The sequence below is a fragment of the Zalophus californianus genome, chromosome 5, assembly GCF_009762305.2.
Source record: "Zalophus californianus isolate mZalCal1 chromosome 5, mZalCal1.pri.v2, whole genome shotgun sequence".
Taxonomy (NCBI): Eukaryota; Metazoa; Chordata; class Mammalia; order Carnivora; family Otariidae; genus Zalophus; species Zalophus californianus.
This window is the reverse complement of record NC_045599.1, coordinates 110,024,634-110,168,812: the sequence shown is the minus strand read 5'-3', so window position 1 is coordinate 110,168,812 and position 144,179 is coordinate 110,024,634.

Sequence of the window (144,179 nt, the reverse complement as noted above, 5' to 3'; positions counted from 1 at the left end):
AGAATTTAGACAGGCGGTCTGGCCCAGAAAAAAAGCTATTACCAGATAATCTTAAGACCTATCTGTAGGGCAGGGCAAACATCTATTTACCAAACATCTACTTTTCTTTGTCCTGTAAATTACCCTCCTCCCTTTGGAATTTACAGGGCCCTATCCCCATTCCTTAGCTCAGGATGGCTTTTAAGCCTCAACATCCTGGCTTGCCATAGGGTCTCATATTTTTATGGGGCTCCCTTACACATTAAATTAAAATTTTGTTTTTCTTGTTTATCTGTTTTATGTCAATTATTAGACCAGCCGAAGACCATAGAAGGGTAAAAGGAAAAATTTTTCTGCCCCTACAATATGAAAAAATTATTATTTTTTTGCATGGCTTCCTGTACTGAATTTTCTAGGAATATAACTACATGATAAATCAAGGGAAAACTATATTTTGTTTTGTTCAGGACTTTACCCTGGATCATTCATCATTTCAGTAAGCCATGCTGTTTTTATTGTTTTGCTTGGTAATATGACATACTTATATCAGTCTGCATTTGTATCTGTAACAGTCACTGTGATTCCAAACGTGTGTGTTAGTCCCAATTTCAAAACAGCAATTATAAGAAAAAGTGTTGATTATACTGAGTTAGATATTGTCTTGCTTGTCTCAAAACCAAACACATTCAGTAAAAGTAGATACGTGTTCTCGTATAATTGTATCCAGGTACTAAATAATACCAGTTTACTATAAATTGATATTTTTACTTTCCTAGGCAAATATGGATAAATATATGGCAACGTTTTGATATTTGTTTACTTTTTTCTCTGTCAGTCTTCCTAGATTATCAATGCCACGGGCCAGAGATCTGTTATATTTACCACTGTGGCCTTGATGCCTAGGACAGGGCATCTCATCTTTGGTGGGATCTCTCCCTCCACCAACATTTGCTGAGTGCTGATTTGGGTCAGGCACGGCAGGGAATAGGACTATAAATGAGACAAGTGACCGACGAGCTAACAGATAAAGATACCCACAGAAGGCAGTAAAGTGCCAGGAGGAAAATACAAGTGCAAGAAGAGTAACCCAAGGGAGAGGTAATTGAGATAGTCAGCGGCAGGCCTCTCTGAGAAGGTACCTTTTATGCTAAGGCTGAACCATGAGAAAGAGCAAACCAGTGAAAGCCAGCAAGAACATCCTAGGTGGAAGGAACAGCAAATACAAAGACCTAAGGCAAACTAGGGCTTAGTCTGATCTCTGGACACAACATGTGATGTGTGGCTGTGGAGGGTTGTGAAGGGGAGAATTTGTCACCCCAAAATATGCCTCCTTGGCATAAGGAGTATTTTAAGCTGATTATTTTTAAGAAACAACAGGCATAGGAGAAGTTCTGAAAACCAAGCAGAAGTTACCCTTTTGTAAGAGACCTTTACATTTATAAGGGAAATCTCTGTTTCTAAGAGGGTCTCCTTTGATGTACCAGGAAAAGGGAGATGATTAAACCCTAGAAGCTCATCAATGGAGAGAGCAGAGATGACATAAAACCTTACCCTTGTTCACTAATCACCTCCCAGGTCTGGCCCCCTACCTCCCACACTTTGCCTTTAGCTAGAGATGGTATTTAAGGTGGTAACTGAGGGCATTTTGGGGGAGTTACTTAGTTTTCCTGGGTATCTCCCATGTATACAGGAGGTAGACTATTCCACTCATTTGTTTTTCTTCTGTTCATATATCTTTCATTACAAGGGTTTCAGCCAAGAACCTAGAAGGGGAGAGAGGAAATTATCTTTTTCCCCCCACAGTGGTGATAGTGATGCTGGGGGAGCTGAGTGATGGGAGACAGTTGACAGAGGCGTCAAGAGTCCAGCCTATTTGGCCTCATAGGTCTTGATAAAGCATTGGTATTTTATTTCAAGGGCAATGTGAGGATATTGAAGTGTTTTAAGAAGAAGAGAAATATATCTAGCTCCCATTTTTAAAAGATGACTCTGGCTACAGTAAAGACAATGGACTATTGCCATTCAATAGACAATTTTGTTTAATAAATAAATGCCCCCAAACATCCACACATCTATGCATAAATGAATACATCTATGATTCAAGGATACAGGAAAAGCCAAGGGCTGACACTATGCCCCCTTTCTCTTGCATTGTGCTAGGTAACTCCCATTAGTCCCTTCCTGAGCCCCAGGTTCCTCACAGGAAAACAATAAGCATTGAAGATCCCCTCCAGCTCTGAAATAATTCAGTAATTCCTGCCAGCCCCGCCCTACTGCCAAGGCTCTCAGGCTGCAGGCAAGCAGCTGAAAAGAAAAGCTGCTAAATGCCTCTGCTCTGTTTATCATCCTCCGTTTGGCATTTTGTCTGCAGCTGGGGCCCTGTCTATAAGACCACTCAGCATCTATAAGCTCACTAATTTCCATGCTGATTGCAAAGCTGGAAATGTATATACTTGTCATTCTTATTCTTGGCCAAATGCCGACAGTAGCTCTGACGATGGGGTGCTGACACCACTTGCTAGTTATTGTCTGATGTGCAATTGACATGAGTGGGTTTAGAAGGATGCACAATTTGATAATCAGACCCCATCTGCAAAGCAATCACGAGTCACATTATGGAGAAAATACAAGTAAAAGCTGGGGATGTGACTGTCTTATTTTCAACTTCCCTTACCCCAGCAAAGATTGTGTAGAGATGTTGATGTGTGAAACAACTTTATATTTTTTAATATAATGAGCATCTCTTAGTGCTTTGAATTTATATAAGTATAGCAAGTGACAGGCTATAAAACTAAATGCTTTCATGTATATAATCTAGTTTGGGAAATGCATTGTATTAGAATTATAAAGTAGTATGTGTCTGATGAAGATATACAAATCACAGAGAAGCATATAAAATTGAAAGAATATGTTCCTGAAGAACATGCCCAGCTCACACCCATATGATGTGGCAGCTGAGGGCAGACTCTGTCTATATAGTCAGACTACATGGATCCACATCCTGTTTCCACCTCTTATATGATTTTCTGTTATAACCTTAGCCACGTTATTTCACTTCCCTGTACCTCAGTTTTCTCATCTGTAAAGTAGAAATAATAGTAGTGCCTTTGTAAGAGTTGTGATAGAGATTATTTATGAATGTAAATTCAGAATAGTGCCTGGCACATATTAAGAGCTCCAAAAATATCACCTATTCTTATTTTCCATTTTATTACTCCTCTCCAAAACCAACCACACCCATTGGGTGTCCTACAACTCTCAGTTTAACCACTCATTTACTCACAAACTGTCATCTCTATTTTTTTTTTAATTAAAACTGGAACTACAAGCTATACCACAGTTTTCAAATTTCTCTTTTTTTCCATTAAAAAATGTATCATGGAAATTCTTATCAATATATAGATCTGCATCATTAATAGTTGTGTAGTATTTAATTTTATGGATGAGGTAGCAACTGATGAATACTTAGGGTGCCTCTGACTTTTTGCTGCTACAGTGTTGCAGGCAACTTCATTGTCAACCTATTTTGCACATTCCCAAGAATTTCCCTACAGTTAAGATTTTGAGAAGTACAAGGTCCTCTTAGCTGTATCTCTGTAAAAACTCTTAAGAGGAAACAGGGTGAGTGAGTGCTATTATTACAAAGGAGGTCAATTCCAGGAGTTGAGCAATTTCCCTAATTCCTCACAGAGAGTGAGGAATGGGACAAAGTGCAGGTCTTCTAATTCCAAACCCAGTACTCTTCCTATTGGATGACATAAAGGTAAATCAAGATTGCCTTGGGGGACACCAATGGTGGGTGGCTTAATCAGGCTTAATCAGTTAAGTGTCTGCCTTTAGCTCTGGTTGTGATCTCAGCGTCTGGGATCAAGTACCGGACTGGGCTTCTTGCTCAGCGGGGAGCCTGCTTCTCCCTCTGCCTACCTCTCTCTCTCTGACAAATGAATAAAATCTTAAAGAAAAAGAAAAAAAAAGATTGGCTTGGTGTCTGCTTACCTCTGTAGACTCCAGTCTTTCATATTAAAATAAATTTATTAACTCTAGCTGCAGATGGTCCTGATAGTCCTATAGACTGACCACACAAAGCCAGTCAACCCTTTTTAATCCATGTCCCTAGAAAGATCCCCAATCTTTAAACATGGATAATATTTACTGAGGACTCAATATGGTAAAGGCACTGTATACAAGATGAAAAGAAAACAAAGTTGAATCAGACACTGTGGAGAGACCTTGCTCTGAGTCAGTTCATGGTCTAGCAGACAAATAAGAAATGTCCATAAGTAATTAAAGTACAATGTAGATTAACCACTCAAGGAACATGACAAATAATAGCCTTTGTGGGCATGAAAAAGGAAGATTGGATATTTAAAAACCACAGCCCACCTGCTTTTAGCTTTACTCTCCCCTTGAATTTCCACCACTGTGTCTGGAAAGTAAATTAGGCGTGGCATTAATTCTGTGACCTCAGGCATCATTTGAGCCCCTAAATCCAATCACAGAACAATCATTTACTCATGAATGGACGACAACCTGAAATTCAGCTACCAGTTCTTTTCTTTGATAGCCATTTGTGAATAAAGGTTATATATAAGGTATAAAAAACTATTGAGATTAAGTGGGTAGATGAGACAGTTAATTCCTCAGGTTGGGTTTTTTAAAATCAACTTTATATCACATTCTGGGAATACTCATCCATGTGAGTTACAGAAAAATTTTCTATTTAGTTATTGTTATATTTTTGAAAAAGACAAAAGTAATACTGATGCCTGTCTCACAGGTCACTGTCAAGCTATAACAGCATGTTTTCACAGCATTTATTAGTCATTATTCTGGGACTTTCACACTGTGGTTTCAATCTGCCATAATGGTACAAATGGAATTCTATTTCTTTCTGTTGTTTGTGGTTATTTAAAATCGACAATCAAGCAAAGGGACAGATGGAGTGCTCCTTAGCACTTTGATTCTAGGTATCAGATCTATTTTTTTTTTTTCTGTAGGCATCAAACTAAATGCTAAAAGCTTCAGCTATCTTTGCTATAAATCAGTGTTAGTTATTAAGGGGCTGAACTTGTTGGATACGCTACTCATAAAAGTTTCAGATATGAACTTGATTACTAGTGCTCTTTGAAATTTGGATTTTCCAAAAGACTGATGCTGTTGACATCCGTTCAATTTTCTAGGCGGAACTAATCCAGCTCAGAGGGCTGCTGCTTTATAATTCTACCTCCTGCTTGATCAGTAATTAAACTATAGAAAAGAAGGAGGTGGAGGAATTATCACTAGTATCTCAGTTAATAACAATAACTCTAGAACATCAGAATAAAATATTTCCTGAAATCTTGCAAACATCTATGAGTTTAGAAAGAAAAAAAAATTTGATTGGTTCAGTGTAAATGAATCAGAAACATATGTCTTGGGTTTCTCAATATGGGAACATGGCTGGCAAAATTCATTTAAGCTGTGCAGAACCCATAGCATTTGAAAAAGAGCTTGACAGCCTGAAAATATATCTGTGCTGTCCTATAAGCAATGCAAATAACTCTTAAATTAAGCACAGTATTTTTTTCCAATGGGCCAGGAAACCTAATGCATAATAACAGCTTGCATTTCCATAGCTGTTTTTCCCCCTCAACAATCCTGAAATGCTGTGAGCAATGTATCAATTTTTTCTGTCCTTACTAATAGCAGGATGGTTCTGTGGGGGCAGAACACACATAAACACACACACAATAGATGGATACATAGACAGATCTCTCTCTATATTTAATATATAGAGAGGATACATGTCCAGTCAACTTTAAATTTCAGATAACAAATAACATTTTAGTTTAAGTATACCCATGCCATAATATCTATACTAAAAATAGTATTTTAAATAAGTTTTTAGTATGTGCCATACAGTATTTGGGATATGCTTAAAGAGTATTTGTTGTTTATCTTTAATTCAAATCTAAATTTTGACCAGTTATAAAATAAATAATACTGTATTGCATGTTTGAACATTGCTAAGTGAGTAGATCTTAAAAGTTCTCATCACAAGAAAAAAAAGCTAACTATATATGGTAACAGATGTTACCTAGACTTATTGTCGGGATCATTTTGCAATGTAAACAAATACTGAATCATTATGTGTACACCTGAAAGTAATGTAATGTTAAATATCAATTATACCTCAATCTTTAAAAAAAAATATATAACTGGGTATTCTGTATCTTTTCCTATATCTGAGAACCCTAGTTCTATTCTTTTCCAAACTAGACAGAGGAGACAAGAAATATAGTTTGTGGATTAGAGAAGTTTGTCTTTCTTCAATGCAAATAAACATCTAGAATAAGAGAAGGCTGGAGGTAGCAGAAACCCCTTATCAATTGTTGGGCCCAGAAAGTGAAGACACACACCAGTGCAACTGTATGAAAGACACAGTCATGGTTTTATAAACAGGATTTTACTCATGCTTTCCTGGAAGCACTTCCTCCTTTAATTACTATTATGGTACAACTGAGTTTGCTTAAAAGGAATATAGTGCATATATTTTATTTTGGGGACTTACGGGGAAAGCAGAGAACAGGAGGTCACCACCCACCTAAGCAGGAGAGGGAAGGGCAAACATTGAGCAGAAGCAGGCCCTGATGTGTATATGGCTAGTATGGTTACTAAAAGGGGTGTGGTGTTCTAGACAGGGTTGCAGGCTAAGGATCAATAGTCCTTGTGAGTCCCTTACCTTATATTTTGTTACTCTCACAGTTCTTAGCACAGCGATTGACAGTGTGGGTAACCGATAAATATTTGTGGAACAAATGAATAAATGGACCTTTCCATCTGTAATATCAAAGAATGGAACCAAGTCACATAGAACTGTAAGGTTTCCAACCAGACCTAAATTTCTGAAGAACTATCTCTGGGGTTCCCTCAATAGAAGAAGAAGGTATCAGAGGCAGGCAGGCAGACATCCAGGCACACCTCTCCTATTTCAGCCAGAGCACTTACTTGTCTTCTTCGTTGAGATTCAAATGAGATTTCACTTAAAAATGGTTCGATGCAAAGATTAAATAAGTTATAAAAACACATTTAAGATTTAGAAGAAAACCTCAGTTCTAAGTTCTTTGATTCCATTCACAGCTTAGTCTCCACAACAAGATAATCCACACTTTGCTCAATCTGGAGGTGAGTGAGGAGGTGACTGAGACATAGTTTGAAGGACAGCAGAGTAAAGGAGAACCTGAAAAAGGACTTCTCACTCTGGTCTCCAATTTCCCCAAATGGTTCTTCTCAGGAACAGTATGTCTTGCCTGGAGTGATAATTATTTGTCGAATTACAATAGGAAAATGAAGAAAAAAAAATCATGTGCAATCTCTCCAGTAGTTTGTCATATTGAAAATACGGCATAATTGATTCTGCAAATGCACCAAGGGATTACAAAACCGCAATCAGTTTTTCTGCAGTGTTTATATCTATAGTGACAGAAGTGTAATTGCATAATTTATCATTATGAAATAAACTGTAGAGATCACAGGTATACATGGCAATCAGCAGGAGGGTATTGCTAGCTTTTGTGTAAATCACTGTGGGCATTTTTTGTTCAGTACACAAAGTAGTCCCAAACTCCATTTTGATGATGTACAACCATATTCCAGTTGTTAAGTGTTTCAATGACCCATGTAATCAATTAAGTGGGATATTTCTGTTCTTACCTGCCCCTCTAGGAAATCTCTACCTGTCCCTAGCTCATCTAGCTCAAGTGAGGATGTTAAGGAGTACTACCCTGAAAATGCCCTTGAGCCATGCTCTGGTCTGAGCAATTGGCACAGAAGAAATCCAAACAGCTCAAGATCCTTTTCTCCAGCTGCTTCTCCTTAGTCCTTACTATGCCCTACTTACAATACAGCTATATCAGATTACTTGCCAGTCACTGAAAACTGGATTATCTGTTTCTTCTCTGGTCTTGTTCATTTCTCTGAATCCTCAAGTTTTCTATACATATTGAAAAATGTCTATATAAACCATTTGACATCAGGTATGCTTCTAAGCACATGTCTATCATTAAAAGTAGGATAGTAGACTTCTGGTTTTGGGAGGACAGAACAGATATACTTCCCCCTATTTCTCCTGTGAAGTACAAATAAAAACCCTGGACATTATGTATAAAACAAACATAAGACAACTCTGAAGGATAAGGAGAAGGTGGCAGACTAACACTGAGTGGCACCTCATTGAACAATGTCCCGAACAATGAGTTCTCCTGGTTTCTTTATGCCTTACATATCCTGAGATGCCAGTAACTGAGAACTGCCAGTGGGCATAACAATAACAAAGACACAACAAAAGTCTGTTAAAGTAAAGGGGCAGCCTGATACAACAGAAAACTTTTAGCCAATAATTGTTTTACTGCAGCCAAATACCACAGAAAAATCTATGGCCTCACCTATACTCACACCAGCAAAGACTAAGTGAGAAGCCTACACTTCCACCCTTACCAGGCTTTGATAAGGAGCCCAACCTTACCCAACTCTGTCAGGATGGTATCTGAGAAGACCAAATGTGGATATGGGACTTTATCTATGCTGGGCAGTAACAAGCCCCCACTCTCTGACAATGTCAGAGCAAATCACACAGGGAGCCTGGACTACCATCCCAACACAGGAGTAAAGAGGCACACTTCCTTTGAGTGGTATAATAGGAGGCCTAATGGAAAGTCACGACTTCCATATTACCCATGGTAAAAAGGCCACTCCTCCACCATTGGGTCAGTGGGGACACTGAGGAGCAGTAAGGAGGATGCTTACTTCTCTCAGACAGGGAGATCATAGTGGAGGACTTGTGGGTACTAGAAGTCCCAGCAATGCCTAGCAGTAATGAGAATCTCCCACCCTGAGGTGTAAATGAAAGTGTATGTGAAGGCCAAGTGGGAAACCAGGACTTCTCCTAGTACCTGGCAGTAGTGAGATAGAATGATTCCTCATGTGCCCCACCAGACTGTTATCAGAAAAACCAGCTAAAACAGAAGGTGTAAATAAGATCCAAATATGTACAACATAATGCCCCAAATATCCAGGTTTCAATTAAAAATCACTCCTCACACCAAGATGCAGGAAGAACTCAAATTGAATAAAAGAGATAATTAATAGGTGCCAATGCTGAGATGACACAGAGGCTACACTTATCTGACAAAGGTTTTATTTTATTTCTTCATGAAAGATTTGAGCAGGACCTTTTGCAGTAGGTGTGTGCTTGCCCCTACTTTTGTTTTTGTGGTGACGTTTTATCTGAAAGAGGTTTTAGAGCAGCCATCATTAAAGTGCTTTACCAAGTAATTAAGAACACACTTGAAACAAATGAAAAAATAGTCAAAACAAAGACATTTTATAAAGAATATCCAAATGTAAGGAGTAGAACTTCACACACAGTAACTAAAAGAAAGACACTGAATGGGCTCAAAAGAAAATGTAGAGGAAAGAAGAAAGAATCAGTGAGCTGAAAGAAAGAACAGAAATTACCCAATCTGGAAAACAGAGAGAAAATAGACAAAATAAATAGAACCTTGGGGACTTTTATGTCTAGAACAAAAGATCTAACATTCATGTAATCAGACTCCTAAAAAGAATATCAATTACAGTGTTTTCTCTGACAACAATGGAATCATACTATAAATCAGTAACAAAATGGAACAGCAACATCTCCAAACATGTGGAAATTAAGCAACATACTTCTAATAAACCATAAGTAAAAAGGAAGTCACAAGAGAAAGAAAAAATTTATTGAAATGAATGAAAATAAAAAATACACAATATTTTATCTGAGAAGATATACAGATGGCAAATAAGCACATGAAAAATGCCCCACATCATATGTCATCAGGAAAATATAAATTAAAATAACATTGAGATATTATTCACATCTATTAGGATTGTCAATATCCAAAATGCTGAGTAAATCAGACGCTAGAAAGGATGAGGAGCAAGAGGAACTCTCATTCATTTCTGGTGGGAATGCAAAAAGGTACAGCCACTTTGGAAGACTGGTGGTTTCTTTTTTGTTTTTTTTATCTTCAAATTTTTTATTGTTATGTTAATCACCATTCATTACATCATTAGTTTTTGATGAAGTGTTCCATGATTCATTGTTTGTGCATAACACCCAGTGCTCCACGCAGAACGTGCCCTCTTTAAGACCCATCACCAGGCTAACAATTCCCCCCACCCCCTCCCCTCTAGAACCCTCAGTTTGTTTTTCAGAGTCCATTGCCTCTCATGGTTCATCTCCCTTCCGATTTACTCCCCTTCATTCTTCCCCTCCTGCTACCTTCTTCTTTTTTTTTTCTTAACATATAATACCACTGCATTATTTGTTTCAGAGGTACATATCTGTGATTCAACAGTCTTGCACAATTCACATCACTCACCATAGCACATACCCTCCCCAATGTCTATCACACAGCCACCCCATCCCTCCCACCCACCCACCACTACAGCAACCCTCAGTTTGTTTCCTGAGATTAAGAATTCCTCATATCAGTGAGGTCATATGATACATGTCTTTCTCTGATTGACTTATTTCACTCAGCATAACACCCTCCAGTTCCATCCACGTCGTTGCAAATGGCAAGATCTCATTCTTTTGATGGCTGCATGATATTCCATTCTGTATATATACCACTTCTTCTTTATCCATTCATCTGTCGATGGACATCTTGGCTCTTTCCACAGTTTGGCTATTGTGGACATTGCTGCTATAAACATTGGGGTGCACGTACCCCTTCGGATCCCTACATTTGTATCTTTGTGGTAAATAGTAGTGCAATTGCTGGATCATATGGTAGCTCTATTTTCAACGGTTTGAGGAACCTCCATACTGTTTTCCAGAGAGGTTGCACCAGCTTGCATTCCCACCAACACTGTAGGAGGGTTCCCCTTTCTTCACATCCCCGCCATCATCTGTCGTTTCCTGACTTCTTAATTTCAGCCATTCTGACTGGTGTGAGGTGGTATCTCATTGAGGTTTTGATTTGGATTTCCCTGATGCCGAGTGATGTTGAGCACTTTTTCATGTGTCTGTTGGCCATTTGGATGTCTTCTTTGGAAAAATGTCTGTTCATGTCTTCTGCCCATTTCTTGATTGCATTATTTGTTCTTTGGGTGTTGACTTTGATAAGTTCTTTATAGATTTTGGATACTAGCCCTTTATCTGAGATGTCATTTGCAAATGTTTTCTCCCATTCTGTCGGTTGTCTTTTGGTTTTGTGGACTGCTTCTTTTGCTGTTCAAAAGCTTTTTATCTTGATGAAATCCCAAGAGTTCATTTTTGCCCTTGCTTCCCTTGCCTTTGGCGATGTTTCTAGGAAAAAGTTGCTGTGGCTGAGGTCGAAGAGGTTGCTGCCTGTGTTCTCCTTTAGGATTTTGATAGACTCCTGTCTCATATTTAGGTCTTTCAACTATTTGGAGTTTATTTTTGTGTGTGGTGTAAGGAAATGGTCCAGTTTCATTCTTCTGCATGTGGCTGTCCAATTCTCCCAACACCATTTGTTGAAGAGACTGCCTTTTTTCCATTGGACATTCTTTCCTGCTTTGTCAAAGATGAGTTGACCATAGAGTTGAGGGTCCATTTCTGGGCTCTCTATTCTGTTCCATTGATCTATGTGTCTGTTTTTGTGCCAGTACCATACTGTCTTGATGATGACAGCTTTGTAATAGAGCTTGAAGTCTGGAATTGTGATGCCGCCAGCTTTGCTTTTCTTTTTCAACATTCCTCTGGCTACTCTGGGTCTCTTCTGGTTCCATACAAATTTTAGGATTATTTGTTCAATTTCTTTGAAAAAAGTGGATGGTATTTTGATGGGGATTGCATTGAATGTGTAGATTGCTCTAGCTAGCATTGACATCTTCACAATATTTGTTCTCCCAATCCATGAGCATGGAACGTTTTTCCATTTCTTTGTGTCTTCCTCAATTTCTTTCATGAGTATTTTATAGTTTTCTGAGTACAGATCCTTTGCCTCTTTGGTTAGATTTATTCCTAGGTATCTTATGGTTTTGGGTGCAATTGTAAATGGGATCGACTCCTTGATTTGTCTCTATTCTGTCTTGTTGTTGGTGTATAAGAATGCCACTGATTTCTGTGCATTGATTTTATATCCTGCCACTTTACTGAATTCCTGTATGAGTTCTGGCAGTTTTGGGGTGGAGTCTTTTGGGTTTTCCACATACAGTATCATATCATCTGCAAAGAGTGAGAGTTTGACTTCCTCTTTGCCGATTTGGATGCCTTTGATTTGTTTTTGTTGTCTGATTGCTGTGGCTAGGACTTCTAATACTATGTTGAATAGCAGTGGTGATAGTGGACATCCCTGCCATATTCCTGACCTTAGGGGGAAAGCCCTCAGCTTTTCCCCATTGAGAATGATATTCGCTGTAGGTTTTTCATAGATGGCTTTTATGATATTGAGGTATGTACCCTCTATCCCTATACTCTGAAGAGTTTTGATCAAGAAAGGATGCTGTACTTTGTCCAATGCTTTTTCTGCAACTATTGAGAGGATCATATGATTCTTGTTCTTTTGTTAATATATTGTATCACATTGATGGATTTGAGGATGTTGAACCAACCTGGCAGCACAGGGATAAATCCCACTTGGTCATGGTGAATAATCCTTTTAATGTACTGTTGGATCCTATTGGCTAGTACTTTGGTGAGAATTTTTGCATCCATGTTCATCAAGGATATTGGTCTGTAATTCTCCTTTTTGATGGGGTCTTTGTCTGGTTTTGGGATCAAGGTAATGGTGGCCTCCTAAAATGAGTTTGGAAGTTTTCCTTCCATTTCTATTTTTTGGAACAGTTTCAGGAGAATAGGTATTAATTCTTCTTGATATGTTTGATAGAATTCCCCTGGGAAGCCGTCTGGCCCCGGGCTTTTGTTTGTTGGGAGATTTTTGATGACTGCTTCAATTTCCTTAGTGGTTATAGGTCTGTTCAGGTTTTCTATTTCTTCCTGGTTCAATTTTGGTAGTTGATACATCTTTAGGAATGCATCCATTGCTTCCAGGTTATCTAATTTGCTGGCATATACTTGCTCATAATATGTTCTTATAATTGTTTGTATTTCTTTGGTGTTGGTTGTGATCTCTCCTCTTTCATTCATGATTTTGTTGATTGGGGTCCTTTCTCTTTTCTTTTTGATAAATCTGGCTAGGGGTTTATCAATCTTGTTAATTCTTACAAAGAACCAGCCCCTAGTTTCGTTGATCTGTTCTACTATTTTTTGGTTTCTATTTCATTGATTTCTGCTCTGATCTTTATTATTTCTCTTCTGCTGCTGGGTTTAGGCTTTATTTGCTGTTTTTTCTCCAGCTCCTTTAGGTGTAGGGTTAGGTTGTGTATTTGAGACCTTTCTTGTTTCTTGAGAAAGGCTTGTATTGCTATATTCTTTCCTCTTAAGACTGCCTTTGCTGTATCCCAAAGATTTTGAACAGTTGTGTTTTCATTCATTGGTTTCCATGAATTTTTTTTAATTCTTCTTTAATTTCCTGGTTGACCCATTCATTCTTCAGTAGGATGCTCTTTAGCCTCCATGTATTTGAGTTCTTTCTGACTTTCCTCTTGTGATTGAGTTCTAGTTTCAAAGCATTGTGGTCTGAATATATGCAGGGAATAAACCCAATCTTTTGGTACCGGTTGAAACCTGATTTGTGACCTAGGATGTGATCTATTCTGGAGAATGTTCCATGGGCACCAGAGAAGAATGTGTATTCCGTTGCTTTGGGATGGAATGTTCTGAATATGTCTGTGAAGTCCATTTGGTCCAGTGTGTCATTTAAAGTCTTTATTTCCTTGTTGATCTTTTGCTTAGATGATCTGTCCATTTCAGTGAGGGGGGTGGTAAAAGTCCCCCACTATTATTTTATTATTGTTGATGTGTTTCTTTTGTTTTGTTATTAATTGCCTTATATAATTGGCTGCTCCCAATTAGGGGCATAGATATTTACAATTGTTAGATCTTCTTATTGGCTGGACCCTTTAAGTAAGATATAGTGTCCTTCCTCATCTCTTATTACAGTCTGTGTTTTACAATCTAATTTGTCTGATATAAGGATTGCCACCCCAGCTTTCTTTTGGTGTCCATTAGCATGGTAAATGGTTTTCTACCCCCTCACTTTCAATCTGGGGGTGTTTGGGTCTAAAATGAGTCTGTTGCAGACAGCATATCAATGGGTCTTGTTTTTTAATCCAATCTGATAGCCTGTCTTTTGATTGGGGCATTTAGCCCATTTACATTCAGGGTAACTATTGAAAGGTATGAATTTAGTGCCATTGTATTGCCTGCAAGGTGACTGTTACTGTATATTGTCTGTGTTCCTTTCTGGGCTATGTTGCTTTAGGCTCTCTCTTTGCTTAGAGGACCCCTTTCAATATTTCTTGTAGGGCTGGTTTCATGTTTGCAAATTCCTTTAGTTTTTGTTTGTCTTGGAAGCTTTTTATCTCTCCTTTTATTTTCAATGACAGCCTAGTTGGATATACTTTCTCGGCTGCATATTTTTCTCGTTTAGTGCTCTGAAGATATCATGCTAGTCCTTTCTGGCCTGCCAGGTCTCTGTGGATAGGTCTGTTGCCAATCTAATATTTCTACCATTGTAGGTTACATATCTCTTCTCCCGAGCTGCTTTCAAGATTTTCTCTTTGTTTCTGAGACTTGTAAGTTTTATTATTAGATGTCGGGGTGTTGACCTATTTTATTGATTTTGAGAGGGTTTCTCTGTGCCTCCTGGATGTTGATGCCTGTTTCCTTCCCCACATTAGGGAAGTTCTCTGCTATAATTTGCTGCAATATACCTTCTGCCCCCCTCTCTCTTTCTTCTTCTTCTGGGATCCCAATTATTCTAATATTGTTTCATCTTATGATATCACTTATCTCTCAAATTCTGCCCTCGTGGTCCAGTAGTTGTTTATCTCTCTTTTTCTCAGCTTCTTTATTTTCCATCATTTGGTCTTCTATATCGCTAATTCTCTCTTCTGCCTCATTTATCCCTGCAGTTAGTGCCCCCAGTTTTGATTGCACCTCATTAATAGCCTTTTTGATTTCGACTTGGTAAGATTTTAGTTCTTTTATTTCTCCAGGAAGGGTTTCTCTAATAACTTCCATGCTATTTTCGAGCCCAGCTAGTATCTTTAAAATCATCGTTCTGAACTCTAGGTCCAACATCATACTACTGTTTGTACTGAGTAGGTCCCTGGCAGACGGTACTACCTCTTGTTCTTTTTGCTGAGGTGAATTTTTCGTCTTGTCATTTTGTCCAGAGGCAAATAGATGAATGAGAGAACAAAATGCTAACAAGTTAACAACGTCCCCAGAAAATATACTCTAAACAAATCAGAAAAGACATGAAAGCAGGGGAAAAGAAAGGGAAAGAGAGAGAGAAAAAAAAAACGAAGGGGCACCTGGGTGGCTCAGTTGGTTAAGCAACTGCCTTCGGCTCAGGTCATGATCCTGGAGTCCCGGGATCGAGTCCCACATCGGGCTCCCTGCTCAGCAGGTACTCTGCTTCTCCCTCTGACCCTCTTCCCTCTCGTGCTCTCTATCTCTCATTCTCTCTCTCTCTAATAAATAAATAAAATCTAAAAGAAAAAAAGAAAATGATAAAAACAAACAAAAACAGAACAAAACCAAAAAACCAGAATATGATCAAATATGTTCAGGCTAGTGCACAGATCAGTACCACACACTAGAATTTGGGTGTATTTTGGTCTGTTAGAAGAAAGTGCCTCCTAAAATTTTAAAGAAAGAAAGACTTATATATGTATAAATTAAGGGTTGATACAATGAAGGGATGGAATATGACTGTAAAGATGAAAATTATAAAAGATTTTATAAAAGGAATTGATAAGATAAGTTGTTTGAAAACAGAAAGATTTTTAAAAAAAGGGAGAGAATGTGATCAGGCGGAGACTAGAACAAAGCCATACACTAGTGATTTAGGGTATATTTTGATCTGTTAGGAGAAACTGTATCTCAAAATTTTAAAGAGAGAACATCTTATATATATATGCCAAAAATAAGGGTAACTACTATGAAGGAATAATATATGGCTCTAGAAATGAAAAAAAAATTAAAAAAAAAGGGATTGATAAGATGTTGGTTGTAAAAGGGAAAAAGAAAAACTCAAAAAAAAAAACAGTTAAAAAAATTAACGTTGAAAGACTAATGAATCATGGCAAAAAAGCTATGAATTCTATGTGCAGTATTCCCCTAGGGCTGGAGTTCTCCCGTTCTCATTGATCGGTGAATTTGGTCTTGGCTGGCTGTTTGTGCTGATCTTCTGGGGGAGGGGCCTGTTGCCGTGGTTCCCAAATGTCTCCTGGAGGCAGAATTGCCCCGCCTTTGCTGGTCTGGGCTAAGTAATCTGCTCGGGTTTGCTCTCAGGCGCTTTTGTTCCCTGCAAGGTTTCCGTACAGCTTTGGAGGATGAGAATGAAAATGGTGGCCTCCCAATCTCTGTCCAGAGGAGCCAAGAACTCACGGCCCCGCTCCTCAGTGCGCCCCCAGAGAAAAGCAGTCAGTCACTCCCGTCTCCCCGGTCTCCCGCCACACGCAGTGCTCACCCAGCCTGTGACCGAGCGTTTCTATCTCTTGCACCCAACACCGTGTGGAGTCTCCAAACCCAGCAGATCCCTGCAGTGCGCTCCCATCCTGCTCCTCCCGGGGGAGGAAGGGGAGTCTCCCCAGCTCTGCCACTTGTTGAGTCCCTGCTGGAGGAGCAGTGGCCTGACTGTGCTGCGGATCACAGTTTATGGCAACCCCAAGCTGAGAGCCCGTGCCTCGGCTCCATCTCTGCAGCTGGCGTCCCTGCTCTGATACCTGGGAGTTCTGCTGCACTCAGGCACCCCCAGTCTTTCTGTGACCCCAAGGGTCCTGAGACCACACTGTCCTGCAAAGGTTCCACCTCCCGCTTACCACTGGAGCGATGTCCCTCAGTGGAGCCGACTTCTAAAACTTCCGATTTTGTGCTCCACGGCTCTAGCACTTGCCAGAAGCGGCCGGCGGAGGCCCCCTCCCCGCCGTCTATCCTCCCGAATATCGCCTCGGATTCACTTCTCCGCACATCCTACCTTTCAGAAAGTGGTCACTTTTCTGTTCAGAGAGTTGTTGCTATTCTTTTCTTCGATCTCCTGTTGAGTTCGTAGGTGTTCAGAATGGTTTGATCCCTATTCAGCTGAATTCCTGAGACCAGACAAAATCCAGGTCTCCTACTCCTCCGCCATCTTGCTCCAGACTGGTGGTTTATATTCATAGTTGCTGGAACTTGGAAGCAACCAAGATGTCCTTCAATAAATGAATAAATGGTACATCCAGAAAATGAAATAGTATTCAGCACTAAAAAGAAATGAGATATCAAACCATGAAAAAAACATGGAGGATGTTTAAATGCATATTACTGAGTGAAAGAAGCCAATATGAAAAGGTTACGTATGTATGATTCCAACTATATATTATTATGGAAAAGGGAAAATCATGAAGACAGTAAATCAACCAGTGGTTTCCAGTGACGGGATAATGGGATGAATAGGCATAGCACAGAAGATTTTTAGGGCAGTGAAACTATTTTATATGATACAACAATGGTGGGTATCTATCAAAACCCATAGAATGTAAAATGGCACAGATGAACTCTAATGCAAATGGACTTTGGGTGATTGTAACATGTCAGTGCAGGGTCATCAATTTTAACAAATGTACCACTCTGGTAGAGAATGCTGACAATGAGGGAGACTATATAGGAAATCTCTGTACCTTACTCTCAATTTTTCTGTGAACCTAAAACAGGTGTAAAAAAGAAAAAAGTAAAGTCTTAAATAAATATACACACAACATATTAAAATCCACGTGACACACCTAAAGCAGTGCAGCAAGGAAAACTTATAGCAATAAATCCATACATTAGAAAAGAGGAAGATTTTCACATCAATAAAGTTCCCACCTCAAAAACCTAGAAAAGGAAGCATAAATTAAAGCCTAAATAAGCAGAAAGAAGGTAATAATATGAGGGCAGAAATCAATGAGAATGAAAATAAAAAAATAGAGAAAAATCAATGATATAAAGAGCCAGCTCTTTGAAAAGATCAGTAAAATTGACAAACCTCTAGCAAGATTCACAAATATAAAAACAGAGAACACAAAAATTCTAATATCAGTCATGACTCAGAGGTTATTATTACAGGCCATGCAGACAAAAAATAAGTGAATGCTCTAGACATATAATTTTGAAAACTTGGATGAAATAGATCAATTCCTTGAAGCTACCATAACACTGTCAATATGAAATAAAGAATTGGAATAGCCTTGTAACTATCAAGGAAATTGAATCCATAATTTAAAAACTCACAATGAAGTAATCTCCAGGCTCAGATCATCTTGGAGAATTCTGCCAAATTTAAAAAAAGAATATCAATTTTACACAACCTCTTCTAGAATAGAAGAGAAGGAAACACTTTCAATTCCTTTATGAAGCTAGTATCACCCTGTACAAAGGACAGTAGAAAGAAAGAAAATATAGACCAATATATTTCATTATTTTGGGCACAAAAATTCTTATAATTAGTAACAAATTCAACAATACATAAAAATAATTATACACCATGGTCAAATAGAGTGTATCTGAAGGATGCAATGCTGGTACAGTATTCAAAAATCTATCAATATGAGTTTAGAGGAAGTTGGTTGTAGAGTAGGAGGACCCTAGGCTCACCTTGTCCCACAAATACAACTAGAAGACTATAAAATAATCCTAAATACCCCAGAAATCAACCTGAAGATTGGTAGAACAAATTCCACAACTAAAGGTAGAGAAGAGGCCACACTGAAGAAGGGAGGAAGTGCAGAAATGTAGTTTAGGGGAAAAACATATCACAGGTGCTGCAGAGAGCAGAGAGCTATGGTTGTGGAGAAGGGAGAGAGAGAAGGAGAGAAAGGGGGAGGGGGAGAAGGGGGGAGAGAGGAGCATATAGGGGAATACACAAGGAAAATATTTCCCCACCGTAATTAGCTTGGAAAGTAAGAGGGGCTGAATTTCATGTGTTCTTGCAACCAGTGGGGCTTAAAGCCTGGAGTTTTAAAGGTCAACAGGTTTGGATGGAATACAGCCTGGAAGGCATTGCACTATTCCTGGAGAGAAGGCAGGGAAACCACCTGGGGGCAGACATCATGGAAATAGCAAACTGAAGAGCACCTGGGTCACACAATGGGGAGATTATTCTCTCTCCTCAGAGCATATCTCTGATAGGAAGCATTCACAGAGACACCTTTCCAGGAACCAAGAAGCTGGATGGGGCCATTTCCCTCCCCTGTCCCTCAGCATAAATACAGAATTACCTGCAGGGAGCAGCATAGTACCAACACTCGCTGCCTAACTTGCTTACACCAAGCCCCACACCCTTGTGCAATGGTGGACTGCCTTTCTCAGCCACATTTGTCTCATGCCAGTGTGGTGGGCCCTCCTCCAGAAGACCAGGACAAGCTCTTGCCTACACCATGTCTCCCAACCAGAGTTTTGCAGGGCTTTGGTTCTGGTGGAGGTAGTGACAGGTCTAATTTCACAAGCAGGCCAGAGCACACCTAGTTTAAACTTACCACATTCAGGCCAGGGAACAAACACTGCCCACAGCAGGCAAGGAGGATCTCTACAGACAAATGGTCTGAAGGATTAAGCAGCCAGAACACAAGAGCATAGTGCATGCAGCAGCACACACTGAAGACCCTCCCTGAAGCACCAGGTCCTGGGAACTACATGACCTCTTCACAAGGGCATTTCTTTCAGGAGCAGGAGACATAACTGGCCTTTCTAACACAGAGAAGGAGGCAGAGACTTAGACAAAATAAGAAGACAGAGGAATTTATCCCAAATGAAAGAACAAGATAAGATCACAACCAGAGATCTAAGTAAAACTGATATAAGTAACATGTCTTATGGAGAATTTAAAGCAATGATCATAAGGATACTCACTGGATTTGAGAAAAGAATGGAAGACATCAGTGAGATCCTTATCAGAGAGATAAGAGTTAAAAAAGAATCAATCAGAGATGAAGAGTGCAATAAATGAGATTAGAAACATGCTTGATGCAATCAACACCAGGTTGGTAGAACTAGAGGAATGAATTAATACATAGAAGACAAAGTAATGGAAAGCAATGAAGCTGACCAAGAGAGAGAAGAATTAGACAAAATGAGAATAAACTTAGGGAACTCAGAGACTTCATCAAACATAGTAACATTTATACTATAGGTATCCCAGAAGAAGAAGAGAGCGGAAAGGGGGCAGAAAATTCTCTTGAAGAAATAATAGCTGAAAAATCCCCTAATCTGGGGGAGAGGAAACAGACATCCAGATCCAGGAGACACAGAGAACTCCCATCAAAATCAACAAAAGCAGGTCAACACCAAGACATATTATAATTAAGTTTGTGAAATATAGTGATCAAGAAAAAAATCTTAAAAGCAGCAAGACAAAAGTAGTCCTTAACTTATAAGGGAAAACCTATAAGGCTAGCTGGAGATTTCTCAACAGAAAGCTGGCAAGCCAGAAAGGAATGGTATGATCTACACAATATGCTGGATGGAAAAAATTGGCAGCTAAGAATACTCTATCCAGCAAGCCTATCATTCAGAATTGAAGGAGAGATAGTTTCCCAGACAAACAAAAATAAAGGGCTTTGTGACTACTAAACTAGCTCTGTAAGAAATATTAAAGGGGACTCTTTGAGTGGAAGAGATCAAAAGTTACAATAATAGTAGGGGACTTTAATATCCCACATACATCAACGGACAGATCATTTAAAAAGAAAATAAACAAGGAAACAAGGGCACTGAATGACACAGTGGACCAGATGGACTTAACAGATATATTAAGATCATTTCATTCTAAAGCAACAGAATACACATTCCTTTCAAGTGCACATGGAATATTCTCCAGAACAGATCACATATTAGGGCACAAAACAGGCCTCAACAAATTCAAGAAGACGGAAGTCATACCATACACCTTTTCTGACCACAACACTATGAAACTGGAAGTAAATGATAAGTAAAAATCTGGAAAAACACAAATACATGGAGATTAAATAACATGCTACTAAACAATGAATGGGTCAACCAGGAAATAAAAGAAGAAATAAAACAATACATAAATAAATGAAAATGAAAACACAATGAATGGTCCAAAACTTTTGGGATGCAGCAAAATTAGTTCTATGAGGGAAGTATAGAGCAATACAGGCCTACTTCAAGAAGCAATAAAACCAGACAACCTAACCTTACACCTAAAGGAGCTAGAAAAAGAACAAACCAAACCCCAAACCAACAGAGGGAAGGAAATAATAAGGATTAGAGCAGAAACAAATGATACAGAAATTACAAAAATAGAACAGATCAATGAAACCAGGACTGGTTCTTTGAAAAAGTTAATAAAATTGATAAACCTCTAGCAAGACTTATCAAAAAGAAAAGAGACAGGACCCATATAAATAAAATCACAAACGAGAGAGGAGAAATAACAACCAACACCAAAGAAATACAAATAATTATAAGAGAATATTATGAAAAACTATATGCCAAAAAATTGGACAACCTAGAACAAATGGATAAATTCCTAGAAACATATGGTTTACAAAAACTAAAGCAGGAATAGAAAATCTGAACAGACTGAAGCCAGCAGAGAAATTGAATCAGTAATCAAAAAATTTCCAACAAACAAAAGTCCAGGACTAGATGGCTTCACAAGCAAATTCTTCCAAACATTTAAAGAAAATTGAATACCTATTCTTCTCAAACTATTCCAAAAAATAGAAGAGGAAGGAAAAATTTCAAATTCATTCTATGAGGCCACAATTACCCTGATACCAAAACCAGATAAAGATACCATTAAAAAGGAGACCTGTTTAGAGGGAATATACCTCAACGTAATAAAGGCCATATATGAAAGACCCATAGCTAATATCATCCTAAACGTGGAAAAACTAAGAGCTTTTCCTCTAAAGTCAGGAACAATACAGGGATGTCCGCTCTCACTACGTTTATTTAACATAGTTCTAGAAGTCCTAGCCACAGCAATCAGACAAGAAAAAGAAATAAAAGGCATCCAAATCAGCAAGGAAGTAGTAAAACTTTCACTATTTGCAGATGACATGATTCTATATATAGAAAACCCAAAAGACTCCACCAAAAAACTGCTAGAAGTGATAAACAAATTCAGTAAAATTGCCGGATACAAAATCACCATACAGAAATCTGTTGCATTTCTATACACCAATAATGAAGCAGCAGAAAGAGAAATTAAGGTATTAGTCCCATTTATAATTGCACCAAAAATAATAAAACACCTAGAAATAAACCTAACCAAAGAAGTGAAAGAACTGTACTCTGAAAACTACAAAACACTGAAGAAAGAAATTGAAGAGGACACAAAGACATAGAAAGACATTCCATGCTTATGAATTGGAAGAACAAATATTGTTAAAATGTCTATACCCTCCAAAGCAACCTACACATTCAGTTCAATCCCTATCAAAATACCAACAGCATTTTTCACAAGGCTAGAACAAACAATCCTAAAATTTGTATGGAAACAAAAAAGACCCTGACTAGCCAAAGCACCCTTGAAAAAGAAAAGCAAAGCTGGAGGCATCACACTTCCAGACTTCAAGTTATATTACAAAGCTGTAGTAATCAAAACGGTATGGTACTAGCACAAAAACAGACCCATAGATCAATAGAACAGGATAGAAAATCCAGAAGTGAACCCACAACTATATGGTCAACTAATCTTTGACAAAGCAAGAAAGAATATTCAATGGCAAAAAGACAGTGTCTTCAACAAATGGTGTTGGAAAAACTAGACAGCAACATGCAAAAGAATGAAAATGGATCATTTTACCATACACAAAAATAAGCCCAACGTGGTTTAAAGATCTAAATGTGAAATCTGAAATCATAAAAGTCCTTGAAGAAAGCACAAGCAGTAATTTCTCTGACATCAGCCCTAGCAACTCCTTTCTGGATGTATCTCCTGAGGCAAGGGGAAAAAATAAAAAATAAACCATTGGACTACATCACAATAAAAAGCTTCCACACAGCAAAGGAAACAATCAACAAGACTAAAAGGCAACCAAGACTATGGGAGAAGATATTTGCAAATGATAAAGGGTTAGTATCCAAAATATGTAGACATAAAATTCAACATGCCCCCCAAAATAATTCAATTTAAAAATGGTCAGAAGACATGAAAAGACATTTTTCCAAAGAAGACATTAGCCAAAATGTACATGAAAAGATGCTCCACATTACTTATGATCAGGGAAATGTAAATCAAAACTACAATGAAATATCACCTCATACCTGTCAGAATAGAAAAATCAACAGCACAAGGAACAACAGGTATTGGTGAGGATGTGGAGAAAGGGGAACCCTCTTACACTGCTGGTGAGAATGCAAACTGGTGCAACCACTCTGGAAAACAGTATAGAGGTTTCTCAAAAAGTTAAAAATAGAACTACCCTGGGAAGGAGGAGCAAGATGGCAGAGGAGTAGGAGACCTAAATTTTGTCCAGTCCCAGGAATTCAGCTAGATAGGTATCAAACCATTCTGAACACCTATGAACTCAACAGGAGATTGAAGAAAAGAATAGCAGCAATTCTATGAACAGAAAAGCGACCACTTTCTGGAAGGTAGGACGTGTGGAGGAGTGAATCTGAGGAGATATTCGGGAGGATAGACGGTGGGGGAGGGGGCCTCCGCCAGCCGCTACCGGCAAGTGATAGAGCAGCAGAGACAAAATCAGAACTTTTAGAGGTCTGCTCTGCTGAGGGACATCGCTCCAGTGGCCAAGAGGCAAGTGGAACCCTCTCTGGGACAGTGTGGTCTCAGGACCCTTGGAGTCACAGAAACACCAGGGGTCCCTGAGTGTGGCAGAGCTCCCAGGTATCAGAGCGGGGAAGCTGGCTGCAGAGACGGAGCCAAGGAGTGGGCTGTCAGCTCAGGGTTGCCATAAACCATGATCCGCAGCACAGTTGGGCCACAGCTCCTCCAGCAGGGACCCAACAAGTGGCAGATCCAGGGAGACTCCCCTTCCTCCCCTGGGAGGAGCAGCATGGGAGCACACCACAGGGATCTGCTGGGTTTGGAGACTCCACATGGGATCATGTGCCAGAGATAGAAACATGGTGTCACAGGCTGGGTGAGCACGGAATGTAGCCAGAGACCGGGGAGATGGGAGTGATTGACTGCTTTTCTCTGGGGGTTCACTGAGGAGTGGGGCCCCTGAGTTCTCAGCTCCTCTGGGGCAGAGATTGGGAGGCTGCCATTTTCACACTCATCCTCCAAAGCTGTATGGAAAGCTTGCAGGGAACAAAAGCTCCTGAGAGCAAACCCGAGCAGATTACTTAGCCCGGCCTGGCAAGGGCGGGGCAATTCCACCTCCAGCAAAGACATTTGGGAACCTCGGCAACAGGCCCCTCCCCCAGAAGATCAGCAAGAATAGCCAGCCAAGACCCAGTTTACTGATCAATCAGAATGGCAGAACTCCAGAGCTAGGGGAATACTGCACATGGAATCAATGGCTTTTTTCCCCTGATTCTTTAGTCTTTCAAAGTTAATATTTTTAATTTTCTTTTTTTTTTGAATTTTTCTTTTTGCCTTTTTCAACCAACATCTTATCAATCCCTTTTTAAAAAAAATCTTTATTTTTCATTTTTAGAATCATATTCTATCCCTTCATTGTAGGTAAACTTATTTTTGGTATATATATAAGTTTTTCTCTCTTTAAAATTTTGGCCTACAGTTTCTTCTAAGAAAATATACTCTAAATCTCTAGTGTATGGCTTTGTTAAAGTCTCCTGCCTGATCACATTTTCTCCCTGTTTTTTTTTTTTTTTTATTTCTATTCTATCTTTTTTCAACCAACATCTTATCAATTCCTTTTATAAAATCTTTTATAATTTTCATCTTTATAGTCATATTCCATCCCTTCATTGTATTTACCCTTATTTTTGTACATATGTAAGTTTTTCTTTTTTTTAAATTTTGGGAGGCAGTTTCTTCTAACAGATCAAAATACACCCAAAATCTAGTGTGTGAAAGGAATCTACTTACCAGCCTGATCATATTTGATCAAAATCTGTTTTTTTCTCCTTTTTCTTTTTTCTTTCTTTCCCCTTCTTTCCCCCCAGTTTCACGTCTCTTCTGATTTTAGTGTATATTTTTCTGGGGTCATTGTTACCCTGTTAGCATTTTGTTCTCTCATTCATCTATTCTCCTCTGGACAAAATGACAAGATGGAAAAACTCACCTCAAAAAAAAGAACAAGAGGCAGTACTGACTACCAGGACCTAATCAATATGGACATTAGTAAGATGTCGGAACTAGAGCTCAGAATGACGATTATAAAGATACTAGCTGGTCTTGAAAAAAAAGCATGGAAGATACTAGAGAATCCCTTTCTGGAGAAATAAAAGAACTAAAATCTAAACAAGTCAAAATCAAAAAGGCTATTAATAAGGTGCAAAATCTAAAAGACTATTAATGAGGGCACCTGGGTGGCTTAGTTGGTTAAGCAACTGCCTTCAGCTCAGGTCATGATCCTGGAGTCCCAGGATCGAGTCCCACATCAGGATCCCTGATCAGCAGGGAGTCTCCTTCTCCCTCTGACCCCCCCGCCATGTTCTCTCTCTCAAATAAATAAGTAAAATCTTTAAAAAAAAAAAAAGGTTATTAATGAGGTGCCAAAAAAAAAAAAAAACCGCTAGGATAAATGAGGCAGAAGAGAGAATTAGTGATATAGAAGAACAAATGATGGAGAATAAAGAAGCTGAGAAAAACAGACACAAACAACTACTGGATCACGAGGGCAGAATTCAAGAGATAAGTGATACCATAAGATGAAACAATATTAGAATAACTGGGATCCCAGAAGAAGAAGAAAGAGGGAGAGAGGCAGAAGGTATATTGGAGCAAATTATAGCAAAGAACTTCCCTAATTTTGGGAAAGAAACAGGCATCACAATCCAGGAGGCACATAGAACAACCCCCTCAAAAATCAATAAAAGTAGGTCAACACCCCAATATCTAATAGTAAAACTGATGAGTCTCAGAGACAAAGAGAAAATCTTGAAAGCAGCTCAGGACAAGAGGTCTGTAATCTACAATGGTAGAAACATTAGATTGACAACAGACCTATCCACAGAGACCTGGCAGGCCAGAAAGGACTGGCATGATATATTCAGAGCACTAAACGAGAAAAATATGCAGCCAAGAATACTTTATCCAGCCAGGCTGTCATTGAAAATAGAAGGAGAGATTAAAAAGCTTCCAGGACAAACAAAAACTAAAAGAATTTGTAAACACGAAACTGGCCCTACAAGAAATATTGAAAGGGGTCCTCTAAGCAAAGAGAGCGCCTAAAAGTAACATAGACCAGAAAGGAACACAGACAATACACAGTAACAGTCACCTTACAGGCAATACAATGGCACTAAGTTTATATCTTTCAATAGTTACCCTGAATGTAAATAGGCTAAATGCCCCAATCAAAAGACACAGGGTATTATATTGGATAAAAAAAAAAAAACAACACCCACCGATATGCTGTCTGCAAAAGAGTCATTTTAGACCCAAAGACACCTTGAGATTGAATGTGAAGGGGTGGAAAACACTTTACCATGCTAATGGACACCAAAAGAAAGCTAGGGTGGCAATCCTTATATCAGACAAATTAGATTTTAAACCAAAGACTATAATAAGAGATGAGAAAGGACACTATACCCTACTTAAAGGGTCTATCCAACAAGAAGATCTAACAATTGTGAATATCTAGGCCCCTAACGTGGGAGCAACCAATTAATAACAAAATCAAAGAAACACATTGATAACAATATAATAATAATAGGGGACTTTAACACCCCCCTCACTGAAATGGACAGATCATCTAAGCAAAAGATCAACAAGGAAATAAAGACTTTAAATGACACACTGGACCAAATGGACTTCACAGATATATTCAGAACATTCCACCCCAAAGCAACAGAATACACATTCTTCTCTATGCCCATGGAATATTCTCTAGAATAGATCACATCCTAGGTCACAAATCAGGTCTCAACAGGTACCAAAAGACTGGGATCATTCTCTGCATATATTCAGACCACAATGCTTTGAAACTAGAACTCAATCACAAGAGGAAAGTCAGAAAGAACTCAAATACATGGAGGCTAAAGAGCATTCTACTAAAGAATGAATAGGTCAACCAGGAAATTAAAGAAGAATTATAATAATTCATGGAAACAAATGAAAATGAAAACACAACTGTTCAAAATATTTGGGACGTAGCAAAGGTGGTCCTAAGAAGAAACTATATAGCAATACAAGCCTTTCTCAAGAAACAAGAAAGGTCTCAAATACACAACCTAACCCTACACCTAAAGGAGCTGGAGAAAGAACAGCAAATAAAGCCTAAACCCAGCAGGAGAAGAGAAATAATAAAGATCAGAGCCGAAATCAATGAAATAGAAACCAAAAAACAGTAGAACAGATCAACAGTAGAACAGATCAACTCCTAGTAGAAACTAGGAGCTGGTTCTTTGAAAGAATTAATAAGATTGATAAACCTCTGGCCAGACTTATCAAAAAGAAAAGAGAAATGATCCAAATAAATAAAATCATGAATGAAAGAGGGGAGATCACCACCAACACCAAAGAAATACAAACAATTATAAGAACATCTTATGAACAACTATATGCCAGCAAATTAGATAATTTGGAAGAAATGGATGCTTTCCTAGAGATGTATAAACTACCAAACCTGAACCTGGAAGAAATAGAAAACCTGAACAGACCCATAACCAGCAAGGAAATTGAAGCAGTAATCAAAAATCTCCCAACAAACAAGAGCCCAGGGCCAGATGGCCTCCCAGGGGAATTCTACCAAATATTTAAAGAGGAATTAATACCTATTCTTCTGAAACTGTTCCAAAAAATAGAAATGGAAGGAAAACTTCGAAACTCATTTTACGAGGCCACCATTACCTTGATCCCAACATAAAACCCCATCAAAGGGCGCCTGGGTGGCTCAGTCGGTTGGGCAACTGCCTTCGGCTCGGGTCGTGATCCTGGAGTCTCGGGATCGAGTTCCATGTCAGGCTCCCCGCTCAGTGGGGAGTCTGCTTCTCCCTCTGACCCACCCCCTTTCGTGTGCTCTCGCTCTCTCTCTCATTCTCACTTTCTCAAATAAATGAGTAAATAAAATCTTTAAAGTGTTAAAAAAAGAAATCAAAAAGGAGAATTACAGACCAATATCGCTGATGAACATGGATGCAAAAATTCTCACTAAAATACTAGCCAATAGGATCCAACAGTACATTAAAAGGATAATTCACCACCACCAAGTGGGATTTATTCCAGAGCCGCAAGGTTGGTTCAGCATCCACAAATCAGTGTGATACAATACATTAATAAAAGAAAGAACAAGAACAATATGATCCTTTCAATAGATGCAGATGGGTATTAAAGAGGGCACGTATTGAACAGAGCAGTGGGTGTTATACGCAAACAATGAATCATGGAACACTACATCAAAAACTAATGATATAATGTATGGTGATTACCATAACATAATAAAATAAAGTTAAAAAAAATACAACTACCCTATGATCCAGCAATTGCACTATTAAGTATTTACCGAAGGAATGCAAAATAATAATTCAAAGGGATACACACACCTTAATGTTTATAGCTGCATTATCTATAATTGCCAAGCTATGGGAACAGCCCAATTTTCCATCAATGGATGAATGGATAAAGATATATCTTATTCAGCCATAAAAGAGAATGAAATCTTGCCACTTGCAAAAACATGGATGGAGCTACAGAATATTATGCTAAGCAAAATAAGTCAGTCAGAGAATATTATGCTACACAAAATAAGTCATAGAAGAAATAACATATGATTTCACTCGTGGAATTTAGGAAATAAAACAAAGGAGCAAAGGGAAAAAGAGAGGCAAACCAAGAAACAGATTCTTAACTATAGAGAACCAACTAATGGTTACCAGAGGGGAGGTAGATGGGGGAATGGGTTAAATAGGTGATTTGGATTAAAGAGTGCTCCTGCTGTGATGAGCACTGGTTGAATCATTATACTGTATACCTGAAATTAATATTATACTGTATGTTAACTAACTTGAAAATTGAATAACAACTTTTAAAAATCTATCAATATATATTAACAGGTTAAAGATGGAAAATATAAAATTGTACCAATCCAGAAAAAGAATTTGACAAAATTCAGTATCCATTCATGATTTAAAAAAGTAGCAATCTCTCAGAAACACAAGAATAGAACGGATTTTCCTCAGGTTAATAAAGATCTCTACAAAAAAGCAAAAAGGAAAACCTACAGCGAATGCATCTCTTACTGATAAAAGACTGAATGAATGCTTTTCCCCCAAGATCAGGAACAGGTAGGGACATTTGCTCTCACCACTCTGATTCAACATAGCAGTGGAAGTTCTACCCAGTGCAACAGACAAGGAAAGGAAAGGAAATAAAGGACATATAGATAAGAAAGGAAGAAATGAAACTGTCAATATCTACAGGTGACACGATTGCCTATAAAGAAAATGTCAAAGAATCCACCAAACCCTGCCCCCCCGCAAAAAAAACCCTAGAACATGTAAGTAGGTCCAACAAGGTCAAAGGGTTTAAGATAAATATCAGCTGCATTTCCATCTACTACCAATTAGCACATGGACATCAAAATTAAAAAAGAAAAGAATGATCTATAATAGCTCAAAATACTTATATGTATATCTAACATGTGTAAGACTTGCATGCTGAAAAATAAAAACTGCCTATGAAAGAAATCACTGTATGCCTAATAATACATGTACTGTGTTCATGCATTAAAAGACTGAAGATAGTGAAAGATGTCAATTCTCTTCAAATTGATATAGGTATAATGTAATTCCTGTCAAAATCCTCGCAAGATTTTTTGTAGATATAGGCAAATTTTTCTAAAATAATTATATGGACATTCAAAGGAACTAGAAGAGAACACCATTCTGAAAAGGAATAATGTGGGAAGAATCAGTTTACTTTTTCAAGATTTAATATGTAGCCTCAGTAATCAGGATCATGTAGCATCAGTGGATGTATAGATAAAAAGATCAATGAAACAGAATAGAGAATGCAGAAGTAGATGTATACAAATATGCCCAACTCATTTTTGATAATGGTACAAAAGCAGTTAGAAGAGTTTTTGGGGTTGTTGTTGTTGTTGTTTGTGGGTTTGTTTGTTTGTTTGTTTGTTTAAGAATGGTGCTGGAAAGGGCAACTGGGTGGCTCAGTCATTAAGCATCTGCCTTCAGCCCAGGTCATGATCCCAGGGTCCTGTGATTGAGCCCCACATCAGTCTCCCTGCTCCTTGGGAAGCCTGCTTCTCCCTCTTCCACTCCCCCTGCTTGTGTTCTCTCTCTCTCTCTGTGTCTCTGTCAAATAAATAAAATCTTAAAAAAAAAAAAAGAATGGTGCTGGAAAAATTGGACATACATAGGCACACACACACACACACACACACACACACAAAAGAATATCAACCTAAATCTCACATTGTATAAAAAGAGTTAAGTCAAAATGAATCATAGACTTAAATATAAAACATAAAACTATACACATTTGTGAATAAAATGCAAGATAAAATCTTTAGGATCTAGGTCTAGGCAAGGACTTTTAACTTGACACCAAAAGCATGATCCATAAAAAAAAATTGAGAAATTGGATTTCATTAGTATTAAAAATTTTTGCTCGTGAAAGACTGTGTTAAGAGATGAAAAGGCAAGATACAGAGTAGGAGAAAGTATTTACAAAACTTATATCTGGCAAATGACTACTATCTATAAAATATAAAGAACTCTTAAATGTAACATTAAAAAAAATCAAATAATCAAATTAGAAGATGGGCAAAAGATATGAATGGACATTTCACAGAGGAGGATAAACAGATGACAAGCATATGAAAAAATGTTTAGTATCAACCTTTCAGGAAATGCAAATTAAAATCACAGTGAAACATCACTACACACCTAGCAGAATGGCTAAGGTAAAAAAAATGAATAAAAGTGAAACCGAATGCTTGTCAGGATCCAGGTGATTGACTAAACTGTGATATGACCATACTTTGGAATACTACTCAACAGAAAAAAAGAAAAAAAAAGTAAAAGGAACTATTGATTTATGTGACCATGTGACAACCTAGACAAATCTTTAGAGATTTATTCTGAGTGAAAAAGTCAATCCCAAAGTGTAACATACTGTGTGATTTTACTCATATTTAGAATTCTTATAATGAAAAATGACAGAAATGAACAACAAATTGGTGGGTTCAGGGATTAAAGATGAGTCAAGGTTGGGAATCAAGTCGGAAGTGGGCTATAAAAGGGTAACATGATCCTTGAAGCGGCAGACATATTCTGTATCTTGAATGTATAAATGTCAATATTCAGGTTGTGATATTCTACTATAGCTTTCCAAGGTGTTACCATTGGGACAAACTGAGTAAATAGTATATAAAACCTTTCTGTATTATTTTTTAAAACTGTAAATTTATGATTATCTCAAAATAAAATGTTTAATTTAAAAATTTGGTGATGGGTGTATTTCTAGAGAGAAGTAAATGAGTTCCATGTCTAACAATGAATGGGCTATTGGTATGTTTCTAGTAATCTACAGCACAGCTTCTGTCCTTCTAACTATGAGGTGCTAGTATGTTATTTGGCACCTCACATGAGCATTAGGCCTTACAATGGGATTCATTTCCTGTATTCCTTTGATCCTCCTTGGTGCCCCTCTCCCTTTCCCATCATTTATCTTTCTCACATCTCTGTTAACACCCTCAATATTTTTTTTCCTTTTCAAAAGATGCTACAAAGAATTGATCTAATCAACATCTGAAAGTGAGAACATCAAAGATACAGGTTTACATCATTTTATGTAGAAGGAAAAATCACAAGGAATAGGTTATCTGGTATTTAATTTCAGCCTGACACTTCCTTGGGGAAAGATCCTGGGTGAAAACCTGGGCAACAGTATGCCTCAATTTCCCTCTATGTAATACGCTTAGACTTTCTGTCTTTTCTACCTCATAATGCATTAATTATAAAAGTAGATGAAATAACAGAAGTCCAAAGGCTTTGTGAAGGAAGGGCTACTGCATATAGTTATTGTTCCATCTTGAGGACATCTGCTTTTACTAGGAGGCAGAGGTCTGAGCCACTCTCTCTAATGGTTTAGTTTGCACAGCCAGCAAGGGGTTTTTTGTATAATCACCACCCAATTTATATACTTTTAAGACTACTTTTTGAAGAATGCGGTGGTTCCATGGCTGTCACAGGCACAGGCATAATCAGAAATGGCAATTTGAAAAAAAAAGAACACTTTGCCCTCAGGAGATAGCACAGTATCCTACACACAGAAGGTCCTCAAAATATGTTGATTTAAATTGAATGATGCTTCCAAGAACTAGACCTTGCCAATCAATAATATCAACAAAACTTTGGTGGGAGGTTGCAATCATAAGTCTGGCACTCTGCTTGTCATGCAAAAATTCAAAGCAACTGATATTCCCAGGAAATCTCTTATTATCCAGGTAATAAGCAGAGTAGTCTTTGCTTCACATTCAAGATGTTGGATGTCTGTTTTATTCCCTCATCTGATCAAACCTCTATAACCTAAATCACAGATGGTGAATTCATAGAATATGTACTGCTACTCTTTTCTCCCACACTCAGGGAAGACATTACTAATTGAAAATAAATCCTGCTGTCAATTAATCATAACTAATCATTCAAGAAACCTATTTGTGACAACATGGAGGGACCTAGAGTGGATTGTGCCAAATGAAATAAGTCAGGCAGGGAAAGACAAATACCATATGATGTAAGTTATATTTAGAATCCAAAAAACAAAACAAATGAACAACAACAACAATAAAAAGCCTCCAAAAACCCCAGACTCTTAAATATAGAGAACTGGTGTTTACCAGAGGGGAGGTGGGGGGGGCAGGTGAAATAAAGGAGATTAGGGGGTATGAACTTCCAGTTATAAAATAAGTCATAGATGAAAATTACAGCATAGGGAATATCATCAATGATATTGTAATAACACTGCATGGTGATAGACGGTGATGACACTTCTCATGGTAAGCACTAATTTATAGGGATTGTCAAATCACTATATTGTACAACTGAAATTAATATAAGTTATATGTCAACTATACTTCAATAATAAAAGGAATGAAACAAAAGAAGAAACCCATTGGTCAATCCTTGTTAGTGTGCTCTTTGCGCACAAGTCTTATAATACCAGTCTCCATTTGTATATTGTGATTTGGTGTCTGTTATGGGTAAGGCAATAGAGAAGGTGACCACTGATTTTAAGGCACTCAGAGTAAATTAGGACAGGAAACTTCAGTTAGCCAGCATATAGTATATCATTAGTTTTTGATGTAGTGTTCAATGACTCATTAGTTGCATATAATAAAAAAACAAATAAAACTTTATTTATAAAACAAAAAGAACAGAAAACTTCAGTCCACATAATTCTGCTTTGGGGTAGGCATGCTGAAAGTGCTGAAAGAAAGGCAGAAGCATCAAGGGAAGTCTAAAAAGTAAGAGCTTACATGTTACAAGTAAGATCTGGGAAGTCTTCCTGGTCATGTGCAAAAGTGTTTCATCATCCCCAAGGTAGAGAAGACTTTCATTTCCAGAGATGAGAGAAAGCGCATTCTATTCAGAGAACAAAGGCAATAAAAGGAGGGACGTGTATGGTATGTACAGGAAACAAGGCTTTAGTTTGGGGCAGAGGGTGTTTTGAGGGAAATGACAGGATAGGAAATTTAATAGGAAAACAGGGGCCAAATCTTGGAGGACGGAAGAACAAATCAAGTCAAAATACGGGTGCCTTCCAACACACCCAGTGTATAGATATAGCAGACTCATAGCACATCAAAGTCAGAAAAGATGCCAAAGAAATAAAATTCTCCTTACTTTTGAGACAGAGACATCATTTTACAGATGAAGAAACTGAGAGTCATAGAGGCTAAGTGTCTGGGTCAAGTTCCAGAACTGAATGGAATCCAGAAGTTTTACTACCTATTGAATAGCATGTTTTGTTTTTTCCCCCCAGTTGTCTGTCTCTGGGCACAGAAGTAGATAATAAGCACACCTATGCTTTCTCGTTGAATTACACATTTTCTAGACTCTTCACCAATAGTGACTTTTTCTTTCTAATTCAATTTCAGCTCAAAAGTCACTTATTTGGGGAGACCTTCCCTGACCATACTGTCTGAAGTGGACCTTCACATCACTGTCCATACCATCAACCTGATTTTCTTCACAGCAGGAACCACACTTTGAAATTACTTTGTTCATTTATCAACTTATTTTTTGTCTTTCCTTTAGAAGTCAGGTTCTGTTCATTCTTTCTTTCTGCTTCTGCTAAAATTCTATCTTAAATTACTACCAATGTTCTAAATCTAGGGAAAAAAAGAGAGAAAGAGAGAAAGAGACAAGCACGAAGGTTAAAAGGAAGAGAGGTGGAGAGAGGAAATTTCCAAGGAAGTTAACTAGTTCACTGAACAAACTATGAGCACCCACTGTGAAGCACCGTGTTAGACAGTAATAAGAAAGATACAAAAGTGAGTAAATAAGCATGATATTGTCCCTGTTCTCAAAGAGGTTACTGCCCAGAGATAAAGTCCAAATGTTTTCAGGTCATTAACCAGATAAAAATACAACAGTGAATAATGCAAAGAATGAGAAACACGAATTGCTATGTGAGCAAAAGATAGCAAGATTTGACCTTATCAGGGAAGGCTCCACTGAGAAAATGATGTTTGAGTGGAGATCTCAAGGTAAGTATGAGTAAATGAAGTGAAGAGAAGGAAGAATATTCTAGGAGGAGGGAACCTCATTTCAACAGTCAAGTGTCTCATGCCTGTTTATGTTACTGACAGTGATGGCAATCTCCAGGCAGCCTAAGTGTCCCTGCCGCTCTGGGATGCTGACATTCTAGCAGGGCCCCTGGACATAGGAGGAAAAGGTGGTGTGACAGGATCAGCAGTACCAATTAATTAACATTCTTTGCACTAGAATCTTTGTTAGTCTCAGAATAAACACTGAATAGCTAATGCCATGTTATCTGTCTACAGCAGAATTTTAATTTGCATGCTTTAGGACACTAATACTTTTACACTATCCAGTAGATAGCTTTTAGAGTCAGTCTTTCTCTCCAATCTTTTAGTACAGTGTGGGAACAAATTAGTTTTTCTCCCTCCTTCCCCCTAGAATTCTTTCCTCTGGGCATCGATGTATTTCTTTTCACATTTCCATTAATTGACTCGTGTATTAATTTAACTAACATTTGTTGACTATGGGCAAAATCCCTGGCAGGAACTATGAGGGATTCTGGCTCTCAGAAAGCAGGCATGCTCACAGACTGAACACTTTCTTTTCTTCTACATTGAAGAATCAACCTCTATTTGCAGTTGTTCAAACATAATGCTGTTCCAGGTCTTTTTGTGTTGGACATGTTTTCCCATTGCTTGGACATCTTTTCTTTATATACCTAACAATCTCTAAGATTTGTCTTAAATTCTGTCTTTTCTTTGAGGCCATGAATCTCTCAGGATTGTTTTGATTGCAACTGACAGAAAACCCAATTTTAACTATCTTCTATTTCTAAAGGAAATATATTGTCTTTTGTAGCTGAACAATCCTGGGGGAAATGTGGTTTCAGGAATAGCTTGTTTCAAAGCAACCCAATGTTAGGTCCTTTTTTTTTTTTTTCATATTTTGGTTTTTCTTCTATATAGATTCTAGACCCTATGAATAGATTCTATAAACTGTTGACTTCAAACCTTGGGGGGAAATCAAGTATACCTTCCCATAAATCTCAGGGAAATGTTTCATTTCTCATTGGCCTGTACTGATCTCACAATGTCCTTGAACTTATTACTATTTTCTGTGGAATGCAGGGCATTAGTCACGTGATAGGCAGGCCCCGTCCCATGATAGTCTTCTTGACCTCTCGGTATTCCTTGAATACTTCCTTCATTCCTATCATGCATGTTTGCCTTTCTTTAGCTCCATAAATACTTACAAAACTGTATTTTCTACCTGCTTGGAAATTCACTCTAACAGGTAAGATGGAAAAAGGCATAGTGATAGTGATGGCAGAGTCTGTTAGTGGCTTACTTGTAAAGACAGTGATAAATAAGTATTCCTTTGGCTTTCTCTGCCCAAAGTATCATAGGGACCCATACAAAATTACAGTTTAAACAAGAAATATAGCCCACATTCAAGAGAAAATATGGTAGTGTTTTCAAACATGATTATAATTAAAATAGTATCATTAATGTATATTATATGCTAGATATTGTGCTGAGGGTTTTACTAACATTTTGCATTTAAACCATACAACAATGTCTTCATTTATAGATGGGAGAAGAGAGACTTGAAACTAGTCAATTTCTCAAGTATTTCAGCAAGTATATGACTATCAAATTTGAATCCACTGTGTTAAGAGATGAGAATACAACAGTATACAAAGCCCAGAAAGGTATTGCTCTCATAAAGTCATTCAGCCACAGTACAGGAGATAGACATTATTCAAATAATTATGCATATAAACATCAAATTACACAGTGGATGGTTTACAGTGAAGAAGCACAGGATGCTATGAGAATATACAGCAGGGCATTTCTGGGACCTCAAGAAAAATTCTTCTGGAGAATTAATGCTTGAACTCAGACTCTGGGGTGGGACTAGGGATAATGAGATGGAGAAAAGAGAGATATTCCAGATAGAGGACACCATGTGGTCAAATGCTCCAAAGGGCAAGGAAAAATGGTATGTTTAAAGATATGAAAGAAAGGGCACCTGGGTGGCTCAGTCGGTTAAGCGACTGCCTTCGGCTCAGGTCATGATCCTGGAGTCCCGGGATTGAGTCCGGCATCGGGCTCCCTGCTCAGCGGGGAGCCTGCTTCTCCCTCTAACCCTCCCGCCTCTCATGTACTCTCTCTCTCTCATTCTCACTCTCTCAAAATAAATAAATAATACTTTAAAAAAAAAAGATATGAAAGAAGGCCAGAGTGACTAGGGCATGCAGAATATAAAACTGTGAAAATAATGTCCAACCTTGCAGGACTTTGGTTGTCTACAGTATATATTTTGATTTTAGAGTAACCAAAAATAATTGCAGGATTTTGAGCATAGGAGTGACTTGATAGATTGTGTTGCAAAATAAGAAAAAAGCTAGGAGGGAGACAAACTAGGAATATATTGTATACACCAAGAGATATTGCTGTGGCATTAACAAAAGAGGTGAAGAAATTGACCAATTCAGGAGATTATCAGGGGGTAAAATTGGAATTACTTCATCATGACAAGTTTTGGATTAGATGTGGGAGGGTGGGGTGAGAGAGAGGGAAGTGTCAAGATGAAGACCAAGTATGTGCGGTTATCTTAGTATGAGACAAAGGTACTAATAGGAAGGCAGAAAAGTAAGGTGAACACTTCAATAGGGGAATTAGGGGATGTAAATAGGACTGGAGGAGAGGAAACTGTATAATCCAAAGGAAAGAGGTAGGCCCGCGTGAGTAGTTTTGTTGGGCAGAAAATTGGCAGGAGCCATTTGCTAAGGATAAATAGAAGAAGATAAGACAGGAAAATAGGATGGGAACAGATCAAGCAGGGTGTCAGGAACCAGGCTAAAGTGTTTACAAAGGATCCAGTGGCAAGGGAGAAACACCACAATTTTTAGACAGAGGAATGGCATGACCACATAAACATGTCGGGAAGATTTGTAGCCACTTATTGGAGAAGAATGGAGGAGAATAATGAAGAGAACAGAGGAGATTGAAGGGGTTGGGGAGGGCAGTAAAGAGACTAATGCCATACATTCAAAAGAGGATAATGGAGATAGGGCCAAAAATCAGATCCAAATTCTGAAGTAGTGTGAGTATGCCAACATGCTAGATACTATGAGGTTTATGAAGGATTAATAGGTTATCCTCTGCCTCAGGGAATTTACCATTTGGGAGGAGTAAGATTTTGTTCCATTTCATTAAGCCCAAATAAATAATATAAGATAGGAAAAATCTACAGAATTTCAGAGGACAGGGATCTAGGAAAGGATCTAGGGATCTAGGAAGGGATCTAGGAAGACCTCATAGAGAAATTGGAAGAATTTAGAATGTGGTTTTAAGTTCAGTAGACAGAAGGGAAAAGCACTGTCAATGGTCACAATCTCAAATGCCCATGTCTTCAGAAGAATCTGAAGTCTGCTTAAAATTCCATTGTAACATGTCTGATTCCTTGGTTTGAGTTTGCATGTCTTTGTTTTCAGCCCTTCCCAGCTAAGCACACTCTGCAAATTACTCTAAGGAGACCTACAGCCCCTTTCTGGAGCAGTTAATGAAGATGGTAATGAGATTGGGCTGAACTATGATCTCAAAAAGCCCTCCTGTAGACACCTTAAACGCTTTGCAGCCTCTGATGCCACTCACTGCCACCCTTTGTCAGTTTTGCCAATATATTGTCTGACAGTTTTCAATCCTGATGACAGTGTTCATATCCAAGCCAATTTACAATTTATCTTGCAGATGGTCTCTCATCAAACTCCATCACACAATTTCCTGAGATGCCAACATATAATGCACAATGAATTTCTTTCATGTACTGTAATTATAATTTTACCAGAAAACCAGTCAAGGATTTCTAACATTTTTATCTTCATAACTCTAAGTAGCATATCCATTTATATTCACAGCTATGGAGCTGATGACTTTGTTAGGAAATGGAAGTTGTAATTACCAGGAGTTTTTCTAGAATCATAGGAACAAAATATTTCACAGTAGGAAGTGAACTAAGAAGTCATTTGATAATAACTCTAATATTTATGCAGTCATTTTACAGTTTTTAACCATTCTTCTCATTTGGCCCATGAGATACACTGGGCAGCAACCCATTCTGTAGCTGAAGAATCTGTGTTTTAGAGAAGAAATAGGACTTGCTCCAGGTGACACAGGTTGGCACCCCAATCTTAGAACCCAGGTCTTCTGACTCTTAGATTACTACTCTTTGTAATTTAATATATTGGTCTATAAAGTATAAATACTCTCAGAGGGTTGTCAGAGTCAAATTACATCAGGGGATTAGGAAGCGAAAACATCTGAAGTCTTATCAAATTTAGGAGTTAAGAAGCTATAGCCAACAGGAAGAATGCATGCCCAGTCTAAAGGCAATTACAGAAAACATAATCCAAAACGCTGTTCTGGGCAGATATACCACAAGTATAGATTGAATTTGGCCTCTGGACTACCAACTTATGACCCTTACTTTAACATCTGAGAAAAAACATGGTCACCCAACTCCCTGTCCCTCAACTCCCTGATTTTTAATATTATTATCTTTGTGAGAATGTTTGATATTTTCCTTTCCTTATTTCTTTGTCAAGTATTCAAATCCACAGGTTTTTATATGTACTTCTTTATATGTATTTTTGAGGATTACATTTATGTCAGGAAGCAAGTTAGGCATATGGTTATCCTGATCATTAGGATAGTATATGTATAAAAAAAGAGGCACAGTAAGATTTATTATAGTTGTTCAGAGAAAAGAATTTTCCCTGGGAACTGAGGTGATTAGCAAGAGCTTCCTGGAAAATATGGTACTTCAGCTGAGCCTTAAAGAATGGGTAGCCCTGATCACCAAGACAGCATGGTATTGGCACCAAAACAGACACATAGACCAATGGAACAGAATAGAGACTCCAGAAACAGACCCTCAACTCTATGGTCAACTAATCGTTGACAAATCAGGAAAAAATATACAATGGAAAAAAGAAGTCTCATCAATAAATGGTGCTGGGAAAATTGGACAGCTACATGCAGAAGAATGAAACTGAAACATTCTCTTACACCATACACAAAGATAAACTCAAAATGGATGAAAGACCTCAATGTGACACAGGAATCTGCCAAAATCCTACAGGGGAACACAGGCAGTAACCTCTTTGACATTGGCCACAGCAACTTCTTTCAAGACACGTCTCCAAAGGCAAGTGAAACAAAAGCAAAAATGAACTTTTGGGACTTCATCAAGATAAAAAGCTTCTGCACAGCAAAGGAAACAGTCAACAAAACTAAGAGGCAGCCCATGCAATGGGAGAAGATATTTGCAAATGACATTACAGATAAAGGGCTGATATCCAAGATCTATAAAGAACTTCTCAAACTCAACACTCAAAAAACAAATAACCCAGTCAAAAAATGCACAGAAGACATGAACAGACATTTCTCCAAAGAAGACATACAAATGGCTAACAGACACATGAGAAAATGCTCAACATCACTAGCTATCAGGGAAATACAAATCAAAATCACAGTGAGATATCACCTTACACCAGTTAGAATGGCAACAATGAACAAAACAGGAAACAACAAATGTTGCTGAGGATGTGGAGAAAGGGGAACATTCTTACATGGTTGGTGGGAATGCAAGCTGATGCAGCCACTCTGGAAAACAGTCTGGAGGTTCCTCAAGATGTTAAGAATAGAGCTACCCTACAACCCAGCAATTGCACTACTAGGTAGTTACCCCAAAGATACAGATGTAGTGAAAAAAAGGAGCACGTGCTCCCCAATGTTCATAGCAACAATGTCCACAATAGCCAAACTGTGGAAGGAGCCGAGGTGTCCTTCAACAGATGAATGGATAAAGAAGATGTGGTCCATATATACAGTGGAATATTATTCAGCCATCAGAAACGATGAACACCCACCATTGACATCAACATGGATGGAACTGGAGGCGATTATGCTAAGTGAAGTAAGTCAAGCAGAGAAAGACAATTATCATATGGTTTCATTCATATGTGGAACATAAACAATAGCCCGGAGGACCATAGGGGAAGGGAGGGAAATCCAAAGGGAGAGAAATCAGAGACGGAGACAAACCATGAGAGACTATGGACCCCAGGAAACAAACTGAGGGTATTGGAGGGGAGGGCCTGGGCGAGGGGGTAACAGGGTGATGGGTATTAAGGAGGGCACATGCTGTGCTGAACACTGGGTGTTACACGTAACTAATGAGTCACTGAATACTACATCAAAACTAATGATAACAGTGGCTAACTGAACATAATGAAAAAAATAAAAATAAAAAAAGAATGGGTAGCCCTTTGATCATGATGTTCAATTAGTGGTCTCCAAATTGAGGGGCCAAGACAAGACTTTGAATAAGAATGAAAGTATAGTATCTTTAATTAATTTTATCTATTTTTATGTATTAAAAATTTTTTTTATTCTTAGCATGCAAAGCATATTTGTAGGCAAATATCTGTGTATGTTTATAAACAAAAAATATTCATATATTTGAATAAATTCCCAAAAATATTTTCTAAAGGAGGATGAGACCAAACACTTTAGCCGTGGATAGACAATGATGATATGATTACCATTCTTTGAGTGGTTATTATGAAGTAGGTGCTTTGTTTTCAATTTCATTCCCTTTTTCTCCTATCTTTATAATTTCCCTCTTTCTTCTTGTTTTGGCTTTATTTTGCTGTTCTCTTTTTAGGATCCTGAGGTGGGAGCTTAGATTATTGATATGAGAGTTTTCCTTTCTTCTATATATTAAATGCTTTAACAGTTCCTCTCTGCCTACATTAGCTCTAACGCATTTTGATATATTTTATTTTAATTTATCTCTATGTTTTTTTTTTAATTTCTCGAGACTTCCTCTTTGACCCATGAATTATTTAGATATGAAATATTTAGAAACACGCTGTTTAGTTTCCAAGTGTTTGAAGATGATGTTCTTAACTTTTGGTTAAAAATTTCTAGTTTGATTTCACTGACACTCTTTCAAATCATTTAAATTTACTAAGGTTTGTTTTGTGGCCTAATATATGTTGTATCTTGGTATATGTTCTGTGGGCATTGAAAAGAGTTTGTATTCTATTTTTGTGGGGTAGAGTGTTCAATAAATATCGATTAGATCATGCTGACTGATGGTGTTGGATCCTCTGTATCCTTACTGATTTTCTGTTTAGTTGTTTCATCAATTGCTGAAAAAGGGATGTTAAAGTCTTCAGCTATAATTGTGGATTTGTCTATATTCCTTTCAGTTCTGATTTTGCTTCGTGTATTTTGCAGCTTTGTTGTTCAGTACATATACATTTGGATTGTTGTATCTTCTTGATACATTGATACTTTTATGGTATATAACCTCCCTTTCTATCTCTGGTAATTTTCTCTGTGATAAAATCTACTTTATTGGCTATTAATATAGTCACTGCTTCCTTGTTTTTTTTTTAAATAATACTTATTTTTTTAAATTTTTTAATTAACATATAGTGTATTATTTGTTTCAAAGGTACAGGTCTGTGATTCATCAGTCTTGCACAATTCACAGGGCTCACCATAGTACATACCCTCCCCAATGTCCATCACCCAGTTACCCCATCCCTCCCACACCCCTCAACTCCAGCAACACTCAGTTTTTTTCCTGAGATTGAGTCTCTTATGGTTTGTCTCCCTCTTGGTTTCATCTTACTTCATTTTTTCCTCCCTTCCCCTATGATCCTCTGTCTTGTTTCTCAAATTCCTCATATCAGTGAGATCATATGATACTTGTCTTTCTCTGACTGACTATATTTTGCTTAGCATAATACCCTCTAGTTCCATCCACATCATTGCAAAGGCTAGATTTCATTTTTTGATGGCTGGATAATATTCCATTGTATATAAATACCACATCTTCTTCATCCATTCATCTGTTGATGGACATCTAGGCTCTTTCCATAGTTTGGCTATTGTGGACATTGCTGCTATAAACATTGGGGTTCATGTGCCCCTTCAGATCACAACATTTGTATCTTTGGGGTAAATACCCGTAGTGCAATTGCTGGGTCATAAGGTAGCTCTATTTTCAACTTTTTGAGGAACCTCCATACTGTTTTCCAGAGTGGCTGCACCAGCTTGCATTCCCACCAACAGTGTAGGAGGGTTCCCCTTTCTCCACATCCCCGCCAACATCTGTTGTTTCCTGACTTGTTCATTTTAGCCATTCTGACTGGTGTGAGGTGGTATCTCATTGAGGTTTTGATTTGGATTTCCCTGAAGCTGAGCGATGTTGAGCACTTTTTCATGTGCCTGTTGGCCATTTGGATGTCTTCTTTGGAAAAATGTCTGTTCATGTCTTCTGCCCATTTCTTGATTGGGTCATTTGTTCTTTGGGTGTTGAGTTTGATAAGTTCTTTATAGATTTTGGATACTAGCCCTTTATCTGATATGTCATTTGCAAATATCTGCTCCCATTCTGTCGGTTGTCTTTTGGTTTTGTGGACTGTTTCCTTTGCTGTGCAGAAGCTTTTTATCTTGATGAAATCCCAATATTCATTTTTGTCCTTGCTTCCCTTCCCTTTGGCAATGTGTCTAGGAAGAAGTTGCTGCAGCTGAGGTCGAAGAGTTTGCTGCCTGTGTTCTTCTCAAGGATTTTGATGGACTCCTGTCTCACATTTAGGTCTTTCAACCATTTGGAGTCTATTTTTGTGTGTGGTGTAAGAAAATGGTCCAGTTTCATTCTTCTGCATGGTGGCTGTCCAATTTTCCCAACACCATTTGTTGAAGAGGCTGTCTTTTTGTCATTGGACATTCTTTCCTGCTTTGTCAAAGATGAGTTGACCATAGAGCTGAGGGTCCATTTCTGGGCTCTCTATTCTGTTCCATTGATCTATGTGTCTGTTTTTGTGCCAGTACCACACTGTCTTGATGATGACAGCTTTGTAATAGAGCTTGAAGTCCGGAATTGTGGTGCCACCAGCTTTGCTTTTCTTTTTCAACATTCCTCTGGCTATTTGGGGTCTTTTCTGGTTCCATACAAATTTTAGGATTATTTGTTCCATTTCTGTGAAAAAAGTGGATGGTATTTTGATGGGGATTGCATTAAATATGCAGATTGCTCTTGGTAACATAGACATTTTCACAATATTTGTTCTTCCAATCCACGAGTATGGAATGTTTTTCCATTTCTTTGTGTCTTCCTCAATTTCTTTCATGAGTATTTTATAGTTTTCTGAGTACAGATTCTTTGCCTCTTTGGTTAGATTTATTCTTAGGTATCTTATGGTTTTGGGTGCAATTGTAAATGGGATCAACTCCTTAATTTCTCTTTCTTCCATCTTGTGGGGTATAAAAATGTAACTGATTTCTGTGCATTTATTTTATATCCTGCCACTTTACTGAATTCCTGTATGAGTTCTAGCAGTTTTGGGGTGGCATCTTTTGGGTTTTCCACATAAAGTATCATATCATCTGCAAAAAGTAAGAGTTTCACTTCTTTGCCAATCTGGATGTGTTTTATTTCTTTTTGTCGTCTGATTGTTGAGGCTAGGACTTCTAGTACTATGTTGAATACCAGTGGTAATAGTGGACATCCCTGCCATGTTCCTGACCTTAGGGGAAAATCTCTCAGTTTTTTCTCCATTGAGAATGATATTCACCATGTTTTTTTCATTCTATGAAATGACTTCTACGATATTGATGTATGTACCCACTATCCCTACACTGTGAAGAGTTTTAATCAAGAAAGGATGCTGTACTATGTCAAATGCTTTTTCTGCATCTATTGAGAGGATCATATGGTTCCTGTTCCTTCTTTTATTAATGTATTATATCATATCGATTGATTTGTGGATGTTGAACTATTGCAGCCCAGGAATAAATCCCACTTGATCATGGTGAATAATCCTTTTAATGTACTGTTGGATCCTATTGGCTAGTATTTTGGTGAGAATTTTTCCATCCATGTTTATCAGGGATATTGGTCTGTAATTCTCCTTTTTGATGGGGTCTTTGTCTGATTTTGGGGTCAAGGTAATGGTGGCCTTGTAAAATGAGTTTGGAAGTTTTCCTTCCATTTCTATTTTTTGGAACAGTTTCAGGAGAATAGGTATTAATTCCTCTTTAAATATTTGGTAGAATTCCCATGGGAAGCCGTCTGGCCCTGGGCTTTTGTTTGTTGGGAGATTTTTGATGACTGCTTCAATTTCCTTGCTGCTTATGGGTCTGTTCAGGTTTTCTATTTCTTCCAGGTTCAGTTTTGGTAGTTTATTCATCTCTAGGAATGCATCCATTTCTTCCAGATTATCTAATTTGCTGGCATATAGCTGCTCATAATATGTTCTTATAATTGTTTGTGTTTCTTTGGTGTTGTTGGTGATCTCTCCTCTTTCATTCATGATTTTATTTATTTGGGTCATTTCTCTGTTCTTTTTGATAAGTCTGGCCAGGGGTTTGAATTCTTTCAAAAAACCAGTTCCTAGTTTCATTGATCTGTTCCACTGTTCCTTTGGTTTCTGTTTCATTGATATCTGCTCTGATCTTTACTATTTTTCTCCTGCTGGGTTTAGGCTTTATTTGTGGTTCTTTCTCCAGCTCCTTTAGGTATAGGGTTAGACTGTATATTTGAGACCTTTCTGTTTCTTGAGAAAGGCTTTTATTGCCATATACTTTCTTCTTAGGACCACCTTTGCTGCACCCCAACGATTTTGAACAGTTGTGTTTTCATTTTCATTTGTTTCCATGAATTTTTAAAAATTCTTCTTTAATTTCCTGGTTGACTCATTCATTCGTTAGTAGGATGCTCTTTAGCCTCCGTGTATTTGAGTTCTTTCCACCTTTCGTCTTGTGATTTAGTTCTAGTGTCAAAGCATTGTGGTCCGAAAATATGCGGGGAGTGATCCCAATCTTTTGGTACTGGTTGAGACCTGATTTGTGACACAGGATGTGATCTATTCTGAAGAATGTTCCATGTGCACTAGAGTAGAATGTGTATTCTGTTGCTTTGGGATGAAATGTTCTGAATATATCTGTGAAGTCCATTTGGTCCAGTGTTTCATTTAAAGTCTTTATTTCCTTGTTGATCTTTTGCTTAGATGATCTGTCCATTTCAGTGAGGGGGTATTATAGACCCCTACTCTTATTGTATTATTTTCAATGTCTTTTTTGATTGTTATTAATTGGCTTTTATAATTGGCTGCTTCCATGTTAGGTGTATAGATATTTAAAATTGTTATATCTTCTTGTTGGATAGACCTTTTAAGTATGATGTAGTATCCTTATCTCTTATTATAGATTTTGGTTTAAAATCTAATTTGTCTGGGGGCACCTGGGTGGCTCAGCCATTAAGCATCTGCCTTCAGCTCAGGTCATGATCCCAGGTTCCTAGGACCAAGCACCACATCAGTCTCCCTGCTCAGCGGGAAGCCTGCTTCTCCTTCTCACACTCCCCCTACTTGTGTTCCCTCTCTTGTTGTCTGTCTCTGTGTCAAATAAATAAATCAAATCTCTAAAAAAATCTAATTTGTCTGATATAAGGATTGCCACCCCAGCTTTCTTTTGATGTCCATTAGCATGGTAAAGTGTTTTCCACCCCTTCACATTCAATCTCGAGGTGTCTTTTGGTCTAAAATGAGTCTCTTGCAGACAGCATATCGATGTGCCTTGTTTTTTTTATCCAATCTGTTACCCTGTGTCTTGATTGGGGCATTTCGCCCATTTACATTCAGGGTAACTATTGAAAGATATGAATTTAGTGCCATTGTATTGCCTGTAAGGTGACTGTTACTGTATATTGTCTCTGTTCCTTTCTGGTCTATGTTACTTTTAGGCTCTCTCTTTGCTTAGAGGACCCCTTTCAATATTTCTTGTAGGGCTGGTTTCATGTTCGCACATTCTTTTAGTTTTCGTTTTTCCTGGAAGCTTTTTATCTCTCCATTTTTAATGACAGCCTAGCTGGATATAATATTCTTGGCTGCATATTTTTCTCGTTTAGTGCTCTGAATATATCATGCCAGTCCTTTCTGGCCTGCCAGGTCTCTGTGGATAGGTCTGCTGCCAATCTAATGTTTCTACCTTTGTAGGTTACTGACCTCCTGTCCTTAGCTTCTTTCAGGACTTTCTCTTTGTCTCTGAGATTTGTGAGTTTTACTATTAGATGTCGGGTTGTTGACCTATTTTTAGTGATTTTGAGAGGGGTTCTCTGTGCTTCCTGGATCTTGATGCCTGTTTCCTTCCCCAAATTAGGGAAGTTCTCTGCTATAATTTACTCCAATATACCTTCTTCCCTCTATCTCTTTCTTCTTCTTCTGGGATTCCAATTATTTTAATGTTATTTTGCTTTATGGTATCACTTATCTCTCGAATTCTGCCCTCGTGATCCAGTTGTTGTTTATTTCTCTTTTCCCCAGCTTCTTTATTCTCCATCATTTGGTCTTCTATATCACTAATTCTCTCTTCTGCCTCATTTATCCTAGCAGTTAGTGCCTCCATTTTTTATTCCACCTCATTAATAGCCTTTTTGATTTCTACTTGGTTAGATTTTAGTTCTTTCATTTCTCCAGAAAGGGATGCTCTAGTATCTTCTATGCTTTTTTCAAGCCCAGCTAGTATCTTTATAATTGTCATTCTGAACTCTACTTCTGACATCTTACTAATATCTGTATTGATTAGGTCCCTGGCAGTTGGTACTGCCCTTCTTCTTTTTTTTGAGGTGAGTTTTTCCATCTTGTCATTTTGTCCAGAGGAGAATAGATGAATGAGACAAAAAAATGCTAAAAGAGTAACAACAACCCCCAAAACGTATACACTAAACAAATCAGAAGAGAACTGAAACCAGGGAGAAAAGAAAGGAAAAAAAAAAAGAATATGATCAGGCTGGTGAATAGAACAGAGCCACACTAGATTTTGGGTGTATTTTGGTCTGTTAGAAGAAATTGCCTCCCAAAATTTTAAAGAATGAAAATCTTATATATATATGAAATAAGGTTAAATACAACGAAGGGATAGAATATGACTGTAAAAATGAAAAATTAAAAAAAAATTTAAAAAGGAATTGATAAGATGTTGGTTGAAAAGGAAAGAAGAAAAATTCAACTAAATAAATAGAAAAAGAAAATTTAAAAAATTAACTTTGAAAGACTAAAGAATCATAGGGGAAAAGCCATGAATTCTATGTGCTGTATTCCCCTAGTGCTGGTGTTTTGCTGTTCTCATTGATCGGTAAACTTGGTCTTAGCTGGATGTTCTGCCTGATCTTCTAGGAGAGGTGCCTGTTGCAGTGATTCTCAAATGTCTTTCCAGAGGCAGAATTGCACCACCCTTGGCAGGGGCCCGGCTAAGTAATCTGCTTAGGTTTGCTCTCAATAGCTTTTGTTCCCTGAAAGCTTTCCATATAGCTTTGGAAGAGGAGAGTGAAAATGGTGGCCTCCCAATCTCTGGTCCCAGAGGAGAAGAGAGCTTGGGGCCCGACTCCTCAGTGAGCCCTCAGAGAAAAGCAGTCAGTCACTGCTGTCTCCCTGATCTCCAGCCACACTCTGTGCTCATCAGTCCTGTGACCGAGCGTTTCTATCTCTGGCACATGACACCATTTGAAGTCTCCAAACCTAGCAGATTCCTGTGGTGGGCTCCTGCACCACTCCTCCCGGGGGAAGAAGGGGAGTCTCCCTGGATCTGCCCCTTGTTGGGTCCCTGCTTGTAGAGCAATGCCCCGACTGTGCCACAGGTCACAGTTTATGGCAACCCTGAGCTGAGAGTCCACTCCTTGGCTCTGTCTTTGCAGCCAACTTCCCCACTCTAATACCTGGGAGCTCTGCCACACTCAGGCACCCTCAGTCTCTCTGTGACCCTGAGGGTCCTGGGACCACACTGTCCCAGTGAGGGTTCCACCCCCTCCCCCACGCCAGCCACTGGAGTGATGTCGCTCAGAGGAGCAGACTTCGAAAAGTTCTGATTTTGTGCTCCACCGCTCTATCACTTGCCAGTAGCTGGCTGACAGAGGTTCCCTCATCACTGCGGTCTATCTTCCCAAATATCGCCTCAGATTCACTCCTCCGCATGTCCTACATTCCAGAAAATGGTCACTTTTCTGTTCGTAGAATTGCCGCTATTCCTTTCTTCCGTCTCCTGTTGAGTTTGTAGGTATTCTGAATAGTTTGATAACTATCTAGCTGCATTCCTGGGACCAGATCAAATTTAGTTCTCCTACTTCTCTGCCATCTTGCTCCTCCCCTATCCTAAATAATATTTCTTTTTCACTCTTTTACTATCAAATTGCCTATTTTATACTCAGAGTGACCTTTTTGTAGCAACATATTGATGGGTAATGTTTTCTAATCCACTCTGTCAATCTCTGTCTTTTAATCGGTGTTTTTGAATCATCTCATTTAATGTAGCATGTGTTTAAATAATTTCATTTAATGTAGTTATTGATGTAACAGGGCTTAAGTTTGCCATTTTGGTTTATCATTGGTTTCTCCTTCTTTTTCCTATTCTTCTGTGGGTTGCTTGAATATTTTTAGAATTCCAGTTTGATTTATTGCTAGTGTTTTTTAGTGTATTTATTTGTGTAGTTTTAGTGGTTACCATGGGTATTATATTACATGTAAGTAATTTAATAGTCTACTTGTATCATCATTTAAATCGGCTAAATGAAAATCTTCCTTCTTTTTATGTCTTTTTCCCTCCTCCATGTGTGTCTTAGTTATCTAGGGCTTCCATAACCAAATACCTTTGACTGGGTGGCTTAAACAATAGAAACATATTTCTCACAGTTATTGAGGCTGGCAATCTGATATTAGGGTGCCAGCATGGTCTAGTTCTGGTAACGACTGTCTTCCTGGCTTGCAGAAGGCCACCTTTATCCTGTGTCTTCACATGACAGAGAGAAAAAAAGAAGGCTGAGGGGAAGTGGGAGAGGGAGAAGAAGAGAGGAAGAGAGAGAGAGAAAGAAGAGATAAGGGGAGGTCAGAGAGAGGAGGAAGAGAGAGCGAGCAAGCACACACTCTGGTATCTCTTCTTATAAGGGCACTAATTTCATCATGAGGGCCCCATCCTGATGACTTCATTTAACTAATTATCTCTCAAAGGCTTATCTTTAAATACCATCACATCGGGAGAGGATTTCAACATATGAATGGGGTGGACAGCACAATTCAATCCATAGCAATTTTTTTATATGATTGCCTTAAATATTTTCTCTAATACATTTAGAACCACATCAGACAGTGTTATAATTTTTGCTTTATCTGTCAAACAACACAGAAGGTTCAAGAACAGGAAAAAAATCATTGTATTTATCTATATTTTTTGCTTACCTTGTTCTTTCTTCCTTTCTGATATTCTAAGTGTCCTTCTTTTATCATTGCTTTTCTGTTTAAAGAAATTTCTTTTGCTTTCTTTTAGGGTAAGGTTTCTGGTAACAAGTTCTGTTAGTTTTATTTCATCTGGAAATATCTTGATTTCCCCTTTTGTTTCTTAGAAAAAAATGGTATTTTTACTGGATACAGAATTTTGAGTTGACTTTTCTTTCAGTACTTGAAAATATGATGCTAATTCCTTCTGGCCTTCATAGATTCTGGTGAGAAATCAGCTGTCATTTGGAGGGTTTTCCCTCTACAAGTAAGCAGTTTTTCTCTTTCTTTGCTTGCTTTTTCCCATGATTTTCAATTTATCTCTAGTTTTAAGAAATTTCACTATAGTGGGTCTTAGTCTGGATTTCTTTAGACTTATGCTGTTCGGGGTTCACTCAGCTCCTTGAATCTGTATCCTTACGTTTTGTGCCAAATTTGGAAGGTTTCAAATTACTTTGTCAGCTATTCTTTTTTCCCCCCTTCTTCCAGGAATCCGGTGATAAGAATGCTATATCTTTTCTTATATTCTCACATGTTCCTTAGGCTCTTTTTTTTTTTTTTCCAGTTTATTGTGGTTCTGTGTTTTTTTCTCTGTGGTTCTGATTCTATAATTTCTATTGCTTCAGCATCAGGTGCACAGATTCCTTCTTCTATCTCCTCTATTTGCTGTTGAACCTAGCCATTGAGTTTTGTTTTGTTTACTATATTTTATATTAGAACTTCTATGTGGTTCTACTCAAGTTTTCCATTTCCTTTCTGAGACTTTCTTTTTATTTGTTTCAAGGATGTTCATAATTGTTGAAGCATTTCTTGGATAGCTGATCTTAAATTTGTGTCAGATGATTCTAACATTTCTGTCATCTTGGTGGTGTCATTTATTGTTACCTTTTATAATTCAGTTTAGGTCTTCCTTGTTCTTGACATGATGAGTGATTTTCATTTGAAACCTGAATATTCTGATTATCATGTTTTGAGACCCCAGATCTGGGGTGACTGCTGTGCCAGTAAAACTGTGTGCATATCATAATAGTAGGACAGGTGCTGCATTGTGGTTTCCTTTACAGATGTCAACAGTCCATTGTTTGATGTGAAACTCAGTGACTTTTCTCTAGGAATGCACCTCTTACACTACTCAATGATACTGATTTTTTTTTCAAATCTCAATTCCCTTTTGCTTCCATATTCTTTGCTCTTTTTTGTATTACAATTTTATTGCATTTTGGCATTAAATGACAATCTTCAACAGAGTATAAATGTACTACAAGTTTAGGGCAGATAAAAATACGGAATTGTTAGAGGAAACCAAATATTTTCTTTAAGAAAATGCATGACAGAATCCATGATTGGCAACCATAGATGGCCCAAATATCATATTTTTCTGTTCTGCTCTTCTGGTCTTTGCAAGCCTATCAGATGTGGCTGCCATGAAACCTTCAATAACAGTAGGCAGTTGCCACCTCAAGAGAGTTGGAATGATAGCATACTTTGAAGAACTTCTAGTGATCTCTGCTTGCTTGGCTGAAATAGTATGCTGGCCTCACACAAACTGCTGATCCTACTGTGAATCCAGAGGTCCTAGCCCAAGTAGGGAAAAAAGCAAAAATCTCTCACATAGAACCAGAGCTTATCTTCAGAGCTGTGTACTCCCTAGAATTACTACTGCAAATCCCTCTATGCCCTCAGAATCTGTCCCACTGACCTTGAATTACATTATTTTTATTTTAATACACTGAAGTTTAAAAGGCTGTGAAACCTTTAAAAAATAATTTATCACATGGCTGAGTCTATGCCCCCAAGTAGCGAACATGGAAATATAATACAGAGTCAAAATTAATTTTTAAATATTATAAATTTTGTATGTTTCTCAAGAGATACTAAAGAAGACTCAGTTCCTATGACCCTACTATGACTTTTTCTCCTTCCAAGTCTCTTATATGCAATGTTACATCAATGCTCTTCGAGTATGTGTGACTTTTCTCTTTTTTTTCCTTGAATATATATCAGTGAACCTAGAATTTTATTAAACCTTTCCTCTTCTCTTTATCTTAGCATAGATTTTCAGTATTTTCAATATTTTTCAGTAAAACAATAAATTGGAGGCTAGTTTTAAGATACATTTGACACTTAAAAGAAATTGAGATTTTGCACTGCACTGCTTCAAGACTATGAACTTTCATGTGACTGGAATATATATTCTTTTCCTTTTCATTTAGGAGAGTTGTTGCCAAATCTGCATGCATACTACACTAAACTGAAATGCTACTTACATGATAATATTCTGGTGCACATGAATCCTAGCTCCCACCTCAAACACATGGGTATCAGAATCTTTGGACAAACTACCTGGACATCTGGATTTTGTTTTTGTTGTTACTTGTTTTGTTTTTTGAATTAAAGCCCCTTGGTCATTGTGATATAAAACTGGCATCAAGAACCACTGATTTGAGAGATACTTGAGCAGAACCATAAGAAAAGTGCTGCATAGCATATTCTTTTCATTTTGTGCCTAAGGCAGCTAAGGCTCAGAAATAGAAGGAACTTACTCAGGTCACGTAGCATATTAGTGTCAGAGCTGAAACTAGAATGGAGATCTTCTGATATCTGTGCAGTGTTTTTCTATTATGTTTATCTCAACATTTATAATGGGCTGATGTCAATTTTACAGACATTAGCTATCTGAAGGCTATTTAGAAAAAGAACCTCAACCTAAACCACCAAAGAAAGTATTTTTCTATATAGAAAATTAACCAACCAGTTGTGTCTGGGCTGATCCTCACAAATTATTTACATGGAAATAGCCTGAGCTTAAATGAGCTAGGAAATCTCCCTATTTCCAAGTATATATGTTTATTGTTTTTAACTCAATAAATACACATTCAGGCATAGCCCAGTGCTGGATTTCAAGGAAAGCAAAGAGGTTCACAACTTCTCAAGGTGCTTTCTAGTAGTCAGGTGGAAATGCGAGGCATGCCCACAATCACTACTACTTAAGGTAAGGTGGAATGAGAGACCTATAATTCAGACACCAACACAGATGCTGGGGGACCAACACAGGAGGATTGATGCTCTAGACTGGGTGGGAGGCAATAATGTTTCATGGAAAAGGGGGCTTTGAGGTTTGCCTGGAAGACTGAGGAACATTTGATTTGGGTGAAAGGAGAGTGTCTACACCACCTATGGTAGCCCAAGAGAATGTGTAGGACACACAGTGGAGCTACACTTCACAGGTTTGGCTCTGCATCAGAGATCATGAAAAAAATCACACAGAAAAAAAGTACTCTTAAAAATTCTTGACGTCACTCCTGCAGTAGAATACATATTAGCTTATGTAACCAACCTCATACAATAATTTTGATGTGTAAAGAAAGAACTCTGAGAAAAATCTAAAGAACAAAAAAGGGGAAGTCTTTATGACTTCCTGGACATTCAGATCAATCTATCTTTAAGGTAACTATCAGATTCTTAGCAGTGAAGGGAAAGAAAAATTCTTCTCTACCATCAAGTTCTTCCAGCTGGACTAAGAATTAAATTTACATGAGACAGATTAATAGGAGAAAAAACATTTTATTATGTGCACATTGAGGCCCAATTACAAAACTGACACCTAAAGAAATGACCAAGCCAGACAGTTCTTATACTTTTTAGACAGAGACAATAAATCTGTAGGGAATTGACAGGGCAAAGAAAATTTAGCTTTGGGAACTTCAATTAGTAAGGAATTCTAAACAGAATTTGGGCTGGGGTGGTCAATTAGTAAAAAGTAATAAGGGTGGTTTATATAGACGTCTGGTCTTTAAATGGCCTATCTCTGATGAGGATGTCTCTTTACCTCCTGGTACAGGGACGGTATTCTTCACATGGGAGATTTATTTCTTGCTTTCAAGGGGTCAGATAGGGTCTGAGTGCTCTTCCTGCATAAGCTGTCTCTCAAGTAAATTTTATTTAAAATAATCAATATGCCAAAGTGGCACATTTTAGGGCAACATGCCCTTGGCCTCCATAGCAGGGTGGCAAATTCAAAAAGGTCTTTTCCTGCCTGAAGGATTTATAACTCCATATGGTGCATATTATAGCTGTGTTTGCTGGGGTGAGATATAAATGAGGTAGAAGAGACATACTTCGCTCAAGAAAGTCCAGTTTAAAGTTTTCCCATGAAATAAATATGTAGAAGCTCTGAATTTACTGTAGAAGGTGGATCCTAGGATGTATGAAGCATTGATGGACATTCAACAATGATACGCTTCATAACCTATGCCAAAGAATAAATACAGGATGTACAGAAAAACAGAAGTCATGGCCCAATACCAACCCATCTATTTCAGGAGGTGAGATTCATGATAACTAGCAAAAATGGGATTCTATGCAGGGTTGAATATAAGTTCCCACTACTAACTAAAGTGACCTGTTATATTTTTCTCCTTGAAATCAGGAAGGTGGCTTTAGGTGAGTAAGAATGAGGTTCATTGCTGGTATTAGGAATGAGACCCCCAGCAATAGAAAAACAGAATCAGTCTAAGTAACATTTTTTTTATGTAGGAATGTTCACCAATATTGATGAAAGCTGCAGAAAGGAGCTCCTGTCTCATACAATCCAGCAGACCAGGACACAGGCTGAAGTTACTATAAGACCTGTAGAACTGTCTTGCTCCTCACTTACTTTTCTCCTGGCCTTTTTTATTCTTCTCCAAACTTATACCCTGGGATTCCTTTTTTTTGGTCTCAAGGAATACAAGTGGCTGCACTAGGGTGGGGATGGAGGTGTCATTACTATTTTGGTTGCTGGTATTTTGGGGGATCATTGCAGTTTGTACAATCTCATACCTATATGAGACTCATCATGAATTTGGCTTACTTTTAACTTTTACCACTTACTTTTACAATCATATTAATATTAACAGTTAAGTATCAAAGAATTATCTGAAAGGTTATAAAGAATACAATCCTATTTACAATACCATCAAAAACAATAAAATACTTAAGAATAAATTTAACCAAAGAGGTGAAAAATCTTTCACTGAAGATATTTGATGAAAGAAACTGAAGACACAAATAAATGGAAAGGTAACTTGTGCTCATGGATTAAGAGAATTAGTATTGTTAAAATGTCCATATTACCCCAAGTCATCTATGGATTCAATGCAATCCCTATAAAGAGTCTAATGATCCTTTTTATAGAAGTAGAAAAAAATTCTAAAATTTTATGAAACACAAAAGACCCCAAATAGCCAAAGCAATCCTGAGAAAGGAGAACAAAGCAGGAGGCATCATCCTTCCCAATCTTAAACTATATTATAAAGCTATAGTAATCAAAACAGTAAGGTACTGGCATCAAAACACACATAGACCAAGTGAAGTAAGAGCCCAGAAATAAACCCATGCATATACAGTCAATTAATATTTGACAAAGGAATCAAGCATACTCAGTGGAGAAAAGACAGTCTTTACAATAAATGGTGCTGGGAATATTTAAATATGCACATCTAAAATAATAAAACTAGACCCCTATGTTACACCACTTACAAAAATTAACTTGAAATTGATTAAAGACTTATATATAAGACCAGAAACCATAACATTCCTAGAAGAAAAAAAATAGGAAAAAAGCTCCCTGACATGGGTCTTGGCAGTTATTTTTTGGATATGACACCTAATGCACAAGCACCAAAATAAAAAATAAACAATAGGGACTACATCAAACTAAAAAGCTTTTGCACGGCAAAATAAATGATCAACAAAATGAAATGACAACCTATGAAATGGGAAAAAACAAAGTTTGCAAATGGTATATTTGATGAGGGATTAATGTCCAAAGTATATAAGGAACACATATAACTCAATAGAAAAAAAAAACAAAGAATCCAATTTAAAAAATTGGCAGAGTACGTGAATAGACATTTTCTAAAATAAAGGTACAAATGGCTAAACACATACATGAAAAGATGCTCAACATCACTAGTCATCAGGGAAATGAAAATCAAAACCACAATGAGCTATCACCTCACATACGTGAGCATGGCTGTCATGGAAAAGACAAAAGGGAACAAATGCTGGTGAGGGTGTGGAGAAAAGAGAACCCTTGTGCACTGTTGAAGGGATTGTAAGTTGATAACAGCCACTCTTGAAAACAGTATGGAGGTTCCTCAAAAAATTAAACATAGAACATGTAATCAAGCAATTCCACTTTGGGGAACATGCCTAAAGGAAACAAAAACACTATGTTGAAGAGATATCTGCACCTGTATATAGAAGCGATACTTAAAATAATCCAGACATGAAACAATCTTAGTGTTTATCAACAGATGAATGGATGAAGAAATTGTGGTGTAGGGGTGCCTGTGTGGCTCAGTCGTTAAGCGTCTGCCTTCAGCTCAGGTCATGATCCAGGGACCTGGGATCGAGCCCCACATCGGGCTCCCCGCTCCACGGGAAGCCTGCTTCTCCCTCTCCCACTCCCTCTGCTTGTGTTCCCTCTCTCACTGTTTCTCTCTCTGTCAAATAAATAAATAAAATCTCTAAAAAAAAAAAAATTGTGGTGTATACAACAGAGCATTATTCTGTGATAAAAAGAAGGAAATGTTGCCATTTGTGACAACATGGATGGACCTTGAAGGTATTATGCTAAGTGAAATATTTAGACAAAGAAAGACAAACACTATACGATATTGCTTATATGTAGACTATTAAAAAGACGAAACAAAACAAAACAAAAAAACACCTCAGAGATTGCAATTGTGAACACCAAAGGCAGGGAATGGTGGTGGGGGGAAAGCAAATGAAGGAAGGTACAAAAGATACAAACTTCCAGTGATAAGGTAAGTAAATACTAGTAAATACTAGGTGTGTACAACATGATGACTACCGTTAACATGACTGTATGGTATATATGAGAGTTTTTAGAGTAAATCCTAAGAATTCTCATAACAAGAAAAAAATACATTTTCTTTTTGTTTCCTGTATCTATATGAGATGATGGCTATTAACTAAACTTCATGGTAATCATTTCACAATATGTAAGTCAAATCATTATGTTGTACATCTTAGATTTCTACAGTGATGTAGGTCTATTATATCTCAATAAAACTGGGGGGAAAACAGGTACATGAAGTTTCATAGGAGCAAACCATCTGAGCCAATTGTGAAAAAATGGTAAGCAGTAAGAAAGGGCAAAGAGAGATAACTAGTCTTGAAGTAATCAAGAAAGCCTGCATTTTCCCTGATAGCTTCTGTTTCCCTTGACCACTTCCATTAAAAGCTTAAAACAAAAGAAAACAAACCCCCTCAATGTCAGGTATGTACAAACTCCCTGGATACTTGGCCTTTAACACTTCAAAGTTCAGAAAGCTGTGGAACTGCAGCATGGTTTAAGAACACTTGTTATCATTGCCCAAGTTCTTCAGAAACAGGGAATAGAGAGATGGAAAATGGAGAATTTGGGGTTTTTAAAAGTAAGCTTCATGGAGACTATCGAGGGGGAAAAAGAAATGGGAATTGAAATGAGTAGGAGTAGGAAAAATCCATAGAGACCTGAGAGATTCTGAAATAACAGGTCAAATGTGCCTCCTAATCTGCCACAGACTCCAACACAAGGGTTTGTTCCCAGCATGCTATGAGAAGTGCTCCGCCACCACAGCGCCTTTCCCCCTAATATGCTGTGAACCACTGAGGGCAGGGGAAATGAGTGCCTTGTGATTCTTTGTCAGTGACTAGGTACCTAAGAAGTGAACTATAGATACGGGCGGGGGGGGGGGGGGGAGGGGAGGAAGGAGGGGGAAAGGAGGGAGAGAGGGAGGGAACAAAGGAAGGAAGGAAGGAAGGAAGGAAGGGGGAAGGAAGGAGAGAAGCAAGAAAATTAGCCGACTAAACACCTGCTTTACAATCTTGTTATGAAAGTTAAATTATTGTGAAAATGTTTTGTACAGTGTTTTATATACAGTTTGCCCATAATAAAGGTTTGCTGAATTTGAATGTCACCAATTCTTTAGAAATGCTAATCTGAAAGAGAAGAATGCTCTGGGCATTGTTTCTGGGCATCTGTAAAAATCTCTGCATGCTTAGAAACAATGTATTCATTCCTCTTCAAGAGGCATCCTGACATCCCCGAGGGGATAAAATGTGAAATATCTGTTTATTCCTGGGCCTCTAAACAAAACAGGCCTGGCTGCCTTCTTTCCCTCTTATACCTTCCTGGGAACACAATGACTGTGTAAGCTTCTACAAGTATTTTCCCACCCTATCTTCCAAAGTACTCATCTATCTCCCTGAATTATATCCTTTGGATTTTTTTTTCAGTTATGACTACTGACTCTTTCCTGTTCTGAAAGACAAATGTTTACAAGTCTTTCTAAAAGATAATATGTAAAAATGGTATTTCTATTTTTTTTTAAAAGGAGATGCTAGCACTTGTATTCTGTTAAACTGTGAAATGCATTATCTATCTTCCCCTACTTCCTGTGCACCATCTCTCTGGAGTATGTGAGTTACATTTGTATCTATTATTCAGAATGCCATGACTATGATATATACAAATGGAAAAAATACTGCTTTCTCAGAGATTTTATAGCGAAACAACAACAACAAAAAAAACAACAAAAAAACCTAAAAAGTACTGCTTTCTGGACATGGGGGCATGTGGATAATCAGAAGGAGAGCCAGGTCGAAAAAGAGGACATTTTGGGTAGCAAAGGAAGGTGGGGGACAAGTAATGGGTGACAATACACATCAGACACAGTACATTGTAGATTCACAATTGAGTATAGAATTGTGGGGCTTCTAAAGGAAAAAGAAAAAGCATCACATGCAAAACTGTTCTGAAATATGGAAGCACAGGAGGCTCTCCTTCGGGATCCTAACAGATGTTGGCACCAGATTGCATACGTATGTTTGACAAATTGGGGGATAGGGAAGAGAAAGTAATTCCCCCACTACATTTTAGCAGAATACTAGCAGATTAATCGTATATTAACTGTATTGTAACCAGGATTAGTTTGTGAAGTTCATTAAAACATAATGTATGGGCTACAGATAGTCATGTAAGGCACAGATTTCAATGTTCAAACTCCTTAATATTCCTTACAAGGCTCTTCTGATGCTGACCCTATCTGCCTCCTGTAGCCTTCCCCTCACTGCTCTGCAATTTGAAGTCTAGACTCCAAACATTGAAATTCTTATAGGTCCGTACTGCCAGACTGTCATGGTTTTCTTTCCTATACTTGAATTTCTCTCTCTCTCCCTCTCCCTTTCTCTCTCTCTCCCTCTCTCCTTCAGAAAGCATTCTCTGAATTTACCTCTCCTCTTGTTCAGATGTAGTGCTTCTCCAGAGCTCCCCCTTTCATGGCACCTCCCACTGTGATATAAGTGCCCATTTATTCCTCAGTCCCTTTCTTATAGGATCCTGAGCTCCTGGAGAACAAGGTCTGATGCATTCACCACAAAATGATTGGATTCTAGGTGTCTGGTGTATAAATGCTAAATACAAAATCTCTTCTGTTAGCATTGAGTGGTTACTAAAAGTTTAGGTGAGTAAGTGTAGAACATAGAAAAAAATAACTCTTCAGGATTCAAAATGGTACCTGTTTTACATTCAGCAGTAGGTTCATCATAGTGGTTCAATTACTTAATGAGCATTTTTTTTTCTTTTGAGCAGCATATGCCAAACACTATTCATTGGTACTTGGAATAATTCAGTGAACAAAAAGACAAAACTCCCTGTGTTCATTACACTTGCATTCTATTATGTGTGTCTATATATATGGGGGAGAAGGGGAGAGCACATAATAATTGTAGTAAATAAGTACATGGGATGTCAGAAACTGATAAGGACTATAGATAAGAGAGAGATAATAAGGGATATGTATGGATAGGGTATTGCATTGTAGTAAATAAACAGGGAGGTTAGTGTCATTGTTGTAGAGATTATGACATATAAGTAATAAAGAGAGTAAGAAATGTAACAATGTCGATATTTAGGGATGGAGAACAGCCAGTGAAATGCTGTAGGCAAAAGAATAGCTGGAATTTTCAAAGATGGCAAGAAGGCCAGGGAGGCTGAAGCAGAGTGAACAAGGTGGGGAAAGGGATGACAGTAGAGTAGGAAGTAGAGGAAATCATATGGTAACTTACAATCCTTTATAGAAACTTAGCTTTTTATTCTAAATGAAATGGGAACTAGCATCATTGGAGGGTTTTGAGCAGAGGAGAAACATGACCTGAAATACAATTTAAAAGAACAACTTGGGCTACTACTTTGGGTGGACTGTAAGTAGCTCAGATACCAGAACAGACTAGTCAGGATGCTACTGCACATATTCCAAGTGGCTCACACCACAGAAACAGTAAGAATTGGTCTGATCTTGGATAAATTTTAAAGACAGGATAAGATTTTATAATGTATGACATATCTACCGCAGGAAAAAGGAAAAGAAAACACAACAAAAAAGATTACTCCAAGATTTTTGCCTGAACACCTAGCAGAATGGACTGCCATCAGTTGAAATAGGAAAGATAGGAGAAATTTTGGGGAAGATCAGGAATTTGGTTTTGGACACAGTGATTTTGAGATGTCTATCTGTTCATATCAGAATGTCAAGAGGGGACAGACAGATACCTCTAGTACTGGAGGTAAAATTATGGGGGATCATCAGCATACAGAAGGTATTAGAAGCCATGGAACTAGATGTGATCTCTTAAACAGTTGGGTATGAATAGAGAATGGTGCCAAAACTGAACCCTAGAGCATCATGATAATGGAAAGAGAAAGAGATTAACAACTGAAGTCTAGGGCATATGATATTGAAATAAGGCACCATGAACTGAACCTAGGACACAATGATCAGAGAGAGAAGGAAGCAAGCAAAGCTAACTGCCAAATAGGCAGATGAAACTGGTGAGACTGGAGGCAAGAAGACCTCATGCCCTGAAAATTACATTTTAAAAAGACAATCAAAGTGGAGGATATAATCAGTTGTTTTCAATACTACTGATAGCTCAAATAAGATGAGGATTAACAATGGATTCAGCAATGTGAAGATGAAATTATTGGTGACCTTAATAAGATTATGTTTGGTGGAGTAGTGAGAATAAGGCTTGCTCAAGAGAGATTGGGAACAGTATTTGCTATTGAGTAACTCCATGAATTTGAGGGACCATCCGTTAAAACTTTGCCTATAGCAAAAAGGCATAATAATCTGACTTTGGACTACATATTATGCACAGGACATGAGGAAATGGTTAATGTGAGGCTGCTGAGAAAACTCGGGATGAGAATAACAGTTATCATAGACTGAACACTCACATGTGCCAGGCACTGCATAAGCATTTGGCAGGCATCATCACCTTGAATGTTTACAGCAACCCTAGAAGGTAAGTCCTATGATTTCCCTCATTGTATTCATGAGAATATAAGAATTCTCAGAGGTTTCATTACTTGTCCAAGGTCACATGGTGAATTGGAGAACTAGAACTCTAAAGCCATTCTCTTAACTACTATAACTTACATGCTCCCTTGAGACTCTACAAAGACTTCTAGAAATAGTTGAGAAGACTTCAATGTGAAGAATGGAGGAAGATTTGGGAAAGAGGCACTTTGCCTTGCTTACATGAAGTCACTATAATGCAGTACTGAGCTGAAAAATGGAAGTGCTTTATTTTATTTGCATATTAAATAAAAGCATTGTTTTTAAAATACACCAAAACTGTAAAAAACAGCTTCCACTTAGATTTTTTCTGCCTGTTAAGGTCCAACTTTTTTTCAGTAAGCTGTTTTTAGAGTTTTAAAATCATAGCATAATTGAAAAGTTGAGCAGAAAGTACAGATAGTTCCCACGTAGGACCTATACTCCCACCTGCTATCAACATCCACCATCGCGGTACACTTGTACATTCAATGAACTTACACTGATACATCATTCTTACCCAAAGTATATAGTGTATATTAGGGTTCACTCTTGGTGCTGTACATATTTTTTTTTCTTTTTTGGTCAATTCTTTCAGATATTCTATCTAAATGATAATCACATCATCTGCAAAAAATGTTATTTCTTCCTTCCTGATCTATATACCTTTCCTTTTCTTGTCTTATTGGATTAGCTAGTGCTTCCAGCACAACATTGAAAGCAGTGGCAAGAAGTTTCTCACTATTAATTAAAATGCTAGCTGTAGGCTTTTGATAAATATTCTTCATTAAGTTGAAGAAGTTCCTCTCTTCCTAGTTCAGAGTTGTTTATTTTTTTATTATGAATGACTTAGATTTTATCAAATGATTTTTATGTGTCTATTGATATGATAATGTGATTTTTCTTCTTTAGCCTATTAATATCAGAGACTATATTAACTGATTATCAAATCTTGAACGAGCTTTGTATACCTGGGATAAATCCCATTTGATCATGCTATATAATTCTTTTTATACATTATTAGATTCAGTTTGCTAATACTTTCTTCAGGTTTTGTCTTCTTGTAAATGTCTTTGTTTGGCTTGGCATTAGGGTAATTCTGTCTTCAAAAGATGAGTTAGAAAGTGTTTACTATGTTTCTATCTTCTGCAAGAGATCGTAGAGAATTGATATAATTCTGTCCTCAAATGCTTGATAAAATTCACCAGTGGACCCATTTGGGCCTGCTGCTTTCTGTTTTGGAAGGTTATTAATTATTAGTTCAATTTCTATAATATATATGTATATATGTATGTATATGTATGTGTGTGTGTGTGTGTATACGTGTGTGTGTGTGTATACATATATACATGTATATTCAGTTTAGATATTTCTTCCTGTTTGAGTTTTGGCAGATTGTGTCTTTTGAGGAAGTGGTCCATTCAATCTAAGTCTAAATTATCAAATTTGTGGGCATAGAGTTTTTCATAATATTCCTTTATTATCCTTTTACCATCTATGTGATCTGCAGTGATCTGTACTGATGTCTCCTCTTTCACTTATGGTAACATAATTGTGTCTTCTTTTTTCCTTAATTTGTTTGACTAGAGGCTAATACATTTATTTTTTCAGAGAAGCAGCTTTTGGTTTTGTTGACTTTTTCTATAATTTGGGTTTCAATGTCATTGATTTCTGCTTCATTTTTTATTATTTATGTTCTGCTTACTTTGGATTTAATTTTCTCTCTCTAGTTTCCTAAGAAAACTTAAATGACTGATTTTAGATCTTTCTCTTTTTCAAATGTACATTTCCAATGCTATAAATTTCCCTCTAAGCACTACTTTTGCAGCATCCCACAAATTTTGGTAAGTTATATTTTCATTTTCATTTAAAAATATTTTATAATTTATATTGATATTTCTTTTTGTGACCAATGTATTATTTATTAATCATTTCACCTCCAACTATTTGGGGGAAATTTCCAGCTTTCTTTCTGCACTGTTTTCTAGTTTAATTCTATCATGGCCTGAGAACAGATATTATATGATGTGTATTCTTTCACGTTAAAGACAGTGTTTTATGGTTCAGAATGTGGCCTATCTAGGTGAATGTTCCATGTGATTTTGAGAAGAATGTATATTCTACTGTTGTTGGATGAAGCAATCTATAGATGTCAATTATATGCAGTTGATGGATGGTGCTGTTAGTTTAGCTATGTCCTTACTGATTTTCTGTCTGCTAGATTGGTACATTTATGATAAAAAGGTTTTAAAGTCTCCAAGTATAATAATGGATACATCTGTTTCTCCTTGCCGTTCTATCAATTTCTGCCACACATATTTTGATGCTCTATTTTCAAGTGTATACAACATTAAGGACTGTTATGTCTTCATGAAGTATTGACTCCTTTGTCATTTTGTAATTCCTCTCTTTATCCCTGATAACTTCCCTTGCTCTGAAGTTTGTTTTTGGCAGATTGTGTCTTTTGAGGAAGTGGTCCATTCAATCTAAGTCTAAATTATCAAATTTGTGGGCATAGAGTTTTTCATAATATTCCTTTATTATCCTTTTACCATCTATGTGATCTGCAGTGATCTGTACTGATGTCTCCTCTTTCACTTATGGTAACATAAGTGAATGAATGAATGAAATAACATATATTTTTTACATCCATTTAGTGTTTTGTTTTTTTTTAGGATTTGGAATTTTTTTTAATTAATTTTATTTTATTATGTTATGTTAGTCACCATACATTACATCATTACTTTTTGATGTACTGTTCCATGATTCATTGTTTTCATATAACACCTAGTGCTCCATGCAATATGTGTGCTCCTTAATACCCATCACCAGGCTAATCCATCCTCCAACCCCCTCCCCTCTAAAACTCTCAGTTTGTTTCTCAGAGTCCATAGTCTCTCATGGTTCGTCTCCCCCTCCGATTTCTCCCCCTTCATTTTTCGCTTCCTACTATCTTCTTCTTCTTCTTCTTCTTTTTAACATATAATATATTATTTGTTTCAGAGGTACAGGTCTGTGATTCATCAGTGTTACACAATTCACAGTGCTCACCATAGCACATACCCTCCCCAATGTCCATCACCCAGCCACCCCATCCCTCCCAACCTCCACCACTCCAGCAACCCTCAGTTTGTTTCCTGAGATTAAGAATTTCTTATGGTTTTCTCCTTCTCTGGTTTCATCTTGTTTCATTTTTTTTCCTCCCTTCCCCTATGATCCTCTGCCTTATTTCTCAAATTCCTCATATCAGTGAGATCATATGATACTTGTCTTTCTCTGATTGGCTTATTTCGCTTAGCATAATACCCTCCAGTTCCATCCACGTCATTGCAAATGGCAAGATTTCATTCTTTTTGATGGCTGCATAATATTCCATTGTATATATGTACCACTTCTTCTTTATCCATTCATCTGTTGATGGACATCTTGGCTCTTTCCACAGTTTGGCTATTGTGGACGTTGCTGCTATAAACATTGGGGTGCATGTACCCCTTCGGATCACAACATTTGTATCTTTGGGGTAAATACCCAGTAGTGCAATTGCTGGATTGTAGGGTACAACCAAAAATTCTCAAATTTTTGAGGAACCTCCATACTGTTTTCCAGAGTGGCTGCACCAGCTTGCATTCCCACCAACAGCATAGGAGGGTTCCCCTTTCTCTGCATCCTCGATAACATCTGTCATTTCCTGACTTGTTAATTTTAGCCATTCTGACTGATATGAAGTGGTATCTCATTGAGGTTTTGATTTGGATTTCCCTGATGCTGAGAGATGTTGAGCCCTTTCTCATGTGTCTGTTGGCCATTTGGATGTCTTCTTTTGAGAAATGTCTGTTCATGCCTCTGCCCATCTCTTGATTGGATTATTTGTTCCATGGATGTTAGGTTGATAAGTTCTTTATAGATTTTGGATACTAGCCCTTTATCTGATATGTCATTTGCAAATATCTTCTCCCATTCTGTCCATTGTCTTTTGGTTTTGTTGCTGTTTCCTTTGCTGTGCAAAAGCTTTTTATCTTGATGAAATCCCAATAGTTCATTTTTGCCCTTGCTTCCCTTGCCTTTGTTGATGTGTCTAGGAAGAAGTTGCTATGGCTGAGGTCAAAGAGGTTGCTGCCTGTGTTCTCCTCAAGGATTTTGATGGTTCCTGTCTCACATTTAGGTCTTTCATCCATTTTGAATCTATTTTCGTGTTACATCCATTTAGTTTTATCTTAGATGTATCTTTACATTTAAAATGGGCTTCTATGGACAACATATTGTTGGGTCTTGTTCCATGATACATGCACAGAATCTGTTTTTTGTTTGGTGTATCTAGACCACTGGTGTTTAAAGTGATTACTGATATACCTAGATTAATATCTACCATGTTTATTACTATTTTATTTATTAACCTGTTCTTTAATTTTTTAATCCTCCATACTTTTTCTGCTTCTTGTGGTTTGATTTAAGGATTTTATATGATTCAATTTTCTCTTTCTTAACATATTGATTATATTTCTTATTTTTTCAAGTTTTTTAGTGATTGCCTTGCAGTTTACAATATATACTTATAACTAATCCAAATCCATTTTCAAATAACACTATACAGCTCCATGAGCAGTGCAAGTACCTTATAATAACAAAATATTCCTAATTCTTTCCTCCTGTCCCTTGTATCATTACAGTCATTCATTTCACTGATGCATAAGTATAAGCATACATTGTTGCCTTATTATTTTGAATAAACTATTTGTAGATCAGTTAAGAATAAGAACATTAAGTTTTTATTTTTATTTATTTTTCAATGCTCTTTCTTTACATAGATCCCATTTTCTGACCTATATCATTTTCCTTCTCTCTGAAGACCTTTTAGCTTTTCTTACAAGGCAGATCTGCAGGCAACAAATCCCTCAATTTTTATTTGTATGAGAAAGTCTTTATCCTTCATTTTTGAAGGATAATTTTACAGAATACAGAATTCTAGCTGTGAAAAATTTTTTCTCTCAGCACTTTAAATATTTCACTCCATTCTCTTCTTGCTTGCTTGGTTTCTGAGGAAAAGTTGGGTATAATTCTTACCTTTGCTTCTCTGAAGGTAAAATGTTTTCCTTTTTTTTTTTTTAGCTTCTTTCAAGGTTTTGTCTTTTTTTTTTTTAAGACTTATTTATAAGAGAGTGAGAGAGAGCATGAACAAGGGGAGCGGTGGAGGGAGAGGGAGAAGCAGACTCCCCTGAGGAGTAGGGAGCCCAACATAAGGCTCAATCCTAGGACCCTCAGATCATGACCTGAGCTGAAGGCAGATGCTTAACTGACTGAGCCACCCAGGTGCCTCAAGATTTTGTCTTTTTGATTTTCTGAAGTTTGACTATGATATGTCTAGGTGTAGATTTCTGTTGTTGCTTATTTTGTGTTCTTGTATTTATTCTGTTTGGTATTCTCTGAGCTTTCTGGATCTTTGCTGTTGTGTCAACTTTAATTTAGGAAAATTCTCAGTCATTATGCTTCAAATATTGCTTCTATTTCTTTTTTTCTTTTCTTTTTGGTATACCTATTACAGGTATGTTATACTATTTATAATTGTCCCACAGTTCTTAGATATTCTGTTTTGTTTTGTTTTGTTTTTCCCAGTCTTTTTTCTCTTTCAAGGTTTGGAAAGTTCTATCATCAGAGCCTCAAGCTCAGAGATTTCCTCAGCTATATCCTGTTTGCTAATGAGCCAAAGAAACTCATTGTAATGTTTTTGATTTCTAGCATTTCTTTTTTATTCTTAGAATTTCTATCTCTCTGCTTACATTGTCCATTTGTTTTTGCATGCTGTGTATTTTCTTCATCAAAGTTTATATCATAATAATCCTAATTGTCCTGTATTTATGGTCTGATAAATCCAACAGCTCTGCCATATCTGACTCTGGTTCTGACTTTTGCTCATCTCTTCAAACTGTGTTTTTTGTTTTGTCTCTTAATATGCTTTGCATGTTTTTTTTTTGTTTTTGTTTTTGTTTTTTTTTTGGTCAATAGCTGGACGAGATGTACTGGGTGAAAGGAACTCTAGTAAATAGGCTTCTAGTGGTGTGGTGGTAAAGTGTGGGGGAAGGGGAAACACTCTACAGTATTATTAGATCAGTCCTTTGGCAAGTTTGTGGCTTTGGACTGTGAACTTCACTTATGCTTCCTAGGTACCCCATTAGGCGGGGCAGAATGATTAGAAAAGGCTGGAGTAGGTATTCCTCTTCCCCCATTTGGAAGGCTAGAGGGAGCGGAAGGTAAATATTTATCTTTCCCTAGGTAGGTTAGGCTCTGGTAAAATCGTTTCTAGTGAGGGAAGGCCTTGTTAAGAAGAACAGAATGCTCTGGTATATTTTAAAATGGTTACTTTTCCACTTCCCCTGATGGAATCATGAAGGAATCTTTCTCAGATATTCTTAAAAGCATAGGCACCCACCTCCCCCATGACTGGGTCTCGCTGGTGTTTTTAACTCTCAGACTTGTCCCTCCTGAGCCTCCAGCAGTTTGTCAAAAACAATCCCCCAGCACTGGATCTCATAGGTGTTTCTGCTTTGCTAAGTTGTGATTCTCTGTATCTACCTGTCTGTCTCTCCAATTTTGGGGGCAGCAGTTTGCCCTGTGACCTCACTTTTTTTGATGGATCTAGGAAGAGTTGATTTTTCAATTTGTTCAGCTTTTTATTTGGTGTTAGGACACGAGTGATGGTTCTAAGTTTCCTATACACCAGACCAGAAACAGCAAGTCCAGATTCCCAATTAATCATGTTGTCCTGTACTGCCTGCTAAAAGATAAGGATGTTTTCTAATTCCCAGGGATCTTCAGTTACCAACCCTCTAACTGCAGTGAAAATCAAATATGATGGCCTGGATTTTAATTTTCAAGATTAATATATACTTCAAGTTCTTATATTTGAATAATATATGGAATTTTAATCTGAAAGCAAGTGGAATTAATAATCATGTGTGTGCATGTGTGTGTTTCTGTGGGTATTTGGGAACATGGATTTGGGGATATTTAAGCAAATACCTTGCATACAAAATTTCAGGAACAGAAATATGATCTCAGGTAAAATGAAGCTTGGCAAAGCAGAGGATGTGGCAAATGAAAGAACATCCCATTAGGAAATAATGTTGAGAATCTCCATGATGTCTACACTTTCTCCATAACCCGCTGATTCATTTTGGTTTCTTTAACCTTGTGGTCCTTCCAGAAAACTTTATGATAAATTCAACCCTCTCAGGTTTTCTTGGCCCAGGGAATCTCATACTTGCCTCCTTTTTCATTTCAGAGAGAAATGGAAGATTAATCAATGAATTATTAATTTTACTAATAACATAAAATTAATACAACTCATTCCTCCTAGGCAAAGGAGAAACTGCCATGTAATTAAAAGAGCAATTGCTGTTACCATCTTAAGAGAAATGGACCTGGTCATTTATTAAGAGGCACATTACCATTTTAGTCAAGGCTAAAATGAGATCGTGGAAGTATAATCTCCTTCCAGAATTGTTTTTATCTTAAAGAGACATGACCACCTTCTTCCACTGAGTTTCACTTTCCCTAGAAAAGTCTAGTGTGGATGTGGTATTGAGGTAGAAAGCAGGAATGAAAGAAGAAGAAAAATAACACTGTGACATATTTTCTTTGTGCTCCCCTCATCACCGAGTACAAAAGAAGTATTGAAGAAGGGCTCCCGGATTTGATTTTTCTCAAAAACGTGATTCATGACAACTGAGAAACCAAGGTAATGGCAGCAATATTTAGACCTTTTAAGTTGGCATCCTTTTGCTTGCTATTTATAGAAATTGACTTCAAATATCTCAATCAAGTAGGGAAATGTCAATGTACTAGAGAGATACTGGACAATTTCTTGGAAGCCAAGGATAACTAGTAGTCTAGAACCAGAGACTTGAAAGCCATTCTAGAACCATGGCAATAATCTACTTCCATCTTTCATCCACTCTCTCCTATAATACCTGGACAAACACAGCTTCCTCAAAGCTCCAACATTTACATTTCCTCTCTTCAAGCAAACGGTCCATACTGAGACATATCTCAATCCAAATGCCAAATACTGGCATAAGAAAATCCAATTGATCCACTGCAAGTGAGGTGTCTACCTTGATCCAGTCAGTTAAGGCCATGAGAGTGGATAGGATCACATCATATAAACATGGCTTCTAGGGCTCACCCCTATCTATGAGTGATAGTGACCCTGGCAAGAAACAGGGTCATTATGGGCTGATCACATGTGCAAAAATCTACGTAGAGTTTCGGCCTGAAATAATATTTCTCTAGAAGTCTTTACCCCCAATCAATAGAGATCACGACACTACAGGGACACACTGGTAGGTGGGATGCAAATTAATCTAATAGCTTTCCATGGTAGCCAGTTTATCACACACCCCCATATTTATTGTGGTACTTTGATGTCTCTTAGGTTGTCTTATTTTTTTCTCAAGAAGCAGATGTGCCTTCTGAAAATGAGGTTTGATATAGCATTTCTTTGGTTTATCTACAGATGAGGCCAATTTAACAGCTCAGTCATAGTATGACAAACAAATGCTTTCCAGGGAGAAATCAAATGATGACATTTAAGTCTTAATTGCTGCTTAGAATAATACCCTTTTTAATGTTTGATTCAAATAAATTGACCCTTATGGTTTTCTAAGTTTAATTTAACAGAGCTGTTGAATTAAAAAAAAATACAGTCCACTTCTATAGCATTCCTTAAAACTAAAAGAAATATAATTCTGTACAACCACTTTTTATATTCATGAAGCATGACTACTATGTATTTAGTTCTATCATAGTTTATATCTCATTTCCCACATAACCTACTGATGTGCAAAATCTATTTCTTATTGTAACATGGAAATTCTGCAAATATCTGTCATCCTGTATCCCCCACAACTACATAACAATAGGATCTTGTATTTGTGAAGCAAGAAATTAGCATATTTTCTTTTTGCCAGCCCTGGTGCTTGAAATTCTGCCCTTAAAATATAAATTCTTTTATTTAAAGAATATGCTTTCATGAGTCTCCTGTTAAAACTAATACTGCTAGAAGAGGTGAGACACATTAATTCATTAGCTGAGTGACACCGTGTAGTTCAACTTATGGTGAAACTTTGCCAGGCTATGCTAATAGACTTGTCCAAAGAGAATATGGGATGCTTGAAGAGGTGATGAATTCCCTATTATAGGACATTCTCAAGCAAATGCTAAATAGCCACCTGGAAGAGGTAGTAAAGATAAATATTTAGGCATTGAATGGAATATTAAATATGATGACTGCTAACATACATACTTCTACATATGAAATTCTTTCAGTTTGTTTGCTTCTTTGTCCATGCATCCATGCACCCACCCATCACATATTCAGTATCTGCTACTATTATAAGCTCTGGCCAATCAATTGTAAACAAAAGAGACAGAGTCCATATTGTGAAGAGATTACAATCAAAGGCTCTATGATTAGCTGTTGGTATTACAGCATGAAGTAGTTTATGAAAAATTTAAGCATGTAAATGCTCAAGCAGTTGTAGATAATTATATGGTGAGAAGACTGCTAAATCTGATCCAGCAGATGCCTAAGTAGATCATAGGGATAGGGGCCCTGGGATAGAAGAGGCCAGGAAAGAAATGGCACCAGTGGAAAAATACCACAGGCACCTAGAGAGTGACGCCAGAAAGGCACTTCTAGAATCATAGGCTCATTAACATCCCAACCCCATGTTCAAATCCCTCAAAACATTTGTTTACCCCACTTTTTAAACAATACCCAGTGATAACTGCCCAACATTTGTTATATTCTAGACCTAACTACTAATAGTATTAGCAAAAATAGCAACCACAATTAGCAATTATTGAGTATGTACCACACATCAGATATTTTGTTATTTATTTGCATATGTTATCTTATTTTAATCTGTAGAAGTGTCCTAGAAGGTAGAGTCTAATATTATCCTATTTTACAGATAAGATCACTGAGGCTCAGGGCAGTGAAATAATATGAGTATGATAACACAGTTAATGGTTAAGCCAGACACAAACTCAGGCCAATCTGATATCAAAATCCTTTCTCTGTGGTTTCTTTTATTGGGCTGAAGTCAGTTTCTCTGGAGATTCAAACTACTGGTTCTGATTCTATTGTCTGGACCTTGCTAAGTAGTGTTCTGCTCATATATTTGACACTAAAGATATGTTCCCAAGACCACAATGTTCTTTTGTTTCTGATTAAATATACCTGTTTCCTTTATTCTATATTCATAGGATGTGGCTTCCAAAAGTCTTCCCTGACTACTCTTATGTCTCCCTATCTATTAAAATTCAACAATATTGTTCTCAAACTCTCTAGAAGTGGTTTATGAGATGTGATCTGACAAGCACTGAGTAGAACAGGATCATAATCATCATTACCATTCATCAATGATAGTCCACTGCCATTATCACAATAGCAACTAATATTCAAATTCAAATTAGAGTTTACAAGTGGATTTAAATACACAGTTCTTGGTCTTCACAATTTCCTACTTAGTTCTGGACATTATTAGTATAACTGAAGACATTTAAGCTTTTTTTTTTGCTAGAAAATTCCTCTTTGTCATGAGATGAAGCCAATCTTCTTGCGGCTTTCAAGCTTTGGTCCTAATTCTGTCAGTAGATGATCATGTAAATAGTGAGTGGATGAGTTAGGATTCCAATCCAGGTCTGTATTACTCCAATACCTATACTCTTAGCCACTTTTTGGCAATGTGTTTAGTGTCATCTGAAAATGTGGTCAGCTTGTCCTGCCCAAATCAATGACAGAGTTAATCAATAGAATAAAGCTGAGCAAATAACACAGATAATCTTCATGTACTTACTCATTTCACCTAGCTTTGGGCTCTCTTACATGACCCCATTTGTCCATCCTAGAACTCATGAGAACATTTGGAAAGTCATTTAGAACCCCACCATTCCATTTGGCAAATTACATATCCCTGTTGCTAAGAAAGCTTTAAGAATGGAGTCCTGCAATCTATTTGATACAGTGAAACAACTATCACTTTGAGGAGCAGAGCATGCTAATTACCACTCAGGTGAGAATAGCACCAAAACCAGAATCTTTGGGTAAGACTGAAATATGAGATTTTAGGAGATGTTTTTATCTCAGTGTCAGATACTTATTTAACAATTATTATCCCCTTAGAATTATGTTTAACTCATTTGATGGTAATAGCTGAAAAATCCATCTAAAAATGATGGTATTCCTTTAATTTTTATTTCTATTACTTTTTTTTATAACAAAATAAGCAGGAGAGGGATTATTTTCTCCTAAATGGTTATGATACCATTGAGACAGAGAGATAATATATACAACCTATGAAGAATCTCATAGTAACAACAATAACAAGATTAGGATGGCTGGCTGAAAACAAGACTGTTATTACTTGATATTGAGAGCAATGTCAAAAGAATAAAATCTATATATAATTAGGATATGGAGAAGGGTATTATTGTACAAGAACCCTAGGACTAATGAGAGCTACTATTTTCTATGAAAATTAACTCTAGGCTTATTGACAGCTAAGGGGAAAGAATGAAATCCTAATGAACTCCATAGAGTATGAGGGAAGGAAGCCAATACACTGGGAAGAGAAATGTGGACCATAAAATCATAGAACTGATTATATGAACTGTATCAAAGAGAGGGTTTAAATAAACATAGAATCATATACTTCTAATACTTGAAGAAATCCAGATCTCTTTGAGTGACCTAATTTTACAGATAGACAGAATATGGCACAGAGAAGGGAAAGTAAATTTCCTAAGATCACCCGGGGCATGAAGCAGATAATGCTAAGATCAAGGGTTCAGAGTCTACCACGTTCCCCATGTTATTACATCACTTGCTTTGAAATCCACACAGCTCCTTCCTGGAAGAGGAAGGAAGAACCACACCATCTTTATTCCTGACCCTGTGCTGAGAACTCAATATACAGTACCAAGCTAGCTCAGATTAAAGAAAGGCTCAAACATCTTCCTCCTTTTTCTCTTCTAAGAAGCCTAAGTTTAGAGAGCTATCTTTAGCTAAGTCTTGGTTGACAAGTACAGCTGAACAAAAAATTATAGGGTATAAAGTCTCTGCAATTCCCAAGGAAGAATATGACAAAGGAATGAGAACAAAAAATATAGTTTGTACCAATTTTATCACAGAAACAGAAACAGTGTCTGTAGTAAAAAACCAATGTTAATTGGATTCCAAGTATGTGCCAGGCACTATACTAGGTACTTTATATTTGCATGCATGATCTCACTTAAACTTTACAAGACTCCTGTAAAGAAGGATCCCCAATTTATAGATAATATATATGTGGGGGGTGAGATTGGGTGAGGTGGGGAGTGGGAGGAAGAGAACAGGAAGAAAATTCATAAGAAACCATACCAGGATCCTTGGTTTTATGCCCTGAATTCACATGTGAGATTACAAGAGAAATAAAATAAAAAATTTAATGAATGTTTTTGTTTCATTCTGGTTTTGATTTTGGTCTCTTTTTAAGATTTTTGTTCTTGTCTTCATTTCTTACTTTTTCAATTCTGATGTCACAAGTCATAAATCTAGAACAGCAGGCATACTAGCATCAAGGAGGCTGCTCTGGGAGCATCAAGGAGGCTGCTCTGGGAGCACTAAGATGGCTGTGGGTCAAAGACTTCCCACTGCCCCACTGCATTCATGCCCTTAGACATATTTTCATCACCATGAAAGGACACCACTTATTTCTGTTCTACCTGTTTATATGCCTTGTATATATTTTACATAATTATAAGACAACTTAAAAAATTTTTTTTTAAATTTCCAAAACCAAGAGCAAAAGGAGATGAATGAATTCCAGTGTATATCAAGGGTGCATAATCACACTGAGAAGAATTATTTCAAGTGATTTTGAAGCACAGTAATTTGGCAGTGTAGCCTTTTTGGGATATATCTTAAGGACAAAGGAAAATGCAAAGGAGTCTCAGCAGCTCTCAATTATCATATTGTTAGGGAAAATACTACTGACAATGTACTTCCGATATAATTATAAATAAATGATAGGATAGAGCAAAGGACATTAAGAATCAAGAATTTCAGTATAAGAGGTATGAAGTATAAATATAAAATCAAAGAATTTAAGTAAAAGTTCTGTAATCCTAAATTTGAATTGGAAATTGTAGTTTATGATCAAGAACTATGTTTTCTTTTTTTCTTTTCAATGCTTATTTCCTAGCTCTGTCCATTAAAGACCTATAAATAATACATTAATCTGGTTGCATTGAGGACCTCTGATGTCCATATTGTGGACAAATTTCTTAATTAAAAGAAATCATCCATAAAAAACAAGAAAAGAAAGAAACCAGACCTTTTTTTTTTGAGAAATGGTGATTCTAGGTATAAAAAGGAAGAGAATCCTAGAATTTGTTATATCAGAAATCAAAGAAGTTATCAGTTACTACTAGTGTCATGTCATAAGTCTCAGGAGCCAATTTGAAAAGGCTCAACTAGGGGTCATTATTCAATAAGAATAACTGCAATGGCTTGAAACAATAATTTTATAAACATATCTAATAAATTTATAAGTTCATAATAAAACCAAACAGCATGTAAGAAAAATGTAATAATCAGCTTTAGAGCATGATAGAAAACAGAATTTACCAGTTTGAAAATTCCTAAAGAAAAGGAATCATGTCCTTATCTTGCTTTTTCTGTATGAACAGAACTTGGGATAATCAGTAAGTGAAAGTTTCCAACCAACAGTTTTCAAATCGATATAGGCAATAAACAAAGTGGCTATTATGTGCCACCTGATGATCTATTCAATACCACTTATGAAGATTCTTGACAAAAAATTCTGATCTAATTCCCAAAGTACAGAAAATTTATGTGAGAGAAGAATGTACAATTAGCAGAACAACAACTACAGGAAATGCTATTTTAAAAAAAAGGAAAAAATATTTCTTTAACAAACAAATTAGAAGAAAAAAGTGAGAGATGGAGGGAAAACCTATAGATTAAAAAACTGAAGAGACATAGCAATAAATTACAAGGTATATATCTTAATTTTACTTAGTTTGAACAATTTGTGAAAAACAGAAAACAGACGCTGGACAGATAGCTTCTGAGACAGCCAACTGAGAAAAGTTGACTACTTTAATTATTATTGTTTATATCTATTTAGGTGTGATATTGATATTTTAATATGTGTATATATATATATATATATACAATTAGGCAATTTTTAATATATATATTTATGTATATTTATTTATATTATAAATTTATATGTATAAATATTTATACATATAAATTTATATTTATTTAAGATTTTATTTATTTATTTGACAAAGAGAGAGAGCACAAGTAGGGAAGCAGCATGCTGAGGGAGAGGGAGAAGCAGACTCCCGCTGAGCAGGGCCTGCCGCAGGGCTCGATCCCAGGACCCCCGGATCATGACCTGAGCCGAAGGCAGACGTTTAACGACTGAGCCACCCAGGCCCCCCTAACAGGTATATTTTTTAAAAGATTCTATTTGTTAGACATATGTGCTTGTATATTTATGGATGAAATGACATGACAGGATTTGACTACAAATTACCCAGTAAGGGATATACATATAGAACAAGATTGACTATGAGTTGTTTTATAAGAAGCAATTTGAGATGTTCCTTCTTTTTCCATTATTTAAAACACTGAGACTCTTTGATCTTTATATCTTTGGTAGAATTCTCCTGTGAATCATCTGGGTCTGGTGCTTCTTTGTGAGGAATAGGAGCAGTGGGGTTTTAAGCGTACATCTTTTGAGGCTAGATGTGCATGTGATTTGGCCCTGCTACTTCCTAACAGAGTGATTTTAGGCAAGTTACTTAAACTCTTCTAGTCTCAGTTCAATCATAAAATAAAGATAATAATAGCTATAACCCAAGATTGTTTTCAGGATTTAGATGATGTGCTTTGTAGTTTCTCATAATTGCTATATTCTTTCCCATCATCTAGGACATTTACACATAATGTTTCTCTTGTCTAGATTTTTCTTCTCTCTCCTCTATGCCTACGTAATTCCTATTGATCCTTTCTGTGTCATTGCCATCATCATTTCTTTAGGAAATCCATTCCTTTGCCTTCCTAGCGAGATCAAATCTCATTATTACATATTTTACACGTCTCCTTTGTAGCTCTGATTACAACTGCAAGTTCACATTTGTGAGTGAACTACTTCATATCTACCTTACCATCTTGACTCTAAGCTCGATGATGTCAAGGGACGCATCTGTGTTCAGCACGGACCTGACTGAGAACCAGCACTCAGTAAGAGCTGGTTGTTACTTTTACCTCCATACTCTTATAGTAGCTGACAGAAAAGGATAGGGCCATTAAGAAAAACACACAGGATGTTAAATGTATCTCATAAGGGATGAAAATATTTAGAGAAGTTCTCCAAGATTAGTAGGAAACAAAAGTTTATATGATGACTGTGGGAGAAATCTTATTGTCCAAACTGTTCCTCTCAGAGTAGTTTTGGCTCAGATAGTCACTAGCTCCAGGCACAGATACTGAGCCTATGGTATGTGACCTTCTCAAAATGCAGGATGCCCTGGCCAGCAGTTTAGACAGAAAGGGGTGAGAAAGGCAGGAAGTACATTTCTCATCTTAGTTTCCCAGTTCTGGGAGGCACACTCTCTTGTAAGTTCTCAGTGTGTTGAGCTGCTTCTAAAATGTGTTGAGCCTCAGTTAATGTAAGGCAATGACATTTGATCAGAAAATACTGATCAAGAAAGAATAGTTAGGTTTTTGTTTTCAGAAGTCTTGAAAGCATGTGAGATAAATGGATTAATCCACAGTTTTATCATGGCTATTTTACCAAACTTCACCCCCTGCCTTGAGGCACAGGGGAAGTAAAAAATAAAGAATGTTAATTTCTGTAGGTTGCTGAGAAAGGGACTAAATGTATCCCTAATCCTTTCTGCTAGAAGTTTTAATTCTGTAAATTAGGAATGATTTCTAAATATTTTATAAAAAAAATCTAAGGCAGTATTCTTAAATTTGGGGGATTGCAGTTCTCTTTGAGAATCCAAAGATAAATGCAGATCCTCTTCAGAAAAATTCCAATACTAACACCAAGCTTCCACCATTCTGGATGTTTATGGCGTCCTTGGAGTTTATACAGATCCTAGGGCAGGCACAACTGTTATGGAGCTATGGCTCTGTGTGTGTGTGTTTTGTATATTAAATCTAGCTTTTCACAATGGGATGGCTTTTTAGATTTGCTAAGTCTACTGATTAATGGCCAATGTTCATTGAAAACAAATGAAAAAAACACAAGAAAAAATACCTAGACATCCCCGAGTTACTGGTTATATCATTTGGATTAAACTGATCATTTCAATTCCTTGCAACAGTGAAAACAAGCTATATGTATCAATACAAATTTTAAGAACATTTAAGTCAAAAAGCATATCATTTATTAATACATTTGGTTTGATGCAATTTATATAAAATGCATAACAAAGGGGCACCTGGGTGGCTCAGTCAGTTAAGCATCTGACTTCAGCTCAGGTCATGATCTCAGGGTCCTGGGATCAGGCCCCACATCAGGCTCCCAGCTCAGCAGGGAGTCTGCTTATCCCTCTCTCTCTGCCGCTCCACCTCCTCCTTCTCTCTGTCAAATAAATAAATAAATAAAATCTTTAAAAAAATACAAAACAAAAATTTTGTTTTATGGATATACAAACAGTAAAATAAATAATAATAAAAAATAAAGCAATAAAAAATAATAAAACATTCACATAAATTATATAAACATCCAAATTCATCTTAGTACTTACTTCTGGGCAATGGGGGAGGATGCTGAAAAGGTATAGAATATAGAGTATTTTAACTGCAATATTTTCTTCACAAAAAAGGGGAGAGAACTGTAACAGATATAATATCAAAACTTGACAAACATGGCCTGGTGGGTACAAAGTGGTTAATTTTCTTCCTCATTGTTCACAATAATATGTTAAAGTTGAGATTTAAAAAATGAAAATCTCATACTGCCTAACTCACAGGGATGACATGAAAAATGAACAAAAAGTAAGTGAAATTGCTTTGGAAATTGCAAATGCCACACAAAGGTTAGACAGGTGTTTCCCTCAGCTAAATTCTATTCATCTCATTTAAATTCAACCCCAAAAATACTGATTAAACAGGGCTAATATCCCATTGGAGCCAAGGGGCACACAAACTAAGATAATAGTCACAGACTCCAGATTCCATGGGACTTTACTGTTCATCTTGCTCGGTAGATTCCAAAAGTGTTATCCCCAGACTTTTAGGGGGATATAAATAGGGGTGAAGGAAATGTTTAACTTGCGAGGCCTCTGGGCACTCACCATGCTTCTACCAAAACAGCATCCTTTTTATTATGTATATTTTGTCAAAGATTTTGTTGGCAATATTGATCCACTGCTAACAATTTACTGAAAACCATTAATCTAATCTTATTATTTCTCTAGGACTCAACTATTATGATGGAAACTTGTTGCTTCTGACATCAACCTTTTATTTCATCTTCACCGGCACAGCCCTGGTTTTATTTTGGATGATATACTTCCCACATTAGATACTCATCACTGAAAGAGCAGTGAAGACACTTCTGATCATGGAGAGGAAATGAATGTTATCCAGACATTGGAAATAAGCCAGATTGAAAGTCACGGGACCAAAACTTCAAATCTGAGCCAGTCCTGAGACCAACATTTCCACTCAACTCAGAACTGATCATAAACCATGTATATCCAAATCTCCCCTAAAGCCGCCTCGCCAATATGAGGAACTAGGACTTGCCTGGGACAGTGGAGCTGACAAATAAGACAAATGAAGCTACTGTAGAAGGCAGCAGAGTCAAGAAATAGAAAGATACTGTGTCCTAATGATATCACGTGAGACCCTGGATCCAGCTGGGACTTGATTATTCAGCTGCCTAAAACAATAAATTCTTTTTGCTTTAAATAGACTGAACAGTCTTGATGTGTTGTTGTTTTTCACTTGAAACTGAAAGATGTCCAAATCAAGTGGCTCACAATGCTGCCATGCCCATATTTACCCCAAATGATGGGGGAACTTATTGTCATGTGTGAATTCCATATGGGCTGACTTTAGAAAGTTCTTTATGTTGAGCTAAAATGTATCTCCCTCTACTTTACACCCATGGCTTCTGTTCTCTCATTTGGATTCAGATGGAATATGTCATCCTTCACAAGGGCTATAGATATTTGAATATTGTACTATCCCCTTCTCCTTACCCCTTCTCTCCTCCCACCCCTCTTCTGCCCATTCCCTGCCCAGAGTTTCTTATCACTGAGTCTAAACCTTAAGCTAACCATCTCCACAAAACATTTTTAAAAGGACATCTCAAAATGACCATTTTTATTATTTTACATAACTGTTGGAATTAAAGTTCAATTATCTATAGGTGTCTGCACCCAAGTTGAACTTTTTTCTTCTTTTCCCCCCTTTTTTAACCTCTAAAACAGCTTACAAACTGTAAACACTTGAATGGAGAATGATTAATACATTCCACTTATATAGGATAGTGCAAGCCCATGCATCCCAAAGCAACATAGAAACATCTGCCAAACCTACTCGCTTCGTTTTTCATGGAATGGGAACAGCTGCTGAGTGTCTCATAAACATCTAGGGCAAGACATAAAGAAATTTCAAGGGAAATCCTTTCAAAGCAGGAAGTATAATGTTCCCAAATCCTTGCAAAACCATCTTAGAAAGTGGTAAAATCCGGCAAGACCATAAAAGTTATTACGAATTCCAGGGAAGACAAGAGACTTTCCCAAAGTCACAAAGAGGTAGCAATAGATCTCATGTCTTCAGACCTTTACATTCATTCTGTTTTTGATGCCAGTTTGACATAGCAGCATAGAACCAATTATCAAATCAATCATCCCAGCATCAAGCGCATTAGTTTGGAGGAAAGAGATAACCATAAGCATGTATTCCTTAAAAAAAAAAAAAAAAGAGTCGCTACGTGATTTGTGAGCTTGTCTAACTGCTAAGATTTAGCCAGGAACTCTTTCTCCATTCTGCCTAAATTCCTAATCTAAACAAGTAATCTAAATAAGATAGATGCTATAAACCAAGGGAAATTCTATCAGAGTCAAATTGCTCAAGTATTCATCCTGACATGTATTTACCAAACACTTTTGAGTCCCATAGAGAAGACACTGGGTTGAATATGTTGTATATGTTGTGGAGGCAGAAGGTGTGGAGGTGGGGTGGGAAATAGATGATGTCTGCTTTCAAGAAATTTACAAACTCTGAGGAAGTTCCTAAGACATGTATTTTTCAGTGTTAACTAACAATAAATGTAGTATTAAATTCTACCCTGCCCTCTCTACTAAAGTCATGGGGAACACTCTATGTCCTTAGAACATAGTAGACCACACTGGCTTAAGTGTTTGGCAAATTTATGTCTGGATGAAAAGTTGAGACTCTTAAGCTATGACCTTAAATGCCTTATCTCGTTGTATCTTTATATTTTTCAAATACTACTCATCTTCAAAATCTATCCCAATCCTCAGTTCATCTACAAAGCTTTCTTTGAAGTCTCCTCCACTGACATTAACCTTTCAATGAGCCCTTCTAACGTGTATTTATGGATTTTTTTTTTCTTGATGCTTAAGTGAATGCTGCCTAATATAATTAACTGACTGCTTTCTATGTTAGGACTTATTTCCCTAGCTACACTGAGCATCTGGGCAGTAAATACCTTCCATTTTCCTCAGTTCCTAGAAAAACACAATTTAAGGGCTCCATGTATTTCAAAGGAAGAAATGAACAAATGCCCCCTCCCTTTGATTCTCCCGTGGCCAAACAAGTCTACTCCAGAAAACTTTCCAGTGAGCCATCTAAATCCAGTCATGATTGAGCTAAAAGATACCTTAAGGGCAGGGGTTACTTTTTATTTTAATTTTACCACAGTTCCCCTAGATGGGAAAAACCACTTGGTTCACCTACTTCATCCACTACTAGCCTGTGGGATGTGTGTGGAGGAATAGAATTTGGTGATAATCCATTCTAAAGAATCAAATTAGTCAAAATGGTATGAGATTATCTATCACTGAAGCACAGCATAATCCAGAGAAGCATAGTCTAAGCTAATAGAAGAACAGCCTTTGAAAACTACAACCAATTCATCAATTATCTTACCTGAAAATACAAAAAATTCCAACAATCTGGCATGTGCAGAGAGCAGAAGAGATTTTCAATGTTGTGAACAGATCTGTGGAGCCCTGTGCTTTAAAGAATACTTATATGGAGAGCTCAGTAAACTGTAAAAGTGATGATAGGAAAAGGAGATGAGGAGAGAGAACAGGACTAAACTTAAATGATCCTTAATAGAACCTAAGTAGGCAAGTAGTAAGATATACATATATATCTGTATAACTACCTTACTACACACACACACACACACACACACACATCAACCATTAAAATAAAGGAAAGGGCTCACATGTTTGATCATTTAGGTCCCATTGGGAATACCGTCGTGGCAGGTGAGGAATCTACCCGGAGAGTCTCCTCTTTGGCAGAGGCAAGTTTTAAAGAAGACATCAGCCAAGACTAATGCTCATGAACTTCCCTCAAAGGAACCACCTTGAGGGAGAATTTTTATTTCTTTTTGTTCTACTTTGTCTCTGACAGAATTAACATATGTTAACTGAAATAGAGTAGGAGAGAGAACAATACAGTAGGGTCCACTTAAACCCAGTTCAAAGCTGAAGCGTATCCAGAGGAATACTAATTCAATCATTAAATGGCGACACGTATTTGTTCTAAATGTGTGGCTGGATCTTATGTAAGTGGCAGGTCTTTGCAGACTGTCACTGCAGAAAGACCATCCCTAGCTATAAAGCAATGCACATTTCAATCTCTCAGGAAAAAGAGAGTCAAGACAATGTAGTTCATCTGAAACCTCACAGCAAGCAAAATCCTCACCAGCCTTCTTTCCAAATTACAAATATCCTTTGTTCCTTTCTTCCTGTTAGCTGATCATTCAATCAAACTTGCTTTCAATTTGGATGACTATAGAGATTATGATTCAAATCAGAACAATTTCGATAGTGAAAGGTGATGCTAAACATTACAATTTATACAATATTGAAATGATCACTGACTGTTAAATTGATTTTACTGTATTTGTATCGTATTCCAAAACATTTTCAAAAATAAAAGTATTTCTTAAAATATGAAACCAACATACCTTTGTATGCTTAAGCAAAAAATTTTAAAACTTTACAGTATTTAGGCATTAAAAATATAATGAGCAGGGGTGCCTGGGTGGCTCAGTCAGTTAAGCTCCTGCCTTTGGATCTGGTCATGATCTCAGAGTCCTGGGATGGAGCCCAGCATGGGTCTCCCTGCTCAGCAGGGAGTCTCCTTCTCCTTCTGCCTCTCACTCATGCTCTCTCTCTAATAAATAAATAAATAAACCTTAAAAAAAAAACAGTATAAGCTTAAATCAAGTACTTTAACCAGTTTCTTGGCCATTTTTCTCTTTAAAAATGGGTAATTCATGATTTTTTTTGAATAATGCATTCTTTCCCAATAATATGGCTTTGTTATTCTTAATGTTTTCTTTTATAAGATTCCCTGTAAGCTTCTTCAAAGTGGCATTTTGTGATTAATAAATTTGAAATTTTTGAAAACTTCAAATTGACTCTATAAAGCCTATTTAAAAGCAACTAATGAATCATTAAACACTACATCAAAAACTTATTATGTACTCTATGCTGGCTAACTGAACATAATAAATAAATAAATAAAAATAAAAAGATAAAATCTTTAAAACATAAATTAAAAAAATATGAAAACTCTCTTTCTAAATGTGACATATGCTTGTCAGCTGTCCATGCTGCTAAATGAAAAACAGTCTCCTGTACCGAAATATTTCTGTCCCTTTTTAAGCTTCAATTTAGAGTTTATTTCTTCAGCGAATACTTATATAGGGCAAACTCTTTCAAATAACTTCTATGATTAATTTGTTATTTTCTTAAATTGATAAAGAAAATAATGTATCATTTGAATTTCATTCCAATACAGTAGAGAATAAAAATCTAACCAACTGATAAATTATTGAACACTACATCTGAAATGTTGGCTAGTTGAATTTAAATAAAAATAAAAAAAAATCTAACCAACTCAAAATAGGAGCTTCATCAAAAAATCTTCTCTACAAATCACTATCAAACCACAATCACAGAATTTCAATTCATATCTGGTATACAGCTAGATATGACTAGATGCCCCCCTTGTTTCATAGAGAAAGTTTTCACTATCTTTCAGCTTGCAAGCTTTGTTCAACTCAGATTCACTAAGAACTTCATAAACACTGATGTGCTGGTGCAGCCATTTTAGAAAACAGTTTGGCAGTTTCTTATATGGTTAAACAACCATACACTTACTAAATAATCCAGTAATTCCTAGGTGTTCACCCAAGAGAAATAAAAAGTTATATTCACACAAAAACCTGTACCTGAATGTTTATAACAACTTTATTCATAATTGCTAAAAGCTGAATACAATCCAAATGTCCTCCAATTGCTAATGAATAAAATCACTGTGGTACATTCCTGTCATGGAGTACTACTTAACAACACAAAGGAATGAACTATGGGTACACACAGTGACACAGATGGATTTCAAATGAATTACCCTAAGTGAAAGAATCCAAATTCACACGGGTACTACTACATAATTCAATTTCCATTCCCTTCTGGAAAAGGCAAAAATGTAGGGACAGGGCATGGGGGTAGGGAACAGATTGACTGTAAAGAGCGTAAGATTCTGATAGAACTATTATATAGCTTGAGTGCAGTAATAATGGTTTCATGGTTGTAGAAGCTTATCAAAATGAATAGAACTGTATACCAAAGAGAGTGAATTTTAATGTATGTAAATACCAACTTAAAATAATTTAAAAAAAAGCGTCTTAAAAACAAACAAACAAAAAAGTTCTTTAGTGTAGGGGTTACTTAGTAGTTGTATAACATTAGTATTAGTGTTGGAAAGTCCTGTAAAAAATTACTAATATTCCCCCAGTGTGTTTTATTTTAGGTAATTAATATAATAAGGAGGACAGAAGACAAATCAAACTTAGAAGTTGATTTAAAAAAGTTGATGTGTTTTCTGTTCCACTACTGGAATATCTAAATGAAAATTTCCTATAGAATTTGAAGAAAATACAATAAAAACTGGAAGAATTTACCAAAAAAAAAACCCACCAAAATACTGTAATTATATAAGCTGACTTTAATTTAAAAAAAAAACAAACGCTTTTTAAAAAAAAGATTTATTTTTTTTTTGAGAGAGAGAGAGAAAGAGAGAGCTTGAGCACAGAGTGGAGGAGCAGCAGAGGGAGAGGGAGAGAGTATCCCAAGAAAACTCTTTGCTGAGCACGGAGCCCAAAACGGGGCTCAATTGCATGACTCTGAGGTCATGATCTAAGCCAAAATCGAGTCAGATACTTAACCGACTGAGCCACCCAGGAGCCCCAAAACTCAAATATTTCTGATATCCAAATAAATTTGGGAAGCAAAAAGACAAAGTGAGTACTGCCACACTGAACTTTTTTAAAAAATATATTCAACATCACCTTTGTCAAACAAATATTGTAACTTAATTACTCTGTATGCATAAAAATGCTTGCAAATTTTGACAACTGCTGTGTCTATTTTGATTGGTGAAAAACTGCATGTTGTTTGGAGGAGATTATGAATGTGGATGTCTCACAAATAATGCCAGATACATTTCAGCTCCATAGATATAATTTAATAAGAACACTTAATGTAGTAAGAATGTAATGTTATAGCCCACTAAAACGTGCATTCTTATTACTACCACAAAAATTATTTTAAATGATGGATTTTAAAATTGAACTTACATTAATAATCAAAATAATGTCACATTTTACCACTGACAGATGAAGTTTGAAATGTTTTACTTTGACTCCATGAATTGGATAACAAATTAAATCATGATCAAAATGAATTGGTTTTATATTTGAAGCATCTGATGATAATGATGTAAAACAGGTGTCATTTGCTGCTTGAAAAGTCTTTTTTTATGCTAATGGAGGCAATATATTATCAGTTATTGTTTCATTTGCTATATAGTCACTGCAAAACTTAGAAATGAGAATGAGCAAAATTAAACTTAGAAGAACATTCATTTGATTTTTGATTAGAAATTTGTTAAAAACGCAAATCTTTGACCCCCAGACCTACAGAAGCGGCAACTTTGGAGCTGGACCTCAGCCATCTGTGTTTTAGCAAGCCCTACAGTATATTCTGATGCATGTGCATGTTCAACAGCCAGTTATGTAAATGGAACGTCATGTTTCACAGAGTGCTCTGTAAATGTACCTTCTGCAGATACAGGTGCTGAATCATTTTCTCAGGCAAAGTCTTCATAAAACAGCTACCAATTATTGAGTCTAGAAATAGACCCATGCACATATTTTTCATTAACTTTTCAACCTAGGTGCCTGGCAACTCAAAGAAGAAAGGATAATTTTTCAGTAAATGGTATCGTAACAATGGGATGGCCATTGCAAAACAAAATAGAAACAAAGAAACCTCAAACCTATACCTTCCACTATATGTAAACACTGACTCAAAATTGATCATAGGTCTTAAGTGCTAATACTATAAAACTTCCAGAACAACAACAAAAGGATAAAATCTTTATGACCTTGGGTATGGAAAGGATTTTCTTAAATAAGACATAAATAGCACAAACTACAAAAGAAAATAAATCAATAAGTTAAACTTGATCAAAATTTAAGCTTTTCACTTTTCAAAAGAAACTGTTAATAAAATGAAAAGGCTCTCATAGTTCGTCTCCCCCACTGATTTCCCCCCCTTCATTCCTCCCTTCGTACTATCTTCTTTTCTTTTTTTTTTAACATATAATGTATTATTTGAGGGTAGGGGGTGGGGGGATGGGTTAGCCTGGTGATGGGTATTAAGGAGGGCACATACTGCATGGAGCACTGGGTGTTATGCACAAACAATGAATCATGGAACACTACATCAGAAACTAATGATGTCATATATGAGGATTAATATAACATAATAAAATACAATAAAATAAAAATAAATAATAAATAAATAAATAAAAATGAAAAGGCAATCCACAGCCTGGGGAAAATATATTTGCAAGATATATCTGGCAAAAAAAGCTTGTATCTTGTTATATATGTATGTGTATGTATATATCCACTTAGAAATAAAATATTGGTCAAAATTTAAGCAAGCATTTCACCAAAAAGAGATATAGAGATGGCAAATAAGCACATGGAAAGATGCTTCCATCATTTGGCATTAAGAAAATGAAAATTAAAGTAAGAAAGTACTACACAGCCACTAGAATGGCTGTGATTTAAAACAAAACAAAAACAAAAACAACTGACCATACCAACTGTTGGCATAGATAAGGAGGAAAGGGAACTCTTAGAATTACAGGTTAGATTGGAAAATGATTCAAGTACTTTGAAAAAATTTGGCATTTTCTTAACACATACTATCATACAACACAATCATTCTACTCCTATGTATTTACCCAAAAGAAATGAAAACATACATTTACCCAAAGACTTGTGCACAAATATTCATAACAGCTTTTTTTGTTGTTATAGCCCAACAGTGGAAACAACTCACATGCTTATCTATGGATAAAAAATTGGTAAATATCTTGTAGTGTATCCATTCAACAGAATACTACTCAGCAAGAAAAAAGAACAAATGATTGATATATGCAACAACATGAATGAATTTCAAATAATTATGCTGAGTGAAAGAAGCCAGGCCTCCCTAAACACCAACAAGAGTATATACTCTATGATTATTTTATATAAATTTCCTAAAAATGCAAACAAACCTATAGTGACAGAAAGCAGATCAATGGTTGCCTGGGGACGGGATGAGAGTGGGTGGTAGGTGAGGAAGAGCGAGGTTGCAAAAGTGCCCAAGAAAACTCCTAGGGAAATGGATATATTATCTTGGTTGTGGTGATAATTTCACACATGTACGCATGTCAAAACCCTTCATATTAAATTCTTTAAATGTGTTTATTACACTTTGATTATACCTCACTGAAAGTGGGAAAAGAAAAAGAAAAATCTGATTAAATGCTATATCAGAGAGTATAAACCATGAATTCCCCAAGCAAACCAAGGTGTGTGGTTAACTCTAATTTATGGACACACATACTTATACTGTTAATTTTTAATGTTCTTTCAGCTTTTAATGTGTACCTCTCTTTCAAACAATCTATTCCTAGTCATTCCTGATTCCATTTCTCTTTTCTACATTTGCTTTTGGCACTATTTACCTCTTTTCTTTCAAAAAGTATCACATTCTACATTTGCATTTATATCCATTGAATTGTTTATCTCCCTCCATGAGATTGTAAGAAACATGAGTTCTAGAATCTTCCTCCGCACTCTTATATTCTGTGTCTGGTATTAATGTCTAATTAATACTGGTTGAAAGAATAAACTAATCTGATAAAGAGTGAAAAAGGTATTCTACCCTTCTAATTTATGCAGTGAAATAATTGTCATAATTGTACTTTACATTAAAATATTTGCATATGAAAAAACACTCCCTCATTTGCTATTGTGTTTGATCACTCTAAGAACTCAGTGCAAAAATGCAAAACAAATAAAAGTACCTCCTTTTATGAATGCGCCTGGAACTCAAGAGATCACAGAAACAATCAAGCAGTGGAAATAAGTCCTGAATCCAAAGATGTGACACCCAGGCTACTGTCTTTTGCACTAAGCCATAGCTATTGCTTTAAATGTCCTACTTCATCTCATTTGTGGATATTTCAAGTGCCTCCTAACCCAATGATTATTAACCATGGATGCATACTGAAAACATCTGAACAGTTGGATTCATTCCTTCATTTATTCATTCATTCAATACTGATACTGCTGTCCCACTTTCAGAGATTCTGATTAATAGATCCAGGATGCCTGTTGGGCATAAAGAGTTGTCAAAGCTCTCTAGGTGATTTTAATATGCAGCAAAGTTTTGAGTCACTGGTTTTTCTGGCCTCAGTCTGGAGAATTATATGACCTCCAATTCATTCTCACCCTGAAGCAAGTATCATCGATCCCAAACACAAATATGTGTCGCTTGCCCACTTAAAAGCCTGCTATGCGGCCATACAAATTGCAAGGTGTCCCATAGTCCAGACTCCGGAATGCAAAAAATATCTGCTTGGCTAAAAGAATCAGAAATAACTAATTCAAGTTGGGGCAGGGGAAAGATAAGATGAGCCCAGAATATTTAGTGCCAATTATTAAGAAAATGCTAAAAGAAAATGATGAAGGCATGCCAAAGCCACAGCGGACAATTTGAAGGTACTCTCACTGGTTAATTTGAGCCTCAAAATAAATGACAGTCAGTAATCTATGGTAATAGATTACCTAAATTAAGAATCTATGATTACATAATGATAATAAATAATGGAGGAAAATGGAAATCCCTTCTTGATAACCGAACGTCAATTAATACATTTAGAAGATGGAGTTAGAAAAGATCAGCATTTTCAATGACCGCATTTGTAACTGATTCAGGCAAAAAGTTAAAAAAAAGGATGCTAATATCAGTGGGTCAAAGTTTTATAAGGAAACCAGATTTTGATATAGTCTCACAAGATCTCCTCATAAAATACTTATTGTAATATTTAGCTTATTATATTTTTACAAGTAAAAAACTTTACAATGGACAGGTCTGGCTGACAGCACCTTAACCAAGTGATCCCAGTTAAGATTACCGATAAAATGACATTTTGTGCCTCTGGATGTGATATTCTGAGAAGGAGCCAGTATTGCTTATGTGATTATAGTCCTGTCAAAAAATGCAAAATGTGAATCTAATCATAAGACAACATCAGACAAACCCAAAGTAAGAGACATTCTATTAATTTGTACAATCCAAAAATGTCAAGAAAAGCTAAGAACTGTTCTAAATTAAAAGAGACCAAAGACACCTGACAACAAAATGTCGTGGGTATTCTAGGATTGGTTATTAAATTGAAAGGACGGTGGGAGCCCAACAGCTATAAAGAACATTATTAGGTCAATGGCAAAATATGAGGGTAAAGGGTGGCTTAAATATCAGCATTAAATCCATGCTAAATTTCCGGATTTCAATAATTGTACTGTGGTTATATGTAAGAGAATATTCTTGTTCTTAGGCAATACACACTTAAGTGTGTGAAGTGTTGTTAAAAAGGCAGCATGATGACAACTTATTTTCAAATGGTCCAAAAGCAAAATTACAGGGAGAGGGAGAACGAAGGAGAAGGAGGGAGAGGTGAGGGGAAGGAGGAAGAAAGGAGAGGGGAGAGGGGAGAGGGGGTGGCAGGAAGATCAGTGGGGCAAAATGGAAATAGTACTTGTTACTATTCCAACAGATTTTCTATAAGTTTGAAATTTTATCAAAATAAAAGTGACAAAAATCAAACCAACAAAAGAGGGTGCTCAGCTCTGCACCCTGTTCTTCCAGACCTCCTACGCACACCTAGTCTATGGAGACTCTGCTGCCCCCTGAAGTCACTATGCTCATCGTTGTTGATGCAGAACCACTTCTACCCCCTGGAATGTACGATTCTTCTTTCTCTTGGGTAATTCCTATTCATTTTTTCAAACTCACTGCAGGTGTTCTGAATTCTGTGGAGCTTTCCATGGCTATCCCCAGCCCCCCTGCCTTGTCTGGGTGCTCCTCCCACGTGCTCCCATAGCACACGCACACTCTGTGCCCTCTTCTCTCACAGCTCTGTCCACACTGTCCCACTGTTCATCTCCCCCAATGGACAGTGAGTGCTTCATCTTACCCCTCATATCCCCAGTTTCTTACACACACACAAAAAGCATGTAATCGAATGCTGATGAATCAATAGTTGGATGAATGCCGTCCATTAAGCAAAATATTAACATCAAACAAGGGATATGTTTTAGTATATCTTTGGAGAATGGGAAAAGGATATTGCTAAATTAACCTATTTCCATGATTTTTCATTTGCTGTATACTATCATATTTTGTATGCATCTCATTATATAATTGCTAATAGAACCCTTAAAATTTTTATCTTCTGACAAAAATAATTACTTTTCCTCTTCCACTTTCTCAGAAGACAAACTCCTAACAAGTGGAAGGGCATTTTTTTTGGTGAGCACAAATCATCTCTCTGCAAACATCCTCCTATTGAAGCATGCATTGATGATGGGTATGACTGGGCTGCGGCAGAGTTGAAATATTCTTCATAGGGAAACGAGGATACAGAGAGCCTGGGAGGAGGATCCAGAAGAAGGACGAGGCTGATGACTGTCCGTGGGAAAGGATGGGAGGGAAAGGGAGAGACTAAGAGACACAGAAGCTGAAAGGGAATAACTGAAAAGAAGAGATGTTCTGGTACAATCAACATTTGCTGAATGGATACATGAGAGTAGGATGTGTATTGGGAAAGTGAAGTTTTGTGTACTATAAAATCCTCATTCATCTTTGCCACAAAACCTTCAGTAAGATACTTTCATTAATGTCTGGTAGAACAGATTGGGCAAGTGGTGGGACAGGGGAGACGAATGACTCATTCAGCAAGGGGAGGCTGGTACATGGGAGCCTACTCCCTGCCCCTTTTGGGGCATATGACATGGGCACTCGACCAATAGGCACACACAGACCCATAGTGATTTTTTTTATAGCTAGTGCCCATTTTGATTGGCCAGGGCCAATACTGAATATTTTTAATATCGCTGATGATAATGTAATAGAATACATGTGATAACACAATATGATAATTCAAGAAAAAATTTGCTAAAAGAAATTTGAAAGACAAAATAATTTCATGTAAAAAGCCATCTGGGAAGAAGAGATACATCACATAAAAGGAACCAATTAGGGCTTCAGTAAATAAGTGTTTCTGGTGTTCAAATGTCATGAAATACTGGGACCAGAAATGATGAGGTGGGATCATTTTATAAGAGTTTCTAAAATTTATATTCTGGGCTATTGTTATATATTTAATTATGTTAAACACATGCTTATTGAGGAGATATGTTGAGGCTCTACCCTCAAGGAGCCTGTAATCTAGAAAAACAAATTAATACATAAATAATAAAAATAGTGTATTAACACTTACAAATATGAGTGTTTTTGAGTCTTAAATGATCTGAACATTAGATTCCAAAATAAAGTATGGAAACAAAATCTAGAGAGAAAAATAAAAACCTCACTAATCTCAGTAAAGATAAAGGCAATATATAGCCTAAGAATACTAGCTGGGCCAGGGGCCACTCCACCCACCAACACATCCACAGAAGTAGTGAATCCGCCACAATGGTAAGACATATGCAGCCTATATAGGGCACACCATTGGAGCACCTGGTTTTGGTGGATAGGGGATTATTACACTCATGGGCTTTAAGAACATTTCTTAAATAAGGCCACTCCTTCAAGAGCACGAGAGACAGCTGAACATACACTGAGCAAGTGGGATATATTCCAGGAATACAAGGATGGTTAAATATCTGCAAATCAATCACTGTGATATACCACATTAATAAAATGAAAGATAAAAATCATACAATCATCTCAATAGACAGAGAAAAAGCATTTGACAAAATTCAACAACCATTTATGATAAAAACAAAGTGGGTATAGATGAAATGTACCTCCACATAGTAATAGAAATAGATGACAAACCCACAGCTATCATCATACTCCATACTCAATGGTGAAAAGCTGAAAGCTATTTTTCCAGGATCAGCAACAAGGTAAAGATGCTCACGCATGCCACTTTTATTCAAAAGAGTATTGGGAGTCCTAGCCACAGCAATTAGGCAAAAATAAATAAATAAATAAAATTATCCAAATTGCAAAAGAAGAAGTAAAACTGTCACTATATGCAGACGACCTGATACTATATATAGAAAACCCTAAGGTCTTCACCAAAAAATGATTAGAATAAATGATTTCAGAAAACTTGCAGAATATAAAATCAATATACAGAGATTTGTTGCATTCTATACACTAATAACAAGCTATCAGAAAGAGAAAGTGAAACAATCCTATTTACGATTGAATCAAAAGGAACAAAATACCTAGGAATAAATGTAATCAAGGAGGTGAAAGACCTGTACTCTGAAAACTGTAAGACACTGGTGAAAGAAACTGAAGACACAAATAAATGGAAAGATAAGCTGTGCTCATTGAATGGAAGATTTAATGTTGTTAACATGTCCATACAACCCAAAGCAGTCCACAGATTCAGTGCAATTCCTATCCAATACCAATGGCATTTTTCACAGAACTAGAAAAAATAATCCTAAAATTTGTATGGAACCACAAAACAACCCAAATAGCCAAAACAATCTTGAAAAAGAAGAACAAATCTGGAGGTACACTGTTCCCAGATTTCAAACTATACTACAAAGCTATAGTAATCAAGAAAGTATGGTACCAGCACAAAAACAAACACATAAATCAGTAGAACAGAACAGAGAACTCAAATAAATTCATGCTTATCTGGTCAATTAATCTATGACAAAGGAAAACTATCCAATGGGAAAAAGACAGCCTCTTCAATAAATGGTGCTGGGAAAACTGGACAGCTGCAAAAGAAAGAAGCCAGACCACTTTCTTAGACTCTACACAACTATTAACTCAAAATGGAGTAAGGACCTAAATATAAGACCTGAAACCATAGAACTCCTAGAAGAAGACATAGGCAGTAAGCTCTTTGACATCAGTTTTAACAAAATATTATCCGAATCTGTCTCTACAGGTAAGTATAACAAAAACAAAAACAAACCAGTGGAACTACATCAAACTAAAATCTTTTGCACAGGGAAGAAAACCATCAACAAAACAAAAAGGCAACATACTGAATGGGAGAACAGATTTGCACATTATGTATCTGAAAGGGGTTAACAACCAAAATATGAAAGAACTCATACAACTCAATATTAAAAAATAATCTATTTTAAAAATGAAAGGAGGACCTAAATAGACATTTTTCCGAGTAAGATATACACATGGCTAATAGGTACATGAAAAGATGCTCAGCATCACGAACTGTCAAGGAAATGCAAATCAAAACCACAATGAGATGCCATCTCATGTCCATCAGAATGGCTATTATCCAAAATATAAGAAATAGTAAGTTTCCACAAGAAAGTGAAGGAAAAAGTACCCTCATGCATGGTTGGTGGGAATGCATTCACTACGGAAAATAGAATGGAAATTCCTCAAAAATTAAAAATAGAACTACCATACTATCCAATAATTCCATTTCTAGGTATTTATCTGAAGAACCTGAAAACACTAATTCAAAAAGATATATGCACCCTTATGTTCATGGCAGCATTATTTACAATAGCCAGGCTATGGAATCAACCTAAGTGTCCATCAGTAGGTAGATAAAGATGTGGTTGGTATATATGTGTACACACACACACACAAACACAGACTATCACTCGGCAATAAAAAAGAATGAAATGTTACCATTTGTGACAACATAGATGAAAGTAGAGGATATTATGCTAAGTGAATTAAGTCAGAGAAAGACAAACACCATATGATATTCGTTCATGTGGAACCTAAAACTCAAAACAATTGAACAAAGAAAACAAAACAAAACAGACTCATAGGTACAGAGAACAAACTGATGGTTGCCAGAGGGAAAGGGGGTAAGCAATGGAAGAAATGGTGAGGGGATTAAGAGGTACAAACTTCCAATATAAAATAAGTAAGTCATGGAGATGTAATGTACAGCATTGGAAGAGAGTCAGTAATACTGTAATAACTTCATATAGTGGCAGATGGTAACTAGACTCATCGTGGTGACCATTTAGTAATGTATATAAATATCAAATCACTATGTTGCACACCTGAAACTAATACATTTTATATCAATTATTCTTCAATTAAGAATAAGAATACTAAAATACAACCATATTATCAAGAGTTCTACCTTAGAGCTAGATGTCCAAGTATAGGCTTTGACTTAGTCACTATTTAAATGTATGACCTTGAGTAAGTCACTAAGCCCATCTAAATAGCAATTTTCTTTTGCATAGTGAGGGGTAGGATGAGACCAGGGGTTTCATACATTCTACAAAAAGGCCCTATGTGGTGAAAGAGTATCAGTTTGGCAAAACTCTGTGTCCTCCACTCACTTTGCTAACCAAAGCAGTCCTAGTTTTCTATAAACTATATATTAGGAATTCTGTTTCTGTTTTGTTTGCAAGTTTCTATCACTAAAAATGGAACTAAATTTCCTCTAAGTCATGTTCTAGCTCATAATAGACGCTGACATTTCTTAGGAGAAGGCAGTCAGAGGTGAAAACTGGTAAATGTATCCATGAATGATCCACTTTGTCTGTAGGATATAATGTCCTTAGGATATAAACTCCTAAGGAAATCCTTTTATGTTGAGAATTTCGTTATATTAGGTATTTCTAAAACTTTCCCTAGCTGTTCACATTCACTTGTTTTTTCTGCTAGAATTAAAACTCTCGATTGCTCTTTTCCAAATTTCTACCCAATTAATAGCCAGGATTTCAAGCAAGCAGAATCCAACTAACATACTTAATACATCTATCAACTACTAATTTAATTAGAACATTTACTAAATTGCCATCACTGCACCCAAAGCTGGATGAGTATCTTGAATACTTTGGGGAAGTCAGGATTGCAGCATAGACATGTTTTATATCTTTAAGGGCCTAAAATTGGAAGAAAATAAAATAGCCTGTTTCTTCCATCTTTTTCACTCTCAAGTAATTTGGAAAAGTTGACCTCCTCCTAAAAATGTTAGATCATAAACTGGCCTTTCCAGTGGCCAGACAGCTCTTTCCATTTTTAAGCATATGTTTAATTTCTCTAGAACTACTATACACTTAGTTCAGTAGTTCTCTTTACCCACTAATCACGAGCTCGTCTTAATAAACCAGTGTTGGTTATACTATGCTATGCTATATTAGATTATGTAAGGAAATGACACAGTTGTTACTTAAAAGTCCAGTCTAGTAAATAACTAATACAAGTTCCACTTTTTGTATACCTCACCCTCCCACAAAGCAGATATCACTAATCAACTACTGCACTTCTCCTTGCATCTAAGACTTGTTCAGCCCCCTCCTATCTTTATTTTCTAGTCTCCTTTGAAACCCCAAGACTGACCACTTTTACCAAATACCACAGATACTCAAACTCCTCCCTGGATGCCATGTCTAGATTCTTGTATTCCTCTTTTATCACTCTCAACTAAACCTAGACATCTTAATACTTTGGTGGATGATGAATACAAACTTCACAAACCCAGTTAAAAGAAAAAAAAGTCAGCATAGGTCACAGCTCCAAATGAGCAGCATGTACTACAATAAAGCTACCAAGTCCCCTCCTACCACACTCCCACTTTATCAGGACACTCCAACTCTCCTTTCTCCAGGGATGCTCTCCTTCTGAAAGCTTAAATGTGGGCAATTACTTGGCAGAGCAAGATAACAGTGCAAAAATCACCTCTGCTGTTACTCCCCCGTCCCCTCAGGGTAGATGTTAATTATAGCTTTCGGAGGCACCTAGTAAAGTAACTGGGTAGGGAGCCCTGAGATTAGGTGGATTGACTTATCTGAGCTCTGCTGGTTCTTCTATAGACCTGATCTCAAAGGGGTGAGGAATTTATTGAATCTAAAGCAAGACAAACTATTCAAGGAGACGATTTAGCAAAACAGGAGTATAGGCATCTCAGTCAGGGAAACCCCGCTTCCAATCTGACCTCGGATACTCACTAGTCCAAGGACATTGATCAATTTTGTTTCTTCTTTTGCAAGACAATGTTAGTAACTATTTCTCACAGGATTGGTGAGACAAATTTATTAAATGAGATTCATTCATTCATTTCATCCATTAAATGAAATCTCATTCATTAAATGAGATTATGAATATAGGGTTCCCAGCACATTCCTTGACAGAGAGTAATCGTATAATAAATTTGTACCAAATTCTATCAACATGCAACTTCAAATAAAAAGATGACAAGTTTTTCTTGTTAACTAGGTGTGTCAAAGAAACAGTAATGCCTAGACACACTAGCAGAATCACAGTGGATCTCAAATTTTTTCATGGGATATAGTAAAGGTAAAGGTTTTACACAAACCTTATACTCAATAAATCACTTATTTTCTCACTTCTAACGTATTAGTTTTTGTAAATTCTTAGTATTCCTGAAATGAGTTTATTTATTTATTTTTTTAAAAGGTTTTATTTATTTATTTGAGAGAGAGACAATGAGAGAGAGCGAGCACGAGAGGGGGGAGGGTCAGAGGGAGAAGCAGACTCCCTGCTGAGCAGGGAGCCCGATGTGGGACTCGATCCCGGGACTCCAGGACCATGACCTGAGCCGAAGGCTAATCAACTGAGCCACCCAGGCGCCCCTGAAATGAGCTTTAAAATTGATGCTTACATTTAACATGCAACTATTTTCTCTTGAAAATTTGTATTGAAATCCACAGGGTGTCTTGTAATCAATGGTGTTTTAATTACACAATTAAGGGAAATAGTATTATTAAAAATGTATCATCTCCTTTAAGAGATGAGCACAGCTATGCTCTCAGAAGCCCTAAAAGACCTAGTTGATTGTCCCAGGTGTCCCCAGATTTTTCCCTTGAATTTTTACTCTGTCCTTGAGTCTCTCTCACCTTGATTCTTTACTACATCCCTACTTTCTAACTACTATTTTCTGATCACTTGCTATATTCCAAGTACAGTGCCAAAGGCCTTATAAACATCATTTTATTTTACTGCTTCCAGCTCTAGAGGTGGAAGAACTCAAAGGGGAGGATACAGAGGCTCTGATGGAAACACTGAGGTGCAGACAGGTGAAGTGACATGGCTCTAGTTTACAGTGTCTGAAATGGGGGCCAAGTTTAGGTCTGACTCCCAAGCTGTGATTCCTGAGAATGACCAAAATTCCTTGGTGGTAAGAAAAGGGCTTCAACAAGGACAGCAATACCATAGTTCCCATAGGGATAACCTCAGAGATAGGGCATAGTGGAAAGCAGAGGAGGGTGCTGTCAAAGTAGCTCCAGAGAAAGAAAATTATCAAAATCAAAGTATGCGTTTTGTACCTTAACATTATTTTTCAATCAGTGAAGAGTATATATTTTAAGATATATACTTTAGGCTCAATGGAATATAATATGCAATGGAAAACAAGATTGATATTATAAAGAATGTATTTAATAAATTTATTCTCTATATTTTTATATTTCAAAAACTACTTCATTAAAATCTATAGTGGGAAATATTTTATCAGGGCCACAATTCAAAATGGAAAGTTTCATCTTTTAAACCATGTGGATGTAAAAACAAGTTCTGGGGTAAAAACAGTAAATGATAGAAACATTAAGATATAGCAAAAAAGAAGGAAAGAAAGAAGAAAGAAAGAAAGACAAAAAAGAAGGAAAGAAAAAAGAAAAGAAAAGAAAGAAAGGAAGAAAGGAAGAAAGAAAAAACTACAAAAATAGGATAAACAATAATTGGCTAGTATTCATGTCATATTAACTGATTTTAAATCACTTACCTGTTGCATCCATAAACTATCTCAATCACATACTTTACTCTGACAAAGTCTAGAGCAACCCTGAATCTTTATTTGCTGGCTTAGGCCAGCTGTCCCAAAGCAATTATCAGTATCCTCAGATTTTTCCCAATTTAGACAGTAAATTGTACAGTTCCCCTAATAATACTCAATGAATTTTGACTTTTATTCTAGCCCTGCCAATTATAAACCATAAAATCTTTTTTATTCATCAGATTCCTTTAAATGGCAATTTCCCCATATGTACTAGTAGAGATGTTTAACATAGTTCATTCTTTAACAAGCACCAGAGAGTTGCAGAAGCTTAGAAGGTAGGCATAGATGTTGACTGCCTCCTTCTACCAGAGTTCCTCCTCCTGAGAACACTTGCTAGCTTGACCCACAAAAATGTATTAATTCAGACTCCAGTGAGGACTGAAGAGAGTGTGATGGATATTCTGACAGGATTAAAAAGCTAGTGCTCTTGGCATCTTACTCTATTGGTAGAGTTTTCTCCTTGAAGCAAGGAGAGCTCTTCTAACTCCCAAATATCACCTTATAGTGTGATGTCTTCTTCAGAGCACTGAGTAATCCAGTGTTGTGTTTTGCATCCTGCACATGCATGTTCCACTACTTGAAATTGTGACACTTTGGACGGAGACATCCCGGGAAGACCAAGCCTTTTCTATGACAACCCGTTGCTTTCCACTGCACCAGCCTTCTTGGGAAGAGGAGGATGTGGGCTACCATCAATAAGGAGAGGTGTTGGCTATAAATTGCTTATCTATCGGCAAAATGTCTTTTATCGACGACATGTCTGGCCAACCACAATTTCTGAATTTTTTTATGACAGAATTACTCTTTTGGACAAAGACATTTTTTTTCCCTATAGGTCCAGATGTGGCCTGGTAAGAGCTTTTAACATTTTTTATTAGGCACCCAGCATCCATCTCTTTTATTTGCTCTTTATAGAACTCTACATATGTTCAGGAAGCTGTGCTTTTTATATATGACTCAAGGAAAGGTGACTTTACCAGCTAATTCAGGTACACATTTAATTGGTCCAAGCAAGCAGCCCATGGTCTTTTCTGGATGACTGACAGGGGTCAGAGGTGACCTCATGTGGTACAAATGGCAGGTCTCAGTCCACGCTTGGTTCACGAGGTTCTCTCTCAGTCTGTGTGTCTGTGTCTGTTCCTTTTCTGCAGGACATAAAAAACACAGTACCTAGCCCCAAATATCAATAACAGCCATGCCGTCACCACAAAATAATCAGCATTACAATGAAGTGAATACTAAGGAAGGCAGATGGAGATAAGGAAAAATCTTGGGTCTGTGGTAATATTACTAAGCCTAACCTTCCTCTGACCTTTCAGTTACAGACATAATAAACATAACATTGTTTATGCAGATTTGAGTAAGAGATTTTGTTTCTTGCATCCAAAAGTATACACATGGATTCATTGTTTGGGGATGCATAAACGATTGATCAGAGATAACACGGAAGGTGAAACTGTCTTAGTGAATGGCAACAAAATCGACCCAACCAGTCAAGCCAAAAATCTGGAAATTATCTTTGGTTTCTTTTTATTATTTCTCACTTCAAAAATATTAGAAACTTGTGTCTATTTGCCTTCAAGATATTCTGCATTCCGTCTACTTTCCTTGAACTCCATCCTTGCACATGCCTACTGTGTTTTGTGTCTGGGACATGACCATATCCATCCAAATGATCTCCCACTACCACTAATATCCCACTCTAGTTTGTGTTCATCCATGCCACAGAGATAATTTTTTAAACCTTTTAATGACTTTCCATCACGTTTAGGATAGAAGCTGTATATCTTATCAGGACACACAGAGTCCCACATGACCTGCCATCCACCTATGCAACCTCTTTTCTGTTTCCAACACTTGTTCTTTCTCAGCCGCACTGGTGTCTTTTAATTTGTCTGCTTAAGTTTATTTCTGCCCCAGGGCCTTTGCACTTTCCTTTCTACCTAGAATGCTTTTCCCTTGGCATTTCATGGCTGAGTCCTCATCCTTCAAGTTTCAGCTTATTATTACCTCCTTGGAGAAATATTTCTTGACCACTTCCTGTTTCATTTCATCATTTTACTTTGCCCTATTAAACATTGATCATGTCATCTATGTGTTTCCTTTATTGCTACTGTCAAAATCTAATTATATGCTATTATTTGTATGTGTTTGTTTAGGTCTGTCTCTTCCTCAACAAGATCAACTCTATCGAGGGAGAAATCTTAATGGTTATATCTACCTGAGACACTGACTTAGGAGGTAACTGGCTATGACATGTTTAAAACCTTACTGTGAATTCTTGGATACTCTTTATTGAGAGGTGGGATGCATGTTTCTTGCCCTTAAATTTCTTTGACAAGTATGATTCAGTGGAAGTGATGCTTTGTGACTTTTGAGAGGAATATAAGAGATCATGCAGATTCTGCCTTGTTTACTGGGAATGCTCACTCATGGAGCCCTGAGCTGCTACATAAGAACTCCACTTCTCTGAGATTGCCATACTACAAAGGTCACACATAGGTTCTTTAGTAGACAGTCTAAGGTGATACCCTTCTTTAGCTATCCCAACCCAGGATCCAGATTTGTGAATTAAGGGTCTGTCTTGCCAGTAAATTCTCCAGCCTCGGATGAACCAGACTTCAGATATTCACACCACCCCAGGTGAGGCTCTGAAAATTATAAAATCATACAGCAGAGAAAAATCTGTCCTTCCTGTTGGTACCTTTTCTGATTCCTAATGTGTGAAATCCTTAAGTGTAATTAAATGATTGTTTTATCCCACTAAATTTTAGGATGTCTTCTAATAGAACAATAGGTATCCAGAACAATAGCCCCCATCAAATATTCAAAAATATTTGTTGAATGAGATTGAACACCCTTCCTTGTAGGCACACTAATGCAGAAACGTGGCTTCTAGTCCAAGCTCTACCACTCACGTATTATCTGACCCTGAGAAAATCCTTCCCATCTACAGGTCTCAAGTTTCTCCATGTACAATGAGGGGCTAGGACTACATAGATTCTTTGGTTCCTTACACTAAATTCCTACTCTATAGATGAGCACTAAGGATTCCAGCAACAAGGAGAAAGGTAAGTAGCCAGAAATAGGGGTTCTCCCTTCTCTGGGAATTTAAATCAGCTTAAAGGATGTCTTCCTTAGGAGTTCTGAGTAGGTTGTGGAGGAAGAGAGGGTTTGACAAGGCACAGATTTTTCTGATCCTGACTATTCCCAAGGGAACAATCTTTGTCCTTAAAGCCACATGTGGGAGTACAGGGGCTCAGTGGACAGATGGGTTAATGGGGGGAGAGGGAGAGAGACTGCAGATGAATGGCTCCTAAAGGCTTCTGTTTTCTTTTCCTTTTGTTTTTTTAAGATTTTATTTATTTATTTGACAGAGAGAGAGAGAGAGACAGCTAGAGAGGGAACACAAGCAGGGGGAGTGGGAAGAGGGAGAGGCAGGCTCCTGGCCTAGCAGGGAGCCCGATGCGGGGCTTGATCACAGCACCCTGGGATCATGACTTGAGCCTAAGGCAGATGCTTAATGACTGAGCCACCCAGGTGCCCCAAGCCTTCTGTTTTCTATAGAAACCATTTTCCTTGTTTCTTTCCAAGATTCTAAAATCTTTCTTTCTACAGTACTGACTCCAGAATCCGGAAGACGGAACTATGACTGCAGTATAAATGTTGTAGAAAGACTGCTAGGTCTGTGGCTGCCCCCAAAGTTGAAAAGCCCTGATCCAGTCACTGCTCTGACCTTCTGTTGTGTAAAATGAGAATAATGATTCCCCTCAGCCTGTTTTCATTAGGAAATGGAAGTGCCTCCCCCAGGGCTCACAGAAATGAAGTGGAAGTAGGACAATAGCATGGGTCTCCTGATTCATAATCCAGTGTCATTTTATTACACCAGTCCCCAGCCCCACCCCTCATGGACCACTCAACATAGGTATCACGTTCTAAAGAAGGAGAAGCATGGATAGCCAGGGATGAGAGATGTAAACACACTTTTTATCACCCTTGGGGTTTCTGTGAGATTAGTCACTGGGGATAGATCTTGGAGTCTGATTGGATGAGCAACTAGTGAATGAGAAAAGAATTCTGGGAGGTCATTCCCATCATGAGTAGGGGTAGGTAGGGTGGTGTTCTCAGCTTGTAGACTTTAAGTGACCATGATTCAGATCCACATGAACAGGGCAGAAGCACATTCTGGGAAAAAGAATTAAGATGACTTCTGGGGGCATATCTCATCTAAATGAATCATTAAAACAAATCGCTCGGCCCACATCATTGTCCGACACTGCTTTATGGAACATTGTCATTCCTTCTGCTAAGTTCAGGGGCAGCCTGAGAATCTTTCCCATCACAGTGGTATGGCAGGCACAGCCACAAGATGAGTGCTAGCTCATGAGACCAAGAATATTTTTTATCTCTGCACTCAGACTTCCTCATCAGAGGGCAAAAGTGATTCAGAATACGGTCTGGGTTCAGTAATCAGATTTTTTCCAAGCATAGCCCCCTCTAAAAGACACAAAGATAAATATGTCTATAGGAAGAGATATCTGAGGTGGGGATATTTGAACAAAGTTATCCAATTAGATACGAAACCTGGGCTTCCATTACCTTACAACGTCCTACAGTTAGAACAGACTAGATCAGCTGTAAGAAGCAAAACAAGAAGCACAATTCTCTCTCATTTTGCCTGTTTGAATTTAAATGAATTTCATGGAGGGAGTTAGTACAGAACACACAAAAATATGTTTTTCATTGGCTAGTTGATCTACAGGGTTCTTGTAAGCATAAGAATAAAGAAATAACAGAATGTTTTATAAATTAAAGTATTATATAACATAAGGGATTATTACCACCAGTAGTCTGAGTGTCCCTTTAAAATTCTGATTTACTTTCAAGAGTCCAGGCACGTAAACTAGGAGAGGGTGGATATTTATTAGGAAACTGAGCAACTATTCCACCTGATCAAATTAGCTAAAATAAATTTAACTTTAATCAATCTTTTCCTGGTCAGAGAGGATGGAATTAAATCAGAATGCAAGCGAAGGGGAGACTCCCATCATGTGAAGACACTACACGTGGACTATAGTGTGCTGCTTATTGGGAGTAGCCCCATCACAATGAGGCAGGGAGGAGAAGAAGATAAGGCAAGGTAAGCACATAGGCTAACATGCCGCCATACTCATCTTCCAAACACAGTACAGACATTACAAATTAATTGTAGTACTCTTTTCTGTTAAGAATTGAGGTGGTCTCAGAAACCTTTCCTAAAAATAATGCAGGCTGCTACAGTGGCCAGCTGAACTTGACCTATGAGATAAGACTCACTGGCAGAATGTTAGGAATTAAGAATGATCTGAGACGTAAGACATCTGGGTTCTAGTCCCAGCTTGGCCACTGACCTACTCTCTGTACTGTGGACAAATTTCTTTCCCTCTCCTGATATCAGCTGTCCCACCTGTGAATATAACAAAAATCTCAATATTGCCTTTGTTAGAATCACTACCTTGGAATCATTGCCAGAATCAACCTTACAGATTAGCTATGCTTGCCAAGACATCCAATGAAATGGTGTGCGTGTTGGGGGTAAAGGGGGTGAGTATTTCCCTGACGCCTTTGTAAAGTTATTTTAAATTTGTATGGTCAGGGACACCTGGGTGGCTCAGTCAGTTAAGCGTCTGCCTTTGGCTCAGGTCATGATTTCAGGGTCCTGGGATGGAGCCCAGCATCGGGCTCCCTGCTCAGTGGAGAGCCTGCTTCTCCCTCTTCCTCTGCTGCTCCCCCTGCTTATGCTGTCTTTCTTACCCTCTGTCAAATAAATAAAATCTTAAAAAACTTGTATAGTCAAATAGAAGCAGAAATAATATCACCTCGAATTCTTATCACCTGCTTTCCCTCCCATTCTAGCCGGCTTAACTCTAGCCACTGAAGCATCGTTAGAGCGAATTCTTCTGGGGCATTGCAGAAGGACGCAAGGGACCCCGAGCAAATCGGGAAACCTCGGTTTTGCTCCTCACTATCTGTGTGACTTTGTCACAACAGTTTCTCTAGGATGCTACTTATTCCAAATATATCTACATCTGTGTTCCATACTCCCAGCTCCTAAAAGGGATACTGTAGTGCGCCACAAAACCAATGGACAACCAGATTGTTTCGCTCTTGTGAACCTCAACTATGACTTGTGGAACTGGAGCCAATCCATGGAAGGCTCTTGGGTGGAGATGTTTCACAGAGACAGGATTTGGGCAGCAGTGCTGCTTCTGCTCAAGGCGAGAAGGCAGAGATAAGTGTTCAAGAGAGCACAAAGCAGAGGGCCCTTTAGAGATGGAGCTATTTGCCTAGGTTCCAAGTGTATAGTTTTTATTTCTAGTTTAATTGAGGCTCTGAGGGGCATCATCAGCTGTCCTGGATTCTCTGAGCTCTCCCTGTCCTTACCACAAATTGTCTTTTGTGGCTGCCAGCTTGAACAGGTTTCTGGTCCTGCAGCCAAACCTTATTCTGTTAAATGAGGGAGGAATTATGAAGAAGTGGTTTGGACTAAGAGATCTCTGAAGTCATATTCATGAATCTATACTTGTTTCTTTCCACATTGATTAACTCAGTTTCAACCATAAAGCTAATGTGGGGTCAGCTTACTGGTTTCTTGTGGAAACTTTCTTTGCCTGCAGCCTCATTCTTCTCATCCATTCAATTTTTCAGAGCATGTAGCTGAGTGCTGTGTGAACACTCACCACTCAGTCCTTTATGAGGTTTCCTATGATCCCATTTTCCCAGAATCATCAGTCTCCTCTGTGCCTGCCTCTTTTACCTCTTTGCTGCCCTATACTAGAATTATTTTTCCAACAAGTTTATGAATGCAAAATTAACCCTCAGGTACTCAAGATGACCCCTTAAGACTGACACATTTCTAAGAATCCCTTCAAGTGTAGTCATCTCAACCAGTTTCCCAAAATTATTAAGGACACAGGCTCTGGGTTTGAATCCCAGCTTCACCAATTACTGGATATGCAACCATGCAATAATTACTTAAGCTTTCTGAACCTCAGTCCCTTTATGAAGTTAAATCGAATCATGTATGTACTTACTTAGCACAATTCCTTGGATAGTAATAGTCCGTCAATAAATGTCATCCCTGTCATCCTGGTCATCATTATCATCCTTAGCTCAGTATGCTCTTGTCCTGCTTCTGATGCCCACTCACAGGTTACAATGCAGTTCAATCATTGCCTCCTCCAGGGAGCCCTCCCTGTGCTTTTCTACTTCTTTACTTATTAAAATGATTATAAGATTTAATATACTGCAAAGCGATACTTAATGTTTTTGTATATGTAAAAAATTTTCTGCTTCTGATACCTCTTTCTTTCTAATCCCCAAAACAGTTCACCACAAAGTATTTTTTATTTTATCTGCCAAATATATCCCAAATCCTGCCTCTCAGCTTTCAACCTCCACTGAGAGGACTAATTATGATGTTAAGTAAAGGTCATATAAGGTCTCCCCAACAGGTGTTCATACCCATTTACACAAAATAAATTAGAAGGGCTGAAAGAAGTGACGTGGCCCACCTAGGGTCACCCAGATATAAGCCTAGAATTGAGTGATTTTCAGCCCAGGCTTTAAGAACTTCAAGGACTCCCATAAGGGGAGCTTGTTCTGTTCTGAGGTAACCATTTCTTAGATGGATAACTCTATTTAATATATAACCTCCCACCTTTCCCTGAGTTCAAGTCTACTTTTCAACAACTTATGCAGTTTCTAGTTCAAATTCTTAAACCATTCAGGATAAGTCTTATCCTTTATCCTCATGACATCCCTCCAGACACTCAAAGTCAGTGATCTAATCTCCATTTATTCTTCCTTTGAACATGAGCAATGCTGCCAGGTCTATCTGATTGCAGCAGAAATAATTAGAACGGCTGGGTAAGTATAACAGGGAGGATTCCAGGCAAGGACAAAGAGTCTATCTCTTCAGCAGGGGAAATGGAGAGAGTGAAGTGTTACCTGATATATGATAGAGGAAAATAAATGAAATGCTGTAGGGCATCTAATTCAGTGTTCCTTGCTACCTGGTCCTGTTGCCTACCCAGAAGGGGACAGTAAATGAAATTAGCAGAGTCCAAATTTAGAGAAGATCAAAGGAAATCCTTCTCTACACAATGTGCAATTATCCATTACTGCAGGATATTACTGAGGCAAATTGAAGCAAGAAGAATTTGGAAAAGGATTAGGTGCTTATACAAGTAAGAACAGCTTGTGCAGTTACTAGCAAGGATAACAATTACATGGCCAATTAGTCCCCCGGTGCCAGGGTATGCACTGAGCTCAAGCTGGGGTCAGAGAATGTACTGCCTACAGAATAGGACAGTAGCATCCAATTTTCTAGGAACATGATCGGATTTTCTTTTGACTAATTCCTCTGAAGAATCCAAAGGAAAACACTTCAGTTAGCAGAGTATGAATTGTTTCAGTTTGGCTTTTAGATCTGGGTCAGAAACAGAAATGGCCTCTGAGAAATCTCCTTATAAAAATGTGACACCAAAATCCTGAAACAACAGTTTCAAATGGTGGGATGGGAAGGATAGCGCACAGGTCATCTGAAGACCTGGGTTTCTGGTCTTATTTCATATTAGCCAAATGACCCAGAGAGATCACCTACCTTTGTGAGCTTCACTTTCCTATTCTATAAAATGGTGGGCCTTATCATGGCCTTGTGTATGCAAAAGGTAACCCTAGGTCCTCAGGCCTCATAGCCTATATGGGTAAAATCAAGAATAAGATGATTTTTATTTTTTTATTTTTTATTTTTTAAAGATTTTATTTATTTATTTGACAGAGAAAGAGACAGCGAGAGAGGGAACACAAGCAGGGGGAGTGGGAGAGGGAGAAGCAGGCCTCCCGCTGAGCAGGGAGCCCAACGCGGGGCTCGATCCCAGGACCCTGGGATCATGACCAGAGCGGAAGGCAGACGCTTAACGACTGAGCCACCCGGGCGCCCCAAGAATAAGATGATTTTTTTTTTAAAGATTTTATTTTATTTATTTGAAAGAGAAAGAGCGAGAGAGGGAACACAAGCAGGGGGAGTGGGAGAGGGAGAAGCAGGCTTCCCGCCAAGCAGGGAGCCCGATGCGGGGCTCGATCCAACCATGCTGCGTTCGTGACCTGAGCCGAAGGCAGACGCTTAACCGACTGAGCCACCCAGGTGCCCCAGAATAAGATGATTTTTAAATGGATGAAGAATAGATATAGAATCTACATAAAGTACACAATGGCAGCAAAAATGTTTTTGCTCCAGTCACCCATGAGGAAAATGTCCGACTCTCACACCCTTACCTTTGGGGATCCTATTTACTTAGTGTTGGCAGTCATCCTCCCCTTCAAAGGCCATGGGGTCACTGATGCTGACAACTCTCACACAATGGTCTTAACTAGCTCTTTGCTCCAAAAGCTCTTATAATAAACCTTTTCTAAGTCTCTAAAACAGGAAAGGCCCACCCTTAGAATCATATAATATTTATGTGTGAAAACTTTTCTGTTTGACTCAGTTGGACAAGTTCCCTTAGGGTAAGGTCAAAGGACAATGTGTATCTATGAGGCAAGGTCAGGAACTGGGGACATGCGCTTCTTGAACTTCCTTCCCTTTATTCTGCCTTCTCACTCAAATGACCAAAAGAATACAACAATCGGTACCAGTAATGGAAATGAGGGTAAGATTGGGTTTATTTTAAGAATTGGGAATATTTTACAAGAAAAAACATAGAGGACACCAGAATGAGAGATAGACAAACTGACCCATAATTATCACATGAAAAGAATGTGTTGGCTTAGGAGATAAGTGAATCCCCAGTGGGCACTCATATCTATATTCTCAAATTCACAAAGGGACTAGAGGAAAAGAGTAATTAACAAATGACAAGTTTTTATTCTAGTAGTGAATCTGGGAAGCACCTCATTTGGCATATTGGAGCTTATTCTATGTTCTATCCAAAGAATATGGGCACAATAGTAAGCATCTTCCACCAAAAGACCACTCCTCTGTTAGAGATATATTGCTCCAGTTAATTTTGGGCTCCCCCAATAAACAAAAAGAAGGAAATTCTGACCATGTCAGCACTCTCTCACTTAACTATCACCCAACAACCTCTCCTTGTGCAGGCTGATGGATCTCCTAATTGTCGAGTAACACTGTAGTTAAATGCTTGTGGACTTGGTTTGGTTTATTTTTTTAATCTGAATTTAGAAGATTTAAATGCTGAACCGCACATATTCTAAGCAAGCTAATATCAAGTAGCTGAGCATTAAGACTCACTTTGGAAAGATGAGAAATGAGAGAAAAATTTCTCAACACCTAGAAAGCTACCGTGGTTCAAATGAAAAAGAACAAACCAGAGACAGAAACTTGTCTCTTCTATTTCATTGAGTGTTTTCAGAGGTATAACCTCATAATGGATGGCTCTAAAAGTAAGGAGTACAGATAGCTGATAACATATGAAAAGATTAAACTGTGGACACAAGATGTTTTATCTCCCATACCCTGGCTCAAAAGCATGAACCAGTAATAAATCTTCCCAATTATGTTCACCAAGCTAACATAACTCTGATGATAAAACCTAATGAAAATACCAAAAAGATAAACACCTCTAAATATCAATCCTGTCAATAAAATGTAGCAGCACTAAAATTGAAAATAAAAGTAATCTAAAGCCTTTTTAAAGGAATATACCATAAACAAATGGATTATTCAGGCATGCAATAATGGTATAATATTAGGAAACCTATGACTGCAAATCATCAATAGGTCAAAGGAGAATTATCTCAGTAGAGGCCAAAATCCAACTGACAAAATTGAACACACATTACAGCTAAAAACTCTCACTAATCCATGAAAAGAATGCCACTATCTTAACCTGGAAAGAAAAATGTATTGAGAATCAACTGTCAGCATTGTACTCAAGGTAAAACTATAATGGCCTACTAACTAAAATCTGAAAAAAGAAAGTAATTCTGTCAACCAAAAGGTTATGAAAATTCTAGACGTTAAGATTAGGTAAAATCATGTAAGATAAATGGAATAAAAATATAACTTATTAGAAAAGACATAGCAATTTGTCTTAACTACTGGGGTACTGGAAATAATGAGCCTAAGGGAAAATGGAATAATTATTTAATGCTACTAGAGTTTAGTAAAATGACTTATTAAGAAAAGACAATGGTAACTTCCCTGGATCCTTTAAAAATCAAAATAAAAAAAATGGCCAAACCAATAAGATACACAAAAGAAGGTTACATTGTGGGAAGTTTATCAAAGATAAAATAAAAATAATAACAATAAGTTGTGCTCAGAGACACAAGAAGCTGGATCTTTGTCTCAAATAATCTCCTAAAATAATCTTGGATTAACTGAATAGTTAAAAGGAACTAGAGAGGTCCCTGGGTGGCTGAGTCAGTTAAGTATCCGACTCTTGGTTTTGGCTCAGGTCATGATCTCAGGGTCATGGGATTAAGCCCTGTATTGGGCTCTACACTCAAGGGGTTTAAGATTAAAGTTCTGCTTAAGATTCTCTCTCCTTCTCCCTCTGCCCCTCCCCCACTCAAGCATGCACACTCTCTAAAATAAATAAATAAATCTTAAAAAAAAAGGAACTAGGAAAAAAAAAAAACCTAGAAAACATTTTCAATAATTTGAGGGTATAAGGAATTTCTAAGCACAGAATGCAAAAACTATATTTGAAAAGAATAAAATATAGGCTCCATAGCAATTTAATACCACACAAATAAAAAAATCTGCCATGAAGAATACTGAAAGATAACTGAAAAGGTGGGATGTCTGCAGCATCTGTGACAGGAACAGGCAACATCATAAACATAAAAGAAATTTATAACTCGAAAATAAAAAAAATGGCCAAACCAGTAAAATACACAAAAGAAGCTTACGTTGCAGGCAATTCATAAAAGATAAAAATAGTAACAGAACAAAAGTCATCACCTAATAATGTAGAGCAAATAAAAACCAGTTTTCATCTATCAAACTAGAGAGAATTAAAATATATCAAGACTGTGAGCTGACACAGATGTTGGCATTTTTTAAAATTTTATTATGTTATGTTAATCACCATACATTACATCGTTAGTTTTTGATGTAGCGTTCCATGATTCATTGTTTGCGTATAACACCCAATGCTCCATTCAATACGTGCCCTCTTCAATACCTATCACCAGGCTAACCCATCCCCCCACCCCCCTCCCCACTAGAACCCTCAGTTTGTTTCTCAGAGTCCATAGTCTCTCATGGTTCCTCTCGCCCTCCGATTTCCCCCCTTTATTTTTCCCTTCCTACTATCTTAAATTGCATCAGAAACATTTAAAATATGTGTAATCTTCAACCCACTAATCCAATTGTGGGGGTTTTTCCTGAGAAAATTACCGTGGGTATATACAAACCTTTCTTCATAAAGATATTTACTGAGCATTGCTTAAAATAATGAAGTTTGAAACAAACTGTCCAGCAGAAGTTTGGTATAATATATACTGGTATATATATTTGGTATAATATATACTAATATTATCATTTTAGTTGTTGAAGATAAAACAGGGTAATGTTTATAGTTTAACCTTATCTTAAACTATAATGTTAATGTTTAACCTTAAAACCAGGATACACACACACACACACACACACACACACACACACACAGTTTGAATTATAAAAAACTGGTAACATTCAACTACTTTGGCCTACAAAAATAGCAATTTTATATGCTTTAGCCAGTAATAAATTATTGCGTGTTTTGTAAATTACATGTGCATATACAGAAAATATAAAGTTCTGGAAGGGAAAAAAATCAGTATTATATGTCTCTATCTTGTTGGCATATGGAATTTTTTACCCTTAAATTTTTTTCTATATTTATAATTTCCTATAATTTTTATTATTATTTTAATTCAGTTAGCCAACATATAGTACATCATTAGTTTCAGAGGTAGAGGTCAGTAATTCATCAGTTGCATATAACACCCAGTGCTCATCACATCATGTGCCCTCCTTAATCCCATCACCCAGTTACCCCATCTCCTCACCCACCTCCTCTCTAGCAACCCTCAGTTTCTTTCCCATAATTAAGAGTCTCTCATGGTTTGTCTCCTTGATTTCTTCCCATTCTGTTTTTCCCTCTGTTTCCCTATGATCCTTACACTCTTTCTTGTATTCCTCACATGAGTGAAACCATATGATAATTGTCTTTCTCTGACTGACTTATTTCACTCAGCATAATACCCTCCAGTTCCATCCATGTCAATGTAACTGGTAAGATTCCATCCTTTCTGATGGCTGAGTAATATTTGTGTGTGTGTGTGGATCACATCTTCTTTATCTATTCATCTGTCGATTGGACATCCTGGCTCTTTCCATAGTTTGGCTATTGTGGAGATTGCTGCTATAAACCCTGGGGTGCAGGTGCCCTTCAGATCACTACATTTGTATCTTTGGGGTAAATGCCCAGTAGTGCTATCCCTGGGTCATAGGGTAGCTCTATTTTTAACTTCTTGAGGAAACTCCACCCTGTTTTCCAGAGTGGCTGTAATTTCCTATAAGTTTTAATCTCATCTTAAAATATTTTAAAAATAAGCAAGGGAAGGGCACCTGGGTAGCTCAGTCAGTTAAGTGTCTGATTCTTGATTTCAGCTCAGGTCTTGATCTCAGGGTTGTGAGTTCAAGGCCCATGTTGGGCTCCACGCTGAGCATGGAGCCTGCCTGCCTACCTACCTCCCTACCTCCCTCCCTCCCTACATACACACATGCATATATACATACATACAGAAAAAAAGATAATACAAAAATACTTCCAAATTGTCCTTCCCTACCCAAATTCCTGGACTTGAAATGAATCTCCCACACCACTGTCCTTTTTGTAGCGTGACACCTAACCCAACTAATACCATAGGAAGTTGAAGGGGGATTATTTTTTTTCAATTTATGACATCAGTTCCAATCTGTTTAGCTTGTGTTTTCATGGTAACAAGACACAAGTGGCCAGGGGAACAGCCAGTTGTAGAAGCCAAAATTAGCTCCTAGGTAAGTCCCTCATCAGACAAAGGTTGCCACTGTTAAGCCTGAATGATGGGAAGCCTTATTGTTAAAGAGATTTAAGCATGAAGTAATACAAAATTTCAAGAGAGGGCATTAACAGAAAAAAACGCCCATCTAAAAGAATCTGGCACTACACATTTTTGCAGGAACCAGCCCTGAGAAGATAATAGGCAGGCAGTATTTTTTTGACAGCTAAGTCCAAAAGGAAGGCACACTGAGTTGTAGAATTGTCATTTTCTGACAGTAGAAATTATATAAATCCATCTACAGAGACTATTTTATTTTTTGTAGGATTAAACTAAAGCAAGAATTTACCATACAAATGTAGGTATGAAGGACATGTAATGAGGTAGTGCCTCACTCCTCAAAGCATAGCCCACGTAGCAGTGCAGCATCCCCGGGGAGCTTGTACGGGGTCTCATCCCAGACCTCCTGATTCAGAATCTTCATTCTAACCATACTCCCAGGTGATTCAAATGTTTGAGAAGCACTGATGAGGTAGACATGATGTCTTCAGCTCTTGTTTTACAACTGTATGGGAACACTGGTCAACAGAGGGATTCATTAATGAAGAAAACACCTAACGGCCCTTATCCCTCTACAGACCCTGGATCTGGGGCAACTGTTGAAGGAACAGATCTAGAGTAAAGAGTCAAATAACAATTCTAGAGAAAGAAGAATTGGGTTACAGGGACAAGAGACATTAGGAAATATTTGAGGTCTTTTTTTTAAAGATTTTATTTATTTATTTATTTATTTATTTATTTATTTGAGAGAGAGAGAGAGAGAGAGAATGAGCAGGGGAGAAGGGCAGAGGGAGAGGGAGAAGGAGATTCCCTGCTGAGCAGGGAGCCCTATGCAGGCACTATCCCAGGACCCCGAGATCATGACCTGAGCTGAAGGCAGTTGCTCAACCAACTGAGCCATGAGCCACCCAGGTGCCCCAATGAGCAGGCCTTTCACATGGAAGGAGAAGTCAAAGCAGTCTATCTTTAAGACCATCATGCCTAACACTGATGGTTGGACACTGAAGAGGAGAGGTTCTCTCAATATAAGAATATTCTTACAAGTAGGTACCAAGGGCATGGACTATAAGAGGGCCAATACTACTTCTACCACCCCCATTACCATTTCTACCAGCAGAAACTATTAATTGCATTCTTACTCTGTTCAAACAGTTTTTGTTTGATTTTGTTTTAAAGGCATTTTACACTTATGTTATTCATCTTTTTAACCTATTGTCAATTCAAACAATTCAGAGACATTAAATAATTTGTCCAATTTCACCCAATTAGCAAGTGGCAGAACCAACATTCAAACCCAAGCCACACTACTTCCACAATGATCTCTGATAAGGGAGATACTAAAGAGTGTCCTTAAGCATCAGATAAACTAGAAACAGTTTAATACTTCCCAAACCTTCCTTGCTAAATATCAAGAGTACTTTTGTGGAAATCTAGATTCTATAGCCTCATTCCTGAAAAGTCTGTTGTATTTTGCTTGGGGGACAGGAGGGGATTGGAAAATATGCCTCTTTTGACATCTGGGATAATCTATTATTTTGTGCTCCCCTGAATCTAATTTAACACAGGTGTGGGACCTGGGAATGGGATCCACTACACAGCCATTAGTATTTCCAATATCCATCCCTGGTTGTTACTAAAGGAAGGGATCCAGGGATGAGCTGTGGATTTCCCACAATCCCAGAATACAGTAGTGGAACACAGAAGGGCCCCCAGATTCTAACTTTTCTATGAAATTGGCCATGACACCCAGGAAAACTGGTCAACAGCTCTGTGCTTCTTTATCTGAAAAATGGGAGTAATTATACCTTGCTGTTCCCTAGGGATATTACTAGGCATTTTAAAAACATGAAACACTTTTATGTTCTTGTAGGGAAGCAGGAGGTGTTTTGAATAATAATGACAATGAAAATAAAAATAAAAATAAACGCACACAGCCCAACATTTTCTCTAAGAAAACATGTTCTTAAATGCATTAGCTGTCCAAAAAGATACAGAGTTGCTTCAGTTTTTTTTTTTTTTTTCTGTTTTCTTTATTCTCAGCCAGGAATTATACAACAAATGCACATGGAAAAATAGCTGTAGACTTTGAATTGTCTGACTGCTGAGATGTCTCAATATACTAATGAAAAGATGAAAATTCACACAAACTTAAAAATCTAGTCAGTTTAAAACCCTAAGTGCACAAGTCAGTTCAGTGCACTATGCTGAAATGCTTCCTGAATGCAAAAATAATGTGCTAACACCTAATATATTTTAAAAATGAAAAATGATTTAATAGTCTAAATAATCATCAACCTGTGACTAGTTTCATTTTCTCCTCATGGGAAAACTTCATTTCTCTAGATTAATCTTACCTTTTTTTTTTTTTTTTTTGGTCTTAATGGTTTAAGATCATCAACATCAGCACCTTGATAACTGCTTATTGAAAACAGGTATAATGGAAAGAAGATAAACATTTTAAAAAGACCTCAGTTTATTCTCAGTTCCATTACCTATTAACTATTAAACTAGGACAAATTCCTTAAATTCTCTGGGAAATTAAGGTGATAGTTCTTCCTCAAATAAATGGTCTGAGCTTCACAGATAATTTATGTATTCGGCATAGCACTTGGCACATTATAACTGTTCAGCAAATGTCATTTTTCTAATTCCCCCTTTTTGTTGTATTAGTAGGAAAATGGGAGAAATTTTCCAAATCAGTGCTTCCTTGTAATGAAGTTCCTATCTTAGGCCAGCTGACTGGTCCTCTTGTCCTTGAATTGTAGGCAAGATGGTACATATGAGAGTTTGAGTTTTGGTTTTCAATGCAATGGGGAGAAGTGCAAGGTATTTGTACTATAAAATCTAAAGTGCCCAGCTTCTCTTGACGAGTTCTAAGTATACCTTTCAGTCCTGTGAAAGAGAGATCTTTTTAGCCCTCCAGCATCCTAAAAGATCAAGATACATACTCCAGTCTGTGCTAGAGCATTGAATGGAACTCGTGGATAGAGCTGCTCTCTTTGCCATGACCGGACCAGGTGGCCCAGCTCCTCAGTGGACCTGTGTTTTGGGGAACGATGCCTACCCTTTCTGTACAAACCACTCTACTTGGAGTGGTAACATGACCCTTACCCTTCCCTGAGCTCAAGGCCCTCTCCTTCTTCCTTCTAGGTCTGGAACTGGCAGAAAGTGTCATTCATTCATTCATTTATTTTCTCATCTGGAGAATATTGTATTCCATGTGAGGGCCCATTCAGTTAGAGAAAGAGCCTGTTCTTAGTTTCAAAACTAGAACTACACAATGTGTCTCTAATCCACTTGAAACATCAGCAAAGAGAATCTATTTGCCCCTGTGAACTAAAGCAAAAGCATCAAACCAGGTCTGTCCTGGAAATGGCCTTTGCCTCACCCTCCCCAGCATGTACTCAGCCCTGCCCACATGGGAAAGAACTTGCCCTCCAGGCAGCCTGGTTTGCTCCTTCAACTGGGAAAATGGCACTTTTTCTCCTCTGGGATTTTACACTGAGGGGCCTGGACCAGATGTTCCTCTTACCAATGATTCCAGTTGTTTGAATTTCCATCTGTTACAGTTTTGGAAGGACTTAGGCTATCATCTCATTGGTCACTATCCATCACCCTTTCTTCCACTAAACTCAGTCTTAGTGACCAGCGCATCACCAAATCCAACACTTACTCTTTTGCTCAATTCCAAGTCGGCGTGAGCACTGTCAGGTAAATAAATTCAAGGACAGAATTGCACGTGCCTCTAGGCATATAAGAAAACACGCCCCTTCCCTGGGACATAGGATTGGAGCTGAGCGCCCCCTCCCATGCCCCCTGCACATGGGTAGTAATTGCTTGCACAGTGTATGCAGAAGACCTGCCATAGAGTGGTAGAAACATACATGTAGGTGGGTCTCTATCACCAACATTACTCCCCTCAACCCCAACCCGTCAACACCACTTGGGAACTGCTCTTATATATTAAAACTATTGAATGTTAATGAGGAGGGCTACAATTTTCAACCCATTTGATGATCTCTGTTGCTAATCCTGTATGCTTCTTAACTGGCCTCAGAATTAAAGGTCATAGCTGGAATCCATTTCACTTACTCAGAAAACATATTGATTTTGGACTGAGCTGAACACGGGGCAAGACATTTTACATGCATCACCCTGCTTAATGTTCCTAGAGATTATTTTGTAGGTACTATTGTCATTTCCACTTATTAACAAGGAAACCAGGATGCAGAAAGGTTAAGGGACTTGCCCATATTTGCACACCTAGTGAGTGGCAGATCAGGAACTTGAACACAAAGCCTGTGGTTTTCTCAGATACGCAATGCTCTGCTAGAAATTTTATTTTGAGGAACTAGATGTAAAAGCCCTTCTTAATGAATTACAGAGCTCCTAGGTTCTTCTGATACATAGGGTATGTTGTTTGTTTGTTTGTTTAGGACAGTATTAGAAGGGAATTTGGAAAGAAGGAACATACCCAAGTCATCAGGCAGGACATGCATAAGGCAATGACCAAGTCACAGTGCATAGCTCAGGTTAGCTTGCTGCCAGAGTATGTGAGTAGGGGCTTTCCTTGTGGGTGGTTGACATGTTTCCAGCAAGAAAACGAAGAGAAGCATCAAGGGGATCAGACAGAGAGAGAGCAGAAGAGTCAACAACCTGCTTGGAGGTGGAAGGATGGTGGAGGTCAAGCTGTCAGGTTTTTTGTTTTTTTTTTCTGGTTAGTTTTAAGACACTTTTATTTTTGTCCTTTCATTATGGTATGTCTAGATATGCATTTATTTTCTTTAAAAAAACTAGATTCATTGTGATTTTTAACTCCCTGATTTGATGTTTTGAATGGCCTGCATACATTTTTCAAGTTATTTCTCTTTAAAATATTGCCCTTGCCCCATTTCCTCCGTCCCTCCAAGTCCAAGTAACCTGCCAGCAGACTTCTCCCTCTGCGCTCTCCAGCTCTGACAACTGGTTATCTTATCCGGTTGTCTCTCTCTGCTGCGTCCTGGATGATTTCTTCTCATCTACCTCCCATTAATTCTCTTTTCAGCTGCATCTAATCAGCGGCCAAACCCACACCCTGAATTATAAATGTTAGATATAGTTTCTATTTTAGCTTTTATTTACTTAATTTTTAAAAACCTGCAATAGCACTAAAGTTTCTTCTTCGTTTTAGACACTTTCAAGCTTGTTTTTTTTTAATTAAATATACTAAGCTAATACTAATACTAATAATACTAATACTGATAATATTCCTTGTTTTGTAATCTCTATTTGATAATTTTACACCCTGAAGTCATGGGGACTCAGTCTCTACCGCTACGGTTTCTGTCAGCTTCTACTCTCAGCTGTTTGTTGTTTGGGGCATTTGTTTATCTAGGACTGTGGGCTGGTTATTGGTTTTGAAAATTATTTTAGGGGTATTTTTCAGCTTGAAACACCTAAAATGAGGACCTAAATGAGGAAACACTCTTACAGAGAGTTTTCATTTCCCTTTCTCTGAAACCTGGATGCTGATCATGTGAAACCACTTTAAATACAAGGTTTGAGAGGTTTGCGGGTTGCGTTTATAATGTAAAGTTGGACTGAAATTTCACTAGAGGACCAAAGATGGGTTTGTCTTCCTGCTCACACCCATCCTGAATCTGCTCATGCAGGGCAATGGTCACCCAGCTCTGGGAGGGTAAGAGAAGGAGAAGGGCTTACTCTGGTTTGCCCTCACCTAGATTTTTGCAAATAACATTTATCAGACCGCCCACCTTGGACTGGTTTTGAGTTTCCACTTGCTTGCCCCCAGAGGTATCCGCAATGAAGCTACCGATCACTGAGTGATGGTTAGAGAAGATTTTTCTCCATCCTACTCAACAGGTTCATTATTAGAAATAAAGGCAATAAGAGGTGTAAACATGGAAAGCATTTTCCATGTTTGGAATTCAGTGTACTGGTATTCACTGCATTTTATGGATGAGGCCATTGAGGCACAGAGAAGGTAAGCTAACCTCCTGAGATCAGCAAAGACAGAGTGAAAATTCAGGCTGACTGTCCATTAGACCCACATTCTTAATCATGACAAGACCATGATATTTTTGGGTCCCCTTCAGATAGGGGTATAAAAATTGCTCTATTACACAGAATTGCTCCATATGCCACTCTATTTTCTGGTCCTGATTTTTTTTAGTATTGTCTTTAAAAATCCTCTTGACAAACCCTGTATTTCTAACATTCTTCTCTTTACAATGCCATTGCCTATGCTGGTGTCTGCCTTAGTTTCTTCTAATTACACTTTTACCCCACTCATTTTGGCATATCCAAAAATTTTCTCATTCTCTAAGTACCAGTATAAATACCACCTCCTAAGCCTTCCAGTGTGTGAAGCACCAGACACTTGGCTCATGTTCCCCATAACGCCAATTTTATATTTTCTAGTAAGGAAATTGATACTCCGATGAGTTAAACTGTTTATTAATGCCAAACTGGTATCTGGTCCAGACAGAATTTGGTTCCTAATCTGCCTCCAAAGCCTGTGTTCCTAACCACTATCCTATATTTATCTCCTATCTCTAGATATAAATGCATTTTGTATGTACTTCCTGAGGCTTTTTTCACTTTTTATCTTACAGGAGCATTATTTTAGGACATGTCCCCCACTATAATAAACACGTTGGGAAACAGGATTACTTCCCATGCAATAAGACTAGCATGAGATTTATACATAGTTAAGTGCACAGTCTGTCTTCTGATGGTTGGATAGACTGCTGAATACAAGGAGGATGATTTTCTCAAAGACTAAAATTTGGCTTTTTTGAGATTCTTTATCAGTGTTTAATATCTCCTCTGTTTAAGTGCTTTCTGTACTTCATTACTCTTGGTGAGATGTTCCGTATTAGCTTGATGTCAATTAATTTCTTAAAGGACCTTCAGTGGTGTTTTAATTACTGATTGTGAGATAAGCCGTGATTAGCAAATAATGATCTAGAAATTGCAAAGACACTGCCATTGGTTATTGGGCACTTGGAAAGGGCCCATGAAACTTACAAGAACATTGTTGGTGTTTAATGAATGATGGAAAAATAATTTAAGGTCACCCTTTCAGTTACCAATTAGTTGTGCACTTTAAGTCTTCAAAAAATATTTAGTAACTGACCAAATCACTTGGTTTTATGATGGGGGAGTGCTGTGAGAAGACACTTAGCTAACCAGCAAATAAAGAACATAAGTCAGAATATGGACTGGGAGAATTGCAAAATGATCATTAAGATCTGTTGCTACACTTATTATATTGTATATATCATTATGTTAATCCTGCTGGTAGTTCTCATCATAAACAGGTCAAACTAATTACCCAGTAGGGAGACATAGAGCCCTGGCCTCTAAACGTATTTATAAAACCTTATGAGGTGTCCTTTAAAATAGGAACTTGGTCTGTAATTAACACATGAGAGCAATGTGCCTATTAAATTGGAAATACAGCCATTTGGAGAGACATTTAGATGAACACACTGCTCCTTATCTTGGATGCAAAGGTAACTACCACCTCTAATTTTTAAATCACCCTGTGAGACTCTGGAGAATTAAAGCATTTGCATACTCTCCAGGAATGCACTGCACAGTAACAGGGCCCTGGTGGTGTGCCCCAACAACTGAGCTGCACTGCTCATTCATTCTTCTGCAGACTGGGGGACTCAGAGGTTTCTTCTCCATTCTGGGACTTAGTTTCCTCATCTATAAAAGGAAATTTGAACCTGAACATCTCTCAGGCTCATTCCAGCTCTAAAATTTGTGATAAAATTTTTCATGGCACATTTTCATCAACAGGTTATTCTTTTGTTGTTCTTCTTATGATAAACTCTTCTTATAATAAACTTCAGACCCCTTTTGTGACTAAGTAAATGGCCTTGAGGCAGAGCTGAAAACATGCAGAGGATCATGTATATATGCAGACTCTGCGTGAAAAGGCAAACTGCTGAGGACTGTGGTGGAATTAGGAGTGATGTGCTTGGGGGTACAAGTGATGACAATGATGATGTAGGTGATGATGAAATGACTAACATTTGCTGAATGTTTGTTTACTATGTTCCAGGCAATGCTGTCAGCATTTTGGATATATTATTTTGATTAATTTCCCAGAAAATCTTAAGAGTATCTTAGCACTATAACTACCCATAATACAGATAAGGGAACTGAAGCACAAAGAAGAAAGATAACACTTATTTAAGATTTATTTATTTGAGAGAGCAAGAGAAAGCATGCCTGAGAGCAGGGGGGAGGGACAGAGGGAGAGAGAGAATCTCAAGCAGACTCCATGCTGAGCATGGAGCCAGACATGGGGCTTGTTCTCAGGATCCTGAGATCATGATCTGAGCTGAAATTGAGTTGGACGTTTAACCAACTGAGTCACCCAGGCACCCTGAGAAATAAAATTCATAAAACCACACAGCAGTAGAGTGGCAGAACCTGAATTTGAATCCAGGGAATTTAGCTTCAAATACTGCTTTCTTCACCAAGCTGATTTTCTGCCTCTTTAGAGGTAGGCGGTGTTTGAAACAATGTGAGGGTTTTGATGGTATTAGGAGGATATAAAGTGGAGACACAGGGCACCAGTAAACATAAAACAAACACCCTTGTGCTATTTAGTGATCTTGGAAACCTAACCTATGCAAAAAGTCCTTATAAATGGGGCTGGAAAACATGCACTGAAATGGGGTTCTAAGAACCTCACCCTACTCCTAAACTATACCCTGCATATCTACCTCCTTAGATTCACAACTGCATTATTTGCAAGGAAAGCCTCAAGACAACAGAGAAGGGATCCTGGAAAACTACATATATCATTTCCAGGAGAACAGACCCCAATTCCACCCCTCTTGCTGAAGAATAAAACATAGTGTATAGAGAGAGGTTCATCTAGACACATGCCTTTGAAAGTAAAATGATTCCATTCTCAACAAAACTTGTCCAATAAATAACCTAGAATTTGACCAATGATTGGGTATAGGATGGAAGAATGGGGTGGGAAGAAAAAGGATCTCCTTGTCTTCTAGATGCTTGCAGCTCCCAATGCATTGGGAAAACCCAGAAAGGTTTTCTGGTAAAGACAAAACGTAAAGTGAGCCCAGGATTTGTGCAGGTTGAGATAAGACATGGATATTCCAGACAGGAAAGGCACATGAAAAGACAAAGGAATGGAGGGCAAATGAGAAGAATCAAGTATACATATAGGGTAGTATTACACAACAAAGCAGGAAGGAAAACAGAACGGAGCCTCATTAGGATGGGACAAGGAACGGCTACATAAGATTTATCTCTACAAATCCAATAAGAAGTGTGTGGAAAAAGAGAGCGTGAGATTTGTAGCATAACAGCGTTGTCAAAACTCCCCTATTTCATTCTATTTGACCAGCTATTGCAGCAGTGATAGTCAACCTGACCGCTTCGAGGCAGCCCTTTGGCTGAGTCTAAATGTGCCCTGGTTCCCTGCTCCTCCTCCTTTCTCTCTGCTCTGTCTTGGTGAAAGGACATTCCCAAGAGGTCAAGGAGAGTTTGCTTTCCTCTCCTGCCTTCCCTGATCATAAACTGCTTCATTAAAAAGCTATTCCTTGAGGGCTTGCCTCTTTTCCTTAGGCCTGAATAAGCAATTGTTGCCTCAGGGTGGTTCAGGAAGCAGTCCCCAAAGCACCGAACATTTATCATCTCCTTCCTTAGCAAGTAAAAGCCAGGAAAAAACAAAAACAAAACAAAACAAAAAACCCAAAGACTTGTTATTCCCCTCTCTAATGAACATCAAGAACAGCCCAGTGTTTCCACAGGAGGGAGCGATTAAACAGAATGAGTGGCAAGAAGACACTGCAAAAGTCAGATGGAAGACTTGGAGGGTCTCCCATTATCAGTCAGTAGACAGCAATTAGGGAGTTCCAAACGAAGGCAAAGCAATTGTTGGGTGGGCAAGGGACAGGAACAAGGAATGGGTGCTATTTTCTCTGACTGACTATTCCTTCCTGCAGCCTCCGGATGATCTTTAAAATGGGTAAAGTAGGGGTGAGAGGCACATCTGTTTTTTTATTATGTTCAGTTAGCCAGCATATAGTACATCACAAGTTTTTGATGTAGTAGTCAATGATTCATTAGCTGCGTATAGCACCCAGTGCTCATCACAATGAAAGGCTCATCTTTTAGTTTCTCCAAACCAAGAGAGTTAGAGAGGTCAACAAACTTATGACATTATGTCAGGTGTCATAGAAGGAATTCAGGAGCCAGAGCCAAGTCTCTTGGGCTCGAATTCAGAATCCACCACTTAGCAGACATTTCAGGGGTCTCAAATTGGCAACTTCTGAACGAAATACAGTCCAAAAGCATACACTGCTTAAATCATACAAAATTTTCAAAAAAAAAAAAAGTTTGCCTTAGGTGCCAACATTTAAATCTTGGGAAATTTCACACCCTAATCTAGTTTTCCAGCTTCTCTTGGCAGTGACTGTGTGGAGCTGAGCACAGTCTCCCAGGTCTTCTTTTCCCTCTTCTATGGTCCTCATCAGTCCTATTGTTCTCCCACAGTATGTCAAGGTCATTTGCATTTATTGTGCTTGCACTGGGCTTTTTTCCCTTCACAGTTCAAAACTGTTCTTTATCTTTTTACTTTTAATACAATATGGGGAAATGAAAGATAGACCAAAAGAAATAGCTTCATTTTTTTATACCTGACTCATTTATATGCTCTGCCTAGCCCCTGTAGATATTAGAGCTTATGTCCCCATATAGTAATTGCTTGCATTAACACTCTGTATGTGGCAGGGATCTTTCTAGTCTCTACATGTTAACTCCCTGGACAAAGTACCTAGCTACTATACAGTATTATAATTATCTCCATTCTATAGATAAAGAAATCAAGGTGCTAAGACTGTGAGTAATGACCAACATCACAGCTATTGTTAGCCAGGGCTCAAACCCACATATTCTGGCCCTAGAATCTAGCCAGAATCTCCCTCCTACCCTGCTTCTATCACAGGAACCCAATCGGAGAATCAAAAAACAACCACAATGAATGGTGGACATATCCCTGCCATAAGAAAGCAACCCGGCTCCTCCTCACCATGGGACATTTAGTCACCCAACATTATTTAAAAGTTTATGAGGAACAAGGTACCTTTAGCATAAACAGGCATATAAAAGAAGAAAAATACAGGTAATAAAGTACATTTTTCCTGTCTAAATTTATAGCTGTCCTATTATTAATGCTGTATTATTTATTTGTATTTTATTATTCTCACTTTCCCAATTTTTATATAATGAGCTTTTACTATCAGAAAAAATAAGTTACATTCCAGAAAAAACTGTCGCTGCTGTATCTCAGATGATTAATTCTCCCATGCCTCTCCATCATGAGTGAGCTAGAGACTGACTAGCAAATGGTATGAAGGTACTTATCCACAAGCTTCTGCAAAAGTTGCTCAGATTCCAGGATCTTAATTTTTTTTCCTTTTGGAGGCAAATGATTTGGAAGAGGATGAACTGCAAGTAAGACCTATGTTAGTAGTATAGAAGGCTAAAACCCAGAATTATGGTAATGACTGCCTGAAAAATTCATATACCTCTGGGTATTTAATTACCCTGGCTTCTATCTCCAGCACAGATAATTGCGACCACTCAGTCTACAAGTGAATCAAGGAAAAAAGAAACAACAACAAAACTTTCTCAGGGCACCTGGCGGCTCAGTCCTTTGAGTGTCCAACTCTTGATTTCAGCTCAGACCCTGATCTCAAGATAGTGGAATGGAGCCCTGCGACGGGCTCCATACTCAGCATGGAGTCTGCTTGGGATGCTCTCTCTCCCTCTCCCCTGCCCATGCACTCTCTCATTCTCTCTAGGAAGGAAGAAGAAGGAAGAAAAAGATGAAAAGAAGAAAGACCTTCCTCTAGATACTTAGGAGCTAGTACCTATTATTTCCAGATCTGCTTCCCATGAAATGACCTCTCTACCCAGAACACAACCTGGTACAAGGTCGCATTCTCAGAAGTTTCTCAAGCAACCCAGAAATGGCTATGCTGTTCTTTCCATACTATACCCTTTGCTTTACCTTCCCCTCAATTTTGCCCCATGATAGTATACCGTATTGCCAAGCCTTACATCTATCAAATATGTAATAAATATATCTGGGAAGGACAAAAAGAGGAAAAGGTTGGTTGGGCTTCATGAGATGAGAAAACTTTCCGTATATGTCTTTGCTTTTAATGAGGGTGATCATTTGGGGGTGGGTAATTTTGGGATGGCAACTAGAAAAGAGTCCAGAAGGTCCTGGGTTCTAATATAGCTACAAATCCCAGACAATGTTTAATTATTAAAAGTGTTTGGAATTGATATTTTCTATTGCAGATGAAATCATGTCACCTTACAGGAGGTTATAAAAGAAATATAAACCAGAATGGTCAAATTGAAGACATAGATATCTGATCCTGAAATTGGGGCAAATTAAGAAATATTATTTTGGGAAATTGTAAAGAAAAGGAGGAAAGAAAAAGAAATGAGTTAGAAGGAAAGTGAATACATTTATGCCGGTAAAAATGTGTGGGAAAGTAAAAACAGAGGGAAGAAAACCATACTCCCACCTTTGGAGACCAACAACATTTGACTTGCAACTTCCTCCATGAAGCCTTCCCAGGCCACACATTTAGACTGCATCTGTCATCTGCACTCTCACAGAAATTTTGTCACTGCTATAGTACCTCTACTCTGTGCGCTTCTTCCTCTAGCATTAGCTTGTAAGCTCTGTGATTCTACTGTGAAATTTATATCTTCAAAAGTGACATATGCCACAAACTGAGAGATTAAAAAAGACTGAAGATCTAAGCTACCGCTTTTGAGGACTGCTGGGTTGAAGGAAACAGCAAAATTATCTATCTAGTCCAGATGTCCAAGCAGCTCTTAAATGCTCACCTGGCAGGGTCATGTGGGAGGGTAACCATGCACAGGAAGAGGGCTGCTTTGGAAGATGCTGATCTACCAACTGTGCCTCATCTCTCTTGCTGCTGTGTCTTGCTCTGCTAGCGGGACACTTGTCTGCAGAATGCTACTATCACTCCAACCTTGTCATGCATTGTTTTCCCTCTCCCATATTAGACTCTAGGAACCTGGCCTTTGTTCTACTTCTCTTACACTCCAGGGTTGTTTCCACTGTAGCACATTTCAACATGCAGTTCCCTTTGCCTGGAGAGCATGTTCCCAAATCTTTGCACATTAGGCTGTTTCCAATTCATATTTCAACTTCAGTGTCACTTTCTCCAAGAGGACACACCTTACCATCCTATAAAATTATCACTCCCTCCAAGGTACCCTGCTTTACCTCACTGTTCTTATCTTTATAGGATTCATCACTACCAGGAATTAATTTTCTCATCTGTTCACTCAATTTTATTTTATTTTTTCCTGTTTCCCTACTGAATGTAAGCTTCAAGAGAGCTTGTTCCTTTCCTGCCAGTGTTCATACTAGTGCCTGGAACACAGAAGACACTCAAATAAAGTTCTATGAACAATGAATGAAGAGGGAAATGTGTTTAGTGGACCATCTACCACACGGCTGGCACTGTACTGAGTGCTTTTAAATATATCATTTCTTTCAGTTTTTGCCCTAAGTTTTGAAGGAGGCATTACTAATCCCCAATTTGCAAGTAGAAAAAAGTCGCAGAGAGATGGAGTCATTTGTCCAAAGTTACACAGCAAGTGGGAGGAAGAATGAGGCAGATCTCCTAAGTCATTATAGTTCCAAAGTCCGTCCATGTTTATTTCATTCCATCATACAGTTTTAATGTACATCAATCTCTTTTTCAACCAAGTGAACAGCATATTCTGTGACTCCTGAGTCTGACCTTTTGAAAATATCTTGCTGACAGTTGGAATCAATACTTTTATGTGTCAAGCTGTAATTTTTGCCACCAATCTGACATATTATTCCCATGTAACTCTGCCTCCTTTGATCCAAGCCAAAGACTGTCATCTTCCATTTGAGAGAACAGAATTCAGAATGAAGACAGTTACCATTAATTCCCTACTGCAGTCAGGAGTCTGCCATCTAGATTTGGAGGACTGATACCTTCAACTGGAATTTTTAAAAATGCAAAAAGTGGCTCCCTTCCTTTGGGCAGTTTGACATTTCCAAAGTCTTCTTTTCATGATCATGTCAGTCAGATGCTATTCTTCTGTTATAGTGTCATAGAGTCTCACATGGCCTCCAAAGTCCAGCTTGATCTGGTTGTTGCCTACTTCTTCACCCCAACGCCTAACACTGCCCCTTCTCATATGTCTCAGCAGTGCATTCCTATTTTATTTTCAGTTAGTCGTCAGTGATCTCTAACACCTTCTTGCTTTGCCTGTCAAAATACCCTCCAACTATAACTTCATCTGGTTTAATTTCTCTTTAAGATGTTTTTTCCTAAGTGTGGCTTTCTCTGTCAAGCATTCCCTGATCAACCACATTCTGTTGGCAGACTTTGATATCTCTTTATCTATGATTACAGTGTACCTTGTAATATCTCCATAACAACTCCACTGTATTTTAATGAATACTTGTTGTATTTTTCTCTCTACTAGATTACTGGCAATTTGAGGCCGTGTCTTATGATAGAAGTTGCAGCAGAGTTGACATTTACGTAGTGCATACAAAGTGCTAGGCATTGTATCAGACACTTTACATGTATTATCTCTTTTAATGCAAGCAATAATAGTATTAGTGTATACTGAACATATTATTTGCTCAATTGAGTGTATTATTTTGGACACTTAACATTGAATTCTCACAAAAGTATGTAATATGTATCATTATTCCCATTCCACGAGTGAAAAACTAAAGGTCAGAGATGATAAATGGTTTATTCAAGGCCCAGAACTAGCCAAGAGCAAAGCAACAATTCAAACCCAAAGGGAATGTTCGTTCTTTATTAGGCTACATACCCATGGAAATGCTGTGTTTTGTTTATGTCAATGTCTGTTTAAGTTGTGAATTTATTTCTGTTTACTAAGCCTGATATTTGAGGTCATCCATAAGCTAGTGTTATCACCTACTCAATTCATCTATCCAAAGACTCTTCCAGCAATCCCAAATAACCTTTTTTAAAAAAATTTATTTATTTATTTGATAGAGAGAGAGACAGCGAGAGAGGGAACACACACAGGGGGAGTGGAAGAGGGAGAAGCAGGCTTCCCCCTGAGCAGGGAGCCAGATGCAGAGCTTGATCCCTGGACTCCAGGATCATGACCTGAGCCGAAGGCAGACACTTAACGACTGAGCCACCCAGGTGCCCCAAAATAACCTTTTTCACTCCCCAACTCATCCTGCTCACCTCTGACACTTGCACACCCAACCTGAAAGGTTGACACTTTTCTTCCCTGCCTATGCAAATAGCCCCTCATATCCCAGGTTTATTTTAGAACCCCAAGTTGGAGAACCCTAGCCAACTTCTAACTGCAATATCACTATCTGTCTGGTAAATCTTGATACATCTTTAGCATGCAATCAAGCAAAAGATTGTATAGGAAGAAATTAGTGGCCTATAGTTCAGCTTGAGAGTCCAGCTGCCTTAATTCAAGTACCAGTTCTATCTTTCACTGCAAGTTTGGGCCAGTACTTAAGCCTCAATTTCCTTATCTGTGAAGTGAGGATAACAACATTACCAAATCTCACAGACTCACTGTAAGAATTAAATCAGAGAATTCACTGCTGTCATTAGCATAGCTTCTGCTTCATTTTAAGGACTCAATGTATGGTACCTCATACTAACATGTAATTCACAAGAGATTATCTATACTAAAATGGACTAAGTCCTTGAGTTTACAAACAGAGAAACAGAACAAGAATGGGAAAGCTACTGATTCAAAGTCACACTGTTTAAGAATCACATACAAGTCTTCAGGACTTCCAACCTCAAACAATTATTTACGTAACTGTTTATATCCAACAAGGACGTGCAACTTCAGGGAATGAACACTTAATCTTACTTAATCTTCTTTTCTATTCTTCACTGTTCCTAAACAACTGTCATTAAAAATTCTCCAAGGAATGGACTGCAGTTTCTAGAAGAGCATCATTTTTAGCTAAGCCTTAACATGCAATGGTATTTTTTTCTGCCATTGCGTCAGCTTCTTTTGAGATTGGACTAGTGCTACATAGTAGCAGCAGTATATTCAGAAGGGAGGAGAAAGAAAGGAGGAGGAAATGAGGAAAGAGAGGCCCATTATGAATAATCCTAGAAATAGAATCACCAGACTTGCAAATTCCAAGCATCTGGGGAAGGAATCAGACTTGCTATAGGAAATGGCTATTTACTGAGAGATGAAGAGACTTTGTTTCCCTAATCCAGAGCCTGCTATGCCTTATGTTTCTAGGTTTCAAAGAAAATGCAAATTGAGGAGAGAACAAAATCATTTATTTTTGTCAAAATATCTCATCTAACCCAAGACAAACTTTCCCCAGACTTACAGACCATGGTAAACAGTTTCTTCTCTAAAGTCCAATGACACAGGATCTGATGAATCCCTCAGAACTATATAATCCAAATTTGTAACTCTTCTTTTATGGGACTGCCATACCAAAGTTCAGAAGAAGTGAAGTTTACCATCTTATACCTGCATATCATTTCTACTTTCCTCCCATCTCAGGTATTCATTCGTCATCCCTACCAGGGCTCTCACATCACATGCCACCCTGTGATTGGCCAAAGCCTTCACCAGAAGACTGTATTCTACCCCAGTCAGTTTGCCAGAGCTGAACATTTATTATTTTCCCTCAAAATTCTGATTCTCTTAATGTGAAAACCATAACTGTACTGTAAGATTCTCGATAGTAGGGCCTTGTCTTATGCATGTTTCTCCTAAAATAGCAAGAAGAATGCATATAGTATGAAAGTCAGTACGTATTTGGTAGGTGTGTAGATGAATAGAAAAATGAAGAAATGCACTAAATGTGAGAAAGGAAGAATCTATACAAAATAAGTTATGTTATGGCCAAAAGAGTAGCCCTCTCATTGGTCCTTTCATTTTAGTAGGATTTTCCCCCCTAAATGCCCTAAATGCAGTATTGCTAGAGAAGATATGTGGGGCAAGTATTTTTTTCCCTCATTTCTTCTAGAAATACTCTGTAAGCAGCCACACAATTCACAAGGCAAGGACTGGATGGGCGATGCATAAGTATCTGACTACTGTCTTCTAATATGTAAATTAGAAGTGGGTATTAGGACCCAATCTAGTTTTGATGAACTCAACCTATTCCCCTGCCCTTCCCAATGAATACATTAACACAGAAAAGAAATAATAATAATATAATTCCAAACATTAATGATTGTGGACAAAAGCTTAGTTAGATAAGAAAGAGAATCTGAGTTCAAAATATCTGATGCAGAACACGCTTTGTCCAGAGCCAATTGAGTAAGCTCATTATAGGAGAAATTATTATTGAAAACTTTTTGGGGGAAAAACTAAGATATATCAGTCTTAAAAGGATTGTAATGGGAGGTTGGAGACTGATACAGAGGAGCTTTGTATCCTAAATGTGAAGCCTTGAATTTGAATTCTTTTTATTTTTAAGATTTTATTTATTTATTTGACACAGAGAGAGACACAGTGAGAAAGGGAACACAAGCTGGGGAGTGGGAGAGGGAGAAGCAGACTCCCCGCCAAGCAGGGAGCCCCATGTGGGGCTTGATCCCAGGAACCTGGGACCATGACCTGAGCCGAAGGAAGACACTTGACTGAGCCACCCAGGCACCCCTGAATTTGAATTCTGTTTCAATGAATAATTAATTGTTCTAGAGCCCTGGGACATTAATTTCATCATTCTAAATCATTTACTTCCTTTACAAAATGAGGAAGTTGACTGCAAAGCACTGGAATTATTCATTTTAATGGGAAGGAAGACACATTCCCACTAAAGAAACATGATTACTAGAGATGATAATCAGAACCCAGGGTGAACAGCCATTTTCTCTCCTCTGCCCCCACAGAGGGGGGGGATCAGGGGACCAGATGAAACTCCCTCCTTGCAGCTCAGGCCAACTTGCTTTCATCAATTCTCTGCTGCCTTTGAGATTTTTCAATACCCAAAGTTTTGAGGAAACCAGTGATTCACCCTTTTTCTGCAGCCAGCCGACAGATCACACAGTGACCGTGGCTTTGAGGTGACATGAGCAGTTGTTCAAAGAGCCGTTTCAATTTATCTCTTCCTTTTCAATTTAAGCTTCTTTCCAAAGGGGCTATAAACTATTCTGGTTGAAGCTATTTTCTTTCATCAAGGCTCCCTCAGATGAAAGACAAGGCAAACATCAGCCAGTAGGACAATGGTATTTGGGTGCTTTGCTTGCTTTCTTATTGCAAAGGAATGATCAAATTCTGATCTGAGACCATCTGACAAGACACTTCAAGTTGGTCTCTTATGATCTTAATATTTATGTTGTAAAAATCTCTAGAACAGCACTATCCAATAGAAATGTAACGTAAGTCACAAATGTGAGCCTCATATGTTAAATTTTCTAGTAGCCACATTATAAGAGTAAGAAAAGACAGGTGAAATTAATTAGCATATTACATTTAATCCAATATATTCACAGTATTATCAATTCAAAGTACAATCAATATGAAATTATTTGTGATATATTTTTCCTAAGTCTACAAAATCAATGTGGATTTCATATAGCATATCTCTATTCGGACTAGCTGTTATTCAAATGTTCAGTAGATGCATGGGTTAGTGGTTGCTCTTTTGGACAGTGCAGTTCTAGACCTTGGCTGCCTTTATTTGTTCAACATGTATTTTATCAGTAGAGTATATAGAGGCTTTTTCCAACAGGAATAAAACATTAACACAGAATGGGTGATCAATAAATGCTGTGTTGAAGATGAAGAAGCATGTTAATTATTTATTTTAAAAACATGATGATTTCTTAAATTATTTTTTTGGAGGGGATGGAAAATAAGACTGGAAAGGGACTGCCCTATAAAGGAATAAAGATGAGAGTCCATAATAGAGATGATGGTTATAAATGCAAATAATTTCTTAAGTATATATGATCTGTCAAGGTAGGTAGGACAAATGTTTTCAGAGATCTTTATATGTCAATATGTAATCCCAAAATGAGAGAAAAAAAATCTCAAAATGAGAGAAAAATATAGTATATTTTATAGAACTATAAGGGACAAATTCTATCTCCCAGAAGTTGAAACACTGTAAAGATTGCTAATGTTCATTGTTGGAGGGAAGGGGAAAGGAGCCTCTACCCCCACATGATATTGCAGGTAAAATTTACACATTTATGACAAAAATTTGTCAAATATCCTTAAAAATTCTATATTTCAACACAACCATTTCAATTCCATATATTGAGGAAATTACTGGATAAGGAAATAAAAATGAACATGAAGGATGTCTACTTCACTGAGACTATTGAAAATTTGGAAACAATATAAAAAGCCACTAAGAAAGTGATAATTAAATATATCGTAGATGTGCACAGATGCATTGAATAGAATATTATGCAGCCATTAAAAATGCCAATGTAATTTTATGTTTATTGAAATATATATGTGTGTGTATATTATTAAGTGAGAAAAGTCGGGTTTTGGAACAATATTAGAAGACGCCATTTAAAACATACATATAACAAGTGGGGATACTTACATTCTGTTTTGTACTTTTTTGGAAATAACATTAGTTTAATGAGCATACAATCTTTTAATCAGAACAAACAATAATCTCTGTATTTTGAAAAGGACTATACCCTGGAAACTTTCAGAATAACAAAAAGAAAAAAAAATTAGTGCAAAAAAGGATTATTATAGGCTGTAGTGGTTAGGAAAACTTCTTCAATGAGAAGAGCAATGACATAAGAGAATATAAGGAGAATATTCTTCATCAAAAGTACATTTTCCTATAACTCATTTATTTCTAAAGTGTTTTAGCTGCAAGCCCTTGATCTTCCTTAACTTGAAATGTAGGGGAAAAAAGCCACATCAAAAATGGGCTGTAAATTGAGTTCCTACTTGACAAGTTTAAAGATTACAACCTTCACCTGGCCATGCATTCAAGTCTACCTGGGGGAAGAATAAAAGTGTTGAACTGGGAAATAAAATAATAGCAGAGCAATTAAAACATAAAAGCAGCTTAGAGAAAGGTCAACTGAGGATGTGTCACACAAAGGACAAAACATTGGCAAGTCCTTTTGATGGGGAAACCCAGAACACAGGGTATCTTTTGGCTCTCTGAGAAGGATCCAATCTTACTGCACTTTCCTCTGTAACATGCACTATGCCCCACCTACCCCCCCCCCCCCCACTTTATATGATTTGCCCCCACGTGGGCTACCCCGGTAGTCTCACACCAGCTCTAATCTCTCCCACTTAATCCCTCTAGGTGCTGTCCTTCCCTGACTCCAAACCATCAAACATTCCCAAGGCTTTCTGGATAGCCCGGAGGCTACAAACGTGTGGCCAGCAAGTAATGCCCTTAAATGTTTGGGGTTTTGCCTTTGCTGTTATTTTGCTTCATATAATGTTTAAAAAATAATTAGTTGGCCTCCCTTAAAATGTACAATATTTCACATAAAGCCACAGATCTGCTTCTGAATAATTACAAAATGAGCAACACTGAGCTCACATACATGAGACACAAAATATCCTAGAACCAAATTCCATCTGCTCATTATCAGTGGGAGCAGGGTCCTTAATGACTTGCTTCTTGCTTGCTTTTTCTTCCTCCTTTTCTCTCTTCCTCCCTCTCAGTTTGCTTCACCCATTTATATTACCTACTTTGTCACTGCAGGGACAGAATCTACCAGCCTTTCATCGTGTAACTTGGGGCCTTTCCAACAAACCCTAGCCTACTTTCCTAAAATTATTTCCCATTTCACTCCTTCCACTGATCTGTTCTCTGGGTGCCCTCAACGTGCTTTTCTCTTTTCCATGCCCCATATCCGGCTTTCCTATCTTGAAGACAACAGTTAAATGTTATGCATAAATTTTCTGTGATGTTCTCTGAATTTTCCCACCCACATGCAAAGTTAACTCTTCCTTCTCTAGATTTGGTTAGAAATTAGCATTCTTATCTTTCATTTGGCAACCATGAATTACTGTGTGCATGTGTTCAGACACTCAGTAAGTCCTTTCCCCAATAACTCTGCATTCCCCAGAGAACAGGGTGTAATGCTGAAGAAATTTTTGTTGACTGATGGATATACAGATTGGGCAATCTGTGTCTGATTTTCTCATCTGGACTAATTTCAGCCCCATATCAACCAGAAAGCAGAGAGCAGTCAAATATAGAAAGCATGATCTTGTTGACGGATGGGTTGACTGACAGTTGCCAGAAAGTCACTAAAGTGACACCCAGTGAACAGCTTCCTAATGCAGGAAGGATTGCTTTGAAAATTGCCAAGGCCCTTTTCAAATAAATGAGTGCCATGATTACAAAAGAGTTTTGCTTATTACACTTTCCCATTGAACCTATAAAAAGAGCTTAGTTCCAGGGCCAATTTGTAATCTTAAATTTTCTCAAGCTCCCTTGCTTGCTGAAGAGTATTTCTCATGATTTGTGCTTTCAACAGACAGGTTCTTTCCCTGAGAAACAGACACATCAATTTTATCTTGTACACATCAGTGTAAGTAAAGCCTTTAGGAGTTCTGATTTGTATCTCAGTGATCACACATTATCCATTGGCTTTCACTAAATGTCTCTGCTTGTTCACCCCATAACTAGGGTTTAAATACCTTGTATCTGGATCACTCCTTGAACAGTTCCTTGCTAGGCTCTAAGTCCAGGAAAACGAAACCTAGGTTAAGATATAGGACCAGAGAGAGGTTAACTAATTAATAATCTTTGGTCATAATTAGCAAGAGGCAGCCCCAGGGCTAAAATCCAGCCCCACCCTTATTTAGGAGTACTTCTATTCCATTATAATGCCAGAAGACTCTGGAGGCTATTAAGCAAGCCATTCACACCAACTTTAACCAGAATTTTCTGAAATGCCTAATATCTGCCTCAATTCTAGGATAGCCCAGTTCAGGAATCAGCAACCTAGAGCACATGGGTCAAATCTGGCCTGCCACTTGTTTTTATAAATAAAGTTTTATTGGTACACAGCCGTGCTCATTAATTTATATACTGTCTATTGTTGCTTTACATAGGGAAGTATTTCAATAGTTACAACAGTGACTGTATGGCTCCATAGCCTAAAATATTTACTATATGGCAATTTCCAAAAAAATTTATAGGTGCTTGCCATCTTGGTTAAATGAATGAATTGGAAATAATTCCAAAGGCAGATAACTCCCTTTACAAAATGAATGAATGAGTGAGTGAATGAATAAATAAACTCCTTTGAGAATTAACTTGGAGTACATAGGTCTGGAGCAGGTGTTGCTGGTCCCATCAAAGTCACAGAGTTGGAAATTAAATCCAAGAACTTGGATTTTTTTGGTGGGGGTTTCTACACTCTAGGGTAACTTTAGTTGCTGTTTTAGTGATTAAATGTGAAGCCTTGGCATCCAGATTATTTTTCTACTCATCTCTGGTTCTCTATGAAACTTAGTGGGAACGTGTACAAGCCTGAGGACCTAGTGAGTCACAGGGATCTGATGCCTTTGCAGAAATGTGGCCACACAACACTCCCCAGAGACTACTTCTGATGGTCCTCACCCATCTTGGAGGCTTCTGCTCTTCAGTGAGAAAGGCTGACAGCTCTCTGACCTTTAGTCAATTGAACAACAGATTCTGCAGCTTCCAGAAGCATCAGGAAAAGGAAATGAAAGAGATATATCACACCAGTAAACATTTTCTGATCTAACCATCAAGTAAGTTGTATATGTGATTATGGAATTATTTGGGGGTGGGAATAAAAAACAGATGCAGCCTCCAACAAAAGCAGTTTAAAATTTTACACTTGTCCCAGAGAGGTACCATATTAAGGGTATCATCACTGACAGGCAGCCATAATGCCTACTTTGGAAGTCTTGCTATACGGTGGTGTAAATTTAAATTAGTATAGTACCTCATGCCAAGCAGTCTTTTATAAGAACAATTATAATGATAATTTTGAAGAATCCAAAAATTGGGGCACCTGGGTGGCTTGGTCAGTTAAGCATCCAACTCTTGATTTCGGCTCAGGTTGTTATCTCAGGGTCATGAGACGGAGCCCTGCAGTGGGCTCCCTGCTCAGCAGGAGTCTGCTCGAGATTCTCTCCACTTCCCCCCACCCCTCCCCCAAACTGCAATTGCAGGCTTTCTAAATGACTGACTGACTGAATGACTGAATGACTGACTGAATAAATAAATAAAAAATAAATAAAATCTTTAAAAAGAAAACAACCGACTCTAAAGGATGCTGTCAACCCAAGCCACCACAAGAGTGGTATGTGAGCTCATTTCAGCTAGCATTAATTTTATTTTGCTTGGGGTAGGGGGCAACCTGAATATAGCTGTTTATACAGGAAATATTATATTCAGTAATGATAATCTCTTAAGCTCCTGTTGATGATAACCATCAATGTGGACTGTTTAAATAATTTCTCTGATATGAGGCTTTGCTTTTCCTGGCTGGAATTTTGTGTAACAAAGATGTGTTGCTTTCCCATCTTGGTATTTTGTATAACACATGTGTCAACAGCCTATTAGATGCAGAGCACTGTGTTCTGATTAGGGTGAGACTGACAACTACTTGGCCCCTGCACTCCAAAGGTTCAGAGTCCAGTGAGAGAAAAAAGGACCTTGAGGGATGATCCATCTACTTGGGTCTCATTTCTTAGTATTCACACTGTCAAGGAATATGGAGTGGTTGGAAGGAAGCAGGGCAAGGAGGCAACATAGCGAGGTGAGCTAGGTTATGGGATTAGGCATGATTTTTCTTCAAATGATGGCTCGTGCTTTGCAATTACCTGTCATAACCCCTTTTGCACGAGAATCCCTAGATTCACATGCAGGCCAGACAAAAGTAGAATCTCTGGTAGGGCAGCCTGGGAATCTGCATTTTTACAAATGCCCCCAAGAGATCTTTGAGTACATTCAAATTTGAGAACTAATCATACCCCCATCCTCTGACTCCTCAGCCAGAAACCACAGGTCATCTTACCTGCATTCTCCACATCCTTTAAAACAGTGGACAGTAAACATTATTATGTCTTTCAGAGTCAGCTGGTGGGGGTGGAAGGGGAGTGACTAAAATGCAGACTCCTGGGCTCTGCTTCTGAGAATCTGATTATATTGCTCTAGGGTGGAGCTTCTAACACAAGTAACTTCCCAGTCACACCTTGAGAAATATGCCATAAATCAAACTGGTCAGCAAGTCCCATTGCCTCTACACCCTTAATATCTATAATTCTTCTTTAATCTTCTCTCCCTCCCCTCATTCATAGCCTAAGACTACTGTCATTCCCTACCAGAATTTCTGAAAAATCCCGCTAGTTAGTCTCCCTGTCTTCAGTCTTATGTGCTTCCAATCAGTTGTTGAAGCTGTTATAAAAATGAAGTATGTCAAATATGCACAACTAAGCATGCCTCTTCCTGGCTTACATTTCATCTTTGATTCTCTATGCCTGTAGAATAAAGTCCCTATTTCTATGCCTGGCATACAAGCCCCTTCACGATCTGGCCTCTGGTGTTTTTGTTTTGTTTTATTTGTTTTTTTCTTATTCTACCCTGTTTGGTAATTACCCTCCCCACTTCACTCTGCTCCAGGCACATAGTCTCAGGAATCTTACTCATAGCCCTGTGTTCCTGTCTTCTTATCATACCACACTGTGTAATTATACTTATATGATTACTTAATGAATGTCAGTCTCCACACTACTCAGTAAGCCCTATGAGGGTAGGGCCATGTCTCATTGAACCGAGTCTCTAACACATTGTCTGGGCTTATATAATCACTCTTAATTTTTTTTTTACATAAATGAATAAACAATAAGGCAGTTTCAAGGTTCTCTCCTGCTTAGAAGGACTTCCTCTTTCTTTATCCCTTTGTCTTCTTCCCATCATCATTCAAATACTAATTCAAGTGTTCCGAGCATATTCCTTCCTTGCTTACTTTCCATTTTTTGAGAATCTCCCCAGTCATATCATATCCCTTGATGTGACTAAAGCAGAGTATACTGCTTCTACCTGTTAAGCTCTTCACATACTTCTCTAATTGTACTGCACTCATTATATTGCAATTGTTCGCTGAAATGTCTATCTCTGCTATGACACAATGACACATCAGAAAGCAGGGACTGTATTTCATTCATTTTGAATTCCCAGTATAAAGCATAGCACCTGACATAGGAAAGTTGCTAAATAAATATTTCTGAACAAATAATTGTATAAATGAACAAGTCAGTGAAACAACAGGTGAATGAATCTATAAATGAATTAGTGATCATAGGCTGGTACAGCAAACGTTTATGCAAGCTCTCCTGATATCAATTGTAGTTCAAATCCTTGGATGTCCATTCAAACTGGAGAACATGCCAGTGTTTGGATTTATCACACAGAGATTACTGGCACTAACCAGCAGCCCCACTGGGCTGGAAACAAAGGTAGAGAAAGATCGGAAGTTATTATCTTGCAGTCAGAGTCTTCACAAAACACAGATCAGAACATGTCATAGACTTTCAATCACCTTCCAATGCCCAAAGGAAAATATTCAAACACTTTAACCTGCTATTCAAGGCTGCTTAATATCAAGGTCCAAATTATCTTTTAGCCTTTGATACCTATTCCTTCCTCACATACTCATTGCTCCTATAAAGACCACAAGGTCATCTCCTGGAAATACCTTTCCATATTTTAGCTTATGCCTCTCCTTCAGTTGGCGGTCTTGTCCCATTTTCTCTAGACAAAATCCTATTCATCCTTCAACAGCTCCAACACCACCTCCTCTATGAAGCATTCCTTGATTCTGCATAAATATAAGCATGCTTTTATAAAGTACAGGAGAGTGCCAACTTATATACATTTTAAAGTCAGACTCCTTGGGGTTGACTCAGCCCCACAATCTGTTGTGCAAACTGGACAATTCATTTATGCCATTCTAATCCTCAGTTTCTTCACCTGAAAATGGGGTCAATAAAAGCACCAACTTCATAGGACTTTTTGTGAGGTAGAAATTAAAGGAGTTGATCCCCTGGAGACACATGATCCATAATACCTGACAAGAAGTAAATATTCACTAAGTTAGCCATTCCACTTCTCTTTCTCTTTCTCCTCCTCATTATCATATTTCCACTGCTGTTTGCCAACATATGTTTTGAGTCTATAGGTTATTTTTTTTTAGAAAACGTCATTAACTATTGCTGGTCTGTCCAGAATGATTTTTTGTTTTATTTTGTTCCATTCTGATACCTCCTCTAAGAAACTTTTACAACTGTTCCATTGGAACAGCTCCGACAGCCTGCCTGGCCTGGATTACACTTTGAGGGGCTTCTCCTTCATCTCTCCAGTCCTTCTTGAATCAAGCTCTACTGAGACCTGGGGACACTAATCATGTCATATTATATCTGCATGAATGTGGGAACAATGCAAACAAAGGTTTCAGGGAAAGTACATGATGTGACAGAATTTTAACAAAGAGTTCATGACAATCAGGTTGATATTCTGGTTCTACCACCAATAGACCCTAGGACTTGGGGCACTTTTTCTCCTCTTGCTTATCCTCAGCTTTTATATCTGTAAAAGGGATATATGAATGGTTCTTAATCCTAGATGGATGTACATTAGAATTACCTAAGTAGTTTCAAAACAAACAAGCAAAAAAGAAAGCCAACAAAACCAGTGACCGGCCCCATACCAGAGCAATTAAATTTGGATCCTAGAGATAAGGTTGAAGCACCAGAATTCTTATATATTTATTTTCATTTTTTAATTTTTTAAAAAGACTTTATTTATTTATTTGACAGAGAGAGAGAGACAGCGAGAGAGGGAACACAAGCAGGGGGACTGTGAGAGGGAGAAGCAGGCTTCCCACGGAGCAGGGAGCCCGATGCGGGGCTCAATCCCAGGACCCTGGGATCATGACCTGAGCCGAAGGCAGACTCTTAATGACTGAGCCACCCAGGCACCCTGAAGCACCAGAATTTTTAAAAGCTTCCCAGATACAGGCAGTCTTGAAAACCAGGTGGGGTGAACCATCAATCCTTAAAACTTGGAATCTATCAAAGTCAACTGAGGAATTTTACAAAAGCTTAATGTGCTATGATCCCATACCAACTCAGGAATTATGAGAATGAAGAATTTACATTTTTTTATATATTCCCTGGGGGGTTCTTATGGACAACAAAATCTGAGTATACTTGGGTAAGTCTTCGAAGACACTTTAAGCTTTTACAAGTCATCATTTTGTGGCCTCCTTAACTGTGGGGCAAGATTACAATGGGAGTAAAGAAATTAAAGTATCAGTGGCCAAGATTTTATTCAATCTCAAAGCAACAGTGTTTGAAATGAGGTGGTTGGGAACCAGTGAGAAGGGTATATTCAAGTGAATGTGTGAATCTGTGTTCTGTGAGCCAAAGTAAATAGTAGTTAAGAAATAAGACTGGATTTGCATCACCTAGTTTAGAAATGTGTTTGCCACTTACCAGTTTAGCAATCTGGGGTACTTAAAAAAAATTATCCAAGTCTCATTTTGTCATCTATTAAGCAGAAATAATAACAGAAACACTGTCAAAATAGGAGAGAATACAAGTAAAACACAACATAATGGCAGTGCTTGGCATAGGCTTAATACACAGTAAATGAAACTAATGATCACTGTTATCATCTACACACCTACATGGACCAGGTTTTCTCTTCCTCTGTGCATTTCTAAATGGCCATCCTTCAAGAAGTCAGCTGAAGTCCTACCTCCTCCATTAACAAAGATTCACGATGGCTCTGCTATTTATCTCTCTTCATTTCTAACCTACTATAGCATTGATGGCAACACTGTACACTTGGATTTCCAATATATCCTATATTATGTGTTATTCCTGTACAATGTTCCATTAGGGAACAGAAGGCAAGCTGAGGGCAAAAGCACAAGCTAACACCCCTCGAGCTCCCCTTCCCCCAGGTGGGATGTGTGTGACATTCTTCAGGCACTCCTGGCTGCCATAGAACAAAGAAAAGAGAAAAACAAATGGCTAACTGATAGAGATCACAGTCATGTAGAACATGAGTCTCCATCAGTTTGCACCTGTCTTAATGATTTACAAGAAAAAAATAATCTCCAGAAACCTATAGACTCAATTTCATGGAGCCCTAACATCCCTCCATAGGATAGAAAAATCTATATAATCAGTCACTCCTCACCAGCCCAGGGCAGCTCTTTTTGCCCACGGGTCCTGTCCCCATGCTTTAATAAAATCACCTTTTTGCACTGAAGATGTCTCAAGAATTCTTTCTTGGCTGTCAGCCCTAGTCCTCAACACTCCAAACCAAATCACATGCATGTACAGTGGACCAAAGCTCTGACAGAATTATATACTTCTGAAAACTCCTTGACTTAACTTGTTTGGAGATGACAGAATGGGAATGGAGAAGGAAAACAACTAGGTATTATAAGAGATGGCTAGCTTTGCTCAAAGACTTGTATATTCCTTGCCAGAATTAACAATTAACTTATTCTTTGATAAAGTATTCCTCTTTCAACCTGAAACTATATTTTATTTATTTATTTATTTATTTATTCATTTATTTATTTGACTGATTTCACTCCTAGCTCCAAGAATAGGCTATAAGTCAGGCTAAGCTAATTGACAGATATAATTTCCCTGCAACAGTGATGTGTATAGGAATAGACATGTGTCCTAAATATACCCAAATAGAATAATTCCAAATGTAGGCTAGAAATAATGAAAAAGAGGTTATTCCTTTTGGATGAAGCTTCCAATCTGATAGAATGCTGGATTCTTACCTACAGTGCCAATTTTTGCTCGTTAGCAAAAATTGGCACTGTAGGTAAGAGTCTCCCCAAAAATAAATCTATCAGAGAAGAAAGTAAAGTTGCTTAGAGATGGTATTTGTTACAATACAGAACATCTGTATCCAGTACTACCTAAGGTCAGTATATCAATGAATTTTTCAGACATGTAAAGTAATAAATCCTTCCCTTTCCTTTCCTTTCCTTTGATTTTGATCAGTTTCAATCAAGTTTCTATCATTCACCAGTGATGGGTAAGCTTCTGACTAATATAGGCAGAAAGAAGTTTCTGGACAAAAATATGATGTTAGGTCATGATAATCCAATTGTGTTATCACTCTAGATCTTGCAACTGAGGAAAGAAGAAAGGCAGTAGCATATGTAATATGCCAATGATGTACCAGGGTTTCTGTGAGTTTTATTCACATGATATCATTAAATACCTACAATGATTTTTACAATGTAGGTATTATCATTCTCATTTTACAGAAGAACTAAGCCTCAGTAAGTTCAGGAAATTTTCTTAAGGAGGCAACCTCTAGAGTGGCGGAATCAGAACCTCTTAATAATCTGCACCTCCATAAAGCCAATGAAGACATTGGCAAAAACTGTCAAAAATCAGATTCAGAACTCTGGTAATTAACTGAAGGCATGCAATAATTTGAGGAGTGTTCATACAAGAAAAGGGCAGAATATTATTAAGAACAGCAAGCGTCATGACATTTTAATTTGCCCTAATCCCATCCCATTTTCCCAGCACCATGGCAGCCTAGAAAACTACAGTAGCTATGAGCACCAGCAACACAGAAGCCACTAGAAGAGCCAAAATGGACTTGAAGATCCCTAAAAGACTCATCCCCAGAAGTTTTTCTCACTATTTGACCTGTCTGGCAGCTATTACACTGAAAAGTTCTAGTCTTAGGGCTTGTTGTTATTTTACCTCACTCAGAGCTCACTTTTCTTTTTAACATATATCTTATGGGTCAGGCTCTCAACACAACCAGTTGCAATTATTCAACACTGCAACAGTCTGAGGTGGCCTTACCAGCATGTTTAACAAGACACTGCCTAAAAAGCTTAAAGGTAAAAATGAGCAATAACATGTTCATATAGGACTTTGTAAGGCCCTGACATACTCCTAGGAATCTAGAAGATCATGCACAAGCATAGAGCTATGGGCATGCCAATGAAAGACCTGATAAGAACTTCTGGCTGATTTTGAGGCACTTCCTAGCAGGATGAGAATGTTAAAGCTTAGTTGCAAACTACCTGGTGGAGTGCAATGTATACTCCAACAGATAAAACCCCTCAGCAAAGACCAGATAATTCGTTTGTTTGAGGCAATTAAGGAAGGACCTGTCTACTAAGTTAACTGAGCAGAGAGACTTCAGTTACCACATATGACAAAGAGTACAGTCATTAAAGAATTCATCCAGAGGTCACTGAGCAAACAAGCAGCAATAATAACAAACCCCGAGGAAGGAGAACATTTAATTTCCAATGTTACCATATTATTTAAAATGTCCAGTTTTCAGCACAAAATTAAGAGACAAACCAAGAAACACGAAAGTGTAACTTATACATAGGAAATGTGAAAGCAGTCAGTAGACACCGTTCCTAAGAAGGCTCAGACACTGGACTTACTAGCCAAAGACCTTAAATCAGCTATTTTAGACATGTTCAAGGAGCTAAAGGAAATCCTGCCAGAAGAATTAAAAGATATTATGGGATCAATGTCTCACAAAATAGAGAATATCAATAAAGAGATAAATTGTTAAATTCTGGAGCTGAAAAATAACTGAAATGAAAGAGGTGCCCAACAGCGTATCTGAAATAGCAGAAGAAAGGATCAGTACAGTAGAAGAGAGGTAAGTTGAGATTATCCAGTCTGAGGAAAGAGAGAGGGAAAAAAAAGAAAAATGAATGGAAACTGGCATAATGGGAGAACTAGAAGGAAAGGAGAGAATAAGGCAGAAAGAATAAAAAAAAGTGGTAAAAGATTTTCCACATTTGATTTAAAAGTATTAATGTACCCTTTCAAGTTTAATGAATTCCAGAAAGGATAAATTCAAAGGGATCTACATCCAGAGACACTGTAGTAAAATTGCTGAAACTTAAAAATGAAGAGAATCTTGAAATCAGCAAGAGAAATATGACTCATCACCTACAAGTAATCCTCAACAAGATTAATAACTGACTTCTCATCAAAATCCATAAATGCCAGAAGGCAATAAGATGACATTCAAACTGCTGAAATAAAAACATCAACAACCAAGAATTCTCTATATGGTCTACTATCCTTAAAAGCTTCTGCACAGCAAAGAAAACAGTCAACAAATCAAAGAGGCAACCCACAGAATGGGAGAAGATATTTGCAAATGACACTACAGAAAAAACACTGATTTCCAAGATCTATAAAGAACTTCTCAAACTCCACACCCAAAAAACAAATAATCAAGTCAAAAAATGGGCAGAAGACATGAACAGACACTTCTCCAAAGAAGGCATACAAATGGCTAACAGACACATAAAAAAATGTTCATCATCATTAGCCATCAGGGAAATTCAAATCAAAACCACATTAAGATACCACCTTACGTCAGTTAGAATGGCAAAAATTGACAAGGCAAGAAACAACAAATGTTGGAGAGGTTGTGGAGAAAGGAGAACCCTCTTACACTGTTGGTGGGAATGCAAGTTGGTACAGCCACTTTGGAAAACAGTATGGAGGTGCCTCAAAAAATTAAAAATAGAGCTAATGTATGACCCAGCAATTGCACTCCTGGGTATTTACCCCAAAGACAGAGATGTAGTGAAAAGAAGAGCCATATGCACC